We start from the raw sequence: 124476 nt of genomic DNA on the forward strand, positions 1-124476 counted from the left end.
CGCCATGGCTCCACCCCATCCCTTTCCAGGCTGAGGGCAGCGCCTTCACTCGGAGCCGCCATGGCTCCACCCCGTCCCTGGCACACCGAGGGCAGCGCCTTCACTCGGAGCTGCCATGGCTCCACCCCGTCCCTTTTCAGGCGGAGGGCAGCGCCTTCACTCGGAGCCGCCATGGCTCCACCCCATCCCTTTCCAGGCTGAGGGCAGCGCCTTCACTCGATGCCGCCATGGCTCCACCCCGTCCCTGGCACGCTGAGAGCAACGGCTTCAGTCGCAGGCTGAGGGCGGCGCGGCCGGCCCGATGGCCGCTGTGTTCCTGGTTACGCTGTACGAGTATTCGCCGCTGTTTTACATCGCCCTGGTGTCCGTCTGCTTCCTCGTCACCAGCGCGCTCGTCCTCGGCTGGTCAGTGCTCGGGGGCCGGTGGGGCTCGGCCGAGGGGGCCTGGGCTGTGCTGAGGGAGAGCAAGGCCAGGCCCACGGTAGGGGCTTGGAACGGTCCCTTCCAACCCAAACACTCCTAGCCTTCTAAACGAGCAATAAAAGTAATTTTAGAAAGAAATTATACGTATTTCTGTTAAGCTCGTTTCTCTTTTAGTAATACCGAAGTATTTTCTTAATGCTTTTCGTAATATCATTCATAATATTGGCAAACAATGCGTTTGTATGTGCTGAGCTATGTGTGTGTGTCGAGGCAAGGGAGCAGAGCTGGGGAAGGGTCTGGACCGCCAGGAGCAGCTGGGGTGGAGCTCAGCCTGGAGAAAAGGAGGCTCGGGGGGACATTCTGGCTCTCCACAACTCCCTGGGTGCAGCCAGGCTCTTTTCCAACCTACATGATCCTGTGAATCTGTGAACTGATCTCCTGAAGTGTCTCGAGCGGTGGTGAGTGAAAGGTCTTCTGCTTGTGTTTGAGAGGATGACGCAAAAACAGTGCTGTTGCCTTTTTCAGAAACAGCTCCTTGAATGTCCCTAACTCTCAGGACTGGCTGTAAATGTAAATATTGGTACTTGCCAAGAGCAGAGCGTTGATTGGCAATCAAAATCTTTCATGCAGAAATCGTGGCTACACCAGACTTGTGTAGCTTGTGGTGAAAATAAAACTGGAGTTGTTGAACTTCCTCTCATTGGTTCCACATTAATATCTGCAAAGTGTTGGTGATAAAGGTATCTTTTAAAAAATGATCATATTGAACCATGATTTAGATAAATCTTCATCACGTCTATCCCTAACCACTGATCCTTTTGCCAATTTAATCATTATTTATCTACTTGTAGTAAATTCTGGCAATCCCCTGCTCGAAAAGGTCTGAAATAGATGTGTGCTACAAGACCCTGACATGTATGCACTGGTGTCTTTTGGGTACAGGGATTTTCAGGATCACAGATTCCAGTTGCACCTGCACTAGGTGTTATTTCAGTTTATGGAAATATGTGCATTTTTTTTCTTCAAACTGGAGTATTAAGGGCCTGTTAATCAAGGAGGAGCCGTAGCCAGGAGCTCAGCACATACAAGCAGGTGAATGTGTGGGCAGCTGCTCAGAGGTATTTGCTGCTCCCTTGGAATTCTCCTGTGCCATGGCCATGACCAGGAGCCTCCAAGGGATTTTCCTGTGCCTGCAGCTGCAGTTACAGCTGAAGTGCTCCTGAACTTGCTCAGGAAAACTCAAATCCTTCATTTGCCACTCAGAGCACTGTGAATGCAAATGTTGTCACCGGAGCACAGAATACCTGATCTATTGCTGCAGTGGCATTTGGGCTCCCCCATAATTTTCAGCTTTAATTTGTTTAATGATGTGCTTGTGTTGGTGTCAGTCAGCCTGAAAAACGCCGACTGTTCAGGAATGTTCACGTTCTCATTTGTCAAGCCTTGCAGTGATGGGAGGAGCATCTGTTCCTGAGGCCAGCTCTGCATACCTGTGGCTCTGCTCACAGTCCAAGTAGGTTAACGCACAAGCAGCTTCCAGAACCAGTGCCACAGGTGCCCTGGGCACAGGGACGAAGTGGAGTTTAGATCACCTGATTACCTGGGCATTGTATTTTTAGCTGGAGGGGAATGCTCCTGTTAGGTGGAGCTGATGGTTCAGCGCCTGTTGGAAGTCTGGCTCTGCAGAAACATTCATTCATTAACTAAACCCTTGGAAATTCCTGCTTTTTCTAAGCTAGTGCTGCTCTGAAGAAATTAATGTTCTCCTCTACCAGCTAATGATCTGGACTGTTAGATCACAAAATAAAAACTATATCTTTATTCATGCTTCCTACACTTAAAATTTACAGAAAACCACACCTGACTGTGGAACAGAAAGGCCTCTGTGCCTTCAGCTGCTGCTAAAACTGTACCAGAGGCTCTTTTATCTTGCCACTTTTCATGAGGATAATCCTGCTGCTTTCATCCAGTGAAGAAAGTTTCCAAGGAACGGGGATTTTCTGTCACAATCAGGCAGATTCTGGTATAAATCAGGACTGCAAGGATTGGCTCTGTTAAGGTTTGGGTATTGAAGAGGGGAAACAGCTGCTGCCTCTGGTTTCTTTGTGAGATGTTTAACTGGGAAATTCCCCTACAGCCCCTGGGAAGTCACTGTGGGTGTTTTCCCTTGCAGCACTGAGAGCTGACCCTCTGTGTGCTCAAATCAAGGGTGGCCAAGAGCTTTCGTTGATGCCGCTGATGAAGTGCAAATGTTTCTGTGAAAGGAATGGCTTTAAACAGACAGAGAGCAGCTTGAGGTTGGATATTGGGAAGGAATTCTTGGCTGTGACGGAGATGAGGCCATGACACAGACTGCCCAGAGAAGCGGTGGCTGCCTCATCCCTGGAATTGTTCAAGGCCACGTTGGATGGGGCTTGAAGCAGCCTGGGCTGGTGCAAAGTGTCCCTGCTCACGGGAGGAGGCTGGAATGCTGCCGGACTCAGATGGGAGGAAATTCTGGCCTAACCCTTCACCACTAGAGGGCATTGACAACTCTCATTAATTTTATTCCCTTTGTGGAAACCAAGAGCAAAATATTCCCCCTTTAAAGATTCCCTGCATCACCGTGCAGACTCCTGCCTTCTGACAAAAAGCTGAAGTGGAAATGGCAGGATATATTATCCATGCATCTTAACAGATACTCTGGAAAGCCAAGCTACCTCTTTGTCCTGCTGCTTGCTATTTAGAGCTGACAAAAAAAAAAATCAAATGTGTCAGCGCTAACACTGAACCCACTTTTGTGTCTCCTAGGTTTGGCTTGGGTGTTCCTGTTATTCTGAGGAACTCAGAAGAGACAGAATCCAGCACAAGGGTATTGAAAAAGCGGATGAGACAAGTGAAGAATCCTTTTGGGTTGGAGATCCCTAATCCTGCTGTAGCTTCAGTAACAAGTCAGTGGATTTCTTACGTGGGTTTTGTCAATTTGCATTCCTGAACTTGGTACTTTTCATTTTCTGCGTGGAATTATAGGATGGTTTGTGTTGGAAGGGACCTTAAAGATCATCGTTTTTGCTCTCATCCTTTTTCTCTATCATAATTCCTCAGAAACACACTTCCATTCCAACAGAAATAAGCTTTTACACAGTTTATAAACGTGGTGTTTTTAAGAGTGAAATGTTTGGATATGGAGGTACAGTTTAATTCTCATTAATGGAACACTTCCTGCTATTACAGATCTTTAAGTAACTAAAACATTTGCAAATTACCAACCACTGTGGGCGTTTCTATAAAATTCATGGAATTGTAGAAGTGTACAGAATTCATTATGGAATATGTGCCACCCACTTAAATCTAAGCCCAGATCTTCAGCAGTGTTTGGAAGTGCACTATTTTTAATAAATAGATAAATAAATCATCACTCTCTTTTTCTATCTGTTCTCCAATGGAAACTGAATTTAAATATCTGTTTGGATCAGAGTTCAAGCCACCCCTATCATTCCTGAAATCACCCACAGAGGAAGTGGAATTCATTGCCTTCTGCATCACTGGGGAGCAGCTGTGGGGCCTTCCAATGCATGAGGAAGGGCTGCAGCAGATTTCACCCCTCCCTCTACATAAAACCCCCCAACACAACAAATCCAACTATTCAGGTAACTGGGATTTTTCAGGAGCTTTGAGCACTCCTGCTCCTGTTTGTGCAGGGAGTGTTTAGAAGTTGACATGTTTTTGAAAAAAGAATGGAGAGCATAGATGCCCTTTTTCTCCTCCCTCTGCATTATCAAGAGCCTTATTCTTTGAGAGCACAGAGAGTTTTGTAGATGAGTGATCCAATTAATGCCATTATCTCTGGAGGGAATGGACTTTGGGCTAAGGTTGTGCTCTTGGATCTGCTAACAAGTGTGTAAAGTGTTACCAGAAGTTAAAATTTACTGTTCATAAAATGCATGTGGTATTTTTGTGAGCTTAATCAGCCATTTTATCTCCTCACACCCACTCCTTCATCCCCACTGACTCCCATAAACACTAAGCTGAATCTAAATCATCAGAAGATTTGTTTATAATGATAAATATTTTTTGTTATTTTATAATGTTGATAATTTTAGGGGTATTGCAGCCTTTCAGTACCTGAAGGGAGCCGAGAAGAAGAGAATTTTACAAGGGCCTGGAGGAACAGGACAAGGAGGAATGGCTTCCCACTGCCAGAGGACAGGGATAGATGGGATAGTGGGAAGAAATCCATCCCTGTGAGGGTGATGAAACCCAGGCACAGGTTGCCCAAAGAGGGAGTTGGGACAAGGGATGGAGGGACAGGACATAGGGAGTGGCTTCCCACTGCCAGAGGACAGGGTTAGATGGGATATTGGGGAAAGAATTCCTGGCTGTAGGGGTGGTGAGGCCCTGGCACAGGGTGCCCAGAGAAGCCGTGGCTGCCCCTGGATCCCTGGAAGTGTCCAAGGCCAGGTTGGACAGGGCTTGGAGCAACCTGGGACAGTGGAAGGTGTCCCTGCCATGGCAGGGGGTGGAACACGGTGATCTTTAAGGTCCCTTCCAACCCAAACCATTCTATGATTTTATGGTTCTGTGATAAAAAACTGTCACACTGAAGTTGTTTTCTTCTTGTAGTTCTTCAAGCGTCTAGACTTAGCAATTCCAGGTGAGTTAAGGAAATCCCTCTCCTCTTTCTCCAAGGGGGTGTAACACTGACACCTGACTGCCTGGAGGACTGTGTCCTTACCTGCTACTGGGGCTGCAATGTCCAGAAACTCCACGAAGCGCTGCAGAAACACGTCTACTGCTTCAGAATAAAGACTCCTCAGGCATTAGAGGATGCTCTCTACAACGAATACCTCTACAAACAGCAGTACTTGTATCCTTTTTTTGAATTGTTTTGACAAAATATGTTGATTTTTTTGGCACGGGGAGCATTGAGGATGGTAAACACGCCACGGATTTTGGCACAACTCGTTTGTGAACAAACACGATGAGAAATATTCTTTGTGCAAACATCACGTTTGTCTGCAATTGCAGCCACTGATTGTTTTCCTTGACACAGGCAAAGCATTAAAAGAAATGACAAGGCAGAGAAGTATTGTCAGTTACCAGAAGATGCTCAAGTTGTGGATTTTGGCCCTGTGCCTAGAGCTCGCTATCCCTTGGTAGCACTGCTGACGTTGGCAGATGAAGAAGACAGAGAAATATATGATATTGTAAGTAATATCAGAGTCACTGTTTTTAAGGTCTGAATGTTTCAGGAGAGAGGCTTGAATAAAGCAGCTTCACTTTCCTTTTCCCTAGAATTTGGTCCCTCACTTTCTTATTTTCTAAAATAAAGCAATTGAAAGCTTTAACTTCCAAACCTTAGTCTTTGAAGAGGCAATGGAGAAGCATTGCTTACTCTTTACATATTCACTACAGCAATTAAAAGATGGTTGTGATTTCCCCAAAGCTTCTGCCTGCCTGTGGTCAGAGGAATGAGGGTTGGGGCAGTTTAGCAACCTGTTACTCTGATTTCTGGGATCACATTGGCATGTGGTGGAGCTCCTGCACTTACACAGATTCTTGGATTCTGTTGGCAAGGCAGGAGGGTTTTTTTTATAAGTGTCTGGCACAGATATGGAGCTGATTGCTGACTTGGCTATTAGAAATCTAGAAATTACCTTTCTGCCCCAGGTCTGTGTCATGGTTGTGTCTCACAGGAGCCAACTCCAGGGCACTTACAGGAAGGGGTGAAGGTCTGGCTTGAGGCTGATAGGAGATACTCAGCTCCTCAAAAAGTGTCTCTTCCTAATCTCTTGCTATTAAAGCAGCTTCAGCCTTGCCACATGCTGTTCAGTACCCATTATAAACTCTAAATTGGTGATCTCTGAATGATCTGAGACACACTTTTATCTCCCATGTTTTCATTGGATTGATAATCTGCTTGCACCAAGCTCCTTGAACAGTAGCACAGCTGAACTCAGAAGCAAATTGCCTAAATGCACTAAACTCTTTTCCATGCATTCACCTGCAAGCTGGAATCACACCAGTGCCCAAGAAATCTGTCGCCTTTCTGGGTGATGGCTGTCCTTGGCTTCTTGTCACCTGACTTTAGGACTGCCCTCCTCCCCCCTGTCCCCACTTGAGATGTTTTAATGTTTTAATACATTTTTATAGAGACTCTAACATTTGAATGTATTTTACATCAGCATGGGTATGAATTTGTAACACGTCTCTTTTGAGCCTTAACATAGAAGAAAGGGGTGGAAGGAGAGTGGGGGAGGTATTTTTCCTCTGGTTTTGGAGGAAAGGAACACATCTAGAATCTATAAATCCAGTCAAGGAGTGACTCCACCTGAACTCCTTGCCAGACAAATGTCAGAATTGCGTCTGGTTTGTTGAAACAAACTTGTAAAATAGAAATGGAATGTGGAAATGGATCTTTGCCAGTGTGATATTACCATTTTGAATGATATTTGGGGGGGTCTGTGTGGGTGTGCATGACTGTGGATGCTGTTTCAGTGATTCTTTCCTGGGGGGGTTGTGTGAATTTCATCCTAACTCGTTTTGTGGCAAGTTCATCCCGACTTGATTTTGTGCCATCATTTTCCTCTAGATCCAGAAAATTATCATGGCCATATATAAAACATACAGAAATTACTGGAAGACTGTCACAGCTAATGTGGAAGCTTAGATCTCAGGCACTGTGATTTAGAAAAAAAAAGACCTTTTTGCCAAGGAATAGTGGATTCAGTTCTTATAAATCCATATGTGTAGGTACATACACATTTGAACTCTGTATTTAATTAGCCATGTGTGGATTTTGAAGTGCAAGTCTAATTTGCCTTTAAATTTCTTTTTAAAGCAAAACAGCTTCTATATTTCATTTCTCTTTTGACAGCTTCTGGGAACTACAATAATATTGAATTTCACTTTCTTTTTTCCCAGTTCTTTAGAGGCTATTACGTAATTTGGGCAGGGTGGGGGTTGTTAGGCACAGCATGCAAGCTTCGAGTGCTTGTATTTCCAGAGGAATTATCTGAAGTCAGCCCGTGGGGGTTCAGAATACTTTCCAGTGAAATTTGTCTTTTGCTTGCTCAGATTACAAGCCAATCACTTCTTAGTGATTTTAGAGTCTAAAAACTGCAGTGTGTGTGTTTCTGAGGGAAGGGGGAGAAAGTGGAGAAGACTGCTCAGGTGCCTTTGCACTTCGGGGTGTAATTCCATGAGGTGGGAGCAGCCAGAGCAGGTCTCTGCTATAAACTGGCCACAGAAGAGCTCCATGGGGAAGCTGAAGGAGGACCAAGGTCTCTCTTTTGCCACATCCTGTTTATACCTTGTCCACTGTATTTTTTTTTTTTTTAATCAGTGCTTCGAGTCAACATTGTTGAATTCCTGATTGTCTAAGGAATTAAGCAGGTCAGAAGCTGTACCAAAGCAAATCAGAGAATCAGGGAATAATATGGTTTGGAAGGGACCTTAAAGATCATATTTTACCCCCTGCCTTGGACAGGGACACTTTCCACTGTCCCAGGTTGCTCCAAGCCCTGTCCAACCTGGCCTGGGACACTTCCAGGGATCCAGGGGCAGCCACAGCTTCTCTGGGCACCCTGTGCCGGGGCCTCACCGCTCTCACAGCCAGGAATTCCTTCCCAAAATCCTATCTAACCCTGTCCTCTGGCAGTGGGAAGCCATTCTCTGTGTCCTGTCCCTCCATCCCTTGTCCCAGGTCCCTCTCCAGATCTCCTGGACCCCGTTTAGACACTGGAGGGGGCTCTGAGGATTCCCTGGAACCTTCTCTGGGGTGACTGCCCCCAATTCTCTCAGCCTGGGTGATGAGGTTATTAAACATGGAATTTTTTTCTGTTTGTAGATTGCAATGGTAGCTGTAATTCACATTCCTGATGAAAGCTACAGACTTTCCTGCCGAATTTTGTATCAGTATCTCCTCCTAGCTCAAGGTCAATACCATGATCTGAAGGTAAGCTGTGCACGGAGTCTGGTTTCATGTGTATGACAGTGTTAACTTTAGCTTGTGTAGGCTTTCAGGAGCCTAAATTAGTACAAGACTTCTATTGTCATGCAAAGAACTGGATGGTAGTTTAAATTATTTTATCAGTTAAGTAGTGCCACAGGAACTTACTGTACAGAAACATTTTCCATTAAAATATTCGAGATTTCCCAGAGAAATTAACTGCTTCTAATCTAGGAGTCCTAGTGTCCACTTAGTAAAGCAGCAGGAAATTCACTGTTGAACACTTATTCTTTCCAGAATTGTTATTTCCTTTCTTCAAAATTCCCTTTTAATCAGGAAAGCCTCAGAAGAAACTCACTTACTTAGAATTCCTTTTTCTTGCACTATGTTTAGGAATCATGCCCAGAAGAATTTGCACTTCACGTAAAATAAGACAAAAAAAGGAGTAGGGGATTGGAATATGAGCAAGAGTAGAATGGGTTGAGTGAAGCAGATTTGACAGCATAGTGGATATAATTTTGGTAGGAACAGATAGAGGATCCCTCTAGGCACAGAGACTGATGGACCAGAAACAAACCCGAGCTGCTCAAAGCCTGAGCACTTCTGTTAAATTTCATGCATGACATTGATTTGGTGCAACCAAGGTCTGAGGACTTATCTTTAATATTTTCCCACTGTTTTATGTAATTTCATGTTTCTGAAATGCCTTTAACTGGAGGCCAGGCAGCTGCCAGGACCCACACAGAGTCTGGCACTGTTTGACCCAGTGAATGGACCCAGTGGAACTTCCATTGCACCTGTGCGTGTGCAGAGATTGGGGAAGAGTTTGTTCACTCCTAAATATTTGTGTTTATGTGTATTTTAGCAACTCTTCATGTCTGCAAACAGCCCTGCACCTTCCTCCAGTGATACCTTCCCTGGTGAGAGCAGCACTGACAGAGGGCTGCTGGAAAAGGCCGGGCTGGCTGGAGATGAACCAGAATTGCAGGAAGAAAACAGCAAAGACTGTGTTGTTTGCCAGAATGGCCCTGTGAACTGGGTCCTCCTGCCCTGCAGACACACGTGCCTGTGCGATGGCTGCATCAAGTATTTCCAGCAGTGCCCAATGTGCAGGCAGTTCGTGCAGGAGTCTTTTCCACTTTGCAGCAAAAAGGAGCAAGATGAGGATGAATCGACCCATGTCTTGCAAGATGTTCTTCCTGGAAGAGTTTTTTAACAGGAGTTAAAAATAAAAGACCTAGGTTATGTGCGCTAAGATTAAATGTGGAAGCCAGACTATTTATGGGAGGATATGTAGCATTAACTTGTAGGATTTTGCTTTTTTTTGTTGGGTAATTTTCGGCTTCCTTATTTTTCCTCGCTCCATATGCTCACAGGAGTGCTGCTTACCCGTGCAATGTGGACAGGAGAAGTGCGTAGGATAGCTCTGAAGGATGTGATTTTATTTATAACTGCTTCCTAGATTTTCTTGGAGCACTATTGGAGGCTATTTCGACTACTAAATTTAGGCTGTCTACTAAAAAAAAAAGAATTAAACTTGCAAGTGCAGTTGCCCAAGGCTCATTCTATATTTATTGTGTTTAAAATACTAGAGCTGTGTATCGTTTTAACTCGGTATAATTTAGGAACTTAGCACTTTACAGAATGTACCATATGAAGGAAAGTAAATATTCTTCATCGTTAACGCCGTGTGTGTTTATTTTGTAGCTGAAGGTTGGACTGTGGCAGGAGCTGGGGGTTGAAGGTGGGGCTCAGGACACTGTTTCTGGCTGGTTTGAAGGATTTATGTGTGAGGGACTTCAGCCAAAGCCCTTTGGAAAGATTTTTGTTGATTATTCTCGAACTGCATGTTGCTGACACTTTCAAGCCTGAGCCCCTGCGATGACATCTTGAGACACAGACTTTCAGTCTTGTTGGCAGTGCCTGTAAGAACTTGTTCTCCATGCAAATGTTGGTTAATCACTCTCCAGAGTGGTGGCAGCTTTGTGGTGCTTTGAGGGATTTCCAATTCTTTTCGTTTGCATTGTCAGCTTGGATGACCAGTAACAAGTTAACCAGTTACCTTTATCAATAGTCCCAGGAAATGTACCTGCTCTAACAAAGGAAGAAGCTAAAGAATAGCAGAAAATTATTTCCTTTCACTCCAGTGGTGTGTTCTCAAAAGCAATAAAAATGGCTGTTGAGAAAAGAAAGTGGTTTCTTTCTTTAAAGAGAGACAAATTCTCCTAAAGACAAATGGGCTGAGTCTCACATCTGCTCATATAAGGGAAAATGCTCCTTAGAACCTGTAGAAATGGGGAGTAGCTGCTTTCTGTCCTCCCTTTTGTTCCCTTGCAGCTTTTCTCCACATCCAGTTCCAGGACAGCTGCTCAGGCTCAGGAAGGGAAAGCCGTGCTCCACAATCCTCAGCTCAGCTCTCCTGCAGCTCCAGGGTACACACAAGGTGTTGCACACCTCCAAACCAGGGAAGGAATCTTCCCCCACTCAAAGGTATTCCAAGTTCACCTTTCCATCCTTCTTTTTTTTTTATTATTGTTTGCTGTGACCCTGCTTCTGACCTCCTGGCAATTACCTCTGAGGAGAAGATTTAGGTGGTGCTGTTGGGAAGAGAAATGGTTAGTTGTAAGGACAGATAGAAGTGGGGAATTGATGCTCGTAGCCACAGATTTCCAGCCAGTGGTCAGCAGGCTGGTTGTAAGATAATTTATCTGCTCTGCCTAAAGTGACCATCCTTGGCCAGGGACAAGTTGGGAATAAACTGCTGGACAAAGCAGGCTGTTGTCTGCACTGTGTATCAACCAGGAACAACACCCTGAGGTGTCTGTGGGGATGGAGCCGTGCCTGATCCGTGGCAGCAGCTGCTTCCACACCAACAGCTCCCACAGCGTGTGGGACAGTGGCTGGGCAGCTCGTTATTCCAGAGGAGCAGGTTAATGCTGTGCTGGTTCCAGCCTGGAGCTGGGCACTGATAATTAGCAGGCACTTGTTTGCCCATGGAGATGATGAAGGAGGTGTTGTTTACTGCTCGACTGCAGTAGTCACCGATATTTAATCAATTAATTAAAATCTCCCATCAAACAGCATGATCCAAACCTGTGGGCCTATTTAATCTCACAGTGAAATGGTATTCACGTAACCCCACAGAGAGTTGCCTGGTCTGCCTCATCTTTCAATCGATGCCAGTATTAAATAATAATGGCAAGCAGGATGTAGCTGTGCTGAACTGCCAGGCCATGTATTTACCATTAAGTCTGTCCCAGCTTTTCATTTGTTACTTGCTCTTTTAATAGCATTTTCCAGAGATGCTTAGTTGCTTTCTCTGCTCTAACAAGCTTCCTTGCTGGCCCAAATGAAAGACCTGATGAGAGTTATAAAAAGTACAGTAGCTGCCTCATTACATTTGTCCTTCTTCTGAGAAGCCATGCCAAAATACAAATCAGGGGAGAAGGAAAAGGAGCAGCTCTAAAGCTGCCCAGTGTGTCCCTTGGTTGTCTTAAAGCAGGGATTCAAGGCTGTAAGAGAGAAATAAAACCTTTCTGTGACCCACAAAAACACAGTGTATTGACAGAGGCTGTTCTGCTCTGTCACCCTGTTGTAATAGAGGTGATAGACCATTCCTTTTCTGCTCATTATAGATGATGTTTACGGATTTGGTGACATCAAGGACCGTGGGAAGACTTCTGGCAATGGGACTTGGTTCTTTTAAGCAGCACTGGGGTGTTCCAGGTTCATAATGTTTTTTACTGCAGGAGAGGTTGGTTTGGTTTGATTCATCAACCCTAATCAGAGCTGAGGCTTCCAAATGGGTTGATCAGACAAAGTGGTGCTATTTAGGGATGTCCCAAGGTGTCTTTCCAAATGCCAATGGACTGTGACATGGGCATCTTCCTTCTGTAGGGAAAGTTGCTGTGTTAGCATCTTCCTTCCTCCTTATCTGCCTCCTAAGTAGAGGGGAAGATGGTTGTAGGGAAAATCCACATCAGCTCAGGGCCTGCTGTACAACTCCCTGACAGGAGGGTGCAGCCAGGCGAGGGTTTGATCTTCTCCCAAGAAACAAGGAATAGGACAAGAGGAAACAGCCTCAAGTTGCAGCAGGGGAGGTTTAGATTGGATATCAGGGAAAATTTCTTCACTGAAATGGTGGTGGGGCTGTCCACAGGCTGCCCAGGTACATGTTTTGTTCAGCTTTAAGATGAGCTTCTGTGTGAATCTGATTTAAACGCCTCATTTACACGCTAACATCAAACTTCAAGTATGGTAAAAGCAGACGGGAATTGGGTGAGTTTCTCCTGATTTGCACGTTGCTGGGGCTCCCTGTGCCTTGAGTAAACTCTGCCAGGTCTGCAGGTGATGTCTGCCAGGTGAGGGAGGTCTGGGGCTGACATCTGTCACTGGAGGTCTCTGCAGCCACTTGCTCAGCTGTCCTCACATCCAGAGTAAACTAGGACTGGCCTCAGTCACTGCAGCCAACGTGCAGCCCCTGCAGAGGCTGTCCCTGGTGTCCTGTGTGTGTGTGTAGCTGATGTAATTAATGCCAGGGATAGCTGAATTCCATCTGCTACAGCAGAAGTCCTCTGAACTGAGCTCTTAGAAAGGCTTGGTGTTGCCTTGCTGGAATATGTTGAGCAGGAAAAAAGAGAAAATTTGGATTAGGGGTTTATTTCTGGATAACTTTCCATTTCTGATGACACATGAGGATGCAGGTGCAAACCTGAGCACAGCTACGAGGCCACAGCTGAGCACTAGGTAGTCACAGGTTTTGCCACAACATCCCCCAAAACCACAGAGGGGGCCTGAAAGTGTCTGCTGAGCACTTCAGAGTCACTTGGGGCAGCTCTACAAATTATTTCTGTGTTGCTCTGTGTGAGCAATGTGTGTAGAGAGACAAGAGCTTGTGGTGCAATGTGGATATAGCTGTAAAAAGGGCCTGACACTGGTTGGGTTCCATAAATTTGGGAGAATGTACAACACCAACATAAAGGCACCTTTGTGTGGATGCTGCTGCAGCTGAGCTGGAGAGGTCCTGCCTCAATTACCCCATCTCATAATGGGAATTATTTAAAAGAGTAAAAATACTATATGTAGACATAACCTTAAGACTAAATTAATCCATCAACATAGACTGATGTCCAAAATGAGGAGTCTTTGTGTTTCTCCCACAGAATTTTGGAGATCAATGACATTATAAATTCATGCTGACATAACTGAGCCTTCATCAGGCTTGGGAAACCCAAAAAACTCCTTCTGTTCCTTTCTCCCTGCACATGCAGTCCTCAGGCATGGTAAAGGGCAACACTGGGATGTTTGTCACAGTTGTAACATGAGGATTTGCATTTCTGTCACACCTCTGGAAGTGTTCAAGGCCAGACTGGGTGGAACTTGGAGGAATCTGCTCACGTGGAAGGTGTCCCTGCCCATGGCAGGGGCTTGGAACAAGTTGATTTTTAAAGTCTCTTCCAAGCCAAACCATTCTGGCATTCTCTGATTTCCGTTCTTTAGAAAACACCTGTACTATCTGGATCCTCCTGAGATTTGAGTGAATCCCAGAACTGCTTCTGTGGCACCAGCAATAATTATCAGGACAATGAGTTGCTACCTGTGTTTTCTGCAGCGACCTTTTATCAGTAGAAGATTTGTACTTAAAAAGCTTTTCTAGGTTTTAAATGCCTCTTCCATCTTTTTGTCTTCATCAGCTGGGGGGTTTTGGCAGTTCCTAATAATTTTTCCTCTCCCATTGCATAGCCACTTCACATCTAATATTTCCTGGCAGATGTTTCAGTAGTAGCTGCAGTCAGGGGACTGGTGAGAGGTCTAATGCATCACTTCTCTCTCTCCACATGCTATTTATTCCAGTGTCTATCAGCTCCTCATGAACAATACATTGACAAATAGGCTGGAGGGAAGGATTCCTAACTTGTGAATTATTTTGATAGTTACCCTCTTCTTTTTTTCCTGTAACTCTGCAGATGCTGTTGAGTTTGGAGGCAGAACAGAGCTCAGCTGGGGGTTATCAGACATCAGTCTCCTGCCAGCAGAACTGTGAGATACAGATATTTTGTCTTCCCTGATCACATGCAGCACAGCACATTTGGTTTGTTCACTCCAGTTCCTGAGGGTCCTCAATTTCAAGGATTTTCCCTGTAGGGAAAGACTGCCAGCTCAAAAAGCACCAGCTTGGAGGGAGTCCGGTATGGAATACTGCTGGCAGCAAGGCTGAGGATGATTATGGCAAGTGAGGAGCCCTGAAGGAGTCAGACATGGCATTGTCTCTGCTTGCCAGGGTGAGCAGAGCCCTGTGGGGCAGCACATTCCATTGATCAAAGTAAGACCCAGGTATGGCACAGCACAGCTTGAAAAGCAATGATTTTCATTCACCAGATGCTGCCATACGTGAGACAAGGTTGGTGACCCAGCTGCTGCCTTTCTCCTCCCAGATGCTCAGTACCAAACCCTGGCTGGAGTGGCTGCAATATCATCCAAACCCTCCTCTGCTGAGACAGCATGAATGACACTTGAAAGAACTTACCTTTACATTTTGCTCTAGGACCAAAAAGGACTATTTGCCAAGAGCTGGTGAATTCCCATTAAAGAATGACTACAACTTTCCCAGTCTTTCAATCTCTTAAGTGTCTTCCCAGAGACACAAAAATGTGTGAATGAGTCTGCCAGCTCCAGTTTTCCCTTTCGGCACCAACTTCTTAATGAAAAAGTCTCCATTCAACACTCTGTCATTAGGAGGGCTTGGGCAAGATGCAGAACAGCCCTCAGAGGTCTCAGTGGATCATCTTCATTTACATCTATTCCAGCTGGGCCCACACATGCTTCTTAGTCCATTCAGCTCTAGATGTCACTTCCCTGGATTTTGCTGAAGTTATTTGGAGCCAGGAGCAGGAGAATCAATGAGGGTTGTTTTCCTCCCTGTTCATCTTCCACATTTGGATCCCCTTCCATTCCACCAAGTGTAAGCATTGAGGTTTTCCTCCACCCCAGCATCCTGGCTACATCTAAACCCTCACCCAGCCTGGAAACTCCTCCTCTCTCCTTTAACGATATTCTTAAATTACCCTAATTTTGTCAGCTGCTCCATTTTTAATAACTAACTAGGAAAACTGCCACAGTGTCAGTGCTGCTGACACGTGTCTCGAGCTGGAACCAGGCTTCCAAAGAGAATTGCTTGAGAGGGGTGGTTAGGGAAGCAAGGGAAGCAATTTCCTCGATGGTGCGTGCTAATGCACATATCCAAGCCTGCCTTGGAGCTGCTGGAGCCGGGGAGTCGAGCAGCTCCGTTGCACGGTGCCTCCTTGGGGATCAGTGTCTTGTTTCATCAGGGCCATCTGCTTGCAACACAGCCTCAGTCAGCTCCAAGTCCTATAACAAGCTGCTCTCAGTGCTGGCTGGAAATGGCTGGAAAAATCCCAGTGTTGTAGGTAAACATGAGGCTGGCTATGGGATACAGCCATGCAGGGAGTTACCAGCCTGGCAGGCATTTAGGGGTGTTGGTGTGCATGAAGAGGGGCCCAGAGCTGCTCAGGGGTGCAGACCCATGCCAGGTGTCAGTGGAGCTGTTCCCCATGCCCATGCCAATGGCTGGAAAGGATGGAATGGGACATACCTCGTGTGCAGCACAATCCAGCACCGATGACCAGGCTGTCCTGAAGGCCAGCACATACAGAGATCTCAGTCCTGCAAAGGCACATTCTGCAAATACTCACTTGCTGTTGGTGGGACCATCAGATGTTGCAATGTTTATATTCAAGGGGATGTTTGAAACTGACAGAGCCCAGTGAAATTTACGGGAAATCCTCCCTCAGCTCCTCTCCATCACTGATTCTGTTGACATCTCCAGGCACGAGAGCAGCCTGTGATACATTTGCCAGGGGTGGGTTTTGAGCACCATTAGTTAAGCTGATTTATTTTGTTGGCTCTGTGTCCCCGGGGTCCCTGTGAGCCAGCTCATCAAGCGTGCAGGGCAGAGCTGACACTGCTGGAGAGGTGACATCCGTGCACTCCCAGCATTTCAGAGAGGACATGGGATCTTCTCACAGCAACCCCTTGACAATGGCTAAACAAATACAATGTGAGCAGCCTTTCCATGCTAACCAGTATTTCCCAGGGCTCCTTTTTCCAGGTGTTTGCACCCAAATGCTGCCGCTCCTCTTTCCCTTTCAGATCTGTGGTCACTGCTCAAGCCAGAGGGTTAAATGTGCTTTTCCTACCAGCCCTCATCCTCCATCACCCAGTGATCACTGCCTCCAGCATCAAAGGTGTCAGGCCCTGCTGCTTTCACCAGGATTTGGGCTGTGCAACACTTCATTTTCTACTAACAGGGCTTAAGAAGCAGTGGTTGTACATCCACACTGAGAGCTGATCCATGTGGAAGATCATGTTAAGGCTGGAAGATGGTCTTTAAAGTCCCTTCCAACCCAAATCCTTCAAGGATTCTGTGATTTTTTTAATGTCTGCCTCATCCAGTTTGGAAATACAGACCCACATAGGTTTTATTGTTTACTTTTTATTTTTAATTTTATTCTATTTCTTTTTGGTGTGAGTTTGCTTTTCGACGGGTGTTCTTCTGTGTGAATTTTACAGCTCCACTTCACCACCCAAGGTGAGGGAAATGCTGCCATCCCAGTGGCCAATTCCAACACTGTGTTTAGGAGCAAATGGAAGTGATGTTGTATTTCATTATCTCAGCCTGCTTACCATGGTATTTTCACTAATATTTGGGCTTAATGAGCTAGGAAATCTGGGCCATTGTGTGCTGGTGGATACACTCATCCTTTCTTCAGCTAAATATGTTATCAGATAGCTTCCACAGAGATGAGCAACTGCTTCCTTTGAACTCGAGAATCGTCAGGATTCACTAATTTGCTTAGACCACCTGCTTGGCTAATATTACCACAGGCCTCTTATTTTCCCTCTGAAATGGTAAACAAAAATCTAAATGTTGCAGTACCGACCCTGGTGATGAGGAGGCTGAGGGGAGACCTCATGGAGGGTGCAGCTTCGAACTCTGCTCTTTATGGCAGTGACAGGGAATGGCTGGAGCTGTGTCAGGGCAGGTTTAGGTTGGATATCAGGAAAAGTTCTTCCCCCAGAGGGTGGTGGGGCACTGAACAGGCTCCCCAGGGAATGGTCACAGCTCCAAGGCTGCCAGAGCTCCAGGAGCATTTGGACAATGCCCTCAGGCAAAGGGTGGGATTATTGGGGGGTCTGTGCAGGGCTGGGAGCTGGACTGGATGATCCCTGTGGGTCCCTTCCAGCTCAGGATATTCTGTGATTCCATGACCCACCCCAGCCCAGCATCTGCTCTGCCCCAGCCCACAACAACATGGACAATGCACAGCCCCACTAACAGCCTCTGCTTCCTACCCAGGGACTTGCAGCCCTGCAGAAATGCTCCAGCTGGAGCTGCAAAGATCCCAAGGTCCCACAGGAATTACCTTATGAAAGAGAATTACCCTGCTTCTCCACTCAATCTGCCTTGTGTTTTGCATGGGGTGTCTTTGCTCCCAGGACACGTGGTCTGCACTTTGGATTCTCCATCTGCCGGGAAGAGAGTTGGCCGCGGGGGTGTTGGTGAGTGCCCCCACTGCAGTCAGGGAAGGAGATTTGCTCCCAGCCAGCTTGAGGATCCTTCTTCCATCGCACGGATCTGCACGGGCACCCGCCCTGCAGAGCACGGAATGCAGCAAGGAATTTCTTCCACGGGTCACAGATCTGTTTTTTAATTACCATAGAAACCTCCAAACATCAGGCGTGTGCTGTTACGTCAGGGTCTCACTCCTCCACAGCTGCCTCCTTGGGACATTCTGGGGAACGGGAACTGTGGGGTCCTAAATTCTGGGTGATTATTTTTGGATTAATTAGTAAGCATGGTCTTGGTGTCTCCCGGAGCACAGGATAGAAACCGTGGCTTTGGTCCTTTTACTCTTTTCCTCCAGAGCTTGCTGGTGTGGGGGGGACACCGTTTCCCACCGCCCTGCCCAGCCTCACAGAAGGATGCGTTTGCTGCTTCAGCCCTAAATATCCTTCCCATCGCTGCCGTTCCCACTTTAGACATGCAAAATGCAAAACCTGGGAGGCGTTCTTGGCACAGCCAGCTTGGCAACCCTTAAATTAGCGGGGTGTGAGCCCGCGGCGTTCCCACCCGGAGCGCCTCGTGCCGCGGGAGCCTCGCTCCGCGTTCCCGCGCGAGACGCGCACCCGGCGCGGCAGATGGTGCATCCTCACGGCTCCACGGCCATCCCAAAGCACACCCCGACAGCGACAGGGCTGCCAGCACTTAGGTGAGGGGAAAGGGGCTCCTTGGTGGAGCATTTATTGGGATGGAGCCGGAGGACGAGGCAGATGGCCGGGGTTTGTTGGCAGGGAACTCCTGTTTGTTTAATTAGTCACCAGACAGACTGAGAGCTAAAAGCAAACTCCAAGTGTGGTGAGATGGACCATTTGCACTCGATGTCTACCTGATCCTCATCTCATCATCCTGCAGTGGGATCGATGCTCCAGCACACGGGACCAAGTATTCCCGGTGATTTTGGGTGGCCTTTGTTTCCCCACTGCTATTTTTTCCCCCAAAAAGGGCAGATTCAGACACGTGTAGCTTTAAAAGCAACCAAAGGATGCACAAACATGGAGTTTTCCTTTCTTCAGCCCCCACCAGAGCACACAGCCACTGGTAGGGGATGGATTTCTACAGCAGCTCCAAGAGAGCTGAAGAGGGACTTTGGACAAGGGATGGAGGGACAGGACAAGGGGGAATGGGTTCCACTGCCAGAGGACAGGGATGGGTAGGATATTGGGAATTGGGAATTCCTGGCTGGGAGGGTGGTGAGGCCCTGGCACAGGGTGCCCAGAGAAGCTGTGGCTGCCCCTGGATCCCTGGAAGTGTCCAAGGCCAGGTTGGACGGGACTTGGAGCAATCTGGGATAGTGGAAAGTGTCCCTGCCCATGGCAGGGGTTTGGAATGGGATGGGCTTTAAGATCTGGGATTCTGTGACTCACTGGTGGAGGGGTTCAGCCCCCCCTTTGCCATGATCTCATCATGTCTCCTTCCCAGACCATGTCCTGACACCTGGGCTGTCTCCTAACTCTGAGCTTCTCCGTCCTCAAAGTGATGAGGACAGGGAGATGCTGCAAAGGCAGAATCATGGGATCATAGAATTGTTAAGGTTGGAAAAGCCCTCTAAGATCACCGAGTCCAGCCATTCCCTCAGCACTGCCAAGGCCAACACTGACCCCTGTCCCCAGGTGTCACATCCACACAGCTTTTAAATCCCTCCAGGGATGGGGACTCCACACTGCACTGGAGAGGTACCAGTGTCACTTGTTCCTGAGCACGGATCAGATTTTCTGGGGACTCCTAAAGGGGTTCTGAGCTGGAGAGACACTTTGGACAACAGCCTGAAGTGACAAGACAAGAAGAAATGGCTTAAAACTGACTGGTACTCCCACAAATAAAAAGCCCACAGATAAAATCGCTTTACACCTTTATTTTTGCTTTATAAAATGTTTGATTATGTTCAGTATTCAATGCCTTCTTGCAAACACTTGTGCTTAGGGTTTTTTTTTTCCCCGTTTCCCTTCTTGTAATTCTCTTGAAATGGGATGGAAATAAAAGAAAAAAAAAACTTAAAAGGAAAAAAGAAAGGAAATAAATGAGAAATGGGAAAGGGAAATATAATCTGCACAGGAAATGATAACCCAAACACAAATCCTGTCTCTGCACGCTTGGTGGGGTTAAATCCATGTATATTTAACACGTATATCGAATATGCAAAACTCTGGGGAAAAAAAAAAAAAAGTTTTAAAAATTACCATTTGGGGACGAGGCCACATCCACCAGAGCCCAAAGCGGCGCTTTCCCCCCCCCCCCCCCAAAATATCCCCCCCTGCCATTACCCCGCAGCCCGCTAGAGGGTGGTTTCCTCCAGCGGGAGCTCCGCGGGCCGGCTGCGGCGCGGGGAGGGGATCCGGAGAGTGTTTTCCAGCATTCCCTGTGCGGGAGGAGCGCCCAAAATCCCCGGGGGGAGTGGCAGAAAGGGGCGGGGGGGGGGGACAGAGGGGACACACGGGGGACGCGCGTCCCCCTCGGGCTCCCCGCTCCGCCGCGCGGCTCGGCCCCGCCCACCCCCCCCGATGACGTCACCCGTATGCAAATGAGCGGCATGGGGGAGCGGGGGCCCGGCGCGCGGCCGGGCTCAGTCTCGCGCCGCGGAGCGCGCGCGCGCCCCCCCCCCCCCTCCCCCCTCTTCTCCCCTCTTTCCCTTTTCCCTTTTCCCGCCTCCTTCCCTCGTTTTCCCCCCCCTTCATCCCATGGACATGGCACGGCCACCTTAAAAACGCCGCGCCGCCCCCTCCTCCCCCGATCGCCGGGGCCGGTATGAGTCAGGTGAGTGTGTTTTTATACGGAGTGTGTGTGTGCGGGGGAGAACTTTTTTTTTTTAAATTTTTTTTTTTGGGGGGGGGGGGGAACGGGACTGTGCTGCAGTGGAGGGGGGATTGTGCTGGGTGCTCCCCCCCCCCATCCCGAATGGCGGTGCTGGATGTGGGGGGATCGCGGTGACGGCGGGGGAATGCGCGTTGGATGGGGAGTGGGAGGAAGGCAGCGGGCTGAGTGCGAGCCTTCCTCTCCATCCTCCTCGTCCTCCTGCAGCCCCCCTGACGCCCCCTCCTCTCTCTGTTCCAGGTGTGAAGCCCCCGCCGGGAGGAGGTCGTTGCCCTCGCTGGCTGCAGCCCTGACGCTGGGATTTTCCTTTTTTTGGCTTTTTTAATTTTTTTTTTTTTTTTTTTTTCGGCCCCACCACCTCCCTCCTTCCCTCCCTCGCTCCCTCCCTCCAGGAATCCAGCGCTGCACCGAAGCCAGAAGAGAGGGAGCAAAACCCAGCCCAGGCCGAGAGCTGCGTCCAGAAACCAAACCCGCCCTTCGCGTCGCAAAGGAGATTTTTTTTTTTTTTTTTTTAAATCATCACTATTATTATTATTATTATTTTTATTTTTAATACCCCTGACCCGAGCACGGTGGCGGCAGCGGCGCCGGGGCAGGGAGGCTGTCCCGGTTATTTATTCTCTCCCCGCAGAGCTGTCCCTCCGGCTCACCATGATGTTCCGAGACCAGGTTGGCGTGCTGGCCGGGTGGTTCAAGGGCTGGAACGAGTGCGAGCAGACTGTTGCGCTGCTCTCCCTGCTCAAACGCGTCAGCCGGACCCAGGCTCGCTTCCTCCAGCTCTGCCTCGAGCATTCCCTGGCAGACTGCACCGAGCTCCACATCCTCGAAGGGGAGGCGAACAACCCCGGTGAGTGCTGGCGTTTGCTGCGAGCCTTCTCGGGCGGTGCTCTAATGCCGTCGAAATTTAAAAAAAAAAAAACAAAAAAAAAACCAACCCCAAGAAACGGGTGCGGTTTGGGAGCCGGGGGGCTCCCCCAGCTCGGTTGTGGGAACGGCTTCTCTGCTCACGTTTTATTTTCCAAACGGTGTTTGGCTTATTGCAGTTTGGTTTTTCACAGCAAACTACTCCGCTCCATGGCGTGGTGTAACTACGGTAGCATGAATGATTGGTGGGTTTTTTTTTTTTTTTTTTTTCCCCCCGTGCCCCCCCTTCCTCCTTCCATGCAGTTTCCTGTGAAATAAGTAAGTCAGGTCACGTAGAGTCTGGATTTTCTAGGCTTCTTTTGGGCAACGTGGCTTGCTTTGCTCTCTGCAACATGCAGAAGCAGCCCATCGCTACCTCAGACGAACTGTTATTGTATAAAGGTCTGGGCAACTGGGTTATCCTTTTTTTTTTTTTTTTTTTTTTTTTTTCCTGTTAAATGTGGCAATTCCTATTTCATCATTCAGATCCTGTTTGGACGCATTTTTTTCCTGCGGCTCTGAATACCCCCTTGTGTTTCAGCAGAGCTCTGAGAAAATATGAGTGGACTGTTTCATGTTACTGAGCGTGCGGGGTGCAGGACAGAAAATGTGCGTGGCTACCGAAAGTGTTATATTTTTCTTTTATTTATTTGCCATTACAAGTTGCTCAACTCCTCCGAAGTAAATGGGAGTTGGGGCAGGATGGGAATGGCACAAGCGCCGTGCGAATTGCGCCGTGTGTTCCCGTATTTATTTACGGGGGGTGTGTTACAGATGTGTGCCTTCCTAAGTGTGGATGTACACAGGGATGCAAGTTGCTTAAAGTAGAGTTTTTGTAACACAGAGGATCAGCCGGGAAGGCAAAATGCCATTTAGTTGCGCAGTTCTGTTTCTCCAACACCTCTCAAAAAAAAAAAAAACAAACAAAAAAAAAAAACCCAAAAAAAAAAAAAATCCCGCAACCCATAAAAAGCAAAGCAAGCTCCCCATTCCTAAGCACCAAAATCGCAGGGGGCTGGAAGCTGTTGGGTTTTGGGCTGTGCGTGGCAGAGCAGCGCCGGGGAGCGGCCGGCTGCGCTCCGTGATGGGTGGAAATCTTGCGGCCGGATCCCAAACAGAGCCCCCGGTGTGGACGGGGCGGGAGGAATGCAGGGTCCTTCTCCAGCTGTTCCCTATTAGAGCACCGAGCCGGCAGGATTTGGCAGCTGCCTGCGTGCTGCCATTTGATGACAAGGTCCAGCGCAGCGCCGTGTTCCACCGAGGACGGATTTAAGCCCTTCTGCAGGAAACCGAGCCTGGAGCTGCTCCGGCGCAAAGGGATCGGGGCTGGCTTCAGGGGAGCGAGGCTGGAATTGGCCGTTCCCTTATATAGCTTGCAGGAATGAGAGGGAGGAATGCTGCCGAGTGCGTCTGAGCGCAATACTGCTGCTTTTATAAACAGCTGAAGGGATGAACCTCATCCATCCCTTTGGGTGGGGAGGCCCCGGGCAGGGGGGGGGGTGCTGGGAGGGAACACATTCTCCAAACTCGGCTGCTCCTGGATAAATCTGCAGCTTCCCGTGCCAGCTTCAGCACAGGTTTGCTGCGATTCCCTCTGCGAGTTGGTGTGAGCAATATATTTTTAATTTTTTTTTTTTTTTTAAATTTTAATCAGCATCTCAGCTTTTCATTCCAGCTGTGGGTTTGGCAGTAGCCGCATCCCCTCGGTCGGCCAGGGACTTGGAGGGGGGTGATTTGCCTCCTGCCACCAGGAAAGGAGAATTGTGCAGGAAAACAGGGCTCTGAAGTGGTCCTGGACGCAGAGTCACGTAGGGCCACCTGTGTGGTGGCATTTTCTCGGTGTAAGCCTGGGTGCAGACCAGGGGTTGGGCCCTTCCCATCTCCACTCGTGCGAGCAATCCCTGCTTGCCCCTGTAATCCCGGTGACCTTGCTTGGCGCGCGGATTTCTCCTGCGTGCAGAGCTTGGCATCCAGCCTCCTGCCTGGCCCTCGCTGCGTTGGTGGAGCTGCCTGAGCTCTCCCTGGCGTGCCTTCCAAAAACGATCTCTTCCTCCGGGGCATTCGTAACTCCAGTGCCAAAACCTGGATCTGTTGAGTTCCTCTTTCTCGCCAAGCATCCCCTCTGTATGGCTTTCCCTTGGGATGGACGTACCCATGCATCCTGCAGAGCAGGACACGCGCTTTTCCAGGCAATCCTGTTGCAGTGCAGGGAAGTTCAGCTGAGATTTGTAACCAGGCTCAGTTAGGAAGTAGCTTTTAGTCTCCTGTGTTAGTCCTGCCTTCCTAAAACCACCTGTATTCCTTAGATCACTCCTGTTCCACGCCTGTTTGGCAGTCTGGCACTTGTCACTTGCCTGGCAGTGGAATCACACCAAGTCCTGAACAGCAACGTCATCATCAAACCTTGCATTACTCGTTACTCTTTGAATCCTGGTGTTTGCATTACTGATTTAGGCTCGATTCTTTCCTGGGCTGGGGCCTGAGGTGGCTCCTGATACATTTTCCTGGTGTTTGCTGACTTGGAAATAGTGGCTCCCTGCTTGTAGGTGTCCCACTGGTATCCCTGGTCTGGGGGCTGTAAGGCAGGGGATGTTCCCTTTCTGTGAAATCCACAGTCTGGGAAGGGGTGTCACCAGCTGAGTGTAAGCTGCTGGCTTATGTCCTGGAGCAGGTGTTGGAATTACGCTGGCTCCTCGTGAGAATTGAGTTGTTTCATGCATGCAGGACCTGCTGCTTGTCCCAACCCTGTGGGGAGGTGGGAAAACTGGAATTTACTCCTAGGTGTGATGGTCCTTAGGAGGGGGTGGCAGCCCTGCTGTGGTCCGTGGTGGATGAGCACCATCCTTGGAAATATCACCAACAGCAGAGATCAGGGTCCCAAAGGGAGCCCAGAGCTCAGAGATCCTCTCTGACTGGTGGTGCTGGGCTCAGAGCCTTCAGCTGTGTGCACCAGGAGTGGAGGAAAACCCATTTCAGCAAAGGTGTCCAGGTTGTTTCTTGCCTGGTAGACTCAAGATGAGAAGTCTTGATGAATGGCAGATGTGATGGGAAAACTCAAGGAAGAAAAAATTTGTAACTGGTTAATTGCCACAGAGAAGCAAGTATATTTAGTTTGAAGGAGTTCTATCTTGGTGGTTTTTTTCCAAGTGTGAGGGTATTTTCATTGTGACCGCCAAGCTGTCCTCATCAGTACTGCAAACCCCAGGTGGCTCAGCTGTGTATGACCCTCAGGAAGCCCTGGGGATCCTCCTGATTCTCTGGTTCCCTGCCTGAGCCTGGAGGGGTGGATGTAACCTTGTTGCCAGCCTCAGATGTCTTGCAGGAAGCTGCACTGGTGTCTGGGGGCACACGGAGGTGTTGGGGCTGCAAGACCACCTGCAATGCATTGCTTGGTTATAAAGGGAAAATAGGAGTGGGAAGCAAACATGGAAGGACATCTACACATTCTTTAGGTGAAAATGTACAGCTTGGGACTGTCCCACACAGTGGCTTCACTGAGCTTTAATGGTTTAAACTGGTGAGGAGCGTGGGTTGTTGCTAATTCAATTTGAGCGTGAATGGCTTGGTCTGCTGAGAAGGAGGAGAATATGGAAACCATATCATCCGTGCACAGAAATAGAAGTTTCAGGTATTGCACAGCACTATTTAAAAGCCTGCTATAACTTCCTTCCTTCCTTCCAGCCTGGCCTTGCTGGGCAGCTTCAGTCCCAGCTGCTCGGAGCCGTCAGGACGCGCTGACCTCCTCTAAGCTACCAGTAAAGGTCAGGCAGGAGTGGGGTGAGCCTTGTGGTGGGAATGGGACCTGTGCTCCTCCCGGGGCACCCAGGGGTGCTGGGGATGGCTGCTCTGCAGGCTGCAGACCCAGTGAGGAGATGTGGGGGCTGTGTCCATGCCACATGGTGTGTAGGCTTTGGGCATTGAGTGCAGAATCTGCTTTCATCTACTCCAGCACCCCTCTGCAGTTTGTTCCCAAGGCAGTCCCACATCCCACCCCACCAGCCCTGGCTTCCTCATTCCTGCAAGGTTGACAGAAGTGCCCAAAGACTCCTGTAGGTCCTCCAGGTGTCCAGACACCCATGTGCACTGATGGAAGCAGTGACAGCTTTAAGCTCTTGGCCTTAAAGGACAACAAGCTTTCTCTGGCCTGTGCACAGGACATTAACTGCTCCATATGTTAGGGCCAAAATCTTTATTTCATTTCAGCAGGCTGTCAGGTATCACAAGGAGAGCATCAGGATGACCTAGATTCCTCATCCTGAGAAGGACTGGCCAAAGGAAGAGACAAGGGTTGCAGGGAGCTGTAATGTCTTTTAATAGACCAAGTGATGCAGCTGGAAAAAATGGCCAAGCATGAAGGTGCACCAGCTCAAAGGAGGGCTTGTGTGATTGTGTTGTTTTTTTTTTTCCCAACTGTACCAGCTGGTCTATTAAAAGGTATTACATATTCCTGCAGACCTTGCTGCTTATATCCTTAGCTCCCTGTGGCTCCAGCCCTGCATCTGTTGCTGCCACCCCAGCCACAGACAGTCTCCCAGCCCATCAGGAAGCTGCTACCCTTGCACTGTGCAAATTTTGTAGTTCATCCCTGATGGCCCCCACTGATGGCAAATCATCCAGTGCCCCGTTTGAGGGTGTTTCCCATTTAAAAAAAAAAAAATGTTTCTTGGCTTACAGTTGCATTGCAATGCTGAGCTCTGGTTTAAATGTCCTTGGGCTGTGTGAGGGCATTGCTGGGCTGTCACACAGTGGGACTGGAGGAGCCCAGGAGGAGGATGGGGTGAGGAACTTAGCCTGTGCTTGCTGGATGTGATGTGGAATTCTAAGTGCAGGGCTGGACATTGGCTTTGTGTGGTCATTCCACACATTTGTCTCTGCCTGGAGAGGGATGTGAGCAGCCCTGCTGGCTCTGCTTATTAAAAATTAGGAACTGAGACTCCTAAATGGAGAGATCACAGACTCACAGAAGGGTTGGAAGGGACCTGAAAGATCATCTTGCTGAAACCCCTCAGACAGGGACAGCTTCCACCAGACCAGGCTGCTCAGAGTTCCATCCAGCCTGGTCCTGAGCATTCCCAGGGATGGGACAGCCCCAGCTTCTCTGGGTGACCTGGGCAAGCCTCAGATCTGCTGAGCTGACACTTGCTTTTAGCCTGCCTGCTGCTGCTTGACCTGCTGCCACACATCTTTCCCAGGTTTTGTTTGCAAACCTGAGGGCTAAAAGCTATCAGTGCTGAGGTTTTTGGAAAATACCAAGGGTAGGGGTACAGAAGTACCAGAGTGGTGTTAGCCAGGGGCTTTGAGCCAGGCTACACACCCAGTGTTCTTTTGTGATTCAAAGCTATTTTTATTTTTAAGGATGCTTTCCAGAGTGGCTGTGGGAAGCACTGCAGGCTGCAGGCAGGTCTGTGGTGTGGCATTACAAAGGTTTTCCTTTTGCTGTCCCCTTCACCCCAGTGCTGGGACCTACAGGAGACTCTTCTGGGCTTGCACTTTGCTCTTCTGTCTTTTCTCCTATTTGCTTAAAAACTCCCTCTCTTGTCGTTCCTGGCATGTGTCCCTTGCAGTAAAAGGAGTTCAGGAGACACTCCTGTGCCTGCTCCCAGAATTCTGCCAGCATGAATGACAAAGTCTCCTCCATTGGCAGAGCTAATGAGGGCCAGGTCTTTTGGATGGGGTGTGGCAGAGCTTGCCAGGGTGGTAAGTTTTAGGCAGTAATGCTTAAAATGGGAAGGAAAAAGTTAACTAATGGTAACAGTCTTGTTTTGCTGCCTGGAGCACAGTGTGGTGTCAGAGGGCTGCTCATGGGTGGGCTGCTTTCTCCCAGAGACCTTTCCATACTTTGCAGTGTCCTTTTAACCATTTTCTCAGGTAGTTCAGTGAGGGGCCTGATGCCAGGGTTCATTTCCTCACTCACTTCAACTGGGAAAAATCCCATTGCTGGAGTGCATGTGAAAGAGGCAGGGAAGCATTTCTGAGCTGGAATTCTCTGCCTGGACCAGCTTGTTCCTTGGTTCCTTCTGTGCACGTATCTTGTATTTGTGCTTGGAAAAGCAGCAAAGCTGAAGTTCCTTCTCTCCTACCAGAGTGGGTGCAGGGAGGATGTTGGTGAAGGAGAGGAAGCACACAGAGCATCACTGTCAGGATACAGATTGATGGGAGAGGTCGAGAACAGCTTTAGATCAAGAGCTGAATGGGAACCAGCTGTAGAGCCATCAATTAAAATAATCTAGTTTGTGAATACACTTATCTGCAAATGAGATTAAATGGATGAGTGGGGAAAGCTCTCTGCTCGTAGCTCACACTGTTGCTGGTGGATGATCCTCTGCACAGTTGCATCCTTCGGCGTGTTAGACCTCCAAATGTGAGCAAAGCTTCATGCCTGTTTCACCAATTGCATATTTGCAATTGGGGCAGTTGATTTTAAAGTAGTTGATGCTCCAGTCAGCTGTATTTTCCCACAGAGTTCCCCTGAAGCAGTTGAAGGTTGTGGATCATGGGAAGAATTCCCATCTCCCTACAATTTCTCAAGCTTTGCCCTTTCTTTTTCTCGTGTTCCATTAAAAAAAACAAAACAAAAAAACACCTTGGTTCTGTTTGTTGCCTGTGAAAGCCACTTCTTACTGAGCTGGGAGTTGTGCTTGCAATCAGTGTAACTGAAATAGTGATTAGTGTGAACTCCAGCTTTATTTTAGGACGCATCCGTCAGTGCTTTAGCACTCCGAGCTCGTGTCTAGTGTTACCACAGATAACTGCTGGGAGAAAGGGCACCCCTGGCACTGCCACTGCACCCCAGCCCCGGGGCTGGGTTCATCACAGAGGGGAGCAGCTGCTGTACTGCAGGGCTCTGTTTTGGGGCTCCCACCTGATGGCCCTGGCTCCCTCCTTTCTTCCTGCACGGTGCCAGCTGAGCGCAGGAGCCCACACAAAGCACAGGTCGTTGTGTTTGAAGCTCTTTTTGTCTGCAGGGCGGTGGGATGAGCCCTCACATGAACTGTGTGTTTGTGCAAATCTACCTCTGAGTGGGCAGGTGCCCTTTGTATTTCCTATTTTCACCAAATAAACAAGACCATTACTATTTTACTAACTCTTGGTTACGTAAGAGCTGCTGAGGGATCTAGAAGAGGCTGCAGGTCTGATGCAAGGGATCCCCAGGCTTGCATGTTCATCCCTTTTCCCTTAAAAAATGCTGTGTTTAATCTTTCCAGTGCTCTGGTCCTAGGAAGAGACACAGAGATTTGCAGAGGTCATTGCTGAGTGCGAGCTGGGCAGTGGCAACCAGCCAAGCCAGTGGCTTTCCATCGTGGCCCAGTGATTACAAATAAAGTTGAGGTTGGAGTGAGCAGATCCGTTCCTGACTTCCTCTTCCGCAGCAGATGCATTAAGTGGAAGGGCAGGAGCTCATCAAAACAGGGTTGGGATTCTCTGGTGGAGAAGGTATTGCTGGCTGTTCTTTGGAAGGGGTTTTGTGGGCAGAGGGAGTTCTGTTTCTGGCACAGAGGGATTGCAAGCTGGATTTTCTCTGATGGAGCAGACCATGGGATGGTCTCACCCATAGCAGGACAGCTCTGCAGCTTGGTTTGCTCTGGTTCTGGGTGCTGAGCAAAAAATGAGTCTGGCTGGGGTGAGTGGGCCAGCTGCAGAGACAGAAACCCAGTTTGTTTTGTACCTGGCAGGACCTGGCTGTGTGAGGCAGGTGCATGAGCTTCTCCTGGCTCTCCATGCAGGAGACAAACACACCTGGCTGAAGCAGGAGGAGCTGGGAGTGAAGGATTTTCCAGCACAGGCTCACCCATGAAGATGCCCTGATCAGTGTGGGGCTTTCTGGATGTATTTACACACAGTGACTCCATGGCATGGCTGTATCAAGGGTTTTGGTGAAGGTGTCTGAATTTTACCCTGCTTTCTCTGATGGGCTCTGTGCAGGTGTGTGCTGCAGCACCTCAGCTGAGGCTTCCTGGGCTCAGCACTCCTGTCTGGAGCTTGCTGTAGATTTCTGCTCTCTGAGCTGAAGCCAGGGTGTAAACCATGTGTTTCTCTACCATTCACCCAGGCTGCTGCCCTTGGCAGGCCTCTCAGGGCATTTGCAGTGCTTGAGCTGCAGTGCAAACACTTTCTTGTGTTCTGCCAGAACAATCCACAGAGATTATTCTGTGGATTATTCTGGGGCAGAGAAAGGTGCTACCACAAATTCAGGGTCATTTTACGTTGTGGGCAAGGGTCTGTCCAAGGTGGAAAACACAGATGGGTGATGCTGATAGCTCTGTTGAACCAAGAGCTCAGCCAGCTCCTGCCACAACCCCTGCAAGCCTTCCCTGTTCCATGCAGGAGCTGGATGTGGCCCAGCTTGTTGAGCTGTCATGCCTGGAGATGTTATTTTACTTAAAATAATGTTAATATTGTGACTGTCCTCTGCAGGATTCAGCAGCTCTGCTCCACTCTTTGCTCTCAAGCAAGGCTGCCCTGCTTTAGAAGCATGGGGTGCTTCAAAAAGCTTCTCTTCTGTTACTGATCCTCACAAATAATTAATTCCAGATTGCTTTTTTTTTTTTTTTAAATACAACTTGTTTCAGGCAAGCCACAAACCTGTCTTTCCTTTAAGCAGTTAGTTCTCCTGCTCCTTGGCTGTGCTGCTGCCTGGTGGGGAATGGGCATGTGCTGTGTTTGGAGTTTTAATTGTTGTTATAAGAAGAAATTGAGTGGGTGGATAAAACAGGGTTTAACCAGGTTTAGCCAGAAGCATCTTAAAACCCACTTTCCATGCTGCTGCATTTTTTTTTCTCCTGTGTTTTTAACCCTGAACATCACAGATCAATTCTTCTTGTCATTGGGTTTTTCCTGTCGTCCCCTTTTCTCTGTCCCCTACCAGCAATGGGAATTGAAGAAGGAAGAAATTGGGGAGAGAAATGTAGAGGGAAAAACCCACAACATTTGTTGTGGTGAAACTTGGCTGATCTGACATTTACAAACAGAACACGGTGTTTCTGCAGCAGCTGCACTCTGTGTCCATACATTTTCCTGCTTTTCAGTTTTCCTGTTGGGATATTCCTCTTGTTCCTCATGCAGCAAACATCAATGTGATTTTTCTACCTTTTTTTCTGACTGTTCCCCAGTGTACTCAAGTTGCCACAGGGTCGGCTTGGTTCTGGGTAGGGTTTTTCTAAAATCTTAGAGTTGCAAAGAAGTGAATTATTAAAAAAAATACAAAGTCCCCTGGCTGTTTCCCTCCAGATAATGCAAACATAGATGAAATGTTGAGTTATAACTACCTGAGTGACCTTTTAAGATAAGAATTGTTATTGACTGGTGGTATTATGTTAAACTGATAAGAATTCTTTTTAGAAGAGGAGGAAAAAAAGCCCAACAAACCCTTCAGTAACCATAACAACTTACTCTGCAGTGCAGGGACAGCACACAGCTCCTTCCTGACACTGCTGCTGGGGGCTTGAGGGTGGCACCACAGGGATCCCATCCAGCAGCCCCTCAGGAAAACCTCCCCAGAGCTCCAGGCTGTGCTGTGAGGGATGCCCGAGATCACTTGGCTGCTCCTGCTGCTCTCAGCTCTCTAATTTTCATCATCTGTAGGGAATTTTAGCTGGAGGGTTGTGCTGAGGGTTTTGCTGCCGTGGGAGGGAGGGATGGGTGCTGGGCGCAAGAAGGATCACAGACTTCCAGAATGATTTGGGCTGGAAGGGACCTTAAAGCTCACCTTGTTCCAACCCCTGCCATGGCAGGGACACCTTCCACTGTCCCAGGCTGCTCCAAGCCCTGTCCAGCCTGGCCTTGGACATTTCCAGGGGTCCAGGGGCAGCCACAGCTGCTCTGGGCACCCTCTGCCAGCGCCTGCCCACCCTCCCAGCCAGGAATTCCTTCCCAAAATCCCATCCATCCCTGCCCTCTGGCAGTGGGAAGCCATTGCTCCTTGTCCTGTCACTTCATCCCTTGTCCAAAGCCCCTCTCCAGCTCTCTCATAACTCTTCTCTTCTCCAGGCTGAGCAAGGATGCTTTTGGAGGTCAGAGGAGGATGCTTTCAATGGTCCTTGCTTGAGAAATGAGGCAAGGAAATCCCTTCTTTACATTGGCTGTGCTGGCAGGGTCAGGGCAGCCCTTGGAGCCCTGTTGGGAACTGGATCCAATCTCTGTCCTGGCAGAGGTGCCAGCTCCTGTTTCAGGTTATTACAGTAGATCAGGAGTGTGATGGGTACTTAGAGCCTTCCTTGGCCCAGCTGAGCCCCGTGGGCTGTGTTTGCAGGTGCTGCTCCTGGGAATTCTGTCAGTTTAAGGCAGAATTCACACTTTGGTCACCTTCTGTTATCAGGGATTGTCACCGAGACCGTTAGAGTTAAAGAAATCTGCCAAGAGCAACTAGAATTTTTTATCATCTTCTCCCTCCCCATCCTCTTGCACTTGTGTGACCTGTCAAGGTTTCCAGTTTCCATGGAAAATGAGCTCACAGCTCACAGGTGGGGATGAGCCTAAAGGTGAACAAGCAACAAACAGCATCTTGTAAAGTGCAGAGACCCTAAAAAGAGAGAGGATAGGCCTGATAAAATACTCCAAATATTTTAGAATTAGGGATGAGGGGAGAACAATGCATTTGAATCCATAACGAAAGAGGCAAAGGTGTGCAACTTTGTGTGTCTGCTCAGGAAATCAATTACTTAAACCTGCTGGGTTAGGAGTCATGGCAGCAGCAGGGAAGCTGTGCAAAGGTGTCTGCTTAGCCCCTGCTTGCCAACCTCTCCTCACATTCTTCTGGAGCAGCCAGTTGGATGCTGAGTGCTTTTTGTAGCTGATGTCAAATCTCGGTCAGCCGGAGAGCCTTTATAAATAAAGGTGTCTGCTGGTATTCAGGCATATGTGGATAATAGCTGCTGTAATTCAGCTGTCCAGCCTGGCTTCCCAGCTTTTATAAATGACTGATCAGAGATTCCACTGAGAATGAGGATTTAAAGGGATGGAGCTGCTGGAAGTGGTCTCTGTGCTGATAAGTTTGGCGAGTCTCTATCCCCGGGACAGGTGGCCGGCGTTGCCCTCCCTCCACTGATGTCCCGGGTTTATATGTCACACAAGGCAAATGTTGCATTAATAAAACTTGTGTTGTGCTTAGATGCAAGGGCTCTGCAGTCATTTTTTGCAAGCTGCGCTCGAATCTTTGAGTTTGTAATATTTTTTTTTCTCTCCTGTTATTTATGGGAGCCGGGAAACACTCGGAGATCTCTCTGGACAAGCCACAGCAGCTGGAGGATACTGGTTTCTCTATGGAGTGGAGGAATTTCATCAGAGGAGCTATTGTTCCGCTGTGTTCTCAGCATTTTGGCAACTGTTCTTTAGATTAACCCTACAGAAAGGGGAGGGTGCTCTCTGCTGGGTCTGAAATAATTACAAAAATGTGCACAGATGCTTTTGCATTGTTAGAAATCCATCCTGCTTGGTAGTGGGGAATGGTGTGGGATTAGGGAACGAAGAAGCCCAAGTTCTTTAAATCCCTCCTGAAGCCACACTGGATGTCAGCATTGATGTTCAGTTGGTTTCTGGTTTTAAAGTGGGAATAGTTGGTGTCTTCTGCCACTGCCCTGAGCAGTCAGTAATCTCAATGTGGGAGATTTGGGAGTCCAGCCCACACCCCTACTGAACTACAGCAGAATCCTCCTGGCTGGAGGATCCATTTCCCTGGGCTGTGTTGAGTTTGCCTGGCAAAATTTTGGTAGCAGGGTGGCTTCTGTGAGAAGATACCTGAAGGGCATCCACAGCTTCTCTGGGAAACCTGTGCTGCAGCCTCACCACCCTCACAGCCAAGTATGTACTCCCAAAATCCCATCTAAGCTGCTGACAGCAAAGAACCTGCATAATGAGTTACAGGGGTGGCTTGAGACAGCCAGAGCAGTGTCAGTTTGGAGGGATGAGCAACCTGGATGGGGCTTGGAGATACCTGGCACAGTGGAAGGTGTCCCTGCCCATGGCAAGGGCTGAATCTGGGTGGTCTTTAAGGTCCCTTCCAACCCAAACCATGCTGTGATTGCTCATCCAGGAGCTGGTGTGGTCCCTTGCATGGGACCCAGAGGAGAAACAAGCCCATGACTTGTGGCCAAGGGCTGATGAAGCTCCTCACTCACCCTGCAGCAGCTTCTCCCTCTGCCAGTGCCCGCAGGGCTGATTCAGCTCCCAGCTCTGTTAGTTGCCACATCTGCAAAACATAACCAAATTCAGGGGTTTTTTAATCTTATGTGCCTATTTTGATTCAGTTTACCCATACAATTACACTAATTTGCTTTATTACATGCAAAAAGATTAAAAATACATCTGGCAGAGAGGATTAAAAGCTGGTAATCTGGCTGCTAAGAAGCACACGATGCTTTAGGATTTTCTTTTGAGGTGTGTGGAGCTCTGGAACAAGAGCAAATGTGATCCTTTGTTGTTGGAGTTTTCATAGGGAGAACTCATTAAAGCTGGTGTGATTGTTTGAGTGAACGAGAAATGAATGAATTTAAAATATAAGACTAAATCCAACCACATTAAAGTGGTAGTTGTGATTTAAGAGCTCGTTTTTGGTTTGGGTTTGAGTTTTTTTGTGTGTGTAAACCTGGAGCAATAGGGTTGTTTTACCTTTTAAGGGATTTAACAAGTCTCTCTTAATTTTCTTTTAATGTTGCAGAGCTTAAAAATAATGCAAGGTCAGGCTGAGCGTAACTAATTCCAGTGTGAAAGCAGAGGAAAGCCTGTTTCTCTAGAGACTTACAATTAGTGCAGCAATCTTCCTCAGTACAGCCTTTGAGAAGGATGTAGCAGGAAAAGAGAGTGCTGGAATTTTGATAAATAAAAATATGTGCTTGGGGATTTTTTTTTTCTTTTTTTTGTCCAAAGAGAAGGGGGAGCCCTATAAAAGCCGAGGTTTAATTTAGTTTTACTTGCTTTCACGTGTGACCCAAGAGGGCTTGTGGCAGGTCAAGGGTGTGGTGAAGGTGCCCTTGGTTCTTCTGGGGGCTGGCAAGTCCCTCTGGGGGTTTTTGAGTCCTTATCACTTGGTTTATCTGCGTTTACCCATGGCAGGATCCCAAGGATGCAGAGAGCTTTTCTCTGTGTGAGCTCTGCCGCTCTGTCCCAGCTTGGTACTGGGATTTTGGGGGGGGATCCCCTTAGTGCTTCACAAAATCTTTTTGTTGCACTGTTAAGACTTACTGTGGTGAGTGTTGTCTTCATCATCTCCATGTCAAAAAAACCCAAACTTGGCTATTTCCACACAGCTCTGGGTGTGCTGCCTGTCCTGGCCGCCTGTGTAACGAGAAGCCTGGAGCATTATCCTGCTTTTCCTGCAGCGAGCCCACAGCATTCGTGTGACAAAATCACACCTGGCTTTGGTCAGGCCACCCTTGGGGATCCCAGAGCGTGGCCTGGCAGCTGTGCTGCTGTGACAATAGCAAAGAGGTGTCACCGTGTCACCTCAGTGCTGCAGGGGATGCCCTGGGCCCCACTGCCATCATCAGAGAGCTCTTTCCCTCCTTGTCCCTTCCCACATGTGTTAATTTTGCTTTCCAAGTCTGGACTGCTGCCACAACCCCTGCGCGTCCCTTCTTTCCGTACATTGTGCTCTCCTGCTGCTGGAGGTGCCTGGGAGCCTGGTGACACTGTGAGGACACGTGGGGGAAGGGGAGTTCCCATGTCCTTGCTCCTATTCCCCTTCCCTTTCCTTGGCCACAGCCTGTTTTCATGGTGTCCAGGTCGCTGCTGGTGACAGCGTTTTATGCCGTGTGCCCCAGGGGAGCCACTGAGGTCCCGTTTCCCGCCAGCCTTTGGCTCTCAGGGTGTCCCCGGGGGTTGCCCCATCACTGCCAGGGATGCAGGTGCTGGTCCCTCTGAGTGTTCCCTGTGTGGGATGCAGCCAGCAGCCTCCCATCCCCTCGGTGCCAGCTGGAGCCCTGCCCGCAGCACCAGCCCTCCCTGGGCATCGCCTTCCCGCTGGCAGAGCCGCAGCCAAATAAAAAGGGGTTTTCCCTCTCTCCATCTCCTGCTGCAGCACTGCCTGGCCCTGGGGAGGGAGATGGGGCTGTGGGTATCTCTCCAGAGCCAGGATTTGGGCTCTTTTCCTCTCCCTCAAAATACACCCCCTGGTTTGCAAACACTGCCTCGCTCCATTGAGGTTTGGAGTTTTTTGTTAACTCCTTACGTGCCTGTGGCTGATAAAATTTGGCCTGTTATAGTAGAAATCCCAGCATGTGCTGCTTTTTTTTTTTTTTTTTTTTTTCCCCAAGCAGAATCCATATGTTGCAGCTTTCAGGAGAGAGGAAAGCAGCATTAACTTTTCATGTCTAGCATCGCTAATTTAAGGGGTGAGAAGTTGGCCTGGGTCTGTTTTTTAAAGAACTGAGCATACACTGATAGTACCAGTGTTGGTACTGAATAACTTGCTAAGCTGAAGGGTGCAGCAATATCTAAAATTAAATCTGTTCTTAATTGCTGGGTTATAAATGGCAGCGTTTTCTCCAAATGGAATTAATTTATTATTTTTCATTTGCCGACACGATTCTCGGCAGCACAAGCCCAGCATTTTGCATTAATACAATAATAAGGCACTTCCAAAAGGTGTGTTTGGCATTTGTAGCACACAGCACAATCTAACAAACCATAAACTATGTCAAAATACTCCTAAAGTGGTAATTAAAACTTTTAAAAAAATGTAGAATAGATGAATACATTCCAAATTGTGACTTTTCAATGAAGCTCTTTCATAAAAAACATTGTTTCTTGCCAAAACAAATTCAAAGGCATTTTTGTAATTTCTGCTGGGGAAAGGAGGAGTGTTTATCCAGCCTTTCATGTTGGCTGGGCTTTTTGACTTTTAAATAAAACTTAAATTAAAAAAAGGCAGTGTTAAAAAAAAAAAAAAAAAAAAAAAAAAAAGAAAGAAGTATTTTTGTCTGAATGTGCATTAAGAAGTCTCACTCCTGTCCTCTCTGGAGCAATGTGCAGTGAAGGCTGGAGTGGGGTGCAAGGCTGTCTTTAGCATCCCATCTGAAATGCAGAGGTGCTGGGATCCCATGGCACGTTGTATTTGGGGCTGACACAGATCCCAGAGTGGTTCCTGGGGTCGGGGATCCCGCTGACATCGGTGGCTCTGCCTTTGGAGGAGGGAACCCCTGTGGGTGCTGGGGGTGGCAGTGGGGCTCCCCTGGCATCCAACCAGTGCACAAAGCAAAACTGCTCGAGGTGTTTATAGCTTTTCCTCCTGATTTTTTTTTTTATCATTTCAATTCTGGGATGTGTTTTTGACAGCTTTTACCTGCTGAGTCACCATTCATCCTCATGCATGGGAGCTGCTCCTGACGTCCTGAATCCCCGAGTAGGCTTGAGCAACCATCATTTGGAAAGAAATCCTGCCAAGGAAGTGGGCTTTTTCCCCCTCTTTTTTTACCAGCTGCTTTTCCCACTGTGTGTTTGCTCTGTTACACGAGGCTGGTGTTTCATAGATGCCTTCACGTTGCTAAGGGTGGCTTTACCATTTTTTCACACCCCACCACCACGTATCCTATGGAGGAACTGTGTGTGCAACCAGATAACAGGGCAGCTTCTGGAGATAACTGTATCTGATCCTGCACTGAGCGCTCTGCTTCTCCTGAGATGGGTCTTTTGGGTGGTGAACCACAACTTGAGCACAAACTCATTCTTGTAGCTTGACTTTATAGATGCAAATCCTTGCTTGCGTTGCTGTTACTTGGGAAGGGACAGTTGGTCTTTCCGAGAGTAATCTCAATGTCCAGGTTCGTTTTCTTTCCCATTTTCCAGGTTCAGGTGTGTTTATAGCTGGTTTTGCAGTGCTGCTGGGTGCTTGATCTGCATCACTTGCTTGCAGACAGCCAGACTGCAGCAGCCACCTCTCCAGAAACTGCTTGGGAAGGCTCTAGATGTATGCAAGGACACTCATTTAGGGTATTGAACCACCTGCCTTCTGGTCCCTTCTGCCCCAAAAATGCATCTCAGATTTGCTTTGCTTTATTAGCTCTAATTTTGTGCATTGGGTGGTAAATGACAAGAACACTGTTAGCTCCTTCCTGTTTCTGTATCCTCACACTCCTCCAGCGCTGATGCTGCAGATGGAGAATTACCGGAATGCTTTGGTGGAAGGGACCTGAAAAATCATCTCATTCCCACCCCCTGCCATGGCCAGGGATGTCTTCCACTGTCCCAGGTTGCTCCAAGCCCCATCCAATCTGGCCTGGAACACTTCCAGGGATGGGGCAGCCACGGCTTCTCTGGGCACCCTGTGCCAGGGCCCCCCCCACTCTCACAGGGAAGAATTTCTTCCTGATACTTCATGATGTGCACGGCTGTTCTGCCTGGGTGGTGTATTCCTTATTTTGTGGGTGCTCCCACCTTCCTCCTTCCTGGGGAATTCACTGCAGAAATGAAGTGTTCAGTCTGTTTATAAATTTCAGTCTCTGTATTAATCCATCTGTATATTTATTAACCCTCCAGGTGGTTGCATTTCACCGTAATACAGCTGCTAGTGGGACGTTAATCTTAGTGAAAGTCTATTTTAGTTTCCTCCTGATAGTGCAGCCTGCTGTCATCCTGTGGGGCAAATCATCCCCTAGGAAGGAGGAAGGGAGACTATTTAAGGAGGAGCAATGTGTGAGGGAACAGCTGGAGCTGAAGCCAAAGCCAGGTTTGGGAAGGAGCTATTTCAGGGGATGGTTTGTCTGGCCACATTGGTCTTGGGCATGGAGGTGTCCACCCACTCCTTTGTGTTTGATCAGCACTAGTTTTGGCACTAGTTGTTTAATATGTGGCCCATTTTTTTCCCATAATTAAGCTTCTCCTGCCCTGGGCTATGCTGTATTGGTCAGCCAGCAAATCCTTGACCTCCCATTCAGCAGGGCAGCCCAGGTTCTTGTGGAACCCATCCCTGGAGGTGTTCACCATCCCTGGAGGTGTTCAAGTGTTCATTCACATCCTGACTGGCTGTGGCACTCAGGGCTCTGGTCTGGTTGAGGTGGTGACAGTGAAAGGTGGGGCTCAGTGATCTCAGAGCTCTTTCCAACCATTCTGTGATTCTGGGACTGGGGTTTACATGTGAATCCCATGGGATATATTTGCCTCCTGTCCTTCCCCCTGTAGTTTGTCAAGAGGACACAGAAGATGAGAAGCTTTGTACTTGTGCTGCTGTTAAATCTGAATGAGTAATTCAATAATGAGTAGCTATCAGTTCATTGCTTTCATATTAAGGAGAAATTCTGTGCTTTTAAAGCCTTTTTCTGAAGATTGGGTTGTGAGGTAATTTCTAATCTAGCACGACTAACGGGTACTTGAACATAAGGCTTCCTTTTATCATTGCAATCTCTTTTGTTAGAGCAATCATCAGCATATGGTTTTGGGGGATTTAACACCTCAGACACATGGTGACACTCTCTTAGTCTTCTCTGCACATGCAAGTCTAAAAATGGCCTTTTTTTTTTTTTTTTTAAAGTCTCCAGGATGCTTGTGAGTACTTGGAACCAGCAAAGAAAACAAAAGGCCCACCAGCACCAGCAGGTTTTGCAAAAGAAGGTTTCTAAAAATGCATCTTATTGAGGAGAACACGTGTGTCTGGGCTATAACATAGAACTTGTTGACATGTTTTGCTAAATTTGCTCAGGGTTTTTTTTTATTTTAGCAGTTGGAAAAAGCTTGTAAAACTGGGGGATGTGTGCAGTGGTTTTCCTTCCTTTCTTAGCCTTGCTGCTTCTTGTTGTGTTCTCCTGAGGCTGATTTGGTGGGTCCCAAATCATCTTCTTGGTGTCTTGTGGGGTTCTTGTGCACCCAGCCTGGGCACAGCTTCCTTCTTCCATCCTACATCTCTCTGTTTGTTTAGGATGGAGATTTTGTAACTGTGGATTTTCTTTTCCTCCCTATCAGCCTGCACACTGGGGACTGAAGGACTGAAGGACAAGTGGCTTGCTGTGTCCTCCATGCCAGGGAGGGAGCAGGGATGCTGCAGCCCCTCTTCTCTCAGGCTTTCTGTGCTTTTGGCAGGGTGGAAACATCAGATCACATTAGGGGTGTGTTTAGGGAAATAAGGGCTATGGTGGCATGGGCTGTGCATCCTCACTCCTGAGCAAAAAGGGTTTGTGGTTTTAGGAAAAACCTTCAGGGTTGTGGGATGGAACTGGACAGTTGGGGCTGGAGCTGCTGCAATTCTCCTCTCTCTGTCCAAAGGATTTTGGTTTCCTCTTAACTATCAAATAGAGGATGAATTGGGCTGTGTGACATTCCAACTGTTTTTGAAAAACCAGCTTTTTTACCAAAAAAAGCTGGGGTTTTTTTTTGTTTAAAAAAAAAAAAAAATCTGGCTTCCTCTCAGATGTTCCTGTGGCTGGTGGTGTCTGGTAATGAGGGGGGGAAAAAGGAGAGGAAATCCTACTTAGGGCTGAAGGACACTGTTGTGTCCCTGGTGCCAGAGGCAGGCAGTGGAGCATGGGAAGGGCTCACTCAAGGCTCATTGTGGCATTTCTCAGCTCTGGCCATTTTCCCATCAAGGTAGAAGCCACAGAAATATCTCATTTTATTGTGTTGCTGTGAGAGAGGAAGCATTTTCTGTCTGAAATAACAGCTGGAGCTCAGACTTGGAGCAGCCTGGTGTAGAGAAAGGTGTCCCCTGCCCAAGGCAGGGGAATTGCAGGTGGTCTTCATGGTCCCTTCCAACTCAAACCATTCTGGGATTCTTGGGTTCATTTTTTTATTTTTTTTTCCCAGTGCACCACCCGTTCTGTGCATTTCTTTCTTTCTTTTAGCACACACTGGTCCCTGTGCAAGCCAAGATTCCTGTGCAGGGTTCCCCATTGACATCCCAGAGGACCAGGGTGCATCAGCCTAAGTCAAGGGATTCCCAGGTGGACCTCACCTCTCCCTCCTTTTCCTCAGCTGAGGGATCCCCTCTGGCTCTGACCTGGAGTCATTTGGAGACCCTTCAGACCTTGTGCAGACCTTGTGGTTGAATTCCAACTTCCATCTCTGGAAGTACTCCATAGATGTGTAGATGTGGCCTGTGAGGACACAGTTCAGTGGTGGCCGTGGCAGTGTTGGGTCTCAAATCTTTTCCAGCCTAAACTGTTGCACAGTTCCAGTCTGGAAGTGGGATGGATGGGAATTCTGGGTGTCTTAGGTGAGAAGGTGCCTGCCCACCCAGGCTTGCTGTGAGATGCCTCCAAGGGGACCCTTTGCAGATTGTGGGATCCCTCATATCCCAGACTAGGAACTGATGCCCCTAATCCAGACCCCTTGGAGCTGCTGCCATGCTGATTTTGGCAGGCAAATGGGAATGTAGCCACTGTCTGGTGGGTGCCAGAGCTGCTCCCCACGTCCAGGACTGCGAGAGAAGCTGAAGGAAAGAGTGGGGATGTGTTCTCTTCCTCCTCTGGCACACATATCCCAGTTGTTTCAAAGCTGCTCTCTGGCTGTTTTAAATTTAGGAGCTGGCTCCTGCAGGCACAGGGTAAGTGGCTGTGCCCTGGGGCAGGAATGGGACATGGCATCTGCAGTGACTGGAGCTGCTCCTCTTGCTCCTCCTCCCACCAGATCTGCTGCCCTGTGTATTTCCACCTCACCTGTGACATCCCTGCTCCTGCTTCTGAACCAAGTCATCAGGAGCTGCAGGACTTGGGGGGAGATACTCTGGTACTGGGAGAAGAGAAAAATTGGATCTGTGACCCACATCTCTGCATCCCAGATATCCAGCCTTGTCCTGTACTTGGATTCAGATGGCAAAACCTGATCTTCTGAGCTCAAAAATCACATTGGGATGGACTTGGACAGCACACAGCTCCTGCCTGGGCAGGCACAGGTTGAAGTCAGAGCATCAACATCTGACTTGCTGCTTGACCTTTTGTGTGCTCCCTATTGCAAAGACACTTCCCTGCAGGTCTGGGGGAAAGAAATTTTAAATTACATATAGGGTCTGTGCTGAAGGCAGTCCTGGTGGGATAGTTCCATCTTTAGCCCAGGTTTGTTTCTTGGTCCTCTCCTCCCTCTCTAAGAGGAACTGGGAAGATGAATGGATTCACTCTGAGGTCTTTGGATGGAAAATGCTGCAGTAAGCACCAAGTGTGGTGTGGGGATGGTGCCTCTTAACCTGCACGTAGAAATGTTCTGGTGTCTTCCAGTGTGGCTTTAAAAGGCACCTGTACAGCTGGAAGGGTAAATGTAGGAAGAATATTCAATATCCAGCTTTCAAAGCAAAGCCTTGTCTTTCCCATCCTTCTGTATCAGAGTCCTCATCATGGACTAAACCATCCAATCATTTTAAACTGACAGGTTTCAGTGAGATGTTAGGAAGAAATTTTTGCTCAGAGGGTGGGGAGGCCCTGGCACAGCTTTCCCAGAGAAGCTGTGGCTGCCCCTGAATCCCTAGAAGTGTTCCAGGCCAGGTTGTATGAGGCTTGGAGCACCCTGGCATAGCTGAAGGTGTCCCTGCCCATGGCAGGGGGTGAAATGAGATGATCATTAAGGTCCCTTCCAACCCAAACCATCCTGGGATTCTGTAGTCACACATTACAGGTCCCTGCTCAGGAAATGCATTTGGAAGACTCTTTATTTTTCCTTATCTGACTGTCAGAGTGGATTGCAGCTCTTCATCAGGAGCTCTGACTCCCCTCCTGTCATCAGGCAGGTTTAAGTAGAAGGAAAGTTTCTTTGGTTAGGAAAGAAAAATAAATAAAGCTCCACCTGAATTTTTCTGAGTTATTTTCTTTTTGGTCAAGAATAGCTTGGAAACAAGAGCTGAGGTGTCTGAGCTGAGTACAGTAATTTATTTGGACTGACTATAATAATTTATTTTGAGCACACTGTGGAAGCAGGAGGCTGCAGTGGCTTTGCCACCCTTCATGTGAGTAAAGGAGGGAGAGATGGGAGTGGGGGGTTTCTGCTTTGGGGGGGTGCCTGACGTGGCCATCTTGGCCAAAAACTGTGAGCCCCCCGTTCATGCTGCATGCAAGGAGCATTTGTCTCACCCATGCAGATGTGGATAAAGGGGGAGATGCTCTGCAGACCCCTCTGCCCTGGGGTTTCCTTGCAAAAGGCTTGGAAATGCTTTTCAGCAGAGGTGGGAATTTGTTCCTGTAGGAACAGGGCTCTCCTTAACAGGAGATCTTTGAAAATAAACGTGTTATGTTTTTGGTCTGGAAAATACTTTCATATCCTTAGATCCTCCAGCCAGAAGGGAGCATGCTGATCCTCTGGTCTGGCCAGACAATTGCTCTCCCTCATTCCTGTAGCTCAGCTCCTGCTTTCTGGGTGAGCTGGATTTGATTTCAGCATTTTCCATCAACTCCCTGAAATGGGGTCAGCTCTTGCCTGCTGCTCTTTCCAGTGGGTGATGTGCTCCCGTGGCTGGAAATCCTCTCTCCCGTGCCTAACGTGGTGCACGTCAGTGTCATTGCAGGGATTTTATGCAGAGGTGAAGGCAGATGCTCAGCACTGAGGGGAAGGGTGATTCCTACATGTTTCACTCTCACCCTCCCTTCTGCTGCCCTGTGAAGGGACAGGGATGGGTGCCAGCATCCCTTCTCCCTGCCTGTTTCCAGTGGGTCCCATCTGCATCCGTGGATGGAGCTGGGGGTATCCCCAGCCTGCAGCCCATGGAACACACCAATTGCACGGACCCCAGCCAGGGCCAGCAGCTTCCCTGTGCCAGGTTGAGTGATAAAGGCCCCCTTGTTAATGCACATTGCCCTAAGCTGTGTTTCCACAGCTTTCCCTCTGTTTACCGAGAGTTTTCAGACATGTAATTCCACCGGATCTGGCTGCTGACGGAGAAGGCTGGATTATTTGTGTTTCACAAATAAGGCCAGAAAACACAAGGGCTGGAGCACTGAAAGGCAGCTCTGCATCACTCCTGGTGGGGTTTCTTTTTTGGTGCCACTCTCCTTCCTTTCCCTTTTTTTAATTCATTTCTAACCATAGAGATGAATCTATGAATTTCTAACCCTTTTCTCTGGCCCACGTGTTCCCTGTTATCCATGTTCTCTCCTGTTGCCTTAAACTGTTCATGGCTCTGTAGCTGGATTGTTTCCCTCTGGAAGAGAGTCTTACCTGGAGTCCCTACTCCCCTTTCACCTTGAGGGTCCTTTTTCCTAGTGGGGTTTTTTTTTCTTTCATATGGTAAAACCTTATTTTGAGAAGAGCTGGGACTATATATAATGAGACCTACCCTTGAGGAAAGAAGTGATCTGTTGGGAGCCTGGGATGCAGGAGCATCCTTTGGCAAACCCTTTCTTGGTGTGGTTGTGGTACTGGTAAACCTGCTCTAGTCTCAGTGAACTTTTGTGTTCTCAACTCTTCTTTTTGTCCACCTGGCCATAAAACCATTGGAGGGGCTGGTTGACACTGGCACCTGTGTGAGCTGACAGCTCTGCATCCATGTGCCCTCACAGGGCACAGCATCTCTCCCTCATCTCCCGTGGAGCCCTTGGGAAGAGCAGCTCTGTGAAGGTAAACGAGCAGTTTGGTTAATTAGAGCTCTCTGGACCTTTTCCAGCTGGATACCCAGGGAAGCAGGGGACAGCTTGTGTCCTCAAGCCAGGCACCTGGACCACAGCTCCAAGGCTCATACCCAGACACTGCAGGGTTGGTCAGGCTCTGCAGGGGGGAAAAAATAAACCCTAGAGCCTATTTTCTCATAAAAAGCTTTGTAATGATCCCTTTGTGGTCCAGCCTGTCCTTAAAGCACCTTGCAGGAACAATTAAAGCAGTGCTGGTACAAACACAGCCATATGTTCATCTGAGGTGTCGTTTCCATCAGCAGAAGCGTTTGGAGGAACATCTGTCAAGGGGTGGGAGGGATTTCCCAGACCATCAGCACAGCAAGTCCTGTTCCTGTCAGACCCACGCGTGGTCTCCAGAGCTGAGCCAGGCTCCTTCCGTGGGACAATCTCGGTGAGAAAAGAATTAAAAGAAAAGAATTTAAAAAAAAAAGAGCATTTTTGCCACTGCGCGGCTGCTCGGGGCAGTTTGCGGGACAGCCGACGTGCACAAAGCAGCAGGGCCTGTCCCTCAGCCAGGGAGCCTCGGTTTTCCTGAGCTGGAAAGAATTGCTTTGGATAAACTCTGGGTTTGTAAAGTCTGGGTTTGTGTCGCGCTGGAGTCGGTGAACAGATGCCCGTTGTTTTATGGAGCTGTGGATGAAAACCTGACAGCTTTCCTTTGGTTTGATGGCTGGGGATGCCCCAGGGATGTCAGCAGCATGGAGCTGGTGTTATTTTAGGGCCAGGAAGATGATAAAAGGGCTGGAGAACATCTCCTGTTAGGAAAGACAGAGGTTTAGGACTGTTCAGCCTGAAGAAGAGGAGATTCCAGGGAGACCTTGGAGCCCCTTCCAGTGCCTAAAGGGGCTCCAGGAGAGCTGGAGAGGGACTTTGGAAAAGGGCCTAAGTGACAGGACAAGGGGGAATGGCTTCCCACTGACAGAGGGCAGGGTTAGATGGGATATTGGGAAGGAATTCCTGGCTGGGAGGGTGGTGAGGCCCTGGCACAGGGTGCCCAGAGAAGCTGTGGCTGCCCCTGGATCCCTGGAAGTGTTCCAGGCCAGGTTGGATGGGGCTTGGAGCACCCTGGACTTAGTGGAAAGTGTCCCTGCTCATGGCAGGGGGTATAATGAGAAAGCATCAGGTCTCTTCCAATCCAAAACATTCCAGGATTCTCTGATTGTATTTACCTGCTCTGTGTCCTGAATCTCTGGGACACTTTGTGGAGCCAAAGGTTGGCTGTGTGTGCCTTGTCAAACTCCTGCCATTCCCATGTGGTTGCTGTGTCCCATAACCTGTGGTACAGGATGCCACATCCTCGGCCTGATTGGGAATTTGTGCTGGGATCATTGCAAGGGGACGTGTGGGAAATCCTCTCAAGTAACAAGGCCTAAAAGTGATGCTTTATAAACTCTCATTTTCCAAAAGCCCAGCATTCTGGGGGACTTCCTTGGGTTCCATCCAGACCCACTGTGCTGAGATGTAAGTTTGGGAAACTGACCCCAGAAGCAGGAGAACAATGGGAATCTCTTTGGGCTACTTATTTTCTAATGGAAAACAGACTTAAGGACTTTGTGTCTTGTTCTGGGGGAATTAAATAAATCTTTGAAGCTTTGCTTTGCTCTCTGTCTGACTTTTCAGCAGAGCAATTAATATCACCCCCCATTTTAAATGTATCCTTGGAGAAGAGCATCCACAGTGCTGAGCCGTGGATTTAGGGATGATGGATCTTCACGGCCGTGCTGGTTTCAGTTGATGCACTTGGCAATTCTGCCTTTGTTGGTCAGGGTTGAGGCAGGGTGGGGATGGGACTGATCCCACAAAATAACGACTTCTGAGCTTTGTATTGTCAAACCATCACACAGCTGTGAACTGGTCAATGCCAAACTTTTATCTGCTCAGTCAGAAAATTGTGGGCCAAGTTGTGAACCATGAGAGAGGAGCACAAACCCCAAATCTTACCCTGGCTTGCACCTACCCTGGCTGGGTGCACAGCTGGATGTCAGGTCACATCCCAAGTGCAAGGAAACGTTCAAGTCCATAAAATATTTGACACCAGAGATGTGTTTAGGAAGATGTGAACCCCCAGGTGAAGGTTTGGTGCTGGTTTAAATTGTGTAGAGCAGCATGTGAGCTGTGTAACCAGCACAATCTTCAAGCTGGTTACATCCAAGAAACTCCAGATGCTGATAATAAGCAAATTAGACTCTTAGAGTGTTTTTTTTAATGGCCCATGTGATATTTCCAATGGTATTTTATCTTTCAGACTTCCTTGGTAGGGCAGTGGTAGGATCTAGAAATATCCGAGGTATCAACAGTGTCTCTGTCTGTCTCCCTTTTCCCATCCAAAGATAATAAGAGCTGCAGGGCTGGCCCTTCCCCCAAAGCTGCAGGGCTTGTGTTGCTTTTCCTTGCATATTTTGGCAGGGAAAAAATAGCCTTGAAGTGTGGTAAAAGACAGAAATATGCTGGAGCATCAGGAATCCAACCAGCCTCTTTGAGGATGGAGAAAAAGAACAGAAAGATTTTTTTTTTCCCTTCCTTTCTAAAGGCGTTACGAGCAAAGCTGTTGGGTTTGGGGATGGAGGATCATAAAGCACTTTCCTGATCGGAAAAATGATTCAAACTGACAGATTTCAAGAGGAAAACAAAACTGGAGAATAGCTGACTTTTTTTTTTTTTTTTTAAGAACTGCTGCTTGCACAGCTTAAAAACAGAAACCTTCGTTTGCTTTGCAGTTTTGCTGACATTATTTCTTAGTGATTAGAAGGGAGTAGGAACTTCTTGACTATTCCATTGGATTTTAGACCTGCTTTTGCTGCATGGGATGGTTGGTTTTTTTCCCTTTTGTGAACATTTACAGTGGAGTGGTCGCTGTGCTGATGGGGGGAACTGGCTGTGCCCTAAGCAAGGGGGACCAAGAGCCTGGTTTTGGCTGTCAAAGTATCCCAGGGGTTGAAAAGCCCTTGGGGGCAATAAATGCAGGATTTGTGGCAGGTGCTGGTGCCAGGAATCTTTCAGCCTCTTGTACTGAAGGTAGAGTCAATTCTAAACTACGCGTAAGCGATTCTGGAGCTGATAGTGTCACTCAGCTGTGCACACGGAGGGTGTGGAGACACCATTCATTCCCCGAGGTGGGTGCTCCTGGTGTGCCTGTTTTGGGCTCAGCGTGGGTGTTTTCTTGGCTGTCAGCAGCCTCCAGTCCCCCTGAGTGCTCCGGGGTAAGTCACTGGTGCTGTGCCCCGGCTCCTGCGGCTCCCTGCAAGCCTGGCTCAGCTCCAGCAGGAGCCCTGGGCTCCAGCCTGGTGCAGCAGCACGGAGCTCAGCCCGGGGCAATGTGGAATTGGCACGAAGGAGTCACTTTGCTGTGTTGTTTATTGGATATTCTGGGGTTTATTTCTACAACTGCATCTGTCACCGTGACCCCGGAGTGGCTCCACTCAAGCAGTAAGTGCAGGGATGAACGTCAGATCTTGGAGTGACCAGGAACTCCCTGTTCTCAACAGGAGCAGCTCTGATGTAAACCAGTGCTTTGGTGGGGGAATAAGAGGCAGAGAAGAAATACATGATGTGTCAGTGACGTCTTAATGGGAAAAAAATTATTTCCAATTGCAAAGTGGAAGCAATCCTGTGCAGAGCGTTCTGGGGCACTTCTTGCCCCTTCTCTCTCTTTCTCAGTTTCCCTGCAAATATTCCTGATCCAGGTTTTCTCCCAGGCAGCACTGAATCGTGCCTGTCTGCCATTTGTCTTTCTGCAGAAGGATGTTTTTGCCAATTTTAAACCAGATCTTCAGTCTCTCAAAGCTGAGGTGGCTTCAGACACCCACAGGTTTTTTGTTGGATTCTTTTTTTTCCCCCCTGGCATGCTTGCTTCCAAAAATGAGTGGGAATCCTTCCAGAGATGAGCACTGTAACTCCAATTTTTGGAGGGCTTTTTTTTCCTACTTCTATACATATTTTCTCTCATTAGTGGTGGCAGAGAGCCTACAGGTATTTATCACAGCATCAGCCATCCGGTTTCTCTGCAGCAGCTCCCGGCCTTTGCACAGTGCTGGGAAACTCAGGCAACGTGTAGGATGTAAATACAGAACAGGGCAGATTAAATAAATCAAAATTAAGAAATCCCTATTATTTAAAGCTTTTTTTTTTTTTTTTTTTTTTTTTGGTAAGAAAAGAATGAAAATGAGACTTCACATGATGGCAACCTGTGTTAGTATAAAAACATACCACAATGAGTTGCTGTGCTTTGATATTAAATATTCAAGTGCTGCTTATTTGCTGCCAGAGTGTTCAAGTCACGCTCTTGGGGGAGGGAGTTTATAGCAAAGTGTCTGTAAAGAGGTTATTGGAGTGCTGGGTTTACCTCCTTTTGGGCTGAATTGACCAGTTCTGTTCCATGGCTGGTCCCTTAAAAGCAGAGAAAGTCATCGAGGCTGAGACAACAACAGGGAACCCCCAGGCTGAGGAAAAATCTGTTGCTTCTAAACTCGAGACCAACTAGAAAATAATAATAATAATAAATTTAAAAATTAAAAAGCACAGTAGAAGCAAAATAAGCTTTGGTCCCCCTTTTTTTCCTCCATAAATATTCTGCAGTGCTGAAGCCACCTTGTCATTCCACTCTTCAGTTTCCACTTGAGCAAAGTTTAACACGTTGCTGCAGAGAATGAGCCTGTAGTAAATATAATGATTCATCATTCCTACCGTAGTGAAAAAGGGAGGTAGGGAATGTCTGTCAAGTTCTCCTGAAGTCCTTGAATCAAATGTGTAGGGATTTTTGAATAACCTCGGAGTTACCAAATAAAAACATTAATTTGTGTGTCAAGATGATATTTAATTGAAAAGCAACCAAAGGGACAGATTCATTTTTAGGCAACTAGCAAAAAAAAAGAAAAAGTATAAATACAAAATAAGTTTAAACTAAAGTAATTGGAAATTAATTTTAATTTAATTTTAATTAGGTGCCTGAAATTGGATCATCTGGATCCCTGGGGTTCCTATCTGTCTCTTCCCTTTTTTTTTTCCCTCTGTAAGGCAAATGTCAATTAATATTTTAAAAGTGCTTTAAATAACTTCATGTCTGCAACCTATTGCAAGTCAGTGGGACTCAAGTGCTGAAAGGTTTGGGAACCAGTGGGCAGTTGTAGTTACAGAATAGCTGCATGGGGAGGAAGCACTCAGACCTTTGTGTGTCTGAGATGTCTGGTTTTTCTTAAAAGCAGAAGGAAAAAGAACCTGATTTTGCCATTCTGCTTTGAAATATCACCTGGGCTGGTTTTCTCCTGGCTGCAGAGAAGAGGATATGGGTCAGACCTCTTAGAGAAGATTTTGTGTGTTTTTCTCTGAATCTCTGGATGTCTGAAGATGCCATGTCTCACTTTTCCTGACATGTCCAGCTGCAGCAGTGCCTCCAGGCCTGGCAGTGGTGCAGGACCCATCCTTTGCTCCTGTGGGCTTGGTTTCATGGAGTCACAGACTGATTTGGGTTGGAAGGGACCCTAAAGACCATCTCATCCCACCCCCTGCCATGGGCAGGGACAATTTCCACTAGACCATGTCACTCAGAGCCCCATCCAGCCTAGCCTTGAGCACTTCCAGGGATGTTCCCATCCTAGCAAGGGTCCTCTTGGGCACCTAGACAGGCTTTGGCTCTCCCAGGTGTCTTGCCAGGTGCTGCCTCTCCATGAAGAGCTCCTGGGGCTGGAGGAGACGCCTGAGCATTCTAATGAATCCTTCCTGGTCCAGGGAATTCAGGTGCCAAAACGCCTCTTGAGGCATTGTTGACTTTCCTGGGAGGATTAGGATTCTGCCCTGGGGGATTTCACCGTGGATCCTACCCTTGACAAGTGAGGACACAGCTCATCCCAGGCGCTGGGCTGAAGGAGGGGTGAGGAATTTCCTCAGTCTAGACAGATGGCTGTGGCTCAGGAAGGAGGAGGTTTTTGGGAACAGCCTCACCAGCTCCCTCGGGGCAGGGCTCAGGTGCAGATCCCAACCACTGCTGTTTTCACACCCACGCCGGTGGGAGGCTCGAGGCTCCTTCAGGCAGCCCAGCAGCAAGAAGGACCGAGATGCTCCAAAAACAAGAGGACCCAGGAGAAGGACCTGCACCTTTCCCACCCTCTGTTGCATGCCTGGCCTGAGTCCCTGTTGCATCCTTCCTGCTGGGGAATGCTGGCAGCACGTCCTGGCTGCTGGCCGAGGATGTGTCTTGATGCTTTTTGACTCCAAGGTGCCTTTGCTGTGCTCGGCCAGGGGAGTGGTGCCTAAAAGATGCATCTTTACTCCACGTGAGGAGCTGTCGCTTGATGGCTTGAGCTGCAAACCTTCTTGTTGTGGTATAAAAAGCAGGAAAGGGTCAGGCAAGAAACAAAACAAGTTTTTTTTTTGTCTGTGTGGTGCTCTGCATGGCAGCTGTGTGTGTGTGCCAGCTCGGGCACATGTGACACACAGAGGGATGAGAACAGCGTGTGGAGGAGCCGGTCTGTGATCCCCTCCCATGAATTTTGTGGTGTTCCTCCTCCTGCCATGAGCTCCCAAGCTGATGCCATTTCCTTCCACCTCCGGGAGCTCCAGAGGAGAAGGGTTTCGCTCAGGAAGTCAGAGTGGCCGCGTTATTTATAGCAGAATTATTTGTTTGGACGTGAATAACCTCAGCGTTCGCTGGCAGCGAGCTGGAGGTCAGCTTCCCTGTCTGCTGCATTCCTGCACCTTTGCTGCCTGGGGAGACCCTCTTGGATCCCAGGGTGCTTTCCTGGGCTGGATCCCTTGCTCCCCATACCTCTGCCCATCCTGGGGCACCTCTGCACCCTCCTGGGGGTGTCTCCTCCGTTCTGGCTATCCCACACCATCCCTGATGATCCCTGGTGGTGGTGCATCAGCTGGCACACAGCTCAGAAATCCTCTTTAAAAGCATCTCCCATTTGTGTTTTGGGTATCCTGTGCCCCTAAAAAAGTGGATAAACCCCCATTTTTCAGCACAGGCTTACGGCAAAGATGTTTAGCCGCATCTTACTCACTTTGCTGGTTTCCCCATTTCAGCTCTGAAGTGAAATCATCCCTCAGCCTTTCACTAATGGAAACTTGGTTTTGGTGCCAAGATAGAGGCAGCAGAACCTGAAACTATTTTTCCAAAGAGCTGGAAACACTGTGCAGCTCCAGCCACTGTAGGGGAGGCAGGATGGAAACAGCCACATCGGGTTGGTTACCTCTGATCCCGGTTTTCCAGAGATAAGGTTTGAGTCCCCTGTGATATTCTGCAACAAAACAGGTTTGGTTTTCACTTTGCTATAAGGATTTTTGTGTTTTAGCTGAAACATCTTATTTTGGCTGACTGAAGGACCCTCAGATGATGAATGGGTTTCTTCTGCACACTTCCCCACACTCTTTTTCATTGTCAGAGCAATGTAAAGACTCTTTGGAGTAATGAGGAATCTAACCCTTCATTTTCCTTTTCTTTTTTCCCTTTAAAATCAGGAGAGAGGGCTCATTCCTCCTATTCAGCTGAGAGTTCACGTGAAATAAAATCTCCCAGACTGCAGTGTAGGGTTGGGTAATGTCACGTGTAACACGGACTTAAGCATCCTCTAACAGGCAAATGGAGAGCAAAACATTTCTTTTTTGTCTTTTTTTTTTTTTTTTTTAAGAGATGCATAGTTTGTTTGTGGGGGTTTTGGAAAACCCTCTGGAGCTTCTTTGCATGTATATGCAATCCTCAGGCATACTTGTCTGACTGTCCTAGCTGCTCAGTTAAAGGTCAGACTCTTGGAGGTTTCCCAGCGTATATCGTCTACCGCGATTATTTTTTCCATATTAAAAAAATACTAAATTTCTCAGTAATGTTTAATTATTTTCCAGTTTGTTTAAGCTCTTGTGGAAAGATCTGTGTTTGCACTGGTGAGCCAGAGCAGTGTGTCCCACTGGAGCTGCCTCCAGCACTGGGGAAGGGTTTTTTTTGTTTTTTTTTTTTTTTTTTTATTATTTTTGAAATTCCTTAGACACGATTTGAATCTCGAGTACGACGGTCTGACGAGGGGAAATACTGCACCAGAACATTTGCTTGTGGTTTTTTCTCTGCTCTCCCTCCCTTTCCCTGTGCGTGCCTGCAAGAGAGGGTTTGTGTGGAGGGAGGGGGAGGCACCAGCCAAAATTTTCCAGTGGGGAGCTGCTGGGGCTTGGCACGCCCGATGTGCCGGCTCCTTTTTGGATATTTAGAGGGAGGTGGGATAGCTCAGACTGGGGTAGTTGAGGTTTCTCAACAGGAACAGCTCTCTCTGCTTCTATTTTTGTGGCTTTTCCTCTGACCCTCTCTCTCTCCCCATCACCTCCAGCTGATGTGGAGCTTTCCTTGGGATCCCAAGTGTGTTGGGGACAGATGGTGAGGAAAAGGGTTGTCACTGTGGGATGGAAAAGGAGGCTCCTGTAGGGAAGGAGAGCACCAGATCTGGGTGACCACCCCCAAGGTGGATGGTACCACATGCAGTTTGGCTTGGGCAAGATTAAAGGAAGGGCTGCTGATCTCATTGTCCCAAAGATTAATTAGAGCAAGGAGCAGAAGCTGAAGGAATGAACTTTCTAGGACTGACTCATACATTTTGCTTCTCTCTGGCAGGGAAGAGTGGGTGGGGATGTCCCCAGAGAGGCTCCCAAAGTGTGACGGTGTCCTTGGACACGGAGCAGTGGCTTCACCCCAGCTGTTTGGGTTTCCAGAGCTACAGAATCTGTAGTCAAGCTCATGGTCCTTTGGCTCCAGCAAACTTTGAGGGGCACAGCACTTAGGCTGGGCCATGCTTGCGGCTGGAATTGATGATCTCAAAGGTCTTTTCCAACCTGAATAATTCTATGACTCTGTTGTACAGCCCTGGGAGAATCCAGGAAAGTCCCGTTCTGCTTTGAGGCATTGGTTTGGGTTTGGTGTCCAAGGGGAGGCAGAGTTTGCTGTCGTGACCCTTTGGGTAGTGCAGGGTCACAGATCTCCCCTTGGCAGTTCCACGCCTGCTGCCTGTTCGAATTGGGCCATCTGTACCTAATTAGGGCAGGGTATCCTTCCAAGAAGCTCATTCTTGAATGAATGCTGTTGAAAAAGCGTGTTCCTTATAGAAGTACTCATTGTAGGTCCTCCCAGGCCATTCCTGGGAAAGAGCCTCCAATGGGAGATACCCCATCACCCATCCAGTTATTTAATCTTTATTTTCATTCACTTTCATTCACTTACCCACTGGGCTACCCCAGCCCTCCCAGCCCCCCCCCTCCTTAAATACCAAAAGAATTAAAACTCAGCTCTCCCCCCGCTTGCCCACCCCCAGCCCCATTTCCCTAGCTGTGCTTTATGACTGGATAGCAGTGATGTACCCACGAAGGAATGCCGGGAACCGCTGCCGTTCGGGATCTTCTCCCGGCCCACGGAAACTCCGCATTCTTGGGCCAGCTTGCGGCACGCCAGCGCATTCCTGCTCCATGAGGTGGAAGCAATACTGGTAGTGTGAGCTGTGATTTCTGCGGCTGGGGTGGGGAAGCGCCGCTTTAAAAAGCCTCTTAATTATATTCTTTCTCGGCAACGCATCAGCGCCGTTTTTAGCCCATTACGAACGCCGCGATTTCTCTCTTAAATCAGCCCGTTTGCTGATTGACCCAGTTCTGCTTCTTTTACTTTTTTTTTTTTTTTTTTTTTGCCATTACAAAATGTTCTATTTTCAGGCTCTTGAAGAAGAAGGAGGGGGGACAAGGAGCCCAGCCCTGTTTCATCCCAGCCTCCTCGCTCGCCTGTGGATGGCGGCGTTCGGTTCTTCACCTGGAAGCTCAGATACAAAGCAAGTCCCTGCACAACCTGCTTGTAGCTGCTGCTTTGGACTTCTCCCTGATTCCCTAATTTCCTGTGCTGGCAGGCCGTGCCCTGAACCGTTCTGGTGCTGTGCTGCGTCCATCCCTTGCTAGCACCCAGGATCACAGCTGAAGGGTGCAGCTCCCTCACCCACTGGGCAGGAAAAAACAGGGAGCCCAGGATGGGGAGGAGATGTGGAGGCCATGAGGGGCTATGCAAAACCCTCCATCAAAGGAGAGGAGATAAACTGAATTTGCCATGTGGGTGTGGAGGTGGGAGTGAGGTTTTCACCTCTCTTTGCGAATTTCTCTGCAAGCATCTTCTTTTGGCAAACATTTGAATGGGCTGCCCATGGCAGTGGTGGAGTCCCCATCCCTGGAGGGATTTAAAAGCAGTGTGGGTGTGGCACTTGGGGACATGGGTTAGTGTTGGGCTTGGGAATTCTAGGGGAATGGTTGCCCTCAATCTTAGAGGGCTTTTCCAACATAAATGATTCTCTTAATCATCACGCCCTCAGCAGGGAAGGATGAGACTTCTCTTCCTTCCACATCTTGTAATAAATCCCCCTGCAGCAAACCCAGGCTTAGGAAAGATGTGGCTGCAGGTTAGGAGAGGACCAGCTGCTGGAGCCAGGAATCTGGAGAGTGACAGACCTGCTGGGTTTGTGATCAATACGATGGGTGTTGTTTGTCATAATTCCTCCCCTTACCCTTAGACCTGTGAGTCCGAGCCCTGCTGTGCACAGCAGCGACTCACCCTCATTTAAATGTTGATGAATTTGAATGGAAAGTTGCTTGGTCTGGTTTGCATATTAAGCAGCAGCAGTTCCTTGGAGGAAGATGTAAGATGTGGCCTTTACCAAAGATGTGGGAGGTCCAGATCTCTTTGGACAGGGATAAAAGAGTAAATAAAAGATGTGCTGCCTGGGGGATAAATCTGTGTTAGGCCCTGTCAGCAGGTAGTGCTCTGGGAGAAATGCTTGTGGCAGCCTGTGTTCAGGGGAATGATTAAGGAAACTCAGTCATTTCATTTATCCAGGAGGACACAAGGAATTGATCCATCCATATATAAATACCCATGTGGGCGCTCTCAGCGGAGGGTGGTAGCTGGTTTTGGAAACTCACAGGGCTGGAAATGGATGCTGGAGGTGTTCAGGCTGGAGATGGGGTTTGGGTTTTTAGCTTGTGGTGTGATTAACCCTTTCAGCAGCTTATGAGGGACTCGGGTGGACTCTGCATGGGGTTTAATTTGGAAATGTCAGCTTCCCACAGGGTCCCTGGTGGAGATGCTGCAGGCCAGGGTGCAGGGCTCCCCAGATATAAAATTCTCTTTCCTCTTGTAATTCAGTTAATTGGAGTAAATGACCACAGCCCCTCCTGAGCCTTGCACCGATGAATCTGTGAACAGTCTCATAGTGGGGGTTTTTGGTGGGTTTATTTTTCATGTCTCTGTCCCTCCCCTGACCTGCCGTGTTTCTTCCCTGGGCTCCAGCCTTGTCTCAGAATGCACATTCTGAAAATACCGATCCCTTTTCAGGGGGAAGACGGGATGTTCCAACCTCCTGGCAGGCCCTTAGGTTACCTGGCAGTGGCTGTGATCTCTCTTTACTTCTTCCCTATGAAGTCCCCTTTATGCAGAGCCTGGAGGGACTTTTCTTGGCGCTCTGAACTCAGCTGTGTGCGTTCCAGACAGGTCGCACTCTTTTCCCAAGCAGATCAATAACTGGGCTTCCAGTAGGGCTTTTGATCCCTTCAGCCAGGGAAGACACTCAGAGTAAAAGGTGTCACAGGAATCATAAAATCACTGAATTATTTAGGTTGGAAAAACCCTCCAAGACCATGAAGTCCAACCGTTCCCTCAGCACTGCTAATGCCACCACTAAATCTTGTCCCCAAGTGCCACAGCAGCATGGCAGTGATGCCCAAAGAGGCTGTCCCAGTGCTGGTCCTGGCAGCAGCAGGCTCACCTGGTGCTGCTGGCATCACCATCATTCCCCAGGGATTGCCATTCCCCAGGGATTGCCATTCCCCAGGGATTGCCATTCCCTAGGGATTGCCCCATGGGGGTGATGGTTGGAGCTAAGCACGAGTACTCCTCTCACAGGGTTAATCTTTCAAAGTTGCAGCCTTTGGGAGTTGTGAAAAGATAAAACAAAGAAAATTCTGTCAGGATTGCTCCATCTATCCCCCCTTCCTGGGCTATTCCTGGCCTTCATGATACCAGGGTGTATTTTTAGAGCTGTGGTCATGTGTTTGCTGTATCTGATGTGCTCCTGTGCCTCCTGCCCGCCTGGGCACAGGGGTGTGGGCTTCACTGACAGGTTTCTGTCCCTGGTCGTGCATGGCTAGTTTAAAGAAAGTTTAAAAATAAAACCTTAAAGGCCTCTTAGCAACCTGTTGGGTTTTTAATTGGCCCGTGAAGACAGAAAAATCCCATTTGTAATAATGCATCCTGCAGTAGTGTGGTGTAACCATGCAGTGCAATACCTACACTCTTGGTCTTCAGAACAGTCTTTTCTTGCAAAACCAGTGTATTTATTCAAATGCATACCTGTAGATTCATAGTTTAGGTTGGAAAATACCTTTAAGATCATCAAGTCCAACTACTGCCTTGGGCAACCAACACACTGTAAAATATTCACCTTTAGGTCACAAGTTGTCAACTATTTTCTGTGCATATGTGGATTTAGAAAACTGGAAAACGGGTCCTTCAGCTACTGAGAGGAATCTAAACCGTGCAACTTTCCCAGTTCAGAAAGAATCTTGGTACCCAAATTGGAATAGGCCAATTATCCAAAAGGGTAACATTCTAAAATATTATATATATATGTATGCCCTAATTCCTGTCTTACTGAATACGTTTAATCACTGGAACGGTCACCCTTTTTTTTTTTTCATTTAGAGTCTTACCTGCAGCTGCTCTCTTACCTGTGCACACGTGAAGATCTTTAGGGCCAGGGCAGTGAGATACAATGAGCATGTCAATACAATGGCTATAAACCAGAATAAATCTGCTCAGAGTGATGGAAAGTCATTCACAAATCACTGGGGGGATCACACGTTGCTGCCCTAGACAGGCTTCCTGTGTGCTAGACAGACAGACAGGAGTAGGACATTTGCTCAGGAATGAGAAATGGAAAGACAGCACCCCAGCCTTTGAGTTCTAGCTCCTCTAAATCACATTCATATTGACTTGTTTAAAATACGATGCAGGCAATATCTGTTTCTCAAGAGCGACTTATGCTGGAGTTAAAAAACAGAAAGCAAGTTTTGTCTGCCAGCCAAGGAAAACTTGGATTGGCTATTAAACCCAGGATTTTGTTGGCTAGCATTGTATCTGATTACATGAAAGTGTGGGAGCTAATGCTTTCTAAAGCTATTTTTCCAGCCTTTCAGGTGCTCAGTCCTATCACCTACTGTAGCTGTTGAGCAAGACTCCCCTCCACGCCAGCCCTGCAGCTCCCAGTCAAACCCTCTGCATTGAGAAGCTCAGGAAAAGCACTTTTTGTCCTACTTGTTTGTTTTTAAGTAAATATTTCTGTCTGTGTTGTTCTAGACAAAGGCTCTTTAAAGCAATTTCACTGAACTGCAAAGGAGGGGGGAGAAACCTGTTGACTGTAAACTTCCAACTGGCTTCATCTGCCAGAGGTGAGAAGGTGTCCCAGCAGGTGTGAATGATTCTATTTTGTTGAACAGTGGGGAGCTGGAGTCACAGTCCAGCTTAGCCAAGGAGGATCTCTGCACCTCTGTGTGGAGTGGGCTGGACTTCACCTTTGCAGAAGATCCATGGGAAGGTGTTTAAGGATTGTTTAGCTTGGAGAAGAGAAGGTTCCAGGGAGACCTTGGAGCCCCTGCCAATCCCTAAAGGGAGCTCCAGGAGAGCTGGAGAGGGACTTGGGACAAGGAGTGGAGGGACAAGACACAGGGAATGGCTTCCCTCTGCCAGAGGGCAGGGATAGATAGGATTTTGGGAAGAAATTCTTCCCTGTGAGGGTGGGGAGACCCTGGCACAGGGTGCCAAGAGAAGCTGTGGCTGCCCCTGGATCCCTGGATCTTTTCAGGCCAGGTTGGACAGGGCTTGGAGCAACCTGGGCTATTCCTGGGTTGGAATGAAATGATCTTTAAGATCCCTTCCAATCCAAACCCTTCTGTGATAACAGCCCTCCCCTGCTTTGGAGGGGCAGCATCAGTTGATGTGTGCAGGAGCCTCAGGAAGAACGAGCGATGGAGATGTCCCTTGAACTGCTTAACTTTGAATTTTCTGAATGAGTGTTTTTATCTTTATATTGTTTATAAAGGTACTGAAAATATCTCCTATAGACACTCCTGGAAAGAACATTGAGGTGACCTCTCTGTCTTTCTGCACTGGTGGTGTTGGGCCTGTTTGGACACATTTGTCTTCTCTGCTCTTAAACCTGTCCTCTGAAAAAGATTGTCCTGCCTCCTTGGTCCAGAGCTTGGATGCCCTTATTGGAAACAAATGTCCCCTAATCTATAAAAATAATGCTCCTTCCACCACTTTGCCCTGAGCCCTCGTTTTCTGGAAGCCAACCTGCCATTGCAAGAGCACAGAAGGTCCCTGGGAGCCCTGGTTTGTGCAGGACACCTGGGGCTGCAGGTGGGACAGTGAGGGAGCTGCACTTCCCTGCCTGAACTGGAAATAATTCTGTGGGAGCTCTGAAATTCACTCCCATAGTGAAAGAGTTGCCTTGCTCTCCTGTGTGACAGCACACCTGGCATCAGGGAGGTCTGGGCTGAAGCACAGGTTTTGTTTTGCTGCAGTGTTGCAGGGAGGATGGTGAAGATCCATGACACACTTTGCTGGAGCTCACCAGTGTTCAGATGGCTGGGAGGATTAGCAAAGTTTGGGTTGATACTATGAACATGCTGTTTATTTGGGGAAATTCAGCAACAAGCTGAAATGTTTGATTATCTGGTTTTATCCCCTGGGCTAGGATTTGTTGATGGAATACAGGTTTCATCAAGGAGATGCTACAGGCAAAACCTGAGATCAAAAGCAAGTTCCTGAATGCTGTTTGCTGAGGATCTGTGTTTTTCATACAGTGGCAGAGGTATTTGCTGCCTTCTTCCCTGCCTGTCCTCTGCCAGCACTGAGGGTTTCCTTGAGTTCTGATGCACAGGTGATGAGATTCTCTAAGATGGAGTGGGGTTGGTGGTGGGTTTCTCTTGGTGTGGTGTGTTTGGCCAGTGTTGAACCAGAGTCTGGTTTTGTGCAATGCAAGGCAACATTGCCCAGCTCCAGATCTCCAGAGCTCTGTGATCAGGGTGGGCTCTGTGTGTTCTGCCCAGCTCCAGATCTCCAGAGCTCTGTGATCAGGGTGGGCTCTGTGTGTTCTGCCCAGCTCCAGATCTCCAGAGCTCTGTGATCAGGGTGGGCTCTGTGTGTTCTGCACTGAGAGGGGAGCACTGGCCTGGTGGGCTTGGCTTGGACATTCCTAAAATCGTGGTCAATCAGATGGGTCCTGCCTCCCCACATCAGCTCAAAGGCCACAGCACCATCAAAAAATAAATTGTTTTTAGGGTGTACAGAATTGAGGCTCTGATTCAAATGTGCAGTAAGGTTGACTTTCCTGTTGTTGGCTGTTGGGTGAGGTCTGGGTGCCTGTGGGTGTTGAAGTTTCATGGGAGTTGTTGCCCACAGCTTTGATCCCTGTAGCCAGCTGCAATCACCTCCCCAGAGCTTGGGGTTTTCTGCTTTCCCTTTAAGGCCTCACCCCATGTACTGTGAAGGTGCCTGGGGCATGACAGTAGCCACAGAGCTTGTGAAACAGGCCAAGAAGAAATGACAAACATGTCCTTACTCAGCATCACACATTGGCTGATCAGATGCTACTGCTCGTGTCAGCAGCCTCAGCTTCTCATAGAACTTTGGGGAAATTTGCCTGGCAAGATACCCAGAGAGTCCCCAGCATCAGACTGGAGCAAAGGTCAGACATTGGAATAGGATGCTCAGGGAAGTGGTGGAGTCCCCATCCCCATAGGGATTTAAAAGATGTGTGGATGTGGCATTTGAGGACAGGGTGTAATGGTGGCATTGTCAGTGCTGGCTTAATGGCTGGACTGAATCTTAAGGATCTTTTCAAGCCTAAATGATCCTTTAGAAGGAGGCTGGAAGGTAAACCCCAGTGTGAAAGGCTAGGAGGCTGCTGGGGAGAAACAGCCTAGAGAAGTCACAGCCCCATTCATCTGAATAATCCTAGAGGAGTTAAACTGCCCTGTTCAGGAAAAGGAGGTGGGACTGGGTCTCCTCATCCCACCTGCAGCAGCCCACTTTGGAGGGCACTGCTATGGGAAAGGCACTGCAAAAGGCACTTCTCTGATGTTACCAATGAATAATGCAGGAATGCTGAGCAAGCAGTACATGTATGGGAAGGATTTGGAAAGATGTTTTATCTTTAGAAGCAAGGACACTTCATTAATCTCCCTGAATAATGCCAAGCCATAAATGATATTGGTAATAGACACATCTACGTAATGAAAAGTACCTTCACTTGGTCTTTACATGAAAAGAGGTTGGAAGCAGCTGTGGTTTCAGGTAGCCCCATCATCTGCTAGAAACTGTTTGCTGAGAGTCAGGGATGGAGGGACCCAGCTGTGTCCAGAGTCACCTTTGTGTCCTGCCACATCATGGCTTGTGTGTCTTCCACAGCATCATGGAAAAGGAAAATCAAACAAAAAAAAAGGGTAAGAAAATGGCTGGGATTTGCAGGGAACTTGCCTTGCTTCCAGCATCTGAAAATACTAAAACCAGCAGCCTGTGAAGTCCAGACCACAACAGAATTTAGAGGCTGTGGTGCAAGCATCCAGGAAACTGGGTTTGTATGGTAAGGCCACGGGTCTGTAGCCCAGTAATCCCCAGCACTGGGAGAGCTGGGAGAGGCTTTGCACTGCAGTGTGGTGAAGTGGCTTGGCCAGGCTGGAGAAACAGACTTTTTATTTTAAGAGCTGGGGGGAAGAAAAACCTCCTTGAATGCAAACTTTGCACAGGACACAGCAGCTGCTGGAGCTTTGGGTACTTCTGATTCAATGGTTTTACCCAGAAAGTGCCTCAAACAAAATAAAAGTAGCAGTGTTTTCAGAGGTTGTTTTGTTTTCATCCGACATTTGAATGTTGTTTTCCTCTCTCAAATCCCAAACCACCCATGTCCCTTTGCTACTTTTGCATTCTTCTCCCTGGCTAGGTGGTTTTTTGGTCATGGCTGGAAGGCATGAGTTGCTGCAGGAGCAATTTTGGCTGATGAGCACCTATGTTAACCTGAGCAGGGAGACTGCTTCCCAGCATCAGCAGTGAATTCCAGTGAAACACCAAAAATCCAGGGGAATTCCTGGATGTCACCCACCTGGAGGCAGATCTGAGTCACATGGAGATGATTCTGCACTGCCTGGTTCCTTGCACTAGTGGTAGTTGGGCTGGTTGGGGGTGAGGGGATGTTTTTTAAAACCCAGTTCTAATTTGTTTGGTGCAGTAGAAAATCATTGGGATATGGAGCAGTGGGAGATGTCAGCCTTGACGTCAAGGAGGACAGCAGGGCTGGAAGAGCTCTGACTTTGCCACTCATCTTCCACTAACAAGGTGTCCTGCCACACCCCCAAAAAGTGCAGGAAGCTTTAAAGTCCTTGAAAAATCACTTGAAAGAGAGGAAAGGCTGGGCTGAGGATAAAGGGAAGGCTGGCGAGCTCCAACCTTGCAGCTCCATGGCTTTTCCAGAGGGATCTGTCCATCTCTGTCAGCTCCTGCAAGGAGGAATCCTCACTGCTTGCACCGAGCTCTTGGTGTGGTGGAGGAGAAAAGACACTTGGAAGTCATGCAGGGAGTGAAAGTCCTCTGGGATACTGGGAGGAAATAAATTCTGTTCTGTTCTATTCTGCTTCACTCTATTTTGCATTCAGCATCCTGATCCCATCCAGGTCGGTGTCACACAGAGGGGCAGGAGAGGGACAGCAGGGAGTGCCAGCACTGTGGTTCAGGCAGCTCCCTGGCAGCTGCATCCCAGGGAGAGCAGTGAGATGCTTCTCCCAGCCTTTGTGCTGCTGCCCTGGGAGCTGATCAGGTTTCACCCCGAAATAACTTCCTTCTGCAAACAGTGGTGGCTGTTATAAGGCCTGAAAGCTGAGTATGGCCTCACATTTGGTTGCTTTATCAAGCCAGGAATTTACTGCATCTCTGATGTCTCCCCAAAAACTGTTTTCCAAGTTTTTCCCAGGGGTATGTGGTGTGAGTGGGAAGCCAGGGCTTCTCAGCACCTTTGCCAGCTCCTCCCTGTGCTGCTGGGAGCTGGTCCTGCTGAAGCTGGGGCACTTCCATGCTCTGAAGCAATTGTCAGCATCTGATGGGGAAGCATCTCTGGGAGTAACACTCCTTCCTGCTGTGTTTCCATATAACCCCCTCAGTGTTTACTTTGCAGCTTTCCTTGTCACCCATTGAGAGCTGCAGTTTGTTGTCTTGTGTCTGCATATTCCACAGTGGCAGAGGGGCTGTGGAAGGTGGCAGGGCAGGGAATTTGTTCCTGGTGCTCAATTTTCTGCCTTTAACGCGTCCCTTGCTGTGTTGCTGCTTGTGAAGTGGCCCAGAAGAGGAGCAGAGGCTTTGCAAGCATTACCTCTGTGAGTGCCTGTCTTTAACAGATTGCCAGAGAGCTGCAGCCTCCAATTCTCCTCTGCTTAAGACATTTCCCTTCCAAATACCAGGAGGAGACACAGTGGGAAAGTGGAGGTGGCAGAGGATAACTCAGAGTTGTGTAAAACCCCAAATCCTGAATTTCCCCTTCACTCCACACAAAGAGAGTTGGAAACCTGGGGAGTGTTTGAGCAGTTGCAGGAATCCCTTTGAGCTGGGGGCTTCACTTTTCCTGTGGGGAGCTGGGATGTAAACCTCCCCCTGCCACAGAGGTTGCAGATGAAGTGCTGAGTGGGATGATGCTGTTGCTGCATCATGACATAGAAAAGCCTTGCCCAGGCTCTTCTGTGTTGGATGGGGGCAGTTTGCACCTCTCCAGACAGGGTCTGAATTGCTGGAGGTATTCAGCAATCTGGTCTTTCTGCAGGATTTGCCTGCAGCAGAGCCCAGCTGCATGGAATTGCATGAGGATGGAATGGAATGGAATGGAATGGAATGGAATGGAATAGAATAGAATAGAATAGAATAGAATAGAATAGAATAGAATAGAATAGAATAGAATAGAATAGAATAGAATATTTCAGTTGGAAGGACAAGCAGCAATGGCTTTAAAGTAAAAGAGGTTTGGATTAGATAATAGGAAGAATTTCTTTCTAATGAGGGTGATGAGGCACTGGGATAGCTTGGCCAGAGAAGCTGTGGCTGCCCTGTCCCTGAAAGTGTCCAAGGCCAGGTTGGAAGAGCCAGGAGCACCCTGGGATAATGGAAAGTGTCCCTGCCCACGGCAGGGGGTGGAACTGGATGATCTTTAATGTCCCTTCCAACCCAAACCAGTCTGTGAATCTGTGATTTCTTTACCAAGTCGGTGGTCAAACACTTGGACAGGCTTCCCAAAGGGGTGACTGATGCCCCAAACCTGTCAGGGTTGAAAAGGCACCTGGACAATGCCCTTAACAATATTCTTTTAATTTTTTTCATCCCTGAATGGATCAGGCTGTTGGACCCCAGCCAGCGTTGTGTATCTCTCCGAACTGACTGGATTTCTGCACATTTATTGCTGTGTTGCTGTCAGTTGGCTCAGAGCTACTTGAGGCTCCAATTAGCTGGAATCACTAGCCTGGAGGGTGAGAGAGGGGTCATCAGCTTCCAGAAATCCTGTCACTCCTACTGTTCATCTCTTCTGAGTCGTGGAGGTTGAATCCTTCCCTGTGACTAACTGCAGTGTGTTGCTGCTCTTCAGAAGAAAACAAGATGCAGGGAAGGGAATTTTATTCTGCAGGGAGGTCTATTCCTCCCCCTCCCTCCACAAAAATTTTCATTTTGTTGGAAGCTTCTTCCCAAATATTACGGAATTTGGTCAAGAAAATGAAATCTCAAATTCTCCTTGTGGCTTTTTTGCTAGCTGAAAACAGACATTTTAGCCAGATAAGGGGTGGAGGATGATTTTGGTTTGGTGAAAACTTGAATTAATTGTGAAAGCTTTTCATGTTTCAAGCACTAACAAGTGTCAAACTCGTTATTGCTCAGAGCTGGGACAGGAGTTGGATTCCTCAACATATTTGTGGTGCCTTTGGTGGGTATCACCAGTTATGGGAGAGGAACCAGGCATGGCCAAGCCACCCAGCCAGGCAGTGGCAATTGCCAGGACCTGCGTGCTTTGTCCTTTAACCTCAGTGTCCACATTTACCCATTTCATGTGTTCTCAGTGGAAAGGGATCATGGAAACCTTCCCAGTGCAAAAGCTGTGACTGGGACACATCGTTTTAGCTCCCCCCCCCCCAAACAAATCTTTACAGCTCCTAGGATGTTTTTGTGAAATATCAATAAAAACGCGGCGAACAGCGGTTTTATTCTGGAGGAACAACGTCTCTCTTTGTTTTGGGGTCCTGCAGCACTTCGTGGGTATATGAGAAACAAAATGTGAGGCTGGTAATAAAGGAAAGACAAGCCAGCTGCTGCGGGCAGCAGTGCAGCGCGGTGAATTCCGCAGGGAAAGGTGAATTACCCAGGGAAAGGTATATTTTAACCTTATGAGTGCTTGTGCAGCTGGGAAAGACACAGGGAGTCAGCTGAGTGTTGCTGCCGTGGTACAGGCTGGGGAGAGTCAGCTCTTTGTGTCACTTTTCCGTGGGGGTTTCCCAAAAGAGAGGAGTTTCACTTTGCTTTGAATGTCTCTGTTGTAGATGCACAGATTTTCCCGTCCTCCCTGACTCAGCCCCAGCTCTCCCCTCCCTCCTCTTTGACGTTGGCACTTTCAGGGCAGGATCAAAGCGGGTGAAATGAGAAAGTCTCCTCCTCGCAGTGACTCATCACTGGCTTTGGTCAAGTGCTTCGCTCTGGGCGATGTGAGCAGCAGAAAAAAGGGGAGGGGAGGGATGTCTGCATCCCCTGATTCCTCCTGGGAATTCACCCCAGCGTGGGGGTGAAGCTGCTTGTCCTCACTTCACGGCCCAGCTAGTGCAGTTTTCTGTTCATCATACCTTCAAGCCAAAGGAAAATGGGTCAGTCTTTACCCAGGCAGGAAATCTTGTCAAATCTGAGATGTGATCAGATCCATTAAGTTACTTTTTCTTTCATTTACTGCAGAGAATTTGAAGCCATGAACAACCAGGTGCTTCCCCAGGCTCCTGCAGGGCAGAGAGTTGTGGCCAGCCAAAGCCAGGGCTTGATTTTAACACCTCAAGCATTGCACAGAAATTTTCTTCTTTGAAGGTCTGGGTATGTTTTCCCTGTGAGGGGCTTGGCAGCATAACAGGCTCTTGCTCTTCAGCCTTTGGGGTGCATACAGTGAGGGGGCTCCCCTGTACTGATGTTCTCTGGTGTCTATCACTGATTTCCAGCAGTAGGCTCCACGTCCTGTAGCTCCTGGAGGTTCATAACAGAGCTGAGAACTGGCTCAAACCTCAGACTCAACCACAACTTTTCTCATCTTTTAAAAAAAAAAAACCAAAAAAAACCCACCAACTTTTGGTAGAGCTGCACAAGCTTTGCACAACCTGAATTTGTACAAAGAAGCCAGTTGGTTCTGGAAGGGGTTACCTGGAACCATTCTTCCCACCCGTCTCAGACACTTGTGAAACTCCTAAAAAGAAGGAAAATCAGTGATTTTGTGGCTGGCAGATGCACAGATTCAGCCGGTTTGCTCACCCTGCCTGTGTCCCCCCCCAAGCAGCCCGGGCTGCCTTTGGCTGGGACATGTAGGAGGACACACATTTATCCCAAGAGATGGATGCAACATCCGTCCCAAGAGATGGGCTGAGCCCCTGGCATGGTGGGGTTGCCCATGGCCTTGCTGTGGTCTCAGGACTTACCCATGTGCAGCTTTGGCTGGGAGAACCCATACGGCCACCCCAGCCAGAAGCATTTCCTTCAGCATTTTTGTGCAGTATTTTGCTAATTACTGTTTTCCATAATTGCGACAGTGACTTTCATTCATAGCACTTAGATGTGTATAAAAGCAGAACTTTCCTCAAAACTCCCTTTTTGTCCAGGCATCGCTTAATACGTGGAAATTACACTACTGGCTGCTGCGGTTCCAGCATTTATTTTTATTTTTACCATTTCCATGTCTGCTGTGGGAAAGGAAGCAACGGTAGCAGTCCTCAGCATCCAAAGATAGGAACCACTTTGTTTTAGCTTTACTTTGGCCATGTTGAATTCTGCTGAGCACGTCTTGGCCGAGCTCCAGGATGCTGGACCAAGCCCACCATATTCAGAGAGAAGTGAATAATTACTACTTTGTGGTGGCAACACGGGGAGGAAGGAAAAAAGTGTTTGCAAAGTGCTTTGAAGATAATGACACCCCCAATTTGACGAGTGACAGCAGCGCAGAACATCCTCTAGATAGCTCGTTAATGCCTGGTGATTAGAGGACCAGACAAGGAACACTGTTCCCAACAGTGCCTGGTTTGGACTTCCTTTAAGGAGGGAGTGGTGAAAGGGAGGGCTCAGCCAAAAATAAACGAGCATCTCAAAGGCAGATGGTCCTATTCACAGACCTAAAATTACACCAGCGGAGGGCCAGGCAGGATGAAAGGAATTAGCATCTGGTGGTGAAGGGAGGGCAGTGTCACTGAGGGTGGGTGACCAGATGGCCTGGGCACAGTCGGATGTCGTCCTGCAGGCACTTGCAGCCTTTCCCCACTTGTAGACCACAATATATTATTTTTATAGTTTGTTGTTTGGTTGGTTTGTTGTTTTTCCCCCCCCCCCGGGGAGGTGCAGATTCCTCCAGAGCAAATGTAGGCTTACTGGCAGGAGGCTGAAGTTCCCTTTTATGGACCTGTTCACACCCTGCTCCTGCAGCCACTGCGGGCCGGAGTGAGCGAGTGCTGAGAGCCTTCAGCTCAGGCTGGAATCTTCCAAAAGCACAGCTCTGGGGATAATCCCAGGGACAGGCACATCCAGCCTGAGCTGAAGTCCAGAAAGGTTGAAGCACCCAGTTTCCAAATTAATGTGAAGCTGATCACCTGATTTCTCCTTGTGGGAGAGGATTCACTTTGTTGCTGAAGTGAGGTGCAATAGCCTCTCTCATGGCCTCATAGCTGGTTGTGGCCACTCTTGGATGCTTGGGGTACTGTCCTTATGCATCCCAGATGGATCATAAAATCACCAGGTTGTTCCAAGCCCTGTCTAACCTGACTTTGGACACTTCCAGGGATCTAGGAGCAGCCACAGCTTCTCTGGGCACCCTGTGCCAGGGTCTCACCACCCTCACAGGGAAGAATTTCTTCCCAATATCCTATCTAGCCCTGCTCCTGACAATAGGAAGTTGTTCCCCATTGTCTTGTCCCTCCATGCCTTGTCCCAAGTCCCTCTCCAGCTCTTCTGGAGCCCCTTTAGGCACTGGAAGAGGCTCTAAGGTCTCCTTGGAGCCTTTTCTTCTCCCCTTGAACACCTCCAGGTCTCCCAGCCTGTCTCCAGCCCTGAGAGGATCTCTGTGGCCTCCTCTGGACTCATTTCAGCAGCTTTGTGTCCTTCCTGCGTTGGGGGTCCCAGAGCAGGATGCCAGACTCCAGTGTGGATCTCACCAGAGCAGATCAGAGGGATGGCACTTTGGAGTGCCAGCTCTTGTTTTCAGGTTTGTTTTCCCTTCTTAGCTGGAGTGCCAAAAGCCTTTTGAAAACTGTGCTGTGACTCCCAATCCAGGTTAAAATGACCTTTTTTAGTTTATTCTTCCCCCTCACATTGTTACTTTCGGCTTGAAGGAGGGCAGTGACCTGGCTCATGGCACAGCCCCACGGAAGGGTTGTGTTGAAGGGGTAGGATGCAGAGCCTGGTGCTCATCCTGGCACCCCATTCCCTGCTGGTCACTCCAAGTGCATTCCTGTAACGTGACTTCAGACAGTATTTGAGAACTCATAAGGTTTAAAGCACTGTTGCAATGCAAGAGCAAACCTGAGAACTGAGATTTAAATCCCTCCCCCCGTATAAGGGGGACCTGGGGAGGGACTGGGTTTGCTCCAGGGTTTCTCAGCGTTAACTCTCCAATATCTCCGACCATTCTGCAAAGATCAGGACAGAAATCTCTGGAAGAAGCCACTGGCTGGTGGTGGTGGTGGGGGGGGGGGGGAGGATTTGCCTTGCTACGTAGCCACATTTATTTTTATTTCACTTTTTGAGCTGGTATTCCAGGAAAGCCCATTAAAATCTGGCAGCAGGCTGCCGGGGAGCAGCTTGCCGGAGCCGAGCGCGGACGTGCGATGCCAGAGCCCAGGCTTGGGGATGACTGATGGTGCGAGGTGTCGGCGGAGAGGAGGGGAAAAGGGGGATGTTCTCACTCCGCTGAACTTCCTTCCTTTGTGTTTCCTATTAAGCCGAGGGAGCCGCGCTGATGCGGCCGCTTTTGCAGCCTTCCAAGCTCCCATTTAATTGTGGATGATTTCATCCCGGCCCTTTTCATGCTGAAGCCAGTGGCCTGCGTCATGCAACAGTGAATTTAGGCAGATTTTATTTGCATGTGAGTCACTGAGCTTTTCCAGCTGAATGTCACCAACTTGGAATTTTTTGTCTGATTTTGTTGTTGTTTTTGTCTCTTGGTGTTTTTCCACCGGTCTTTTTTCCCTGCCCCTTTGCTGCCTGCACCCCCTCGTCGCTCCACAACCACCCTCCCCCCCCCGAAAAAAATAGGAAAAGCCTAAATGGGAGTTGGAGTTGGCAGTGCAAAAGGACAGGATTAGGAATGTTCAGGGAGAGGGGGGGAAAAAGGATGCTTTATGTCGCTGGGAGGGAGGGCCCAGAGCCAAGTCAAATTGAGGACTCTAATTTGGGAGCGGTGTTATTACAGGTCAGAGGGAGTCAGTTACTGGCTAAATTGGGAGAGCTGTCACATGCCAGGGCTGGAAATGCTGCTCACGTGGCTGGGGCATGGACAGGCTCCTGGACAACTCGGTTTGATTTTGTTGACAACGTTTTTTAAAAAAAAAAAAATGTATAAAAAACCTTGTTTATTTTCCCTCAAATATAGGCTCCGTAGCAGCGTCCCTCTGCCTCCACTGCTGGCTCATCCTGGCCCTCACTGCCCTTTGCACAGAGAAGTTTATAAATAGAGCAACTCCTCCATTATGTGCAGCTTCAGTCTCTTTATTTTTATACTGGAATCTGTTCAATGATTAACAGTTTAAACCATGTGCTGTATATCAATACCTTGCATACCCTTCATAACTTATTTTTAGTATTATTTTTCCCCCTTCTAAATCCTTTATCCATTTTAGGCGACACCGTTATGACATTCAGATAATTTTTTATATATTTATTTCAGCCTTTGAAGGAACTTATCTGCATTTCAATTAAGCTTTTGGTAAAAGGCTTTTTGCAATTGAAATTAAGAAGTCAGAGGAGTATTTCCTCCCTGCCTGTGGTTGTGCCTGTAGTCAGAAGTCAGGAAGATTCGGGTGTTTTTTATGGATTAGGCTCAAAAAAGAGATACAGAAATTGCATGTTTTATTTCTTTGGCTACCCGCATCCTAGGAAATCCCACTGAAAATCTAGATTTGAAGGCATGCGGAGGCATGTGAGCAACACAATCCTGGTGTAAGTGAAAGCAGGCAGTGAACTCGTTTCCCACCTGTACCCCAGGTCCCAGAAGCAGCAAAACCAGCAGCGTTTTCCCGTGGCTGAGCTCAGGGGCTCCAGGGAGTGATGGGGCTTCTGGAAGCAATCTGCAGCTCCTGTTTAATTATGCTTTTAATCCTTGCTGACCCACGCTGCTGCCGTGGGCCGGGCTCTGGGGGCCGGCTGAGCTCAGCTGGCTTTGCACAGCTGCCAACAAAAGCCACTTGACCCAGGATGTCGTCGGGATATCTTCGTCCATCAGACCTGGCACGGCTGCTCTGATATTCCTGTCTCCTCGTTGCATGCACAAGGGCTGATGGATTCCCCTCTGCTCTCCACAAGGGACATGGTTTCGGTGTCATTTCTGCCGTGCATGGTGCTCCTGCTTTCTCCTGCTCTTCTGCCCCAGCTGGCAGAGGTGGAGCAACACCTCACCTGACAGTTTCCACAGTGCTGGTGGGGCTTTTGCACCTTTGCATGCTCTCTGTGGGCAGGTGGGACCCTGGCAGTATTCTCCTGGGGCTTCCCAAAGTCCATCATCCCCATCTGAGGTTTGGGAACAGGATGCCTGTGATGGGTGCTCCAGTGAGTAAAGGGAAACTGGCACTGAGGATTCTTGTCCAGTGTCAGGTTGGATTCACTCTTCAGGACAGCTTTTGCAGGAGGTTGGTTGGTTTGTCTGCCGGACAGCTGTCCTCCTCCTGACCTTGTGGTGAGAAGCAGGAGGTGGCACCTCATCCCTGTTGATGTCCCCCCAGCTCTGAGCTCTCATTTGTGGCACTGAACCATTCCCCACATTCCTCTGTCCAGGCACTGAGCACTTGCTGGATTTTCACTCTTACCTCCCACCCATTGGCACTGCCACCATCAATGCTACCATCAATGTAGACATCACTCCACGCTGGCTGGACTGTGGATTGTGAAATCAGTGAAGCAAATTCCCCTTTCCCAAGGTGTTCTCTGTGCCAGGGCTGGCCACGTTGTGTTGAGAAGCTCGAATGCCATCATTCATGTGGTGTAGATTCCCTTGGCACCCGTGGGGCTTTTGATAAGGTTTCCCAGCGTGTCATCTTTGCTCTGAGTCAGTGAAATGCTCTCAGCATTGGAAATCTCTGCACTAAATTAAAGTCCTGTTGCTAGGGAGTGTTGTGATAATACAGGGTATTATGCTCTGTAGCAAAAGTGTGCAACAGTACAGCCTAGAAAACAAATCCATAAAACCTCCCGTCGGATGCACAGTGTGAAAATCGAGTGTACTTCAGCTCAGTATTAAATATGTCATGGAAAAAGGCTCCCGCTCCTCCTGAATTTCCTGAAAGTCTGCTTTGGGCTGAAAACTGTAGTGGCTGGAGCCAATTTAGAGAAGGAAAAATCCCTGCTCTTGTTGCTGTCTGCAGAAGCTCCTTAATGATCATGCCATGCAATTCTCCAGTGCTAAAAATACATCACTTCTGGGTTTGTACAAACAGCCTCCTAATGACTGGAGCTCTGGCAAGCTCAGGAGGCAGAGGGGGAAAATAGTGGCAAAAATATGAAAATCTTACTCATTTCTGCTCACAGTGGAGCTGGCTCTTCTGTCCTTGTGGATCTCAGTGGGAGTTAAGGGATGTTTTGGTGAGAAATATTCCAGTTTGCTCTGAATCCGACCAAAATAATGGGCGCTCTGCTCCCATTTGGAATTTACAAGTTGGGTGGAGGGTGCTGAGCTGCTCTGTCTTCTGGTGGGGTTTCATCAGCCTCTTTGGGGTGACAGGATGGGAAGATCTGATTGAGGCTTGTCTTTGAGCCTGGCTTCAGTGCTGAAATTCCCAACTCCTGCTAACACTGGATGAGGCTGCTGTTGCTTTGGAGAGCATAATGGAGAGGGGAGGTGCCAGTGATAGACAGCTGCCCAAGGAGAGCTGCCTTTAAAAAGGTAGCAAGTCGAGTAGGGCTCATGTCTTATCCCACACTGGGGTTTTGGAGGCAGGATCAAGGGGTTGTTTGCTTTTTGTTTTAGAACTTACATGTCACCTGCCCCTTGCCTGGTGTCCCAAGAATTGCGAGAAATTGTTGAAAGAGTTGCCCAGAGAAGCTGTGGCTGCCCCATCCCTGAAGTGTTTAAGGCCAGGCTGGATGGGGTTTGGAGCAGCCTGGTCTAGTGGAAGCTGTCCTTGCCCATGCCAGGGGGTTGGAACTGGGTGGTCTTAAAGGTCCCTTCCAACCCAAACCATTCCAGAATTCCATGAAACTGGCTGTTCTTCCAAAATGAAGTGCGGCAGCCCCTGTGCCTCTTGCCACCCAGCTGTGCTGACAAACCCATCCCTCCTGCCTCGGCCCTGGGTGCTGAAGGACTCACCTGTTGCACACAGGGGAATGTTGGGAGCCATTGCAGGAAGATTATCTCTTTGGAACGTAATTGGTTTTGGTGGTTAAATATTCACTGCTGCATTTAACAAGGAATATTGTGTAATTAATTTACATGGAGCTTCTTAATCTTGGTAATTAGGAATGGAGGAGATGCTCCTTCATGAATTCTTCTGTGCTCTTGTCAGCGCTGAACCACAGAATCACAGGTTGGTTTGGGTTGGAGGGCACTTTAAAGATCAGCTCATTCCAACCCCTTGCCGTGGACAGGGACACCTCCCACTAGACCAGGTTGCTCCAAGTCCCATCCAGCCTGGCCTTAAATCCTGCTCTGTATTTAGAAACGCTTTGCTTTTCATGGTTACGTGGCTCTTGCTTTTGTTTTTCCAAGGAACCAGTGTTGCCTCCAGCGGGGATTTCCCAGGCCACCACCTTTTGTGGGACGTGCTGTCCCACATTGCTTCACTGCTCCATTTTTTTGCCTCTCTTCCCTGCATCCACTCTGGTCTGTTCACCTCCCCTCCCCCTTGGAGCTTCTCTGCAGCAGCCGCTGGGGTGGAAAAGAAACATTAAGTACTTTCCTAATGTATTTTTAGCCTCTTAGAGTGTGATGTAGCTGCTGGAAACACGGAGGGGAGCCAGCACCATGTGAACCCAGAGGTTGCTGCGCATCGCTGGCAGATTTTCCGTCGCGCTCCGGTGCTCCCTGGCACCGCGACGGAGCCAGGGTGGGAGGTGGGACGTGGCTGCTGGAGAAGGGGAGATGGTGCATGTGCCTTGTGTGATGTCTTGTCTGTCCTCTCCTCGTGGGTGCTGGTGGACAAAAGGTCTGTCTGTCCTTCAGAGAGATTGTCCACCCTTGAATCTGCCCAGGAAAGGAAAGTGACCAGTCAGGAAAAGGGGAATTCTGTGGTTGCTTTTTTATATCTCATTATAGACCAAAGATGCTGGGCTTGCACTGAGTGTGTTGGACCTGGAGGTTCAAAGCCTCCAGGGAGATTGGGTGCTGCGGGAGGGCAAGTGCAGAGCCCTTAATCCCACACACAGCAATCCCCAAGCCCTTCTGGTGTCCTGGGCTTTTTTGCAAGCCGTTCCCAGCTCCTAGCAAAGGCTTGTTCCAGGGCGAGAGCTTCACCAGTAGCTTCCCAATTCCTCCCCAAGTTGGGCTGTTAGACCTGAATGGAAGGGATTGACAGCAAAAAGCCAGCCACGGGGATTTATTGGCTTTTCCTGTGTCAGATCCCACATTATCCGCCGGGGCGAGCGGTTTTGGTGACCTGTGAGGAAGCTGTTCCCAGGGGCCGCCGCCGCGCCGGGAGCCGCCGGAGGTGCCAGGCAGCCGTGGATCCAGCAGGCACCGTGCTGCCTGGCACGGCTCCTGCTGCCTCCTGTGTGGGATTAGGTCCTCCCGCCCTGCTGAGGTCAGCGCTGGCGCAGGCATAAATTCAGACCTGGAGCAGGGGGAAGCTTGTTGGGATTTACGCGCCGCAGCCTGGCGGACGTGGAGGTGCTTGGAAGCATCTCCAGTGTCTTCTCCCCTGTGCTGGCTGTGATGTTGCATCGATCTTGGGGGGGATGAGGAGCAGGATTATTGGGGTTCAGCAGCGTTTCAGTGACAGCCCTGCCTCTCTGCCTGCTGCAGCTGGCAGGTTTATTGTTGAGATGTTTTTCCTTTTAATTAGCGTCGGTTGCAAAAACGAGGAGGCACATGCTGAAATTCTGATTATTTGGCCTCTGGTGGAGGAAGAAGGCTGCCAGGTTTAACAGTGAAGGTATTGATGTACTCTGGATGGGGTACAGAGTGTTTCCAACGGGGTTCTTGCTTTGTTTTCCTTAATGTTGGCCTTTTGAGTGAGGCTGATTTACAAAGGGAATGATATAAAATTGCCCAAACAAAGTATTGTGACAGGGTCAACGTGCAGGTGCTAATTACTGCAAATAATAATTTAAACCCCTTCAGCTGGAAACACTTTGTGCTTCACCTTCAGTCGAGCTGCTGCAGCAGGAGCCAGGGCAGAGGTTTGTGTCTGCAGTACTGTTGGAAAGTGGATTTCTGTGATGGGTGGTGGGGGGCTGGACCATCTCACAGACCAGTAAACCCAGGTGTGGGAAGGCTGGGACTGGCAGCAACCTGCCCTTGGTTGATACACTTGGTGCAAATTCAGACTTGTGGGTGAAATCTCTTGATTTTTTTTGCTCTTCTGCTTCGTCTTTGCAGCAAATTGCCCTGTGTGAGGTGGGGTGTGGTTTCTCCACCCTGCTCAGAGAACCACTGAATGGTTTGGGTTGGGAGGAACCTTAAAGATCATCTAGTTCAGAATCTGAAGTCAGATGAATTCAAGCATAAAGCAGATAAATTCAACTGGAAATGAAGGCAAACAAATGCTTGGGAGAAACTGGAACAAGTAGACATAGAATTCAGGTTTGTCTGATGATGGTCACTCACTGGGAGATGATGATGTGGCCAAGCAGAGGTTGCTAGGTTTGTTCATATGCAGGGTCAGGTTTCTTGACCCCCTTTAGCCCTGGTGAAGGCATCCAGGCAGCTGGAATAGGTGTGAGTTCCCAGGGCTGACTGGAGATGACCTCGTTTGCCACAGATTTGGGGGATTTTGATGGAAGTGCAGCATCTCCCATGGATGTGTGCAGAAGCTGGTGGGTGGTGCTGTGTTGCTGGGTCTTTGCACAGCAGGACGAGTCCAGGTGCTGATTTTTCTGCCTCTGACAATAAAAAGTGGGTGCCCTCCACATAGCTCTGCCCATCACCCAGATTCAGTTTCGCATTCATAATCCAGGAAACCGCGAACAATGGGAGCCTCTTCTGGGAGCTGCTGAGGAAGCCTCTTGAAAAACCTTCCTGCAAACCCAGAAATAGCCATCTCTTGCTCTTTGGCCACTGATCCCAGGCTCACTGGAAGCAGTTGCCAGCTGCCTAAGCATGGATTGGATTTCTCTTTTGCTGTTGGCCATCCAAGACATGAAGAACCTCGGTGTTGTCCATCCCCAGAAAGGCTTGATTGCCATCCAGGAGCACCCAGTTCCTCTCTCCAGTCCCTAATGCTGCAGTATGTCACTTCACAAGATCAAGGATCCCAGCCTAAACTCTTAGTACAAAATCCTGTTTTTTCTCCCCAAACACATCTGGGAGTGCAATTTATTTCAGCCCTTCTGGGAAGGTGCTGGGAGGGTGCCCTTCAGATTTGAGCATCTGGTTAATGGTTGGACTCAGTGATCTTAGAGGTCTTTTCCAACCTTAATGATCCTATGAATCCCTCTTAGTCATTTCTTGCTTGGGCAAATTATCTGAATGGGCTTTTGAGAACTTTTTATGGAAAACTGAAAACAAGGCATAATAAAACAGTAATTTAAGAGCAATTTGCTGACAACAGGAGCCCTTAAGTGCACTGACTTAGCACTGAGGGGCAATGATACCAAACCTCCCATGTGAATATCCTCTTTGTCACTTGGAAGATCCTTGGGCAGTTTTTAAAACACTTCTAGTCTTTAAATTGGTGTCCTTGTTGCTCTGGATAAGCTGTTGTCTGTTTCATAAGTTACACATCACTCATCTCTCTCCCTTCACCAAAATCACAATCAGCAAATTCATGGAATCCTGGAATGGTTTGGATTGGAAGGGACCTTGAGGACCACCTCGTTCCAACCCCCTGCCATGGGCAGGGCCATCTTCCACTGTCCCAGGCTGCTCCAAGCCCTGTCCAGCCTGGCCTTGGACACATCCAGGGATCCAGGGACAGCCACAGCTTCTCTGGGCACCCTCTGCCAGGACCTCACCACCCTCCCAGCCAGGAATTCCCAATTCCCAATCTCCCATCCATCCCTGCCCTCGGCAATGGGAGCCATTCCCTGGCTCCTGTCCCTCCATCCCTTGTCCCCAGTCCCTCTCCAGCTCTCCTGGAGCCCCTTCAGGCCCTGCCAGGGGCTCTGAGCTCTCCCTGGAGCCTTCTCCTCTCCAGGTGGACATTCCCAGCTCTCCCAGCCTGGCTCCAGAGCAGAGGGGCTCCAGCCCTCAGAGCATCTCCGTGGGCTTCTCTGAACACTTCACTTGGGTTGTGCTTCACTGTGAAATAAGCTGTATATTGTAACAGGAGGAGAACCCAATTTCTGCTTTCAAAACAAAATGGTTTATCTTGGATGGGTTTGGTTGTTTTTTGGGTTCCTTCAAGTGCTTGAGAGTTACTTGGCACTATTGTTGTTCCTTGAAGACATGTCACCTGGTGAGACCCACACTTTCTTTTCCTGTGCTGACAGCTGCTCTTGGCCATCCCTCTCAGCAGGGGTGGTGTTTTTAAACTGGAATCTTCTGGCCCAGAAGTCTGTTCACAAAAATCAAAACTAGAATTAAACCCCTGCAGTTTGGTCCTTCAGGGTTTGTAAATGCAGGCACCAGTGTGCTACTCGTGTTGTGTTTTGCAGGGACTGTGTCTGTCCTGCCTTTGTCCATCTGGTCTGGCTTTACTTTTGGAAAACTGTGACTGTTTCCAGGACATCATGAGCATTGCTGGTGGTTGAAATAACCCCTTCATCCCTCAGGTTCAGAGTAAAGGCAGGAAGGTCCCTCGTGCAGTGCAGTGTTAGAGGTGAATCCATCACCACTGGACATGGGGCAGTTAACAATTTGCAGGGATCCAGCAGTGATTAAGCAGATTTGTGACAGAGAAATCCCTTAATAGCTTAATAAACTGACAGACTTCACCTCTTTTTCCAGCCAGAAAGCCCCAGTTTTGGGGATGGTGTTGGTCCTATTCATAGCACAAGCACAGGTTTCAGTCTTGGAAGCAGGACCCAGCTATATTTGGAGCTGGGTTTATCCACAGGCATGCTGCACATGCATCAGCTGGGCTGTCTAGCAGCAAAATCCTGTCAGTTAAGTAATCCTTCAGTAGAAGGTAGTTTCACATCCCACCTTCATTCAGCTTCTCATCCAAGAAAATGTCCTGTAATAAAAATTGGCATTTTCTGCTTCGGGGGTACCAGCAGCTCCCTTCCCTTCCCAGTGCAGGGCTGCTCAGTTGTTACCTTACCTCATCTCCAAAAGGAGATGGCAGTTCAATGGCAGCAGTGGGCAGGACAGGAATTTTGGGGGATTTCAAGGCAGCAAGGGGGGGACTCTTAACTTTGGGGCTCTCTCTCTGTGCTCAGATTTGCCAGTAGCTGTGACATTCCACAGAGCAGTGAATTCCCGTGTGATGGGAAGCACCAGGCATCCCTGAAGCAGCATCCAGGGGAACTAATGAGGCTGTCATGTGATTAGTGCCTGTGACCCACCACAGCTATCGTGTCAGCACCCTGGGATGTGGGATCCCAAAACACATCCTAATCTCAGCTGCCCCAGGGTGCTTGTTCTGGCAATAAAGGATGAGAGATCCCAGATGGCCAGGAGTGCATGGGAGCAGGTGAGGGGCTGAAGTGGGGGCTCCTGTGTTCAGGGAGAGCGTGGAGAGGGACTGTGGAGTGTTGCCAACCCCTCTCCCCCTGCCCACAGGCAGCTCCAGCTTTCCCTCTCCTGCACTGCCCTCTCCAGATCCCTCTGTTTTCCGGCAGATAGGATTAAGCCTGACCTTCCGCCCCATCTCAGAGAGAGCCAAACCTCTTTCAGATCTAATTATTTTCCATTTTTTGTTTAATTGTGCACATCCTGCTGCTGGCTGAGAAGGAGACCAGCTCCTGCCTGGGCAGAGGCGCCCAGCCCTTCATCAGCCACAGGCTTCTGGGTCAGTGCTCCATCTTTTGGGGTTGTGGTTTAAACCCCCAAATCTCTTGGAGGTCCAAGGCAAAGTTCCCAAGTAGCAGCTCTGGCGCCATCCTGTGTTTCCCCAGTGGGGACCTTCATGCTCAGCTCTCCCCCATGTGAGGAGGAGGAACTCAGCTGCCACCTGCCTCCCTCATCCTCCTCCTCCTCCTCCTCTCCTGCACCCAGTTTACACCAGACTCGGCTTTTTCTATGTGTATTTTGCTCCTGTGTTTAAGTGGCACCAACTTCTTTGAGCAGTGCATTGCAGGCCTTTTTTTAAATGATCTTTGATTTCTCAGTTTATCTGAGCTGCTACAGAATCCCAGCTGGTGCCAGGCTGGGGTTTGGCTGTGCCAGCCTGAAAGTGCTGCTGAACCACCACGAGAGCAATGATAAAATATCGGGGTGTGACATCCCTCTCTGCAGGAGGATGGGAGAAAATAAGACATGTTTTCAACTCACCAGGCAGCTGACTAAGAGAGAGAGAACAGATAAATCAGATTCATCCCAACAGGAAGCCTTGCCTGGAGCAGGGACATCTGCATATGGAAAATATGGATATGCTCTGGTGGGCCTTGAGTCCCGCTACATTCATGTATCCTTTACAGCATCACTTATGCTGAGTGTTGCTCTCCCAAATCCCATTTTTTTAGCACCAAAACAACCTCACAGCATTCCCACGGGCAAAGGAGCACACCCAGAGTACCAAAAGTCCCCTCTGCTGCAATACAGCAGTTCCTTCTCCACCAAAGCTGTGCCATGTCGTGTCCCTTGCTCCTTTCTGCACAGGACAGTTCGGGGCACGCTGTGGCTGGCTCAGGAAGTGGCTCTGGAGGAGGGGGAGCTCTGTGGAGAAGTAAATACCAGTGCAGAAAGTTCCAGGGAGAGTCTCCAGCGTTTCCAGCAAGCCATCTAGTGGCTTCCTATTAAAACACTTGCATGCCTTGGAACTGGGAGGGTGAATCTGGAGGGGTGAGTGCTGCTCACCACCGCAGTTGTGTCAGGAAACTGATGGGCAGAGTTCGGTCCTAAGTGGGAGAAGGTGCTGCTTTAACAGCCCTCTTCTGGCTCAGGGGTGGTGGGAGGGTTGGGTTAGCTGCTGGCTGGCAGCATGGGTCATGCAGAATCATAGAATCATGGAATATCCTGAGGTGGAGGGGACCCACATGGATCGTAGAGTCCAATTCCTGGGTCACAGAATATCCTGAGCTGGATATTGGTTTGCTCTTGTGCCTTTCCAAGAGCAACCTGATGAATGATCCTACAGATGGAGATCTGGATCTGCATTTCGGTGGTGTGGGTTCAGTTACCCTAGCTCAAAAGCACACAGAGGCTATAGGGATAATCAGTGATTTAGAGCAGCTTCCTGTCTGGAGTGCATTGAAGACAGCAGACAGGGAGAGAGAATGGAAAGCTTTGGGGGATGTTTTCAGCATTTCACCCGATGAAGTTTTGGGCACTGTGTTTAAAGCAAGCAGGAAGGGAGTGTTCTCCACCACGCAGTTCAGTTGTGGCTCCTGTAGCACAGCCTAAGACAGGGCTGGAAGTTTGAAAGCTTTACAGAGGGGTTTGGTCAACACTGGAGGAGAGACTGCCCTGGGGCTGGGAAGTGTCAGTTGGCTGGTCTGGGTTGATTTGGTAGGTGTTCAGAGTTTGTGTCAGCTCTTCAGAGAAACCTCTGGTGATGGAGATCCCACAATGTCCTAGGCCATCCTGCCCTACGGAGGGCAGTTTCATCATGTCCAACCTCATTCATCTTTGCTGCAGTTCAAGTCACAGAATCATGGAATTGTTTAGGTTGGAAAAGCCCTCCAAGACCATTGAGTTCAACCATTCCCCCAGCTCTGCCAAGGCCACCGCTGACCCCTGTCCCCAAGGGCCACATCCTCACGGCTGTTAAATCCCTCCAGAGATGGTGACTCCACCGTTTCCCCGGGCAGCAGCAGATGTGGAGAGCAGCTCGTCCATGCCAGTGTTCACCTCTCAGCCAGGTGTCAGGCTGGCTGGTGCAGCTTTCCTGTGCAGCGTGGTATCTGACTGATGTGGTGCTTCCCAAGCCAGCCTCTTGCCCACCTCGTGCTGCACAGCCCTTTGTTCCCACCTGCATGCAGATGTTTGCACCTGCTTAATGCAGATGTTTTTCACCTCTCTCCAAATCTCATAGAAGCATAGAATATCCTAAGCTGGAAGGGGACCCACAAGGGCCATTGAGTCCCAGCTCCTGACCCTGCACAGGACACTCCAGCAATCCCATCCTGTGCTTGAAAGCATTGTCCAAATTCTCCTGGAGCTCTGGCAGGCTGGTGCTGTGACCAATCCTTGGGGAGCCTGGTCAGTGCCCCACCACCCTCTGGGGGAAGAACCTTTTCCTGATCTCCAGCCTAAACCTCCCCTGACACAGCTTCATGCCACCCCTTCGAATCCTCAACACTGTGTGACCTCTAGTCCAGTTTCCTGGCGTGTTCTTCTTTCTTTTAGCACAATACCTGCATGTTGATCACATTTATCACATCACCCCTATCACCAATGACATTCTGGGTGCTGCCAGGCCCAGGACAGGTCTCCTTGCCCAGCACATCCTCCCAGTCTGACAGTGAATCAGCAGCACCAGCTCCCTCCATATGTTTTTCGGATGAGTTGTGTGCCCACATTAGAGCAGTTTCTCTCTGCTGTGCTGCTGAGGGAGCCATGTGCAGCAGCACCTAATGAATATCAAGATATACAGCACTGCCTGTTCCTCCAGCTATTCACAGGCCAGTTGCTCTGTCACAGAAGGAAATCAAATTGCTCTTGACAAATGGGTGTCGGCAGTCACTTATCATCTTGTTATCTTCTAAGTGCTTACAAATAGGTTGTTTCATTATTTGTTCCATCAGTTTTCCAGGAGTTCGAGTTAAGTGACCAGTTTGTAATTCCCTGACTTTTCCTTCTGCATATTTAAATCTAACCCATAGGTTTCTTTTTTCTTTTTTTTTTCCTTTGTCTTCTGAAACCTCTCCTATTTGCTGTGATCTAACAGAGCAACAGGAGCTTTGGGGCTGCTTCAGCTGAGCCCTTCCCTCCTTTCCCCTTTCCTTTGGGGCTGGTGGATGCACCAACACCCTGATTGGATGATTATGTTCCTGCTGGAAAGCTTCTTCCCTCTGTGGTTCTCTCCTGCGTTATCCCCTTTGAATCTTGACCTTTTCAATTTTCCAGCCAAGTTCTTTTGAAAGGTTAGCTTTATCCACTGAGTGCTTTTGTGTAGTATTTTCTGTAATCTGCAACAATATGAAAAGTTTTGGCCAAATCGTGATTTTGCCCCAAAATAAGAGCAACAGCAGTAGAGTTGGAAAATGGCTATACATGCATTTCCCACATAGAGTTGGGTGTAGTTTGGTTTTTTTCAGTGATTTTTAGGGGCATCTGGTAACTTTTGGTGTCCAGTTTGGCACGCTTTGCCCTGACAATGGTTGTGGAGGGTGGTAACCCCCTTTGCCAGGGAGATGCTCACGCTGTGGAACCACACACGTGGAAATCCCTTCGGCATGTTGTATTTACCCTGCCACAGCTCGGTTATTTCTTTATTATCTCTTTTTTTTCAATTCCTCATTAACCTCCTTTTTTTCCCCCCTACCCCTCCTTATTCCTTCAACAGGAATCATTAACCAGTGGCAACAGGAATCCAAGGATAAAGCGATCTCCCTCTTGTTAACCCACCTGCCTTTACTGAAGCCCGGCAACATCGAGGCGAAAGTCGAGTACATGAAACTCTTGCCCAAAATCCTGGCGCACTCGATCGAGCACAACCAGCACATCGAGGAGAGCAGGCAGCTGCTGTCCTACGCCTTGATACACCCCGCCACCTCCCTGGAGGACAGGAGCGCCCTGGCCATGTGGCTCAACCACCTGGAGGACCGCACGTCGGGGGGCTTCGGCGGGCAGGGCCGCGGCCGCTCGGACTCGGTGGACTACGGGCAGGCTCACTACTATCACCAAAGACAGAACTCCGACGACAAACTCAACGGGTGGCAGAACTCTCGGGACTCCGGCATCAGCGTCAGCGCCTCCAGCTGGCAGGACAAAAGCCTGGCCTGCGAGAACGGCCACCTGCCCCTCTACTCCTCCTCCTCCGTCCCCACCACCATCAACACCATCGGCACTAGCACAAGCACCAGTGAGTAGCCACGGGAGGCTCTGGGGACAGTCCCCCCCATCCCACTAGGAATTGCAGCTTTGGCGTGGTTAGCAGAGGGGCTAAACTCATCTGGGCCATGGAAAATGCCTTTTTTTTTTTTTTTTTTTTCTTTTTCCTTTCCTCACCTGCTTTTTTTATTTCCTGCTTGCCGTGTTGTTTTGGTTTTTTTTTTTTTTTTTTTTTCCTCTAGTGCTGTGGGATTTTAAAGACCTGGGAGCTGGAGAGGAGGGGAAAACAGCAAAGAGTAAGAAAAAGTTAGAGCAAAAAATGTGCATTACTGAAGGGACCCCCATGTGCTTCATGCAGCTTTGTGTAGGTTTACAGTTCATGTTTCAAGAGTGGCTAAAGCAAGCAGGAAACTGAAGCTTCATGTCCAAAAGTGAGCTGGGGGCCTTGAGGCCAGTCCAGAAGTGTGCTGAGGACTTACTGAGGAGAAATGGGATTGGGACCCTGAGTGCAGGAAAAAGTTTTGGAAGCAGAGCTGGAATCCACCAGCTTCAGGGTATCTGAAAAACGTTCCCTTGTATTTTCAGGGCAGAGGCGTGAAGCTGGTGGTGATTGAGGAGTTAGATGGACAGTCCTCAGTGTTTTCTAGGAGAGCTGGGTGGTTCTTCTCCCACAGAGACCTTGCCAGGTCTTGATGGATGGTGCAGAGCCCAAACCCAAGGCTTGGACACATGGAGAGCTCCATGACTGGTTTTTGTGTGAAGCTGTAGTGCAGCTTTATCTGCTGTTCAAAGCAGCCATTGATACCTGTGAGCCTTCTTTGGGAGAGCAGGAATGAAGCATCTTTTCAGTGGGATTCAAAAGCTCCCCTGCACACCCTCTTGCTCTGTGGAGGGCTGTCACACCTTTGGGTGACTGCCACCATGTCACCTGCAGGGCTGCATGTCCTCCTTCACTCTGAGATATTCAGAAGTCTCTCCAAGATGCTTTATCAGCATCTCCTAGAAATCAGGGATGCAGAGAGCACTTTGGGGAGGAGAGGCTTCTTGTGGCAGCAGCCCTGGTTTCTGTATCAGAGTGTGGAAAGCCACAATTAAATAGCTAAAAGCTTTAAAATGGTCACTTAAGGCTTCTGGGCTTTTCTCTCTCCTGTAGGAATTGCTTTTTTTTAAAGTAGAGTTTCAAATCAACAGTGATATGAAACACAGCTCTGGGTTTATTGCTGTAGCACCCTGGTCCCTTCCCCTCCTGTGTCCATCCTTGCAGGCAGGTGGGGATTTAGCAGAAGGTCTCAGCTTCTCCACAGACTCTAAACCTAATCATTCCCATCCAATCCCCTGTCTGTGAAGCCCCCAGCTCCTGCTGCTGTGGGACTGTGTGATGTTCAGCTTCTCTGAGGGCCAGACCCTGTGCTATGAAGCTGCTCCTGGGTGACTGAGCTGCATGAGAAGGGTCTGACAAGGAGGCAGGGTGAGAAAAACCCCATGAATCTACTTGCAGTCGGTCTGTTAAACCTCTCCAAGGATTATCTTTTGGGGGGTTTTCCGTGTGGTTTTTGCATGCCTGGTGGTTCAGAGGCTTTGCACACCCTGGAAACAGAGGCTTCAGAAGGGGTCTGGCTCCTCGTGTCAGGATCTGGAAGCAGGGAGGTGTGGTGGGTGCAGCAGGTTGATCACTGACAATGGCTGGAGCTTTGCAAGATGCGTTAGGTTTTGAAAGACTCTCCCCACAAACCCCTTGGTGGATTTTTGGGCCTTTCTGTGCTCAGACTTAGCTCTCAGCAGAAGCATTGACCTACCCCTTGCCCACTGTGGACCCCAAGTACTGGCACAGGATGCCAAAACTGAGGCAGTAGCTGAACTACTCAGCAGTGCCTGAGCTGCTGCAGGTTTTTTCCCTAAATTCTCTCTGAATTCAGTGTGTTCAGCAGCAGCTGGGACAGGAGCACCTGTGGGTCTGCCAACAGCCCTACACTTTACCCAGTCTTCTGCTTGAATTCCTCCTCAATCTCTGCCACTTGCTTGGCTGCATCACCCTCTGCTAGTGATAGTTTGGGCCCACGTGTTAAGCTGTTGTAACTCCTGCAGACATATTTTGGTGGCACCATGCTCAGACAACCGTGGGCTGAGCTGGAGGTGACCCAACCACACTTCATGTGTCAGTTCATAAACTTCCTTAACACAATATTTGGCTTGGGCAAAAGCCTGGTAAGTCCACAGATAGATGCTAAAAAATAAACACGGCTGTCAGCCTTTGTCCCAGCCCCTTGACTCAATCGATATGTTTATTAATCTTTTATTCCAAAGCAAAGCCCTCAGCTCCTTAGTGTTTGTTTAGGTTTTAGTGTTGTTATTAGTTTTAAGTTCTCCCTCTTACTCAGAGGTGTTTATCTGTGCAGAGGCTTTAATCCAGCAACAACCTGCAGGGCACAACCTTCCCTGACCCATGCCTGCAAAGGCACTGCCTGTTCCTGACACCAAAATGGGGCAAAGTCTTTTTCAGAACAGTGATGTGGTGATCTTGCCTGAGCTACGTTCTTCTGGTGCTGTGGCACAATGAGATTTAATGCTGTCATGGCACAGGGCTTACATACGGGTGGCTGAAGCTCATGTGATGTTTTGCTTTGTGCTGTCCTTGACTTTGACTCGATCTAGACTCCAGTTTTGAGATTTGGTTCAGGATTGGTTTGTCTCCAGCTCTCCCATAACTGCACTGACAGGGGTTAGCAAGGGTTTAGCCAAGGCTTGAGGAGATGTTACAGGAGGCAAGTCTGGAATGTTCTGAAGGAGTCACTCTGGATTTGCCACACTAACGATGCTCCAGGAGTGGGACCAGTGTTCTAAGTGATGAATTTGGGTCTGGAGTTATCAGAGGATATGGACTCACCCCAAACAATGGAAGTTGGCCCAGAGAAGCTGTGTCTCTGTGTCTGTCTCATCCTTGGAAGTGCTCAAGGCCAAGCTGGATGAGCCTTCAGTCTGGTCTAATGGAAGGTGTCCAGCCCATGGCAGGGGAGTGGAACCAGATGGGCTTTAAGGTCCCTTCCAACCCAAACCATTCTGGGATTCTGTGATGTTCATGTGCTCCTTCCCATCCACTGCATCAGCAATTCCTGCAAAGCTTGGGATGCAACTTTAAACCAAGCTTTAGCATGCTAGGAGTCCAGACAGCCTTGGCATGAGCTCGGGAGCACAGGCAGGGAAGAGGCTGGAGCTGCTCCGGCGTGGGGGACGGGGTGAAGCCTGGAGCCCTGGCTCTGTGGCCAGGTCAGGCAGCAGTTGCAAAATGTTGGGGTTGCACAACGCCTTTGTGATGGAGACACGGCCTGGAAACTCTGAAGGGACAGAAGAAAGCAGCTTGTTTTCAAAGCTGCCAACAGCTTCTGGAGTGGGGGCTCCAGCTCCTTCCCTTCCCCTGTGACTGGCTCCACCCAAGTGCGGTCTGATGGCACGGCAGGATTTGCTGTCAGATGGAAGCACAGCTTAGCCCTGTGTTTTCCACCCTCTTGGAAGGGAATCTGTGCAGAGGCAAAGGAGGGTCTGTCGTTAGCTGTGCTGAGGAGGAGGATTGCAGATGCACTGGTCTCATCTGGACCATAAAGTCACAGGTCAGTGAGGGACAGATACAGTCAGAGACCTTCCTGCAGAGCAGGAATCCCAGGCACAGTGTTCCTACTGGAGGGATGTTGCACTCTGGTGTTTCAGTGTCACTGCACTGCCTGGGTTCCCCTGAGAGGGAGCAGAGAGGTCCTTGGCCCAGCAAAGCTCTTGCCAGTCTGGAGCCACCCTTCCTCTCCTGCACAAATGGGAAAGATGCCGGGTGCTCAGGCCTGCTACACCCTTCCCATGGGAGCCTCTGCCAGAAAACTGGTGGTTTTTGTCTACAAGGAGAAGGAGAGCAAGCAGAGCAAGGGAGGAGAAGTACTCACCTGTACAAATTTCTTGTCCTGAAAAAGAAAAATCTCCAGCTTGTCCTAGAGCTGAAGAGAAGTAAATCAGGGTTCTTCCTTCCATGCACCCCATCCCAGGTTCAAACTGACAGAGAGCAGGGTTAAACTGGATATTGGGAAGAAGTTCTTCCCTGTGAGGCACTGGTTGCCCAGAGAAGCTGTGGCTGCCCCTGGAAGTGTCCAAGGCCAGATTGGGCAGGGCTTGGAGCAACCTGGGATAGTGGAAGGTGTCCCTGCCCACGGCAAGAGATTGCACTAGATGATCTCTAAGGTCCCTTCCCACCCAAACAATTCTGTGTTTCTGTGATCCTGCCCTACAGGCAGATCTGCAGCTGCTGTGTGTCAGAACATGTGTGTGTGACATGGCTTGCTGCAGGATTTTGCCAACATTTGTTCCAGGTATGGAATCCCCAGTGAGAGGGCAGATGAGCGTGCTGGAGCTCTCCCCAAGTCATCAGGGAATTGAGGTGGAACAAACGACACCAAGAAAGCTCTTGCCATGAGCAGAGTGTGGGTTTCCTGACTCTTCCTCCCCTACCCTGCTGCCTACCACTGGAGACAGCCCTGATGCCATACCTGGTGTCCAAACTGAGCTGGTAATGGGATACCTGCCAGTTTTAACCCTGATCTGTGTTGGGTTGATGGGCAGCTTCAAAGTCGTTTTCCTCTGTGTAGGTTTCAGCAGCAACTGAAGGGAGTGCATTGTGTGTCCTCAGCCTGTGTTTGCCTCACACGGGGGAACAGACATTTCCTCCCATGCAGACTTAGCAAAACATGTCATGAGAAAATGAAAAAGTCTTAGTGAGGTTACAGCAGTGAAGCAAACAAATGTCCTGTTCTTGCCAGAGGTGGATTAGCTTTTGGAATTGCCTTCAGAAAATCGTTGCTCAGTTGGCCTTGCTGAGACTTGGCACCCTGGCACTCATCCTGCCAGCTGGGGACACCTCTCACGTCTGCTTTTTTTCTCTTTTACTGATAGACTGAGAAAAGCTCGTTGGCCTTTATTACACTTGAGCTTCTCAGTGGTGGCAGACAAGGGCATTTGTTGTCTTGCTCATGCCCTCTAGTGTCACGCACAATGGGCAGAGAACACTTCCAGAAGTCTCACACTTTGTCAGGTTCCCAGTGCTACAAAATCTTGCTAATCCTGTAGCTTGAAATCAGAACTGTTGTATGAGAAGATCAGGTGTGAGCAGAGTTATTTGCTGAAATCCATGTACATCAATAGAGCAGCAAACAGGAGTGAGAACAATGTAGAATCACTTAGGTTGGGAAAGACTTTTAAGATCATCAAGTCCATCTGTAATCTTCTACTCCAGCACTGAACAGCAGATACAGATTTTCTGTCCCCTCTATAAATTCAAAGCTCTTTGTCCCTGGGCTGCAGACCATCACTCAGCCAGCGAGATGAGTGGTCCCCCACCTCACCCTGGAGGCCACCAAGCACTGGAAGTGGTGGTGGAGAACGAGAGCGATGCCCTTTTGAGGTGTCAGCAAGAAAAGATCTGGGAAAGATCTGCCCCTGCTCTTGAGTGTGCTTCACAGCCAGTGTCCCTTCCTGTTCTAACCCTGAAACTTCAGGTCATCTGCTCCTGCTCGTTTGGATCCTCCTTTGAGCCTGTTTGGCGCATTCCCTTCACTTCTTTGCTCCCAAAGGATCTCTTTTCTCACTGTGTCTTTGGCTGAGTGACAAAGGTCCATGTGATGCTGAGGTCCCACCTTCAGTCATCTCCACAGGGTTTCCAGCCTGACACCCAAAGCTCATCAGCCTATTTCTTGTCTTCCAAACATCATAGCCTGCATTGGGAAGGCAAAAAAAGACAGATTCACAAGGTGACTTAGAGTAACCCATCAGCCACTGAAGAGCACTGAGCTCAGGATATCTGGAAGAGTGATTCTCCTGTTTTGTTCATTTGGAACTTGCAGATCACAGGTAGCTTTGCTCATAGGGTTGCCCATCCTGCAGCAATGGGGCAGAAGTCTCTTACCAGCAGCTGTTGGCTCTCAGGGCATGCAGGTGGCCCTGGGGGATGTGGGTGGCTCTGGGAGACACGGGTGGCTCAAGGGGGATTCCAGTGCCTCTGGCAGGATGTGGATGGCTCTGGGGGAATATGTGTGGCTCAGGGAGGGTATGGATAGCTCTGTGGGGATGCAGATGGCTCTGAGGGGATGGGGTTAGCAGGGCAGAGCTGATGTCACCTGAGGCATCAGATAGCACAGAGACAGAGCAGGGTCCTCACTGCCGTGCCCACTCTGCTCTCAGGTGGGAACGAGTGACAACACGGGGCATATGTGCAGCCTACAGCTTTTGGGATGTGCTGGTCCTGCTGTAGCAGGGTGTGGAGCAAGTGAGGGATCCCTGCTTGCCAAGCAGAGTGAGTAGGCACTGAAGGGAACACATTTCCCATGGGTGTGCTCTGGCAAGTGGATTTTCACATGGGCAGCAGGATGGATCTTGTGGCTCTGCTTGACCCCTCATCAGCCACGATGCTTGGAGGCAGAGATGTCACCAAAAGGTCTCCAAAAGGAAAGAGGAGAGCAGACCTCGAGGCTGGGCTCAGTGGTGACTTGCAGCAGGATGGCTCATAACCATGTGTGGTCAGTAGAGGCACATGTAAGCGCTCCTAAACCAGCCCTCATGACACCTCAGAGATGTGCTCTGGGCTGCCTTAGCCCTTGCAAACGCTGGGTTTGGGTAAGCCCTGGGTTGGGGAAGCCATGGAGCAGGTGGTGGTTGGTGTGCATGGATGGGGAGGAGGAGAGGGAGCACTGAGTGCCAGCCAGAGACATGTGGCTGTCCCCAAAGTGGGCATGTCACACATGTGTCCTCTGGGATCACACAGTTCCTTCCTCCAGACCTGCTTTATGCAAGGTTTGGTCTGTACTCACACATGGAAACAGTGTGAAGCTGTGTCAGGGGAGGTTTAGGTTGGGTATCAGGAAAAGGCTGTTCCCCCAGAGGGTGGCTGGGCACTGGAATAGGCTTCCCAGGAAAGTGGTCACAGCCCCAAGCCTGACAGATTTCAAGGAGTATTTAAACACTCCCAGGCACAGGATGGGATTCTTGGGATGTCCTGTGCAAGGCCAGGACCTGGATTGAATGATCCTTTTGGGTCTCTTCCAGCTGTGCATCCTCTGTGATTCTGTGCTCTTACAGAGCACTGCTCCCACATTCACATACAGAGCAGCTCTGCAGCTTCCTGGCTGGAACGAGGCCACCTAATTTGGGAATCTCTATTTCAGCAGCACCCAGGGATGTTCCCACCCTCTCAGCTTGTGAAATCCCAGTGCAATCACCAGCTGTAGGTGCTCAGGGCAGGGAATGCCTGCTGTGGTTTGCTGTTGATGTGTTGCTTGTCCCTTGATGGGAGGGTAGGACACTATCCTTGACGTGCAAGCTGGGATGGGGGGAGATTGAATCTTGTGGCTTTGATGCCACCTCCACTTTCCTTACAGCAGTCTGGGTGTCTTGGGGATGGATGTTAGGAAGCAGCAGCAAGGGTTTTGTGTGTATCCTGCAGTCCCTGGGATTCCTGTCACCAATGAATGCTGCTTCTGACCTGGAAGTGGCGCAGAAGCTGCCAGGGCAGCTGATTGATGCTCTCTGGGTTGTGGAGCAGTCAGACAGCCCCAGTAATTCTCTCAGACCCCTCAGCAGTCTCCTCTCTCTGGGAGGTTTTGTTGATGGATGGACCCTCCTAGACCTGGGTGTATTTTTGCAGCTGCCCTGGTGCCTGTCAGATACAGGCACAGACCACGGCACGCTGTGGTCACTCAGTGCATGGGAGCTTGGTGCTCTCCCGAGGGAAGCTTTGCTTTTCCCATCACCCCACGAGCACCTCTGGGTTCCTCTCTGCACTTTGTATCACCCCTGGAGCCATCAGCAGGGGACTGAGGGCTCTGTCTGGGAGCCAGGGATGTTCCTCAGCACCTCCACTATTAACTTACATCTGTTAAGGACATATGAGTAATTCCCTCCTCAAACCTTTCTTGCTTCTCCGTGACCTCATCCCAACACCACCATTCCCCAGCCTTCTCTCAAAGCATCACTAAAATCACATTTGTGATGCTTTCCTGAGCATCTTCATGCAGCAAGAAACCCCTGGAGAGAATCCCCTTCCCGTTGCTCATCCTTTGAATTTGTGCAACCCCGGGCTTTGGCAAGTAGAGGAATGGAAAGAGATGAGCTCTCCTTCCCCCCACCATCACACAGCATCTGCAGAGAAGTGGCAGGAGGGCACGGAGGAGGGATGGGAGTGCTGTGGTTTGGATTCATCTGGAGCATCTCCAGTCTCCTTCCCGACAGCACCGGGACTTGCTGTGTTCTCCTGACTCAGTAACACACTGCTGTTTAATTAACTTTTGACTTCTGGTTTAAAGGAGCGGTGCACAAAATAGTTATTTACTTCATTTGGAAATTCTTTTATTCGTTACCATAATTATAGCTTCCTCCCCCTTTCTTTCTTTTTTTTTTCTTCTTTTTTCTTTTTTTTTTTTCTTTTTTTTTTTTTCGATATTTTAATTAGCAGGGGAAGGGAGGGAGGGAGGGGGAATATTTGCTGCTCTCCTTGTGGTTATCACATCCTTCAAATTACTAAAAGAGGCTGGGATAATAGGTCTGGTGATTATATATAGGCACCATCTGCTCTGTGGCTGCTTCCTATCAAAGTGCAGTTAGGAGAGTGCAAGGAGGATATTTTCTCCCCAGCTATATTAAGACTGTTTCCATCTCGGCTCCAAAGCAAAGCTCTCTGCATGCAAATGGATCAAATGCACTGTAATCAATGGCTCAGTTTTGGCAGCCTTGAAGCTGTTTTTTTGGGGTTTTTTTTCTAAATTTTGTTTTATTTTCCCCTCAAGTTTTGCTGTTCCCATCCGTTATGCAATTTTATTTCAGGCTGGTGGTTCTGATTTGATGTTTTCTTGTAACCATAGTCCCCCCTGTTTGCTGAGCCATGCGGTCTCGTGTTAGCTGGCGCAGGGATCTGTGCCATAACTCGAATGCGAGGCAATATCTGAGCAATCAGGAATGTTTTGGAGGATGATGAAGGCAGATTTTTAGGATGCATCTGTTGTGGGTATGTAGAGGAGGTGGAAAGCTGAGCTGAGCTAATTTGGAGCAGTAATGGGAAGGAATTAATACTTGGTTTATAATACCAGCCATGGCTGTCCCGTTGCTGCTGGGGATTGCTGGGGAGAATTGCAGGGCTCAGGATTTGGGAGTCACAGAATTTTAGAATTCCAGACTGATTTGTGTTGGAAGGGACCTTAAAGAACATCCAGTTCCACCCCCTGCCATGGGCAGGGACACTTTCCATTATCCCAGGTTGCTCCAAGCCCTGTCCAGCCTAGACTGAAACACTTCCAGGGATCCAGGGGCAGCCACAGCTGCTCTGGGCACCCTGTGCCAGGGCCTCACACCCTCACAGGGAAGAATTTCTTCCCAATATCCAATTTGACCCTGCCCTCTGTCAGTGAGAAACCATTCCCCCTTCCATGGGGTGTCCCATCTTTTGCATCTTCTCATGGGGGGAGCTGGACACTGTGTTTGCCCCTTGGTGGCCTTGGAGACCCAGGAGGCTTCTCTTTTCTCCTGGAGCTGGTAAGATTTTGTGCTTTTGAAAGAGAAGGAATAAGACATGGCCAGCCCAGGTGGAAGGGGAAGGTGCTCAGGATGGGCTGTGTGAGTCCCCAAGAGGTGGAGGCCAGAGGAAGGTTGAAACACTGAGGAATTTCTCTTGCAAAATTTGTGCCATGGTGCCTACAAGAGAGGGGGGAGTAGGTGGCTTTTTTGAATGAGTGAAAGTGGCTAAAAAGAGGTAAGGGAGGGGAAAATCCAAAATGAGTTGGCAAGGATGGAAAAGGCTGCAGGTCTGTTTCAGTCTGGGTGATGACAGTGGCATGTACATCACGTGAGACTCTCATTGTCCTCATGGATTTTGTCACTGCTAAAGACACCCTGCCTCCCTGCTCTCACTCCACAGCTTTCTAATGACTCTGGGGATTACTGGATCCCAGTTTCTTGGGGCAATTCCAGAGATTTCACTTTCCAGAGCCCTTTCACTTGACTGGTTTAGGGCTGTTTGTTTCTCACTCCCAGTTTTCCACAGGTTGCACCTTGCTGTGTGAAGGATGCACATTCTCCATGGCTGTAAAAGTGGTGGATGGGTTTCTCCATCTGGAGTGTGGTGGAAGCTGATGCTGGTGGAAATCTCAGCAGGGAGAGGCTCCTCAGACCAGGGATTGAGGCAGTGGGGAGCCCTGGCTGCTACTTGAGCAAAGAAAATGTTCTTGGACATCCCTTTTGGGTGGAAAAGGACGTTGGGAAGGAGAGTTTCTGCATCCCAGTGCTGTTTATCTGGTTTCATTCGTGAGCCAGGGGAGGAATTTCTCCCAGGAGCCCATAGCAAAAGCTATTTTCTGGGATAATTAGGGAGGCTTGGTTCAGCACAGCAGCATTTGATGTTAATGGACTGGGATTCCCCAGGGACAAACAGTGATTTTCTGTAGTTTGTGTATAAGTTTAGAAGAAAAAATGCATTTATTGGCCTGGACATTGGGGCATAGTGTTTACCCCAAGAGACTCCTTGGTTTAGGGCAGCACCTCCTTGCCACATACCCCTAATCCTCCATCCCCACCCATTCCCACCTCCCTGAACCACCATTCCATGCATTCTTTTGTCTGTGAGTTAAATCCTGGTTGGATTCACATCTATTCTGTCTTGCTCCCACCTTGCTGGATGCTCCAGTGGGAAGCAAGGGCCTGTCAGTACTTGGAAGGGGCTCATAAAGAAGAGGGAAAGGGATTTCTTACATGGGCTGATAGTGACAGGACAACGGGGAAATCTTTAAATTTGTAGTAAATTTTAAAACTTATTTAAAATAAGTTTTAAATTAAAAGAGGGGAAATATAGATTAATTTTAAGAAGAAATTCTTGGCTGTGAGGGTGCTGAGGCCCTGGCACAGGGTGCCCAGAGAAGCTGTGGCTGCCCCTGGATCCCTGGAAGTGTTCCAGGCCAGGTTTGATGGGCCTTGGAACACCCTGGGACAGTGGAAGGGGTCCCTGCCCATGGCAGGGGGTGGGACTGGATGTTCTTTAAGGTCCCTCCCAACCCAAAGCATCCCAGGATTCTGTGAAGGAGCTTGAAAGCAGCTCCTGAGCTCCTGCTGCTTGGTGAGACAAGCTGGGCTTCCTTCCAGAAACGCATCCCGTCGGATTGCTGGAGCCACCGGGGTCTGAATTTACACATCTTTAGATGCAGCCCCGCTCCTGCTGCCACACAAATGAGTAAATAACAGCCACAGCAGCTCCTGCTGGAGCCAAACAGCAGGTCCACGTGTGTTTGTGCCATGCAGGGAATTTCAAAAGCCCCTGTGAGGGTTCCTTCCCCGCTGAGCCTGGATGGGGCCTCGCATGCGCTGCTCGGAGAGAGCAGCAACAAAGGGGTTATTGTTTCTCTGTCCAGTTTCTTCAACAGGAAACTGCGTTTAAAAACACCATTTCTTAAAAAAGGTTTGCTTGACAGCCTTTTCTGCAGTCTGTGCTTCTTCCCATCTCTCTGCTCGAGGCAGCACTCTGCTTGTATGGGGTTTTTCTCTTGATGCAGGGGTTAGTACCACTGATTTCCTAATACCATTATTCTCCTTTTCCCCAGTGGCTTCTTGCATTTAGGACCCTGAATTTCACCCCTTCATGGGTTAGATCAGCCCGTGGTTCAGAGGCCAGGACATGGATTATCCAGCTCCTACAAACACAGTTGAAGTCACAGCCACAGAACACAGAGAGATTAAAGAAAAAAAGGCACAAACAAGAGACTCCAAGGGTTAGGGGATGTTGAGCCGAAAAATGTTCCACCAGGTTCTGCTCTGGCTGTGCTGGAGCTGCCTGGGGCAGCGTGGGGAGCGGGTGAATGAGGTGCCCAGGAAGGAGGCTGGGTGCCAGCTGGGCAGTGTGACCCACTGGCAGCTCTTTCCAAGGGTTCTGGGCAAAGAAAAGTTGGAAAAGCCCTGGGCATTGGTCTGCCAGCACGGGGAAGCCTTCCTGGAGGAGAGGATGTGTCGTGACTGGGATAGCAAGGAGGAGGCAGAGGGGAGGACTGAGTTGAACTTGGGGTTTGCTTTGTCAGGGGGGTGCTCAATGTTCCCTCTCCCTGGGGGAGCTTCCAGGCTGCACAAAACCTTGTGTGGATTAAAAACATCCCCACTTTTTGGGGTCAGGCTGCTGTTCCAGGTACCAACAGACCAGGAAAGGAGCTGTATGTGATCAGACGCTGCCTGAGGATGCACCATAAACAACTTTGCAGCCAAAAAGTGCCATTTCTAGACTAAAAAAAAACTAAAAGAAGTTCCCAAAGAGTTCAGTATGCACCTTGCAGTGCTTTTTCCTTTCTGCAAGCACAGGGAGGATGTTATTTGGAATTGTAACCTGATGTAGGGAGCCTGTGCTGCTCCTTTGGGTGTCAGGGGCATGGTGGGGACTGGAGACATTCTGAATACTCCCAGTGGTGGGTTTGGTTCTCACTGGAAACTCTCACACGTGTCTCCTTTCAAGGAGAAAGGTGAAATCTAAGCCAGATTTCACAAAGGCCAGAGGGAGAGTGAGCACCTTGTCAGCTGTCCCATGCTGTGTGGAGGAAGGTCTGCCTGTAGAGCCCAATTTCTCAGCTCTAATTACAGGAATGGGTGGCTTTTCCCTTCTCAGGCTGAAAAAAATTGGCCCAAAACCCTGAGAAACCACAACACAAATGTCTGACGCTGTTCCACATGGTCCTCAGCGAACAAAAACCCTCTTGAAATCAGCCCTTGCCTCCCAAAATAGGCAGCACCACTTCAAAAGGGAAGAGAGGGGGAGGAAAAAAAAATCCCAAACCCAAGGCTTCAGGGGGTGAGAGCACTTGCAGCCTCAGAGTTTCTATAAGTGTGTTGTGGTGCCTGCCAGCCCAGCCAGGGTTTGGTCTGAGATAAATCCAGATTTGCCTGGGGAGGGGGTGATCCCACAGGGATGCTCCCAGCGTGGTCAGCAGCTGCCTCCTGTCACGGGGAGCTTTGTTGCCCTCACTCCTTCTCCATCCTCTACTTTTTTTTTTTTTTTTTTTTTTTTAACCTGGGAATATCACCCTGAACTTGATCCCAGTCTGGAAATCATGGAGAGGTTTCTTGCAAGGAAACCTGGTCCTGGTGTGGGCTGAGCACAGCCCTGGCTGCTCAGAGCTGAGCAAAGGGGCAACACCAGCCCACTTATTCCAGAGAAAACCATGATCTGCTCCCACCCCTGGCCCACTGGACACCAGTTTGGAAGGAGCTGGACCAGGCAGTGCCTGTGTAGAGTCTTGCAGCCCTAAAGGGCAGGAAAACACTTCTAAACCAGAAGTGGGGCACGCTTGAAAGCCAGAGGGAATCTGTGTGCCAGCGTGGGATGCCCTTTGGAGCGGTGGTTTCCCCTCTTTGTTTGCCCAGCTCGCAGCACTCAGAGAGGCAGCCGTGCCCACCCACCTCCTGGGAGCTTGTCTTGGCCCAGAATAACATTTTAGATTTCCTTTTTAAATGAAAGCTTAATATTTTTGTAGTAAAAGAAAAGGAGGCACGAGTTTAAGGTGATAAACTCACACTTGGTTTTCTTCTGCTGAAGTTAAAGCCCACATGGACCATTCATTTTAGCCAGGAGCAGCCCTGGATTCACCTTGGACCATCCAAAAAGCATGCAGAATGGTCAAATTCAGGGCAGGACCTACAATAAACTGATGCTTTGGAAATAATTAGCTACATCCTCTTATTTCAAGAAGCTGAGGGAGTGACCACAAGCAGCAATTAATAAATATTATTAATAAATATAATAAATATGGGCATTTATTAATCTCCTGGGGGATTAGAGAGTAAAAGAGGGGTACCATCCCAGGATTCTCAGCCTTTTTAGGGCTGATGGAAATGGCTTAGAGGGTTTGCAAGAAACCACATTATCAGCAATAAAAAGCAGACACTAAAGTTAGGCCAGTGCTAAGAGCCCTTAAATCATCTCAGTCTGGTCCCCAGAGTAGCTGGGGTGGTTTCAGAGAGCTGGGGACTTGCAGCATCCTTTGCAGAGGGATTATCCCTGCTGCATCTCAGGGGTTGTGTGAACTGACTCACAGTTCAGGAGAAATCTGGCTTAGTAAAAGGTGTCCTCTTGGATCCAGCATTGCGTTATCTCAGGGAAAGAAGTGGAACTGATTTTTGTCTGGTGCACTGGATGGTTTCTAATTGTCCCTGGCCATCCTTTGGAGTTCGTTATTTCTCCTTCAGCTGACACCGGCTTCTAATTAGGGGACATAAAATTAAGATGGAAGAGCAGCAGTTTGCAGGGGTATTGCTGCTCGTGAAGGAATCTGGGCTGGATTTATGCCAAAAATACCCTCTTGTGTGCAGGGTGGAGCAAGCACTGCTGGGTACCAGTGGCTGCACACACCCTGTAAGAGCTGGATTAGCAGAGCAGCCCTTGGCCTCCTGAAGGGGGACAATTAACCTCAGTCCTCCTTGGCCCTTCTCCTGCATGTCTCCTTCATGTGAGGGGCACAAATATTTCCTAAATCAGTGTTTTTCCTACAGCAAATTCAGGGTGAATTCTCTCCCCATGGCAGAGTGACCATAGCTGGGGGCAGCAGGCACAGAAGGGCTCTGGGTGATGTGGAGCCAATGCTCAGCCCTGGTGATGCATTTTAACCAATTTATCCATTTTTTTTCCCTATAATTCCCCCTGTATTTGGGGGGTTTAAAATCCTAAATATATTTTTCTCCTGGGAGGGTGATGTGGCATCTGCAGATGCTGTTTTGGGGGTACAGCTGCAAAGCCAAGAGCTGAAAAAGCTTGCCCAAGACCTTCTGAAATCCATCTATTTCCCCATCCAGATGCATCACATCACATCACATCACAGCTTTAGGAAGCATAACACTGATCTGGAAGCAATCTCAGGATCTCATTGACATCCTTTTCTGCCAAGAGACTTCTGGAAGATGTTTGTATAGTTTCTAAATGGGAAGGGAATAAATTCTTCCCCATAAGCCACCCCAGTGCTTCCCTGCAGAGCATGGTGTTAGTGTTGTGTGTTGGCACAAGAAAACCCTTTCAGAAGTAGGAATTATTTAAACATTACAGAAATCCACAGGTTTTTTTGGCCTCATCCAGCAGCTGCCTGTGGTACCAGCTGCTTTTTGCAGGTGGTTAATAAATGCAAATGTGCTCTGGTGTTTCTCTCTCCCCTCCTTTTGTAACCCCACTACTGCCTCATTTTCATGCCGCTCCTGGTCAGCAAGCTGGCTTTGATGGTGGGTTTTCCCCCAGGCTTGAGCTGGGAATTAAGCCTGGCTTAACCTTTGCAGCACAGTGCACCTGGCTGGGGGTTTTCCACCAGTTTATATTTCCACCAGTTTCCACTCGTTTATATTAAATAATAACATGGAGAGGAGTCTGAGTGGTTTTGGTGAACTGCTGTAAATGCAAAAAGGGGATTAAGGAGCTTTAGTGCTTTGGTGCTTTAGATGGAAAAGCCATGAGAACAATGAATTTCCCCCAGGTTTTGTACAGTTTAAAAATTTGGTTTGGAAAGAAAAATTGAAAAGTCTTTGCTTCTGTCTCTTATAGGCTGAAAGGTCGTTCTAATCCCTCTGCCCTCAGGTTTTCCTGGAACGGGGAAATTTTCCCTGGTTTGCATCCTAAATCTGCATGTTAAATTACATGCACCATGTTTATGGTTAGACCAGTAGTTTAGTGACTCTGAGTGATGGAATTGGAATTTTGTTAAGCAAACAAAACAATCTTTTAATGCTTTTTTCAGTATTTAAAACAGAGATGGTCCTTGGAAGTGTTTAAGGGACAGGGCTTGGACAGGGCTTGGAGCAACCTGGTCTAGTGGAATGTGTCCCTGCTCATGGCAGGGGGTTAGAATGAGGTCTGTAAGGTCCTTTCCAACACAAACCATCCCATGATCCTGTGATTTTAGTAGGACTCAACAAGGCTGAGACATTCCTATGGATGAGAAGTACCCCTGCAGTGATTTTGGGAGATGTGTAAGTGCTCCTGTTTCAGGGCACAAGCCAAGTCCTAACCCAGAGGGAGAGACAGAGCAGCTTCCCTTGGATTTCTGTGGGGACATCCCCATCCTGGGGATTTTTACACTCCAGAACTGCTCAATTGATGTTTTTACCCTAAAGATGGAATCCACACAACACCTTCCCTTGAGCAGCCCAACGTAGCTCGTGTGACCCCATCTCCTTGCAGGTGCTCCCATCCTTTTTGCTTCCCAAGAGGCAAAGCAGAGAGCTCAGGGTAGGGCTCAGGGGTGCTGCAAAGCCATCAGCCAGGCACCATGGCCAACCATCACCACACATTTTATAATTTCATTTGATTTTTTTTTTTTATTTTTTTTATTTTTCGGGGGACTCTGCTGCATCCCGGGCCGCGAGGGGGGAATAACCTCTTTGATTTTATTTTTTTTTTATTTTTTTTTTTTTTTCAGTTCTCTCAGGCCAGACACACCACAGCCCTTTGAAACGCTCTGTGTCCCTTACCCCACCCATGAATGTGCCAAACCAACCTCTAGGACATGGATGGATGTCTCATGAGGACTTACGAGCTAGAGGACCCCAGTGCATCCCTTCCGATCATGCCCCCCTGTCTCCACAAAGCAGTGTAGCCTCTTCGGGAAGTGGTGGGAGTGAACATTTAGAAGATCAGCCTTCCGCTCGTAACACATTCCAGGAGGAAGGGAGTGGGATGAAAGGTGAGTGACAAACCAGACCCTGACCCCCCCACCCCCCTCCCCAGCACCCAGAGGCAGGAGGGGAAGAGCCTCCCGTGCTCCCGGCAGCGCGGGGCTCTTGGTTGGGGTTTTGGGGCCTCCCGGCGTTCTCTTCCCGCCTTAGGAATTGAGCTTTAGGGGAGCACCTTGGGTTTTCTTTTTAAGTAGCAGCTGGTCCTGATCTGACGTCTTGCACTTGGGTGCTGGTGGGCTGGTTTTGCCCCAGAATCCCGTGAGCTGCCAGCTTTCCAAAAAGCTGGATTTTTTTTTCCATTGCCTGTGGCTTTTGGCTGCGAGTGGTGCTCTTTTTTGTCTTTTTTTTTTTTTCTATTTTATGACAGTGAAAAATAGCTTAGAGCAAGCTTAGCGAGCCATGTGTGATTTACCATTGCAGTGTTTGGTACCCACCAAGTATTTGGGGAAGTTTTGGCTTGGGATTCTTGTTTGCAGTGAATTTAACCTGTGTGTTTCGGTTGGTTTTCCCGTTATACCTACATTTCACAGAGATTTTGGCAATGAATATATGTGATTCTGGTGGTAAACAAGGCAGAAATGAACCCCACTTGCTGCAGTCAAAGATGCAGAGCAAACTTCAGGCTAAAAACTGGGCAAACACACGGACTGTGTGTTCCTGGGAACAGACTGAAAATGACCCTGCAGCTCTCAGACTGATTTAAACAACTCCAATTTGTATTAATGCAAAGCAGCTCGATTGTGTGCAAAGCACTGGAGTATCAGAATAGGGAAATAACTGTATTTTTTAACAGTCACAAGGTCTGATTTTAGTCTAATTGCAGACAAATTGAGATATGGATAAATCTGTTTGATGTGGGACTGTGTTTGGCTTGGCTCTGGATGGCTTTGATGTGCATGAAATAAATGCATGAAAATCCCCTCATGGTTCTAGGGAATGTAATAGAGGCAGGTTGGGTCCTGCAGTCTGTCTGGCCAGGGAGAACTTTTTGGGAGCAAGTGTTCCTAGGGGAGGGCTGTTTAACACTACATTTCTCCAGGTTTCTGCAGAAGGAGCTGGGGAGGAGACCATGGGGAGCTTGGCTCCCTGTGATCCACAGCTGCAGCTCTGGGATCTGCATGGATAGGAACTTCCCAGTGCTTTGCAATCAACCTGTGTGGCCAAATCCACAAAACCCAGAGGCTGTCCACGAGCAATGATCAATTAAATAACCCCCATGTATTAACACATCCCCCTGCTGCTGAGTGCAGCTGGGATATGTCCTCCTTTCCTCGGGCTGTCCCTTTCCAGACTTCCAAACATGATTCCCCCCATTGCTGACTCAGCCAAATGGCTTTTGTCCCCATGTCCAGGGACGTGCAGAACAGATGTTCACAACCACTGGTGTCTGTGCCTGCCATGTCCTCCCGCTCAGCTGGGATTTCTTCAGGCTGAACCATTCCCCTGTCTTCCCAGATGATGTTTTCTAAACTTGGGGTTGTTCCTGCTTCTCTCTGCCGGGTTTTTTCCAAAAGGTCTGTGTTTTATTGAAGGTGTGTTGCCCAAAAACTGGACTTGGAAGCAGAGCAGAGGCTTGTTTGCCTCCAGACAGCATTCCTGTGGCTGTGTAGCTCATCGTCCTCATATAACAAAGCACCGTGGGCTGCATATGACCCATTGTATCCCCACAGCTTTCCTGAAAAAAAAAAAAAAAAAAAAGAGAGGACTGCCCGTTCCCTGCACTCCGATCGTGCCGTTTCTTGTTCCTACAGAAACACAGCACAACTTGGTGCATTTTTATGGGGCTGCCTCGTGTTCCATCCAGGCCGGCTGCTCCCGCTGCCAAGTCCGTTCTCTGAATTGCAGCCACGTCTCCCTGAGTGCCTGCAGGCTCTTGTGGCTGGGTGTCACCCCTGCTCCTGGTCAGCTGGTTCCTTCTTTAGCACCCTCCAGGGCATCCAGGAGGATCCAGACCCACAGGATCTGGAATGTGAGGAACCCATGGCAGATCCCCATTTGTCTTACCAGTTTATCTCCCCCAGTGTCACCTATTTCTTTCCTTTCTGTTTATCTTTATGGTCTCAGGTCTCCCACTTCTTTCCATCTACCTTCATGCTGAAGATAGATGGCTTTGGCTTTATCCTAGCTCTTGGTTTCTCCAGGGGAAGATATGGACACTTGGTTCTCCATGGAGCCTGTCTGTCTGTCTGTCCCTTCCCATGTCCCTGCCCATGTCAGGGGGTTGGAATGAAATAATCTTTAAGGTCCCTTCCAACCCAAACCATTCCAGGATTCTGTGATTCCTGGGACACAGCTTGGGGAGCACCAGGAGGAAGGTCTGGGTAGAGCCAGGGGTTTCTGCTGGGAGCATATCCAAGGTGTCCTGTGTGTAAATATGGCAGGGTGAGTTGATTTCCTTCTAAATTTCCTGACAGCTGTGCCATGACTTTGCAATTAGCTCCTGGTAATTGCTGATTAAAGAGTAGCTCTGCAGGAAGGCAGTTCACCCATCCGTGGAGAGCATTGGGAAGTTTGACTTTCCAAGGACCATTAAATCACCTTGGATGTCCTTGCACCTTCCTGGTTGCCTCTTCCCTGTGGGAAGGGGGAAGGTTCCACCACACACAACACACTGGCTCCTTCTCCCCAGCCTGCTCCCAGGATTGCCATCTCTGCTGGCAGGGGGGCTCTGGGACCATCACTCTCCCCAGAATTAAGGCATGATCCCCACAGGCTGATGCAAAGGCAAAGAGCTGCTTCTGCAAAGGTTGGAGATGGGTTTCCTGCAGGGTTCAATGTCTATGTGAAGTTGCATCTCTCTTCTGGAAGTGTCCCTGTGGGCTTTGCCATTGGTATGGATGTGTGCCAGAGGCAGGTGTCCCATGGGGGTGTGGCATCAGGGAGAATTTTAATGTGCTGTCACTAGAATGGTGTGGGTTTGTGTTAAAATGATGTTGAAATTTGAGCCTGTGCTGGAAATGGGGCTTTTTTTGATAAGAAATTTTTTATTTATTTTAAACAAAAATCAGCTTAAGAGGGTGCTGGTAGGAGACTTTGGGACTGTTGCATGTCAGAACTTTTGGAAGATGGTGAATTTCAGCCCCTCTGTGCTCAGTAATTGCTTTTCCCCAGGTTTGGTGTGGGGTTGATCTCCTGTGCAGCACTTGAGGAGTTTCACTGACACGTGAATGCCGATGTGTGTCTGGGATTTGGAGAGTGTGAGCGGGATGCAGCACGCTGGGATTGTTTGCATCCTCTGCTGGGATGCAAGGTGGGGTTGGGACCAGCCTGGGCAGCAGGAGACTTCTGGCAGATGTATGGATTGCCTTAGGGAACCAAACCAAGGTCCCTCCTGCCCTGTCCCTTCCAATGATGAGGCCTTGGTTCAGGAAGAAGTCATGGACAATCCCCGGCTTGCATGTGGTGCTCAAAAGTGTGGGATTTTCTGGACCCACACCATGAGATGGATGTCCCAGCATGGGAATGAGCTCCTGAGTGTCTCACTGGGAGGGAAGGGGACAAGGACTATGGACAAGGTATTGCTGGGAGGAGAGCACATCAGCTGGGAAGGCTGTGGCACAGCTCCTGTTGGGTTGTAGGTGCTGAATAAAGCAGGTCTCGATTTGGCCAAGTGTTTGAAGCCTTTACAAATGAAAAATATTGCCACAGGCCCAGCACTGTGCTGCAGCACAGACACCTGCAGGGCCCCCCTCCCTGGTGGGGTGTCACCACAGACCCCCAAACCTGCAGAACCTGCTTGTTGTCACATTGCCTTCTCCGTGGAGGTGTCCCTCTGTGGGGTTTTGAATGTCACAGAGGAAGGATTCCCCTTGAAACCATGTTGATGTCAGGAGGATAAATGTACTTTTGGGTACCCCTCCAGCTGGGCATAGAGGGGCTACACTGCAGGCTACAACTGGGAAGGAAGAAGTCATTTCAGTCAGTGCATTTTAGGTCCCACATCACCCTTTGAAGCAGGGTGCCATCTTTGATGGCACATCATTTTTCCATCCCAAACCCATCTCTCTAGTTCTGTTTAAGCAGCCAGTTCCATTTTCACCACGTGCCACCATCCCTCATGCCATAAATCAGTGTCTACCATCCACAAAACAGCCCTTTCCTTGTCCTAAGCTCAACCACTCCATGAGCTTCAGCAGTTCCCATGCTCCTGGGAAAACAGCAGAGAGGAGCTTGGTGTGCAGTGGCACAATGCCAGCTCCCCATGGGCTGATTCCCAGTGGCTTTCCCACAGAAACTCAACTTCTGAGGATGTGTCCCCATCCAGGGGCTGGTTCCTTGTCCCATCCATATCCACAGCCCTGTGTCCCCATCCAGGGGCTGTGTCCCATCCATATCCACAGCCCTGTGTCCCCATCCAGGGGCTGTGTCCCATCCACATCCACAGCCCCATGTCCCCATCCAGGGGCTGGTTCCTTGTCCCCTCCACATCCACAGCTCTGTGTCCTCCTCCAGGGGCTGTGTCCCATCCACATCCACAGCCCTGTGTCCCCATCCAGGGGCTGTGTCCCATCCACATCCACAGCCCTGTGTCCCCATCCAGGGGCTGTGTCCCATCCACATCCACAGCCCTGTGTCCCCATCCAGGGGCTGTGTCCCATCCACATCCACAGCTCTGTGTCCCCATCCAGGGGCTGTGTCCCATCCACATCCACAGCTCTGTGTCCTCCCAAAGGTCCGTGAAGCTCAGTGAGGTGTCCCTAGGGATGCCCCTCGTGTTGGTGTTGATGCTGTTGCTCGCTGTTGTGCTGTTCCATGAATTCAAGGGAGCTCTCCTTGTCCTTGCCTTTGTGCTCCAGATGTCCCAGCCTGGCTGAAGAGCCTTCGGCTGCACAAGTACGCCGCCCTCTTCTCCCAGATGACGTACGAGGAGATGATGGCCCTCACCGAATGCCAGCTCGAGGCACAAGTACGTCCCACCTCACCTAGGGGGTGACAACTTCCAAAGCCCCTTTCTGTGTCTTCCCGTGGTTGGGAAGCAGAAAAAGGGAAATTGGGTCTTGGGGAGTAAAAAAAATATCTCATTTTACCTGAGGAAAGCCTTGTCCCTATGTTCTTGCTGGAGTCCCAGCATGGAAGTCTCATCACTGGGAGCTGTGCTTGGGGTTTTTTTCCCAGCTGGGATTAAGGTCAGGAGTTTCAGGGGTGCAACCTGGGGTAGCCAACTCCCTTAAAGGCAGTGGGGCTTTGATGGCTGACTGCCTTTGAAAATGTCATAGACTCAGAGAATATTGGTCGTTGGGGTTGGAAGTGACCTTAAAGATTATCTGGTTCCACCCCACACTGCTTTCAGGTTCAGTTTTGTGTTATCCTTGGGATAAAGAGGAATGGGAACACCGTTGCTCTCCATGTGTGAGGTGCACCAGGGAGGGACAGACTAGCTGGAAATCTCTATCCTCACCAAGTCTCTGGGTGATTTTCTATGTCCCCCACAAATCCCTGCACTTGAAAATGTAATTAATTTCCAGCAGCCCTTTCTGTTTAGGAGAGGAAGGGTTTGGGTTGGGCCAGCTGCCCTGTGGAAGTGTTAACATCAAGTTTTGTCCTGTTTTTGCAGAACGTTACCAAAGGCGCGAGACACAAAATAGTCATCAGTATCCAAAAGCTAAAAGAAAGACAAAACCTGCTCAAATCTCTAGAAGGGGTAAGTAGTCACAACCATTTTTGTATTTCTTGTGTTTTTAAGAGGCCAGGAAGTAATTCTGGGGTGAAGTACTCTTTGCTTACACATATTGTGGGCTCTGATGCAGGTTTTATTTCACAGAATTCCAGAATGGTTTGGGCTGGCAGGGACCTTAAAGTCCCAACCCTCTGCCCTGGTGAGGGAGACACTTCCCACTAGACCACATGGCTCAAAGCTGTGTTTTGCAGAGTGGTTCCTAATGCATCTCCCACACCTCACACAGCTGGCATGGATGTACCCTGTAGCCCTGGCCAGCTCCAGGGTGCTCAGAGCTTTCCTGGAACATCATATGGGCATATCTGTCCTCAGATAAAACTCCAGACACCCACATCAGTGCCTGAGCAACATCTTGAATTTCCAAGGAGAATAAATAGAAACTTCTTTATCACTTCAACAAAAGCTTAAACCCTGCAGAAAGGGCTTTTGGGGAAGTAGCAGCACCAGAGCCTAGCTGGGAGCAGCTCACCCAACCTCTCCCTATTTATTATCGCTGTATTATATTATATTTAATTGCACCATCTTCAAACAGCAACTTGCAGAGCCTCCCACTAGGGGCTTTTAAATACTTCTGTGGTGTGTTGCTATTTATTGGTGTTTTCCTTAGCTCACTGCTTCACTATTTATTTATAATATGGGCTTGTGCTCAGAGTATGGCAGGAGCTAATAAAGCCATATTTACCTCCGTTATTAATAATAACTATTAAATCCAAGAGCTGGATGGAGCTGGCTGCAGCCCTGTGTTTTCCAGGCAATTGCAGAGCCTCTTCCTCCTCTTCTCCGCCGGGATTTGGGAATCTGGTATTGATTGAGTGGTGCTGTGCAGGAGCTGGAGCCCAGCTCAGCTGGCACAGCCAGCCAGGCACGCTGTAAAATACAGGAGGAGAGTGGCAGGGACTGGTTTGAAGCCCTCTGGGGTGGGTTTGGGCTGTGGCACTGTGACCCTGTCCCACTTTGCTGGGGCTCAGAGTTGCCTGTGAGCTGCTGTCCCTGGGAGGAGACGTCTTTGCTTTTCCAGGCTTCCCATCCAGTTTTTGCTAAACAAGAGCATGTGTGGGACTTGACGTTTCTGGGCAGTGTCTCGCTGCTAAACACTGCTGCTTTCTTGGAAAGAGCTGCTCCACCCCTCTCTGTAAGTTAGCAGGGCAGGATTGTCTCCCAGACAAACAGTGCCCAGCAGGCTGACACCAGATCTTTGTGAGAAATGGAGCTGAGACGTCCAAGAGCGAGCTGGGAATGCAGCAGGAATTAGAATCAACAACTGTTTCAGGGCTTGCACACATCCCATGTGCCCACTTAGTGTCCCTTCCTTCAGCACATCAGGATTCACTCCAAAAGTTGCCTCTTTCCAAGCAGTGTTCCATGAGCCAGACCGTGCAGGAGCCTGCAGTGGAGCCTGCAGTTCTGGTCCAGGCTACATAAAAAACAAAATGCAGTTATTTCCCATCAGTGGGATGAGGATCTGACCATAGAAATGGAGTTTTTGATCCACACCAGGAGCGAGGCTGAGGTGCACCCAAATTCTCTCCCTCCTGGGTGGATCTGCCCCAGGATCTCCAAGCTGAATGGTTTTGCTGTGGGAGTATCAGTTCACCTTGTGGTGTCTCCTTCCGTGTCTGATCACAAACCACCTGCTCCCCTTGAAACTCTCCCAGTGCCCTCTGCAGCCGCTCTCCCAGCCCACCCCAGAGTGGACAGGGATGTCCCCACAGCTGCCACGGGACAGGCTCCTGCATCCCATCGTGGTCTTGGGCTCTGAGATGATCCCAGAGCACGAGGATGCCATGGCAAGCAGTTTTGGGGCAGAGCAGCTAATGGGAGCCAGGCTTGAAGGCGATGCTGGAAATGGGAAATGAGCCCATGTTAATGCAATTCCAATGAAATAGAGCTGAAATGTTGGGATTGTAGGATTGCTGGGGAGCCAAGATATTTGCTGCTCTGGGCATTGAAATCTCCCAGGCTCAGTCACTTCCATGGACTTGCCATTTCCCTGGTGGAAATGTGGAAACATTGAAGCTGGATTGTTGTTGGGTTTGGGTCCCAGTGGTTGATGGGGGCACATTTATCTCTGGGGATTCAGGTCTGAACACATCCATGGATAATCAGACAGAGTCCCTGCAGCAGTGCCCTGATAAAAAGAACAGACTTGATGAATGAAACGTGGCTGTTGACTGTGGAATGCAGCAGGATCCTGAAGCAGGAGCAAAGCTGGGAATTCTCAGGGGGTCACAGGAGGGGTCTGGTTTACAGCTGATGCCCCGTTGTCCTTGCAAAGACAAACCCTCCTCTCTCCACTTCCATCCGCAGGACATCCTGGAAGGCGGCAACTTGCGTGTCCCGCTGCAGGAGCTGCACCAAATGATCCTCACCCCCATCAAAGCCTACTCTTCCCAAAACTCCAGCACGGAGGAGCACAGCCGGGACGTGGACTCGCACCACCCCTCCTCCCTGCTGGGCTCGGACAGCCAAGGCTCGGACTGCAAGGACTCCGCGGCGGCCGGGATGCAGCAGCACCATCTGCCGGGATGCGAGGGCGAGTCGGGAGGGGCCCCTTTGCCCGAGGGTGACCTGCCCGGGCAGTTCACCCGGGTGATGGGGAAAGGTGAGCAGCTGCCACTTGTCCCCGGTGACCTGGGGACTCATCTCTAGGGAGGGCTGCTTTGGGGCAGGGGGTGCGCGGTGGCAGCCGCCTTTCCCTGAGCTCCTGCTGGTCCCAGTCGGAGGGGTGGTGGTTTTTGGAGGTCCTGTCGTGCTGGGGTTAGAGGTAAGAAGGTAGGGCAGGTGGGTTGTGATTTTGGGGAAGGGCAGCGATGGCTCAAGCTGCCTGCCCGAGGTCCAAGGTGGATAGCATGCATTCCAAGCTCCAGGTCCAAGGTGGAGAGCATCCTCTCCCTGCCCCAGGTCAGAGGCAGAAATCACAACTTTTCCCAAGGTCAGGAGTGGAAGATGTCCTCTCTCTTCCCATCCAGAGCCCTGGGTCATCCCACTGATCCAGAGGTGTTTTGAGTAGCATCCCTTGGATTTACTCTGCTTGGAGCAGGGTAGCAGTGGTGCATGGGCTGGGCACGAGCCATTTGCAGTGCAAATCAGTGGGTCCAAGCCCCTTTTTATGCCCCAGTTTGGATGCAGGGCATCCAGAATACTCCGTTGCCATTCCATGTCGAGTGCAGGGTGTGCAGCTTTGCATCAGGGATAACACACTGGGAGGCTACAGGAGCAAGATGAGGTGGGGACTGACCTCCTGTGCAGTATTCAGGGCTCTTGGAGCAAATCTGTGTGAGCTTGGATGTGCCCTAACCTTGCTGGTGGCACCTGAGCTGTCAGTGCTGGCTGCATGGATGGAGATCTCCCTGGGGAAGAGGAAGGGGGGAATCTCATCTGCAGGAGACTGGGAACAGAAAGAGCCTCATTGGGGTGCCACAAAGAAATATCAGACTTGTCTCTATTTTCAACCTTTTTTGCAAACAAAATAGCTGAGATGTTTTCTATACAGGAACCTGGTGCAGAATTTGTCCCCAGCTGGTTCCCTGCAGAAACAACCACATGTGGGGCTCCGGCCCCATTTTATTCCTGTGACAAATGTCAGAGTGTGGCACAAGCCCTGCCAAGATGTGGTGTCCTCCTGGACCCTCAGGCATCCCTGCTCAGGGGTTTACAACAGGAGAAAGTCATTCCTCTGTGAGCTCATTCCCACTTCCTTCAATGACATTCATTCCAAAAGAGGTTAAAATTCATCAGGGAAGGTGGGAATTTACCACTCTGCAGTGGGGGCAGACTTGGCCATGGGAGAAAGAGCTCTCTTGCCTATGAATAGGGATTAATCCTGTGCCCCTGAGTTGCTTAAGTCTAATTTCGGGGACTCCAGTGGTATTACTCTGGATTTACACCATCATAACTGAGAACAAAATCTGGCCCTAAATATAGGAAGGTACATCAGGAATTGGGGAAGGTTTTTTTTTCTTACTGATGAAAAACCTACTCATGGTTACAAGGGAAACAGGATATCCAAGGTGTTTGTGGGACCCCTTCTGGGCCCCATCTTGGTGTCCCCATCCCCATTTCCCTTCTCTTCTTTTTATTTTTTCCAGTCTGCACACAACTTTTAGTTTCCCGACCTGATGAAGAGAATATAAGTTCCTATTTACAGCTCATAGACAAATGTCTAATCCACGAGGTGAGTCGTGTCAGATCATCTAAAACTGTTGTTCTCATCACTTGGAAACTGTTTCCAAAGTGTCTGTTTATGTAAACCTTTGGGTTTCTAACACAAATATTTTTGGGGGGTATTAATAGTAATTGTGACAGAACAGGCTTGGAGCAGGCGGTAGCTCCAACGTGGTGCATGGAAATGTTGCTTTCCCCCCACGCTGGTTTAATTGCCAAGGCCTGGAGCTGGGAAATTCATCTGGCTCGTGACAGTCCCATCAGCAGCTGGATGAAAGCAAGAATCCTGGGATGAACGTGCAGGCGGTTTCCATCAGACCGACCCGGCGATCCCTCGGCGTTGCCTCCTCCCGTTTCGCACCACGTGGTCTTGGGATTTTGCAACAGGGATTTTACATCTGTTCCTGCTCCCAGCGCGTCTGCCTTGGCTGGGTGATGGCTTGGGATGGCCCAGGCTGTGTCACAGGGCTCTGGCACGCTCCTGCCAGTGTCCCTGGTGTCCTCCAGTGTCTCCTACCTACTCTGGCAGTACCTGGAAGAACAAGCTGCTTCCATCAGCTGCCCGTGTGGCAGGGGTCAGGGAGCAGAAGTGGTGGAAGCTGAGGCCTGGAACCAGAGAGCAAAGCCAGGAGGACATGGAACTTTTCCCAAAGTGCCTGCACTTTTCCCACCAGAGCCAGCCCATGTCCCAGGACCACCCTCTGCGCTGGCTCCGGCACAATCAGCGCCAGGAGAGAGCATCTCCTCCTGAGTGGTTCAGAGCAATCAAGTCAGGCACTAATTAGCCTCCAGATTGTCCTCTGGAGACTTCTGCTGCTCTCCAACAGAGACCTGGGGTGTCTAAAGTTAGCAGTGGTGGCACGTGGGTGTCCCTGTCACCCACACCTCCTGCCTGGAGCTCTGGGAGCAGGTCTGTCACTGCCAGGGTGACCTTTGCAGGGAGCCCGGGTGGGTGACAGGCTCACCCTGGGTGGCCTCCCCAGAGCCTGTCGGTGCCAGCATCACAGCCAAGCTCTGCCCAGCCCTGAGAAGGGGGATAGGATGCAGGATGCCACAGGGCAGCTCAGCTTTGCAAATCCCAGCTTTGCTCACCCTGGCAGCATTTCTAGGGCCACATCCAGGTGACAAGTGTCACCACCCATCAGGACCCACCATCAAACCCTCGTTCTGCCAAAAGGAGTTGGCAGCCTTGAGGCAAAGCTGGGCTGTCACTGGGACATAGGGAATGCTGCCAGCATTTTCTCCACCTGAGATGAGTAAATCCTGAGGAAAGACCAGTGTTTCCTCCTGGACTTTCTGGTGGGGCTCAACTCACCCCATCACCTGCTCCAGCTGCTTTTCTTTACCCACACTCCCACATGCACATCCCTGCTGGCTTTGTCCAGAAGACTATTCATACATTTCCTATTTCTCTCTCTCTTTTTTTTTTTCTTGGGGGCAGGCGTTTACAGAGATCCAGAAGAAGCGGCTGCTGTCATGGAAACAGCAGGTGCAGAAACTCTTTCGGTCTTTCCCTCGGAAATCCCTCCTGGAGCTGTCAGGCTATCGGCAGCAGAGGAGGTACGCGGGATTTCGGGAGGGGAGGGATGGATGCAGTGGCCAGAGCAAGAGCACTGCAAGTGGGAACATCCCCCCCAGAGGGGTTCTGCTGGGTTCAGAGCTGTGTTTAGGGAAAGGGGAGGGTTGGAAAAGCTTCAGCAGTGGAATCCCAGGTGCTGGCTGGGAAGGGAGCACAGCAGGCAGTGTCCTTGTGCGTGGTCACTTCCTTTCCCTCCGATCCCAGCCTGTCTCCATGGCTCCAAACCCAGCACTGCCCAGCTGTGCAGTGTGTCCCCAATACTGGGCCCTTTCCCTGCTGCCCTTTGGTGATGGCATCAGCACTGGAGTTTCCTCCAAAAGCTGTCAAGTGGCAGAAAAAAAAGCGAGAAGCTTTCAGAGGGTGCAGAGCCAGAGGTGCAGTCAGAGAGCCGGGCAGGGCTGTGTTGGGAGCACCACGTTTGCTCACTTCCAGGGTGATGCTGGATTTCAGGCGACCCTAGAAAGCATAGGGGAGGGGTTGTGCCAAGAAAAAAAGATTTTTAAATCACTTTTATCAACATCACCCCTTGGTTTCATTCTGCAAAGCCTGGTTTGCTGCAGGTTTTTTATTCCCAAAAAAGACAGTGTTTTGGAGATAACTAGGAGTATAGGAACTTCCAGGATGAGATTTCAGGAGAGCTCAGCCCCTCCTACTAAAACTTGGATTTATTAGGTCATTCTAACCAAATTTTACAGAACTTGAGAAGTCTCAGAGGTGACCATACTTGTAAAAACAAACCTAGAAGAGGAGAAAGAAAACCCAACAGCAAAAGCTGAACTTAAATCAGACACTGGAGAATCCACTCATGAGAAATCTCAAAGAAATCAAGTTCCCGGGGCATTATCTGGGTTATTTTAGATTGTGTTTAAGAACAGACCCATTTTGCAGGAGTAAAATAAGCTTTAAAGAAAAACAGTGTGGATCTGAGAACTGCAGAAGGGCGGGAAGGCGACTGGCAGACGGGAAGAGGAGAGGGTGCTGCACACCCAGACTGCCTCCTTCCCGCTGCCTGTGCAGGATGGAGGGACCACCTCGGTGGGGTGGGAGGGTCAGAACCCCCTTGGAGGGGTCGGTGTCTCACCCTGGGTGGGGTGGGAGGGTCAGCACCCCCTCCCAGGGGTCAGTGTCTCACCCCCGGCGCTCTCTCTCTCTCCCCGCAGCCGAGGCTTTGGCCAGTCCAACTCCCTCCCGACAGCCGGATCCGCGGGGGCAGGGCTGGCACGGAGGAACCCCCGGCAGTTCCAGATCCCCTCCCGCAACCTCCCCACGGCCCGGCTGGGGCTGCTGGGCCCCACGGGGCTGCTGGGCACCCCCCAGCGCAGCCCTGCCGCCAGCCCCGCCATCCTCAAGCAAGGCAGGCAGGTTGGTCGGCGTCCGTGGCGTTTCCATCCCTTTCCCACGAGCTTCATTTGCTTTTCCTTCTCTGACTTGTCTGAATCCCCGCTTTTTTTCCCCCCACTCTTCAAGTTGTTTGCGGGCATTTGGGTTGCTCTCCCCTCTGTGCAGTGGGATGTGGAAGTGGGAGCAGCGGGAGGGGGACAAACCAAGCAGCAGAGGGGGAAAAGCTGAGTCCTTGAAGTGGCTTGTAAAATAGAGAGAGGGGATTTTGGCAAGAGCAGATAGGGGCAGGAGGGAGGGGAGGGTTTTAAATTGGCAGAGGGGAGATTTAGATGATATACTGGGAAGGAATTCTTCCCTGTGAGGGAGATGGCACAGGTTGCCCAGAGAAGCTGTGGCTGCCCCTGGATCCCTGGAAGTGCCCAAGGCCAGGCTGGATGGGGCTTGGAGCAGCCTGGGACAGTGGAAGGGGGTTGTAACAAGACCACCTGTAAGGTCCCTTCCAACCCAAACCATCCTGTCAATCTACAAGCCCAAAGTGGCTATAAACCCATGGCACAGAGGGCTTTGCTTTGCATCCCACACCTTGTGTTTGCTCCCCACAGAACCTGTGGTTTGCCAACCCTGGGGGCAGTAACAGCATGCCCAGCCGGAGCCACAGCTCGGTGCAGAGGACGCGCTCGCTGCCGGTCCACACGTCCCCGCAGACCATGCTGATGTTTCAGCAGCCAGGTAGGCAGCAGAGGTGCTTTTCCACCCACCCACAGCCAGGTGAGATGAGGGCAGGTGAGAGGAGCTGTGCTGGTGAGCCTCCCCACAGGCACATGGCCTGTGCTGGCACAGCGTGTTCCTGCTGGAGTATCTCTGAATTCCTGGGATAACCACAGACATCGCTGGAGGGATTTTTGACCCTGTATGTGCCATCTTGACTCTGTGTGTTACAGTGCTGGTGCCTTGCCTAGCTCGTTTCTGCTCCTGTCAGGAGGGCAGGTGGTGGCTCATCCATCACTTTTTCCTCCTGGATGGACACAGCCCCGGTGCGGAAGGACTGCCTTCATGCACTCAGGGGAAATTCTTTCCACAGTGCGTGTGAAGGGAAATGGTGCCGTGTCAGTGCTTCCTTCCCCAACACTCCCAAAGTGCTCCTGTGTATAGGAGCATCCTCTCATTCAGGGAGGATCCCGCTGACCTTGGACCCTGGACCTGGAGCATCCTGGCCCTGAGGAAGCCTCTTTGTGTATCCCTTCCTTAGCTTTGAGCGTGCCTTTTCCTACCAACACCCCAGAACCATTTACACCTCGGGACAGGGAATCCATCCCCCGCTGAGCTCACCCTCATCCCTGCGCTCCGTTTGGGCTGGCAGCTCCCTGGCCTCACGCCGGCGGTGTTAAACTGCAGCATTTGGGCAGCAAATGTTCCCTACAGCAGGAGCAGCAGCTGTTCCTGGGTATTGATTAAACACCGGGACAAGGGCACATTTCTCAGGCGTTGGAGGAGAATAAATGGGTTTCTCTTCGCGTGTCAGCCTGCGGTGGATGAGGGCGTAGGAGGACTGGGGAGCCAAAGACGTGGATTAAGTCGCAAGGAAAATAAGCAATGATGTGATGCTGGGCTCACAAACCACTGTTTGCCAGGCTGTGGGGGGACCTCAAACCTCCTGGATGTCATCCCATGTTCCTGTGAGCCAGTGGAAAGCGGGAGATGCCGTCCAGCACAGTAGCACAAGCTGTATTTGCAGGTTTTGCTGCAGGGTGGGGAAAGTTTGCTGCCGTTTAGATTAGGACAGGGGTGTTGGAACACTCCAAACTTCATGTGTGTGTCCCATTTTTTGTGCTCACCCCCCCAGGGATGTGGCAGTGATGATGTGGGCGACTGAGTGGGAGCCAAGCCGGTCCCAGAGAAGCCAGACAGTGGCTCTGCTGGTTTGTGCTGCCATCCCATGTCCAAGCACTAACCCTGCCTGCACGGACAGCATCCATCCCCAGGAGATGACCAGGGCTGCCCCCTCCCTGGGTGGGGTTCTGCTCTTGCTCCAGCTGTCCCTTATATCTCTTTTCAGCACCTGAACCCCCTCAGATTCATCCTTTATGGATAACAGGGGGTGATGACTGCTTTTCTGAGTGTCTCTTGCTGAAGATGATTTTTCTGGGAGTCCTGTCAGACCCTCCTGGAGCTTTTTTCAGATGGTTTTCCCACACGGAGCAGGCAGGCAGGGTCCCTGCCAAGTCCCTGACCGGGATCTCCTATTCCCTTTCTCCCTGCAGAGTTCCAGGTGCCGGTGACTGAACCTGACATCAACAACAGGCTGGAGTCCCTGTGCCTGAGCATGACGGAGCACGCACTCAGCGGTGAGCATTCCCTCCTCCTGGGGCTCTTCCAGCACGTCCACGCCGCCTCTGCTGAGCCCCCCAGCACCTGCCCCGTGCCCCCCAAAAGCTGGGACAGGCTGTGGCTGTGAGAGCGGGACGGCGGCGGGGCCGGATGCAGGGATGCTCCCGGGGCTGCTCCCGGGGGCGTTCGGATGGGAATGTCGGCTTCTCTCGGCGAGGTGGCCGGGGCAGGGGGCAAAGCAGAACGCAGGGATCGCACCAGCACTAGGGGAGTCTGTGCTAATTAGCCACTCTTCAGCTTGCTAATGGTAATTAGTGTTAGCTCGCTACTCTCGTTAGCTCTCGATAAAGCCCCTGCCGCCAGCGCGCTCGGATGGGTCACAGGCTTTGGAGTGTTGTGCCCTTCCACCACCGGATCCCTCGTTTGGCCAGGGGTGCCCCACAGCTGGGGGCTAAATCCCTGCCAGGCGCTGGGCCAGGGGCTGTGCCGGGCGCCGTGCCCTGGTGCTGGCAGTCCTCACACAGCCGGGGGTGCCAGCGGATAACGGGCACGGGGAGGGAGGAGGACCGGGGCAAAAGCAAGCAGGGAAGATGGAAAAGGCAGCAGCAGCAGAGCAGTGGAGAGCCTGGTGCAGCACAAAGCAGCGGCACCAGATGCTGCCGGTGCCCCTTGCGACGCTCTGGACCCCCAAGCACAAGGGATGGCCCCAGCGATGGGATGAGCACGGCCACCGGCATCGCCCGGAGTCCCCGGTGACCAGCTCGGGTCTCGCTGCGGAAATCCTGGACTGTGACCGATGGTTGAGGACAGGAACCCTTGGACAGGACGAGTGCCACCAGGCTCCCTGCAGATGCAACAGCCCTTCCCGGGGAGAGGAGCAGGAGAACAAGGACTGTGGGAAGCAGCAGGGCCCTGGCAGCATCCCTGGCTGGGAAAACAAGGACACTTCTGTCACCCGAAGCGTTTCTCCGGCGTGTGCCCAGCCGAGGCTTAGCTGTCTTGTTCCTCTGCAGGGTACTGTTCCTCCAAGTTATTTTTTCCAGGTCGCATTCCCCGAGCCTCTCCAAACCAGTTGTGCTATAAATAGCTCTTAAAAAAAAATAAACCTTTCGGGGGAGAAAAAAAAAAAAAAAAAAGGCGTAACAAACCTGTTTGTTTTTAGTGTCAAGGAGGGAGGTGGCTGTGGTGCTCCAAGTGGTAACAGGGAATTCTCTGTTCCACAGCCACTCTGGGAGCTGCCTCCCGCCACTCTCCGTCCTGGGAATGGGGTTTGGGATGAGGGATGGGGGGTGGGATCAGGGCTGGAGGGTTGGAAGTGCTGTTGGGTGCTGATTTCTGCCCCCAGGGGGTGGGGACAGGGGGCTGCTGCTACCGGGGTCAGTTGTGAGGCTTTGGGGTGGGTCATGGACCCCTCGCTCCTGGGATCGGGCTGTGGCTGGATGCATCCCTGCTGTCACAGGGTGCTGGGAACAGGGGCTCAGGGGAGACAGAAAGGATGCCTGGGGGATTTTTGTCCTTCCACGGTCCTCAGATGGAGGAAAATTTTGCATCCTCTGTGGTGCAGCTGTTGCAGGGTTGGCTGAACTGTGGGCAAGGCAGCCCCTGGGACCAGCTCTGTCCCTGTCCCCTGGCTCCTGGTCAGGGACACACGACCTTGTCGCGCTGTAGGAGAGTCCCAGACTGTCACCTGCCTTGTGACAAGTCCAGGCTGCCCAGAAACCCTCTCTGCTCCTGGGAAAGAGGTTGTGGGGTTGTGGCAGAAGGCCTGGACCAGTGTTGGGACAGCGACCTGGGGAAGCTGCTGTGGGGTGGGAACAGTTGGTGGCACAGAGGGACCAGCAGAGCACTGACACCCCAAAACCCTTCTGCATCCCTTTTATTATTATGGGTCACAGGCTTTGGAGTGTGGGGAGATGGGAGATGGTGGGGGTGGCCCCAACACCACCTCGCTGTAGGGGCTGTGGGCTGGGGGTGCTCTGGGGGTCCATACCCCAAATCCCCAGCTTGGGGGATTCCAGTACTCACTGGGGCTGCTCCTAATTCTCCCTTCCCACTTGCAGATGGTGTCGACAGAACCTCCACGATCTAGAAGGCGTCGCCACGGGGACGCTGGCCGGGACAACAACTGCTGCGGGTCCAGCGGCGAGGTCGGGGCTTGAGGGAGCCTCAGTGATAGCTTGCATCCTTTCTCCTCTCTCCTCTCCTCTCTCTCTCTCTCTCTCTCTCTCTCTCTCCTGTTTTAATTTTGTGAATGTGTAGATTGTCCTTGTGAACATATCATTAGACTTGGAATTTGTGTTGTCATTTATTACATCCATGCTAAGGGGGGGAAAAAGATGGCAAAAAAAAAAAAAAAAAAAAGAAGAAATCTCAGCGACGATGGTGAAGCAGCATGGGGAGGTTGGGGCGGACATGGAGGAGGAGGAGAGTGCTGACAACGGAGGGTTCACCGTGGGCAAACCCTGCTCCTGGAGGAGGATACCAAGGAGCACGGAACACCACGTGGGGGGGTGTGTGACCAAAAATCCTTCGGGGAGGATCCACCTGCCCTGCCGGGGGCTTCGGGGACGGCAGTCCCGTCTCTCGAGTTCCGCTGCTTTCGGGTGCGGGCTGACCCGGCGAGCCCAGATTGAAACAGAAATAATAAAATAACCCCAGAATTTCCTTTCAGTTTAGCCAGGAGATCTGCAGTGTGGAGGCAGCGTTGTGCTCAGGGCAGTGGAGGTCGTCCCTGTGCCCAGCTTGCATTGGGATGGGGGATGGAGCGGGGGCATCTCGCCCAGAGGAGGGTCCCGGGGGGAGTCTGCGAACTGGGGGACACTGGGAGAGTTTCCTGCATCCTGGCTCCACACATCTGGCCCAGCCTGCCCAAATCCAGCTGTAAGGGGCTTTTCCAGCATGGCCAATGAGGGATGAAGGAGTCCCCAGATAAAACCCAAGTCACAAAGGGCACCAAAATGCAGCTTCACAGCCTTGTTTTCTTGGCATTAACCGTGGGGCTGGCAGTGGCTGGGCTGCCCCTCACCCACTGCTGCTTTTTATAACAGGAGCTAAATTTGGTGTTAAATTGGTAAATCTGACCTGGCACTGCTCTGAGCTGCAGTGATGCTCCCGCTGGTCCCGATGCTGCTCCTCTGATGGAATAATAACAAATACAAAATCAGTTAATTGAGCTGATGGGTGGCAGCAATATTTCCAGCATGGGCTGTGAGGACATGGGCAGCATCGTGTGCCAGTATCAGAGGGAGCAGGGCTCAGGGGGAGCCAGAGCACGGGCAGGGTTGGGAGACGTGTGAATCCTTCTGTCATGCAGCGTTTTTAAGTTGTTTTTCTAAAAAAAAAAAAAAGAAATATATATATATATATGTATACAAAAACCCAAGTGCCAAATGCAATGTTTTATGTTTGCTGTTCCTTGGTGTCCTGCTTCCCGGCAGACAGGAGGTTGAGGGGGGGGTGATGGGGAGGGTGGAGAAGGGAAAACCTGAAGGCCAGGGAGGTTGGGAAGAGGTGTGAGGAGGTGAAGGCGAAGCGGGGTCGGCGCTGGGGACCTGGGTCACCCCCGAGCACCCCCAGCTTGTGAGGTGAGAGCGGAGCCGCCGTAGCAGGAGCCTCCCTCAGGGAGACTCCAGTGTATTTACAGAGCTGAAATTCTATTTATTCCTTCGCTGACTATGGACACGGAGGTTTTCTGATTGTTCAGAGAGATTATTTTGGATATTTTACCTATTAACTTGCTGTGGCTGGGAACCATGATAATGTCTGTTATTAACAACCACCAAATAATTCAATTGTTTTATCCTTTTGATGTTAAAAGAAGAAAAAAAAAGCTTATTTTCCATTGACAGTGTAGAGGTTAATAACGACTCAGTTGTGTTTGCTGTTTCTTGTTTTGTTTTTTGAGTAAAAACAACAAAAAAGTGGCTTCAGTTGTGTTCGGGAAGTGCTGCCTGGCTCTGGCTGCCGGTGCTAAGTGCGGGTGGCAGAGCTCCAGGGAAAGAAGCTTAAAAGGCGGAGGGGGGGGAAAAAGCTTGAATCCTAAAAGAAATAAAAATTACTTATAGAAAGAAAAAAAAAAAAAATTTAAAAAAATCCTCCAACAGTTGCATGAGCGAGGCTGCGAGGTCAAATATTCAGTAATAAAGCGGCAGTGCCTTTCTTTTTGTATCCCCCCGCTCGCCCCACTGCAACTGTCCCCTCCCTGTCCTGTCCGAGATGTCGCCGCCGCGGGGCCCTGGGGGTCGGGCGGGCAAGTCCCCCCCTCCCGCTGCTCGCCCAGCTCCAGCCCCGGGCTCCCCCCAGCTCCGCCGGGACCTTTCCCTGGTGCTGTTCCCCCGGCCAGCCCAGCGCACACAAGTGGCCTTGGGCCCGGCGGATGCGACACCCACGGGGACACAACCCTGTCCCTTCCGTGCCGTCCCCATCCCCAGGGACACCCCGAGCTCGGCTGGGCTGGCGTTGGGCTCAGCTCAGCGAAACCCTCGAAGGGGTTTAGGGTGGCCGAGGCCGGGCAGCATCCAGCAGGAAAATCCCAAACTGCGGCGGTTTGGGTCAGCGCTTAGGGAAACGATTTCTGTTTGTCACCTTTCTCCATGTCGGGTTTGGCTTTCGGAATGTGCCTGATGGAAAGTGGGTCCCGCAGACGTCTATAATTTGCACACAGCGACGATAACACTAAAGTTGATTTTATACGAGTCATCAGAGTTTGCAAAGTGAGTTTTATTTTTTGTATTCCTTTTATCTTTACTTAAAGGTGAATGTGTATTCCTCTGGGAGGAATAGGAAGAAAAAAAAAGAAAAAAAGAAAAATACATAAAAAAACGGGAATGTTAATAATGTTAAACAGAATACTTCCTCCCTTATTAATATATATAACCCTGATGTATTTATGCCTATTGTAAGCTGACTTTAAAGAGCTTTGACCTCTCTTCTGTTGCATGCCGTTCCCGGGCAGCCTCTCCTTGTCCATGCATGCCTTTTGTCCTGGTTTTTCTGTACAAAGTTAGTGCACAAAAGAACTATTTTTGCCTAGTTAATGTTGCCGAGCAATGCCTATTTTTTAAATTTTAATTTCCTTTTTTTTTTTTTTTTTTTTTTTTTTTTTTTGGTCATATACGGCAATAGCATGTTTGTTACATGTAAAAGCTTCCCGATATAAAGAAATACTAATGTTTGGAGATGCCAGTCTTTGCAAGTGTACAGTTTTCCAATGTTGTTCCCAGTGAAACACCCTCGTGATTTCCACTTGCTCCGATGTATTTATTACTCATTTCCTCCCGTGTAACTAGGAACCATGGCTATATTTCATATCTGCGCTATATTGAAAGTGAAGGGAGATGATTAATACAAGGTTTTGTAACACTGGGGTGTGGCGCCTCCTTATTTATCCCCTTTTTGGCAGGCGGCTTCGGACTCCTTAACGCCAAAAAAAAAAAAAAAAAAAATCGGAATTCAATAGATGTTCGTCCCGTGGGCAAGAGGGGAGGAGCCCTCCACAGTTCCACAGAGGGTTGGGGATTTTTATTTAAAGCCTGTGGCAGAGCTTCCAAATCCCTGGCATTCCCCACGCAGCTGCCTCGCTGTGCCTTTGAGGACATCCATGCCCATGCCCCAGGAGCTGTTTAGATACGGGATTTTCCTTGGAAATCGGCAGGAATTGGGGCTGGAGCAGCTCCGAGGCTGCAGAGGCACACAGAGGCTTGGCCCAGAGCCTCAGCGTGTGTGTGGAGATTTTTGGGGTGGGATTTTAAGGCTGGGTTCTTTCTGGGCTTAAAACTTGCACATTTCAGGCCCTCCTGGGGCTGGATCAAGCAGGGAAGGATGCTCAGAGCTGCCTGTGGATACTCTGCTGTGGGAAGTGCCAAGGGCAGGACCTTCCACCCCTGGTTTTCCCATATTTTCTCAAACTGAGCCTCCACATCTCCAGGCTGATCAAGCCCAGCCCTGCAAGCTCTTCCCTGCCTCATCAGCCTGGCCATTCCTGCATCCAGGTCCAGGGATGCCCTCCAGAGACCTCCTGGGTGTCCCAGACCCTGCTCACTGTCCCTCCACAGGCATCGGGGTGGCTCAGGTCCCTCATGAGGAGCAGAAGTTGCAAATACAGGGCTTATTCAGGCTGTTTGAATGCTTCATCTGCTGCTTCTCCTAGGTGAGCTCTCCAAATGCTGATGGAGCCAAGACCCCAAAACCATGTCCTCAAGCTCCTTCTATTTGGGATGCTCCCAAGCATCTTGGGCCAGGCCGCCCCAGAGGGGAAATATTTGCCACGGTGTTCAGCCCCACCCGAATTTCCCTGTCTATCCACAGCCCACCGGCCACGGCTCCCTGCACTTGTTGGGAATTGTCCTCCCTACACAGCTCAGACAAACCTAAATCCCAAAAAAAGCCATTTCCTTCCATGAACAGTTTGCCTTTCCAGGTCCCTGTGCTGCAATGCAGGGTTGTTGCACTAACAGAGAATGGAAATAAAAAGGGAAAGGCAGAAAAACCTGGGTTGGAAGGGCTGAAAAGGCTCCAAGGAAAATCCGTAGCAGCCACACGTTAGGGAGAGTCTGTGGGTCCTACTGTTTGGCAAAAGGAAAGAGTTTTTAAAAAAGAAAAGCAGGAGGAAAAAAGAAAAAAAAAAAACATTCCCATGCTGCCAGAAGCTGTTGGATGAATCCATTCCAGATGCTAAAGGCTTTACCTGCCAGTGCACCTGGATTTCACCACACCTGAGCCCCGTCCAGCCCGGGGAAATCGGGTCCCCTTCTCCTGCCTGGCAGAGGCTGCAGCCCGTGTCCAGCTGGGAGCAAAGCCAGGAGCTGGTGGCTGCTGTTTCAGCAGCTGCTGGGCTGTCGTGATCCCAGCAGGAGCTGGACAACCCCACGTTTGTTAACATCATCTTTTATTCCATGTCTGCCTGTTCCAAAAGGTGGTGGAGAAGCAGCCCCAGCCCTGGAGCCAGGCAAGTGCCCCTCCCAAGGAGATGCTCCTGTCCCTTCTCCCTGACCTGGCTCCTGCTGTGGCTACAAATTCCTCATATTTAACCCTGACTGGAATATCCCAGGGAATACCTACCAGCGGCAGCAGGCAGGGATTTCCCACTCCAGGGAAGTTTTTATGCAAGATGGAGAGGGCTTTTCCAGCAGAGCTCCTCGGGATCAAGGAATAATTAATTCCCCACATCTGCTGGCAGAGGCAGGGTGGTGCTGCTGGCCTGGCTGCCAGCCAGGAATGCTCCCAGGATATACAAATAACCAGCTGCTCCTGGCAGCCCAGGCCAGCAGCGTGGCCACCTCACCCAGCGTGGCCTCTGCCACCACCAGGGAGCTTCTTTAGCTGGGATCAGCAGAGGGACCAGGAATGCACACCTGGAATGGGCCCCGTGGCTCGGGTGGGCCACTGGAAGGGGCAGGGATGCGTGGTCCTGGCATGGGATCAGCTTGGGCACCTGATACCCACAGAGCTCCCCGTGGCTTCTCCCAAAGCCCAGCACGGGCAGAGCAGGTGCCTGGAGGAGCAGAACAGCAGGGGGACAGTTTTAAACTAAAAGAGGAGAGATTTAAATGAGGTGTTAGGAAGGAATTCGTTACTCAGAAGGTGCTGGGGCCATGACACAGGTTGTCCTGAGAATCTGAGGCTGCTCCATCCCTGGAAGTGTTCAAAGCCAAGATAAACAGGGCTTGGAACAACCTGGGGTAGTGGATGGTGTCCCTGCCCACGGCAGGGGACTGGACAGAAGACAATCTTTTTTTTTTTTTTTTTTTTTTGGCAACCAAAACCATTCTGTGTTTCCATGATCTTCCCTCTTTTCTCCACGGAACACCCCACTGACAGAGCCTGCTCAGAGGAGATGTGGTCCAGCTCAGCCAAAATCCCCACTCTTCTAAAGAAAATAAATTTTTGGGCTAACTTTAAATAATAATAACTTTTTTAAATACCTCATCCTGGCATGCAGCCTCTGCTTTTGGACAAACCAGCTCCATCCCCACCCCTGCCAAGAGGCAGCACAGGTGGGTGTCTGCAGCATCACCCGGCAGTGGGATGCAGTGGAGGGGCTGCGTGCCCCTGGCGCCCCCAGTCTGGCATCGGGGTGATCCCGAATGTGCGTTTCCAGCCCCATGGAAGCCCCTGCTCCTCCTGAGGAGAGCAGAGCTCGGGGCCGGGCTCAGCAGAGGGAGCCACAGACTGCGCGTCCCCGGGCAGGCGCTGCGGAGCCGGGACCAGCCGAGCCTCCGGGCCCTGGGCATCCCTGACCCCGGGCATCGCCCAGCTGGAGCAGCGCCTTTGCAAAGCCCCTGCCAGCTCTCCCTCCCTCCCTCCCTCCCACTGCCGCTTCCCTACCAAACCTCTCCCGTCCATCTCTTTCGCTCCTCCAGCACCAAGACCCATTTCCTTCCCAGCCGATCTCCCGCGGTGAAGAGCAAAGGAAAAGAGGCTGCAGAAGGTGAGCACAGACCTGGGGTGCAGCCCCCCCCCCCCCCCCAGAGCCCGGGGCTGGCACCTGGAGCTGTGCCCAGAGCCAAGGGCTGGCACCCTGCACAGCACCAAAAACCAACCGAGATCACAGAATGTCCTGAGCTGGAAGGGACCCACAAAGATCATCCTGGCCCTGCACAGACACCCCAACAATCCCACCCTGTGCCTGAGAACATTGCCCAAACGCTTCTTGAACTCTGGCAGGATTGGTGCAGTGATCACTTCCCTGGGGAGCCTGTTCCAGTGGCTGTATCCTGAAATTCTGGCTTTTTCCTACACATTGATGCACCTCAGGCTGGAGCAGTGACTGTCACCTCCTCCAGACATTCCTGCAGCCCTCCAGCAGCTCCATGCCTTGCTCCAGGACAAGGCAGCTGAAGAGATGCCAGCTGCAGGATGAGCTGTGGTGGAACCAGGGGATGCTCAGAGGGTGCACAGGCACCCACAGCCAGGGCAGGAGGGAGCTGAAGCACGGGCACCTTCCCACAGCACCTGCTCAGGGGTCCCAGGAATTGCTCCCTCCGTGGTATCCACACATCCAAGGCCAAAGCAGCACCACTGTGTTCTGCCCTGGCTCTTTTAAAATCATTTTCAGGCCTTTGCAGTGGAGTTGATCCCTCTTAGTGTGGGCTTTTCGCCTTTGCTTCACTGTCGCAATCCCGGCGCAGAGAAGAAGAGCAAACAGAGGGAAGGTGGTACAGTTCACCTCCCAAAACCACCCCTGCAACACCCCAACACCAAAAACACAACATAAACTTGTTAAAAACGACAAATAAATTCCTTGTGATTATATTCTTTATGTATTCTAGCAATATTTCTTTGTACACCGTGATTTATTTTCTGTCGCTGCCAGGCCAAGACTTATTAACAAGAGCCTTAATGTTTTATGCCCCCTCAACTCCTAAATCATGAGTGCAACTTCAAAAACAACTGGAAGGCAGAGCTTTTCCTAGAAGTTATTTCCAGGAGCTGGCCAGAAGGGCTCAGGCAAGGCTCAAAGGGCACAGCTGACTACAGGCTCCTTCCCATCTCCAGCTGTGCTCCAGAGAACAGGAGGCAGGTGAGGAGCTGTTGGGGCTCTCCAAGGTGTGGAAGGTTGTGGAGGCTGCACGAAGCCTCTGGGATGATCCCAGCCCTTGCCTGCAGCCACTTGGTTGCTGGAAGGCAGATTTTTGTCTGAAAAGAGCCTAATTTGGAGTCCAGAGTTGGAGGAAGTTGCCTGAACTGAAGCATCCTGGCGGGCTTGGCAGTGCTGGGATAACTTTTGGGCTTGGTGGCCTGGGAGGGCTCTCCCAAATTTAATGATTCCACAATAAAAACCTGCACCTAGAGGTGGAACACAGGTGGTGAGGGCCAAAGAGCCCAGGACCTGGCTGGATTTGGCACAGGGATTTATGGACTGGTCACTCCACAGCACAGGGGCAGGAGGTGATGGGAGACACCCAAAATAACCCAAGTGAGAGAAAAAAATCCTCAAAGAACCTGCTCAGATATTTTCCCTTGACAAAATAAAATTGATAAGCAACACATAGCCCTGGAGAGCATCAGGAAAGGAATGGAGCACAGGATAAATCAGGTGGAATCCTGGGAAATGGGGCAGGGCAGGGCTGTGAGGATGTGCCCTTATTTAACAGGTTTCGGTCCTTCTGTTTTAGCTTTTGGTTTCAGGTTTTTTGGGGGTTTTTGAGTTCATTGGTTTTTTTTTGTTTTGGTTTGTTTATTTTGGTTCGGTTTTGAGCTATAAAGCAAAATATTTGAGGCAAAATACTTTGAAGCAAAATATTTTTTCACCCCAATGAAAACAGATTTTCCCATGATGGCAAAACCAGTGGGGCTCCTTCCCAATCCCACACCTTAAAAAAAAAAAAAAGGCAGGGATTAGATAATTTCTTGCAGAAGTGCCAGTTTTCCCAAACAGACCATTTCCCACCACAAGCAGCAGCTTTAATGCTCAGCTCTGGGAAAGACAGAACTCAGCCTCACCACAAGGACAGGCTTTGCCAATGCTCCTGGGGCTTCCCAGGAGCTTTATTTCCAAACAGTTCAGAGCATTTGGATAAAAAGGACAGAAAGGGCTGGAGGAGGCTTCATTCATCATCACTTCTCCCTTCCTGACCACCACAGTGGACACAGACCCCGTGGTCCCCCTTCCCTCTGCACTTGGGCTGCCCTGCTCCTCACGAGTCTGAGATCCATGCATTTTGCATTTTTTTCCCCCTGAATCCCAGCAATATCTGCTTCCTGGGAGGCTGGAGGACAGTAGGAATGGCTTTAAGCCAATCTGCCCACCCTGCACCCCTTGGGGCAACCC

At 49.7% G+C, this 124476-nt stretch overlaps 2 protein-coding genes and 1 long non-coding RNA gene across 8 annotated transcripts; all 3 read left to right on the forward strand.

The window, feature by feature from the left end:
* The first annotated feature begins 203 nt into the window (after positions 1 to 203).
* On the forward strand, positions 204 to 14958 carry CGRRF1 (cell growth regulator with ring finger domain 1). Of its 3 annotated transcripts, XR_008437573.1 has the most exons (8): positions 204 to 405; positions 3214 to 3353; positions 5092 to 5269; positions 5462 to 5609; positions 8252 to 8359; positions 10691 to 10843; positions 14320 to 14634; positions 14732 to 14958. XR_008437573.1 is itself a non-coding variant. In XM_053980595.1 (7 exons), the coding sequence occupies exons 1-7, from the start codon at positions 302 to 304 to the stop codon at positions 14419 to 14421; spliced, it is 933 nt and encodes a 310-aa protein (XP_053836570.1). In that variant the 5' UTR covers positions 204 to 301; the 3' UTR covers positions 14422 to 14958. The 3 variants fall into 3 exon arrangements, 2 of the variants coding, with proteins under 2 accessions (XP_053836570.1, XP_053836569.1); XM_053980595.1 differs by having other exon boundaries at positions 14320 to 14958; XM_053980594.1 differs by lacking the exons at positions 10691 to 10843; positions 14320 to 14634; positions 14732 to 14958 and adding an exon at positions 9219 to 10037 and having other exon boundaries at positions 208 to 405.
* A 3603-nt stretch (positions 14959 to 18561) lies between these two features.
* Positions 18562 to 19846, forward strand: LOC128808938 (uncharacterized). The gene is made up of 2 exons (XR_008437574.1): positions 18562 to 18642; positions 19638 to 19846. It is a non-coding gene; the product is annotated as an uncharacterized LOC128808938 (long non-coding RNA).
* A 743-nt stretch (positions 19847 to 20589) lies between these two features.
* On the forward strand, positions 20590 to 119066 carry SAMD4A (sterile alpha motif domain containing 4A). Of its 4 annotated transcripts, XM_053980295.1 has the most exons (13): positions 20591 to 20744; positions 21042 to 21648; positions 81437 to 81955; positions 98361 to 98624; positions 103413 to 103522; positions 104171 to 104257; positions 106601 to 106895; positions 108382 to 108467; positions 109899 to 110017; positions 111197 to 111398; positions 111980 to 112106; positions 113639 to 113722; positions 115766 to 119066. In XM_053980295.1, the coding sequence occupies exons 2-13, from the start codon at positions 21453 to 21455 to the stop codon at positions 115792 to 115794; spliced, it is 2118 nt and encodes a 705-aa protein (XP_053836270.1). In that variant the 5' UTR covers positions 20591 to 20744; positions 21042 to 21452; the 3' UTR covers positions 115795 to 119066. The 4 variants fall into 4 exon arrangements, with proteins under 4 accessions (XP_053836268.1, XP_053836271.1, XP_053836270.1 ...); XM_053980293.1 differs by lacking the exon at positions 115766 to 119066 and having other exon boundaries at positions 20590 to 20744; positions 113639 to 113927; XM_053980297.1 differs by lacking the exon at positions 98361 to 98624.
* Positions 119067 to 124476: the final 5410 nt, after the last annotated feature.

Source organism: Vidua macroura, chromosome 6 (assembly GCF_024509145.1).
Source record: "Vidua macroura isolate BioBank_ID:100142 chromosome 6, ASM2450914v1, whole genome shotgun sequence".
Taxonomy (NCBI): domain Eukaryota; kingdom Metazoa; phylum Chordata; class Aves; order Passeriformes; family Viduidae; genus Vidua; species Vidua macroura.

Excerpts from the sequence above, each read along its gene's own strand:
- SAMD4A (XM_053980293.1), top strand. The coding sequence starts at position 21,453 with ATGATGTTCCGAGACCAGGTTGGCGTGCTGGCCGGGTGGTTCAAGGGC. Across the intron at positions 106,896-108,381 it reads CACCCGGGTGATGGGGAAAG|TCTGCACACAACTTTTAGTT; the intron begins GTGAGCAGCTGC and ends TATTTTTTCCAG. Across the intron at positions 110,018-111,196 it reads GGCTATCGGCAGCAGAGGAG|CCGAGGCTTTGGCCAGTCCA; the intron begins GTACGCGGGATT and ends CTCTCCCCGCAG.
- CGRRF1 (XM_053980594.1), top strand. The coding sequence starts at position 302 with ATGGCCGCTGTGTTCCTGGTTACGCTGTACGAGTATTCGCCGCTGTTT. Across the intron at positions 3,354-5,091 it reads TGCTGTAGCTTCAGTAACAA|GGGGTGTAACACTGACACCT; the intron begins GTCAGTGGATTT and ends TCTTTCTCCAAG. Across the intron at positions 8,360-9,218 it reads GTCAATACCATGATCTGAAG|CAACTCTTCATGTCTGCAAA; the intron begins GTAAGCTGTGCA and ends TGTGTATTTTAG.